Source organism: Notamacropus eugenii, chromosome 4, assembly GCF_028372415.1.
Source record: "Notamacropus eugenii isolate mMacEug1 chromosome 4, mMacEug1.pri_v2, whole genome shotgun sequence".
Classification (NCBI taxonomy): Eukaryota; Metazoa; Chordata; class Mammalia; order Diprotodontia; family Macropodidae; genus Notamacropus; species Notamacropus eugenii.
Genome location: NC_092875.1, coordinates 26,141,329 through 26,285,507, shown reverse-complemented (window position 1 = coordinate 26,285,507; position 144,179 = coordinate 26,141,329). Strand labels below are relative to the sequence as shown.

Below are 144,179 nucleotides of genomic sequence, written 5' to 3'. Positions count from 1 at the left end.
GAGTCCAGGTCATCTATACCTCAGTATGTCCCATATGTACTTGGCTTCTACCATATCTATAGCATGGCTCTCTAAAACACAGGGGCATCAAAAGACATTTGTTGAAATGGCAAATATTGCTTCATGTATCAATGGAAAGCCCAAGGTTTGAAATGTTTCCAAGGGTCTTAAGAAAGATTTATGTAAAAGGTGGCATTTGAACAGATGTTTGAAGAAAAGAAGGCATTCTACGACTTGAGTGGAAAGACAATATTCCAGGCATGGAGCACAGCCTGAGCAAAAACACAGAGATGGTAATGGAGGACCATCATGGCTGAAGAACAATTAGAAGACTAATTTGATTAGATTAGAGAGTCCATGAAGGGGAATAGTTGTCACTAATCTGGAAAGGTAGGTTGGGAAGGGTTTTAGATGTCAAACTTAAGAGTCTGCATGTATCTGATCTAAAGGCAATGTGAAATAACTGGAGTTTCTTCAATACAGGTATAACATGCTCAAAATCTGATGTCAGATCTGAGCTATGTGAGTACTGTTTCAGCAATTATGTGTATGATAAATTAGAGAAGAGAGAGTCAGGGATACATGGAGTCAGGGAAAATAATTATTCCAGATTCTTTTCACTACAGGGCAGACACAGGGGGACTTAAAACAGGGTGAGATGAAGGGTTAGAGAGGTACAAAGGCTCCAGAGCTTTCTGGGACTTGCTCTTCTAAAATATTTGTTTTTATGTGAAATTACAAATACTTTCAAAACTGGGGAGAGAGGCCACATTGACCCACGGAGGGACACAATCCTTCAGGATGTGTTTGCTCATGTTCGGGCATCTTCACCTGCCAAATTCACCTGCTGTCTCCAGAGCTGAATTCAGAGAAATCACCAGACTGTTGACAGTGAGCTCAAGGGTAGCTACTGCTTAGGGGTGGGGAGAATATCGTGTTGAATTAAGCTTGTCTTTGATGGGATTGGAAAATAATTATCCCCATCAATAATGACGCTCCATTGAGAAAAAGGGTTTTTCCTCGTTTCTGCTGAGTGCCCGTGGCTGTCTCCTGGCCAAACAGAGACTAATCCAGGAAATAGATTCCCACTGGTCTAACTCATGCCCACCCTTTTCCATCCCCCTAATCCTGCCTGGAGTTATTTCTGAGCCTTTAGCATTATTGATGCTCAGCTGTTCAGCTTTTGAAAGGGTCAAATCTTAAAGATAAAATATGGTCTGGTCAAGGTTCAGGGGATGGCTGTTGAGCCCTGAGCCTTGTAGAGATCAACTAAGAGGGAAGAAGAATTGGGTCTGTAATTATGAGCAAGACATTTAGTTCTATGAGTCTCAGTTTCCTCATCTGTACAATGGGATGGTAACAAAACTAGACATCCAGTTACAGTGTCAGATAGCTCTGTTTTTCTTTTGTCTAAGGGATGACCTCTTTGAAGGCTATGGAATATGTAGAAATGACTGTAGTCTAGTCATCTAGTCATTTGCTTCGTCTCCCATCACACCAGAAACAGGGCTATCTATCTTGCCTATCTGAGATCTGAACTGCCCTACTCCATGAAAGCAGTATGTATGGAGTGGAGCTTAATATGCATAGAAAAAATGTGATTGTTAAAATAAGAAAGGTGGTAGCAGCATCTAAGACAAGGAAGATGGAAGACAATTCACCAAGTATGATGAATGTGGGAGCTCCAGGAGCTGTCCCCGACAAGGCCCACTCACAGAAGCCCAGGGCTCACTGCTCCACTGTGTATGATCAGAACGTAATGAGTACAGTGCTCATGAGTTCTGTCTGCCATCAGGATTGAGGGCTTTGCTGTTCTCTCCCCTAGGAGGATTTGGGTAGATCACTCCATGACTGGTAGAAGGCTCTTCTGAACACATGCTGACACTGGAAAGTTTAAGTTGAGAATTGGGAGGGGTCTAGGTAGGGTGTTGTCAGTTATGCTGAGGGATGGATGAAGGAGAGAAGAGGAGAGGGGAAGGGAGGGGAGAGGAGAGGTAGATATAGGTTAGTAGCCATGCTATTGTGTGTTTGTATAAGGGAGAGGGAGTGAGAAAGAGACACAAAGAGACAGAGACAGAGAGGAACATGGAGACAAAGAGAGACAGAAGGAGAGGGAGAGAGGTAGAAAAACAGAGAGAGACAAAAACAAAGAGAGAGATGGAAAAGAAACAGGGGGAGAGGGAAGAAAAAGAAGGAGAGGGAGAGAGAATTACTGAGAGACAGCCAGTGACAGAGAGGACTATCCCAGTTTTCCTTTGTGTGATTCTGTGTCCTTCTGAAAGTGCAAACAGAGAGAGAGGAGACAGAGAGAGAGAGAGAGAGAGAGAGAGAGAGAGAGACAGAGACAGAGACAGAGAGACAGAGAGACAGAGAAGCTAAAGAAAGAAAGCTAAACAGAAACAGAGAGAAAACATACAAAGGCAGAGAGAGACATAGAAACAGAAAGATATAGATATGTAGAGAATAAGTAGAGATTTGAACTCAGGTCTCCTAGTTCCAAATTCTTGACAAGTGACCATCCAGTCTTTGATTCATTCTGTCTTTGATTCATGACCTCAAAGGAGCAGACTATTTCCTGCGATAGCCCATAAAAATGGAGGAGTGCACACCTGAGACTGTGTCTACCTATGTTTCCAAGCTAATTGTACTCATTACTTTCCACACAAACTTTACTCTCCAGCCAATCTGACCTACTGGTTGTTTTCTGTACCAAACGTTGTATTTCCTACCTACATTCCTTTGCACAGGCTGTTCCCCATGCCTAAAATGTTCTTCCTCTTCATCTATTTTCATTAGAATCGCTATGTCTCTCCAAGGCTTAGCTCAAGGTCAGTTCCTTCAAAGGGCCTTTTCTGATTCTCCCAAGGGTTAACGTTCCCCTCAAATTGCTTTGTATTTAATTGTATCTATCTTTTATTCACTTATTTGTGAATGTCGTATCTCTCCATTAGACCATTAACTGAAGGCAGAGAGTGTCTCACTCTCATGTTTTATCTCTAATACCAGGTCTTGGCATCCGCTAGGTATTTAATAAGTTTGGGTGAATTGAGTCATTAATTATCTGTTTGTATGAATGTTTGTGTGCCACTGTTTGTTAGTTGTTATGAGTGTGTCCATCTTCCTTTGTGTGATTTTGTATCCATCTGAAGGCTCTAGTAACAAACAGCAATAGTAATGAAGAAACATATCTCAAAAGAAAATTCATACACTATTTCATCCTTTTGGAAACCCATCATTCACTATCTGTATTGTTGATAAGGTCCAGAGTGTCACATCAAGAAATCTCTGGATGGGTGGGGAAAGAGTTATTACACTTTTGTACAGAGGAGGGAGAAAACAGAGGGAGGAGGGAAGGAGGAAATGGCCCATTTCTGAATCTAAAGTGGTCATTCACAGGAGAGATTATGGAAACTTGGTGGTATAGCTACAAAAGAGCAGAAGTAGTCTGCCTGTTTCTACTTTCCTACTGTGTGCTGGCAACCACTGGGAGAGCATTTGCTCTCACTGATGAAAGTTTCCTAACATGGGAGATTTGATGGTCTGCGTTAGAAAGATGGAGTTAAACACTATCCAGGATGCATTAGTTAGGAGGTGTGGAGGAGAGATCTGGGAGGTCACGTTTCCCCAAAGAGGACAAGAATGACTGACTTCTGTCTTTTCTGCCTCTGTGCCTAGCCCAGGAGTGGGGAACCTGTGGCCTCAAAGCCACATGTGGCCCTTAGGGTACTCAAGTGTGGTCCTTTGACTGAATAGGGCCACACTTAAGGACCTAGAGGGCCACAAATGGCTTCAAGGCTGCAGGCTCCTCACCCCTTGGCTAGTCTCATGCCTGTCATATAAGAAGCACTTTATAACTGGCTGATCAACTGAATGGAGTGGTGGGACATCTGGGTAGCACCTCCCAAACAGGAAGCCATTTTTTTACTTTCATTTCATTTTGTTTTTTTAAGCCTTCATCTTCACCAGACTGGTAGAATCCAGACCATGCAATGGTGAACCACTCTCCCTCCTTAGGGATCAGTTTCTTAATCTGGAAAATCAGAGGATCAGACCAAATGATCCTCAGCTTGCCTCCAGCTCTGAATCTACCCATCTCCCATTGCTCCTGGTTCTGTCATCTTGGGCCAAACAGAACAAGACTTTCCTTTTTTCCTATATACTCCTCCATATATAACAAGATAATAAATCTAACCTAGTAGGCCTCCCAGTCTAATTCCCTTATTTTACAGAAAAGGAAACTGAGGCCCAAAGAAATTATGACTTCCCCAAGGACACACAGGTAACATGTGTCAGTTAGGATTAGAACCCATCTAAGTATATATTGTGCCTTTCCCTCCATGATCTTGCTCATTGTTCCAGCCCAGTACCACCACTAAGCTTCCTTCTGTCTGCCCCTGGCTCCACTATTCCCCTATTTCTATGCCCATTCCCTTTTCTGTGCTCCCTTGGTCTTGACTCCTCACCTTCTATCCATGACCAATTTCTTGCCCCTGATCATTGAATCATAGAATCAGTTCGAAGACACCTCAGAGATCCAACTCATACTCAGAGCATTATACCCTTCCATCATAAATAGAAAGCTTTCACTTGAAGAACCTCCAGTCACAGAGAGCTCCTACCCTCTAAGGCAGCCCCTTGCCTTCCTGGGCTGCACTAATCATTATGAAACCTTGCCTCTTATTAAATCAAAATCAGCCTCCCCCTCACTTCCTTCCACTGGTCCAAGTTCTACCCTCTGGGGCCAAACAGAACAAGGCTAATCCCTCTTCCACATGACAGCCTTTCAAATATTTGAAGACAGCAATCATATCCCCACCCCCATGCCTATTCCTCTTGAGGCTACAACAACCCCCCTTCCTTCAACCAAGGATTAAGGGTGGGGGGAAGCATTTGGGGAGTAGCTTACAGGGAAAAGCGTTTGAGCAAAAAATGTGGTTTGGATTCTTTCTAAAACCTGAACGATTTCTATTATTCCTTCTCAACCCCAAGGGATTACTCTATTGCTATATTGAGAAATACTTTCTCCCTAGCCAATACCCCCTTTTTCCCTTGATGCTACAAGGTTATCCCAAACATTTGGTCAAAGTCCATTGTGGGTGGTATTGTGTGAAGCAAACTAAATAAGTGTGATGCCTGCCTGTAAGGTACAGTTGTATGGGCATATTCCATCCTTATTTGCCTCTTTATGATTTAGAGAAATGATATGAAATAATGGTGGTTAAAAATGGATTTGGAATGAGAGGACCTGGATTCTAATCTGAGCTTTGACATCAGCTATATGACACTGGGCAAGACGCTTAGCCTTTTCAAGCTTCAGTTTCCTCAACTGAAAAATAGGGGGGTGGACTAGATAATTTCTCTGTGCCTCAGTTTTCTCATATGTAAAACAGAGATCATAATAGCACTTATACCTCCCAGGATGGTGGGACTCAAAGGAGGTGATATATGTAAAATACTTTGTAAGCCTGAAAATGCTATGTAAATGCTACATTTTCAATTTAAAAAATCATTTTAAAAGTAAAATTTTTTGAATTTGAAATAATTTTAAAATTTACAAGTTTTAAATTTTAAAATCGTGGTTTTGTTGGGTTTTTTTTTACCATCTCTGAGTGGAAAGTGAGGAGTGGACTAGAATTCAGGAATTCTTAAACGTTTCCTACTCTTGACCCCTTTTCAAATTTTGTTAGCATTAGTTGGCTGGCCTGAAAGCATGCCAGTGCAAAGTGTGCATGCTTTGTGTTCAGAACCTAGATGTGCCACTGGCAGGTGCAGCCAGAAACACTTCAGATTCATGACGCAATTGATTTTGAATTAATTTTTGGTTGTTGTGCACTCAGAAACCTTTTAACTGTTGCTAAATTTTTCACAGCCCATTATAGAGTCATGACCCACAGTTTCAGAAGCTCTAGACTAGATGACTCCTAAAATCTGGGATCTTAATCTCATTTTACTCTCCTAAGGCACCTATGTATTGTAGAGTCAAGTCTCTAGAGCATTAGATCTGGAGTCAGAAAGAATAGAGTTCAAATCCATCATCAGACGCTGACCGTGTGACACCCTGGGCAAGTCACGTCACCTGTCTGCCTCAGTTTCCTCATCTGTAAAATGAGGATAATAATAGCACCTACCTCATGGGGTGTTGTGATGGTCCAATAAGATAGCATTTGAGAAGCACTTTAAAAAGCATCATGTAAATGTTAGCTATTATTATCATTCCTGTGTCCTTGCTACTATTTAGTCGTCATTCTTGAAATGGATCAATGACATCACGAGGAGGATGTTGTTTGTGAATTGGATTTAAGTGAGGCAGATCTGCACAAAGTTGTCAACTCATATGCTCCTTCTAAATAGTCACCTGACACTTACTAGTTGTGAGACCTTGAGCAAGTCACTTAACCCCAATTGCCTTGCCTTCTCCCCTCAAAAAAAGTCAAATAAATAAATAAATATCCACCTGATATACCATGGACATATTTCATACTATCCTCCTATAGTAGGATGATCACTGGCTCTGGAATCATAAGCACTAAATTCAAATCCTACCTCTGATATTTACTATTTATGTGACTTTGTACAAGTCACTTAAACTTTCTGAGTTTCAGTTTCCTTAACTGTAAAATTAGGGGGTTCACACCTTCCACCCCTTGGTAGAAAGAAGATAAACCAGAGAGATGGAACCAGACCTACATTCTCAGACATGTCCAGTCTGTGGATTTGTTATGTCTAGCTACACATATTTGTTATAAAGGGATGATTCTATTGGAGAATGAGGGGATGTTTAGCTGTAACTTACATGGATAAAGAGTGAGGGTGTTTTATGTATTGAAATTAATCAACTTAACTATAAATGGTCATTAAATAAGTTTAGATGTTTGTAGTAATAAATAAATTAGCTAACTGACTGAATCTGGGGCTATCAACAGTTGTCTTGACTTTTGTCTTGCCGTAGAACTTAGATGACTCTGGAAAGAGAGTAGGGCTGGTGACTTGGCACAGCTGTCATTTACATCCAATTCACATGCAAGTCAAGACGTGACCCTCCTGATGTCACTGGTCCTCTTCAAGAATGCAGGATAAACAGTAACAATAAAATATTTTAAATGTAGTTTGAACTAATTGAACTACAAAGTCAAAGACAGCTTGTAAAAGGACATAAAGAAAATGCATTTATCTGAAGGATGACAAAGAGTAGACCAAAAGCTCCTTGAGGATAGTGCAGGGTCCACTTGGGTTTTCATCTCTGTAAGCCCATTTGCCTTTACTGAGGGTCTAGCAAAGAGCAGACTCTTGACAGATGTTTGTGCAACCAAATTGCTGAAAAGTTAACTCTCCTTGGTTCTACTTTGTTAATATGCAAGATTTCATTCCTAATCTTGTATATTTGTTTCATTATTTGATCATTTTGTGGATGGCTATTAAATTTACAGTAAAAACATTTTTAAAAGAATAAAAGATCAAATGAGGAGATTAGACAAGATGCCCTTAGAGGTTCCTTCTGGCTCTAGATCCATGATGCGGTGAGTTGACTTTTACTGCTAACACTGAAATAGCTCTTGATTTCCCTCTTGTCTTTACCACATGAAATTTTCCCTTTCATTCCAAGTTTAAATGCCTCTTCCTCCTCCACCTCCATGAAACTGTGCCTGAGTGCCCTCTGCTGGAAATATTTGGTTGTACCTCTCCTGGGGACCTAATTTTGGAAGGCAATCAACCTTGAGGAAAAGCTTTTGCCTTCCTACTTTTCTTCCGTTCCTTTCTCATTCACTCCTTTATACACACAATTAGCAATCTATGAAATGGAAAATGAGGAATTGGAAAAAAGTCCACCTCGTAGAGCTAAATGCTGCAGGGGGAGATATGAGCCCAAAGAAAACTATCTCCTACTCTCAAAGAGTTTATCATCTTACCTTGTTTTCTCTTTTGCATTATAGTTTTTTGTGCTCATGAATGCCAGTGTAGAAAGTGACTTGGAATCAGGAGTCCTGAGTTCCAATCCCAGTACTAACCATTTAGCTTCTTTTAGCATCAGTTTTCACCACAGTAAAATGGGGAATGCAAACCTTGCATGGAGGCTGTTATAGAGAAAGTTCTTTGTAAAGTGAAAATTCTAGTTACTGCTGTCTTTTCTCTCCAACTCGATAATAAGCTCCTTGAGGCTAGGCACTTTGTCTTACTTATCTTTATTTCTTCCCTAGCACCAAGCATTGTACTTTGCAAGTATCGGGTGCTCAACAAATAATGTTTGCATGAAGGAATGAATTATATAAGTATAGAGTTGTCTCTTACGAAGATGTAAGAACTTACTGGTGCCTGTGAGTAGCTCTGTCCCCAAAGAGACTTTCCATCCATGTCTCTAGTTGGACCACAGAATGAATTTTCTTGCTGAAATGAAATCACAGGAAATGGTTAGTTGGAATTAAAACTGTACCATTACAAATAATTGCAGAATTATGGAATTTTAGAGCTCAAAAGATTCTTAGGGATGATTTAATCCAAATTATGCCTGACCAGAAATCCTCTCTACAAAAGACCTTACAAGTAGTCAGTCAGCCTTAGTTCAGAGACCTCTAGCGAATGGTCATACACTGTCTTGAAGCAGCTATGCAGGCAATAAACATTTATTAAGAGCCTGCTATGGGGTGGGGAGAGGGGAGAGATGGGGAGAAAAATTGGACATGTTACAAACTGATGTAAAAGCAATTAGTATTAAAACAATTAACTGAATTAATTACTGAGACTAAATCAGAGACATCTTTAGTTTGGGGAAAAGAATTTTAGTCTAAGTGTCCTAGAGGCAGGTAACCTCGGGTAAAATTTGGCATTGATGGAAAAGTTAAGGTTTTAATGGTAAATTTGATTTTATGATTGTTATTTAAGCAGGAACTAGAACAAGTATGGAAAGGCATGTAAGCCACTGAAGACTTGCCTCAAAAGATGCTCCTTAGCCAATGTGAAATTATAGTCATATTATATATTATATTATAGTCATATCTGAAACTTGATTGTAACTTGCTATTTTAAGATATTATGGGACTGTTAACTGACTATTCTTCAGAGTCTAACTCCAGGTATGGATAGCAAGCGATCGGAGCCTCCAATCCATGATGCCAGTAAGCCTGTGATAGGCTGGTATGAACTGCAAAAGGTGATCTCATGGGAAGGGTGGAAGAGCGGCTGTTCAGCCTGGGCAGAGATAGGATTTTCCTGACTCAATTTCCCCACTGACACCTGGCAGACTTTAAGCCTGACTGAATGCAAGTGGACAATCTATTCCTGCCTGGAATTGACATGAAGTTGGGGAGATATTGTATCCCTGCAATGTCCCTACTCTTGGTGGCAGTTTCCTATAGTCAAAAGGTTTATAAGCTTAATACCAGATTCGTTAAATTATAGATTTTTGATAGGGGAACATCTGAGATTAAGCATAAAATCAAGCTATTAGGCTTAGGACTTTAGATCAACAACAATAAGTTGGGGTCCTTTAATTCTTAGTAATAGTGTGGACACAATTAGGTCAAGGGCTTGTGAAGTTAGCATACACAGTTATTGTTTGTGTCTCAGTTGGTTAAGGTTAAAAAAAATTCATTTGTGGTCTATATTGTAAATGCTTTAAAAGAAGTATCACCTAACCAAAAGTTGGAATTGTTTTATGTTTAACTGTGTTAAAAATAAAAAAAATAAAAAATTTTCAAAAAAATTTTTAAAAAGAGCCTACTATGTGCCAGGCACTGGGCTAAGTGCTCCAGATATAAAGAGAAGCACATAGAAAGAAATCTCCTGCCCCAAAGAGCTTACCTTCTATTGAGGGAAATAGCACACAAAAGGTAACAAGGAGGAAGGAATTGGTTCACTCTCAAGGGAATTTGGTGTCAAAATCCAAAGAATGAAGGATGCCTGCTCTAGGCCCCTTCCCAAAATGGAGACTCTGAAAGGAATTCAACAAAGGCAGAAGGGGGCCAGAGTGGAGGTATGCTCTAGGGTAAGAAGAAGCAACCCATTTTACCCTGGGACAGCTAATGTTGTCCCTTTGTAACTTCTACCCATTGCTCTGAATTCTGCCTTCCATGGCTAAACAACACAAGCTTACCCCTTCTTCCATATGACAATCTTCCAAGTATTTGGAGATAGCCACTGTTACCCTCTTGAACCATGAATTCTCTTCTCCAAATTAAATTGTCCAAGGCTTTTCAGATAATCTTCCTGTGCTATGGACTGGAGACTCTTCACCCTCTGGGTGACCTCTTCTGAATGTCAATGACCTTGATCCAACTTCTACTCTTTGGCGCCAAGCACAGGCCAATTCTTCAAATACTTGAAGTCAACTTTGTAGGTCTCTCTTGAGCCATCCATTTTCTTAGATTTGTTGCTGTTCAGTCGTTTTTTTCAGTCGTGTCCAACTTTTTGTGACCCCATCTGGGATTTTCTTGGCAAAGATATTGGAGTGGTTTGCCATTTCCTTTTCCAGCTAGAAAGTGTCTGAGTCCATATTTGAATTCAGAAATATGAGTCTTCCCAACTCCAGGCTCAGCTCTATATCCACTACAGTACCACTTAGCTTCCCCTTCTTCTCTCAGATGACCATCCCCAACGTTTTCAACTAATTCTTATATAGCATCACCTTCACTATGCTTCTCTGGTTGCTCTCCAACCTGTCAATGGTCTTTCTGAAATGTGTCTCCCAGGGTTGAGCATAACCCTCCAGATGTGATCTAAGGACAGCAGGACCATCCCCTCATAGGCAAACACCACTTCATTTAATTAGTACACATGCATCACAGGTGGCTCATATTGTCTTGTGTGGGCTAACCTTAGAATATAAGTACCACATTTTCATGATATTTCAGGGATGGCAAAGCACTTTCCTCACCACTAATTGTGAGATGGGTGAGACAAGTATGCTTACACCCATTTCATTGATGAGGTAACTGAGGCTTAGGAAGATGAAATAATTTGCTCATCGTCATATGGTTAATAATTGGCAAAGCTCAGATCTCTTAACTAGTTCTTACCTTGTTCTTTCTAACACACACTTAGCATCTGTTCATGCGAAAATCTATTCTAGGTTCCCAGTTACTGACTTACAAATTGTATCCTGAAGGGCAACCCAACCCTGAGCTAGGGACTTCCTGTATTTCAGACACCTTAACAACCCAATCAAAGAGCCAGTGGGCAGTTTGATTCATGGCTGGGCAGTGGACCATAATGCTTGGGAGTGGGAGGAGTAAAGGGAGGGATGAAGGGGCAAGTTTGGAGTTGATTAGAGGGCATGGTATAGACCTGGCTTCTTGGCTGAAATGTGTAAAAAATACTGAACTGATTTTAGGCCTGGGGTGATTTTTCAGATTTATGTAGACTCTCTCAAATGCTCTCTTTTTTTCTTCACTTTTTCCTTCCCTAGCCTTTCTTTTTTCCTTTTAACCCTCCCATCCTCCCTCCCTCCTTCCTTCCATCTTCTTCCTTCCTTCCTCTCTCTCTTTCCCTTCCTTCCTTCATTCCTTTTCTCTCCATCTTCTTCCTCTCTTCATTTCTCTTTTGCCTTCCTACTTTTCTTCCCTTCCTTCCTCATTCACTCTTTTGTACACACAATTAGCAATCTACGATAACAATAACTATTTCCATTTATATGGAATGTTATCATCTACAAACACACTTTCCTTACAATAGCCCAGCCCCCAGTAGAATGTAAATTCATGGAGAGTAGGAACTGCTTTTTCTTTTCTTTCCTTCCTTCCTTCCTTTGTTTCTTTCTCTCCTTTCTATCCTGTCTTTTTCTTCCTTTCTTTCCTTCCTCCCTTTTCTTCTTTTTTCCTTCCTTTCTTTCTCTTCCTTCTTTCTTTTTCCTCTCTCTCTATCTTTCATTTTTGTTCAATCCTTCAAAATCTTCAATCCCTTCATAATATTTCAAGTAAGAATTTCAAAGAACCAGGATAAAAGATATAAGGGTAATGTATGATTAAAAAAGAAAATGGGTGGGTTACATAGCAAGAACAAGGAATGAGAGGTGGACAGGCTGACTGCTCCTCAGTATACATGAGATGCTAAGAGGAAGACAGGAAGCCTACAACATGGTGAGCAGACCCCTTGTGGTGAACTTAAGGGAGAATATGGATAATAGTCATGGAGGATGGACAGGCTTGAATAAGTTTGCTATCTGCATCCTTGAAGAGATCTGATCATAGATTAGTTGGGGTATTCCAGTACTTTGGTATCTCCAGGACTCAGCTTAGTTCTTTACACACAGAAGGTTCTTATTAACTACTTTTTGGAGTGGATTAATTGGATTCATTCTGTGAAGTGATAGTGTAGGTTATCATCCCCATTTTGCAGATGAGGAAACTAAGGTTCTGAGTGACTTGCTTAGAACTACACAATTATGCCAGGTGAGCGAAATAAATGACTGCCACCACTCCAACCACCAACCTCCATTCATACCATGATGAAGGCAGCCCAAGACAGAAACAGTAGCATGCCAAAGACTACAGACCCTACTCACAGTCCAACCGCCACAGTCATCCTCTAGAGGAAATGCAACCTGTCAAGGGACTCTGCAGGTACTCCAGCTCCTGCCTCCTTAGCACCATAGCTGCTAAAGACTCCCCAAAAGTCCTGTCAAATGGTTTAACACCAGAAAACAGTATGTTTTACCAGTGGAAATGGCATTAGAGAAGATACATCATCCTCTCTTAACCCTGCTTCACTTAACGCTCTTTGTCTCAGTTTCTTTTTCTGTAAAATGAGCTGGAGGAGGAAATGGCATGCTGATTCAGTATCTCTGCCAAGAAAACCCCAAATGGGACCACGAAGAGTCAGATAGGACTGAAAAAATTCACCAACAACAAAGGTCTAAAGATCTTGAGGATTACATTGATATACAGAAAGAATGAAAATCCAAGAATCACTGATTTCCAAAGCAGGGGTGCATATAAGTCCCAACTAAAATCTCACCTTCTACCAGCAGTCTTCTCTAACACCTCTTAATTTCTGTGCCTTTTTTCTTTTAATTACTTTCTTTTAATCCTCTACATAGCTTGATTTGTATGTATTTGCTTCCATGTTGATTAGATTATAGACTCCTTGCAGGGAGGAACTATTGTTTGCCACCTTGGTGCTTAGCACAAGGATCTGGCAGTTGGTAGGTGATCAATTAATGTTTATTGACCAACAGATCAGGTGCTTAATAAGCATGAATGCAATTAGTGAATTGATAAACAAATGAAGGAATGAAGTGGAGGGTGTGCCTGAGTTTGAGAAGGAATTAGGGAACTTTAGAACTGGAAGAGACCTGAGAAATGTTCTCCTTCATTCCTTTTATATTACATTGGAGAAGACAGAAAAAAAAAAAAAACGCTAGTCAAGGTCACACAGTGAGTTTATGACTGCTGTCCATGGTTTGCTCAGCGCCATGTTTAATTGCTGTTATGCTAAGCAATATGGAAAGATGCCTAAAACTCAGAAATTTTTTCCCCGAGAATCCTGATGTTACTGAGGCAATGAGATGGGAAAAGGATTTTAATTGAATTCATGTCTATTTGAGAATTCCATGGGGCATTGGGAAGTTTCCCAAAATGCATTTAGATGCTTCAACCCATTAGGGAGAAGATTCTTGGAAAGTAGCAACTTCTTGAGTTCTCTCTCTATTTTTGAAGTACGGAAGGAGAGGGCCTGAGCATAGAATGATGGGCCCTGGGTCAGGAAGGCCTGGATTCAGATCCACTTAGCTTACTGTGCAACCTCGGAAGAAGATGATATAATATTTATAAAGTGCTTTATCAATCTTAAGGTCCTATATAAATGTGAATAATTATTGTTAGGATTATTATACCTAGAATCATAGAATGGCAGAGCTGAAGGAGACCTTAGAGTCTTGAATATTAGAGGGAATGTCAGAGCTGGGAGGGGCATGGAGAACATAGAACATTAGAGCTGGGAAGGACCTTAGAACAAAGAATATAAGAACTGGGAAGGGCCTTAGAACATGGAATGTCAAAGCTGGGAGGGGTCTTGGAAATAAAGTAATAGATGGGACAGTTGTCCTGAAAAACAATGAATTTAGTTTCTAAATCCACAGATCAGTACAGAGAGAGCAGATGGGCCACCCTAGATCTCAATTTTGCCCACACAGTACATACAGTTGGTAGATAGAAAGTTCTGTCCTCAGCCCTTCTTGTATCATCTTGACTCATCTTTGGAAGACGTCTTTTAGGCAGAGAGCCTTTCAGAGTATGTTTGGTTCTCCCAGATCAAGTCAGGGTGTGTGTGTGTGTGTGTGTGTGTGTGTTTGTGTGTGTGTGTGTGTGTGTGTGTGTGTGTCTGTCTGTCTGTCTGTCTGTCTGTCTGTCTATCTCTCTGTCTGATATCATGTGAGCATGTAACTGACAACAATAATTGAGCAAGATCTCTCATTATCTCAGAGATCTCAGATTTCAGTCAGTAGTCTATGAGGATTCAGTCTGATGTTTGCAAATTGTTTAAAAAAGCCTACCTCTTCCCCCTCTCAGTTTCCAGGAGGGTTTCCTGGAAGCAGAAGCAGGTCTTTCTCAGGGAGATTTGGTTTGCTGAATTTGAATTTCAAAGAGATGAGAAAGCAGCAATAACTGATGTCTTCCCAGTCACCTTTTAAAAATACATGGCTGGCACCCACATTCTCTGCTATTTTTTTTAAATCTCCTTCCTCAACAGAATAGAATTCCCTTGAGAACAAGAATTGTTTCTTTTTTCCTTTTTGTCTTCATTTTCCCAGTGTCTTATACATAATAGGAATTTGTTGTCATTGTTGTCCAGTCATATTCAACTCTTCGTGACTCCATTTGGAGCTTTTTGTTTGTTTGTTTTTTTGGCAAAGATACTGGAGTGGTTTGCCATTTCCTTCTCCAGCTCATTTTACAGATGAAAAAACTGAGGCAAACTGGGTTAAGTGACTTGTCCAGGGTCATACACCTAGCAAGTGTCTGAGGCTGGATTTGAACTCAGGTCTTCCTGACTCCAGGCTTGGCTCTCTATCTACTATGCCTATAGCTACCCCTATGATAGGGACAAGAATTTTATAAAGGTTTGTTAGTTGTTCAATTTTCCCTGTTCAGAACCTGGTATGCATAGTCAGGTTAAGGCTGGATCTAACTCCAGACTTAATGGGTTGTGAAACCTAATGCATTTTACATTTATGGAATTGAAAATGTAGAACTGAAAGGGTCCTCAGAAGTCACTGAGTCCAACCCCCTTAAGTTACAGTGGAAGCTACAAAAGCCGAAAGTTACATAGATAAGAAGTGGCAGAGACTTGAACCCAGATCCTCTGACTCTCTTACCTGAAATTTCATTCCACTCTACTAAAATGCCTCTGTTCTATGATTTTAAGTTCAACTATAGAAGGTGAGAGAATTTTGGACTAGAAGTCAGGAGGCTGGAGTTCCAGTCTTGTGTCTGAGCCTCGGTATCCCTAACTACAGGATGAAGCAGAGTAAGGGGAGAGAAGAAAGGATGGTGGGGATCAATGTCTGTGAGTGTCTGTATATTGAGAGATAGCACAGCGGAAAATCTTGGATTTGGAGTCTGAGGGTCTAGGTCAGGATTCCAGGTCAGAGTGACTTTAGTAGGAAAGTCTTTTTTGTACCTCACTTTTTTGTACCTCAGTTTCCCCATTTGTAGAGTGAAAGAATTGGACTCAGTGACCACAAAGAAAGGTCCCCTTCATCTTTAAATCCATGCTTCCATATGTATGTGTCTTTGGTGGCTGGGGTTGAGCTCAGTGTCTGAACACATATCCGGCTGCCTGTGGAGGAGGCAGATAGCCAAGGAAGAAGATATTTCTAGACCACATTAGTGTCAATTGAAAGAATAACAACAAAGAAAAATGAATGCTATATAATTATAATAATCAAACTGGGTACTGGAGAAGAGACGAGAAGATGTGGCTCCTTCCCATTTCAGCCGAGGTGGTGGCCTGTGGGTATGGAACATTGCATATACTGTCAGATTCATTCAGTGCATTGGTTAGTTTTCCTGGGCTGTTTTTTTTTTTAAAGAAAAATCTTTTGATGTAAGGGGATGACTGACTCTATAGGGGAATGAGTGAGGGATGTATGCATGAGTGGAGATGATATCAAAACAAAATGTCAGTAAAAATTAAAAAATTTAAAACAAACAAAATACAGTATTATAATATTATAGGAAAGAAGGAAGGAGGGAAGGAGGGAGAGAGAGAGAGAGAGAGAAAGAAAGAAAACTGAATGTTGTATAATCTTAATGATGAAACTCAACCCCTGATAAGAGATGAGAAAATAACAGCTCCCTCCCTTCTTTGTAGAAGCAGCCGACTATGGGTGCTGAATATTATATACACTGTGTCAGGGATGATCAGGTTGTTTTTTTTTCCTGAACTGCTTTCCACCCCCACCCCCTTCTTTTAAATCTTTATTATAAGGATCGGCTCATTTAGTAGTGAAAGGAGTACTTTTCGTATGTTTGAAAATGAATGATATTAAAAACAAAACAGTAGGTATCCCCAAAAATCAGATTTGTAAAAAAGAATGTATTACTAGGCACATAGAAGCCTTTAATTTCTGAACAAGAAGCTTTCTCCTATCTCCACCAACACCCAATGCTCCCCAGTCCCAACACACACACACACACACATCTATTAATCTAAATAAAGGGACTATTTCCTAGTAGATTCAATTAATCAGAAGGAAGGAACTGCACGAGAAAGAGGTAAAAATGAATAGGGAAAGGAAGAGAGTCAAGAAAAGAAGGGAAGAGGAAGAAAACAGAAAGGAAGAGAGAGGTGAGCTCTTGTCTTGTTCTCTGAACCACACCATGAGAAAAATAGTGGAGCTCAGTTTCCTAACCTACTGAGCTGATGGCCCCTGGGAGGAAGCAGCTGTTGAAACAGGCTGAACTCCCCAGAACACAGTGCCCTGCTCAAAGATTCGGCTCTGCTGGCACCATCTGTCTTCCTGGCCCCAGAGCATCCCTCATTGGCCCCCACTTCCCATGCCAAACCCACATGCCAGAAGTCCACATCATTTTGCTGAATGAACGAATGCTTCAGTCTAGCAATTCTTTGATCTCATAGAAATGGAAAAACTGTCTCACACTTCCCAACTCCCAAATTAAGAGAAAGTGATTCTTTCCCTTGTAGGCAGGCCCTGGGGTGGCATGGAATGGAATGGAAAGGCATTTATTAAACACTGCCTAATAGCCAAACCCCAGGATGCAAAGTTCCTGACCTCTAAGAGGTCACATTCTATTGGAGGGAATTTATAAAGGGCTCACTATGTGCCAAGTACTATGTAGGTGGTAGAGATACAAAGACAAAAAAAAGGAATAAGGTTTTTCCCTGCAGATGCTTAAACCCCGTAAGGAGAGAGTGGGCTTTGGAGAATGGGGAATTCAGTAATTGGAAAGAGGCAAGTGATGCTCTGTATGAGAGGAAGTCACATAAAAAAAAAAAAGAATAATAAATAGCTAGCATTTATATACCACCTCACAGTTTGTAAAGTGCTTCACAGATTCATCCCATTTTATCCTAGCAACAATGCTGTGAAGTAGACATTTCATCCCCATTTTACTGTTGAGGAAACTGAGGCAGCAAGCGATTAGGTGATTTACCCAGGGTCACAAAGATAACATGTGCCTGAGGCTAGATTTGTATTTAGTTCTTCCCGACTTGAGGCTCAGCACTCAATCTGTGCCACCTGGGTGTGGGAAGATTTGAACTCAGGTTTTCTCCACTTCTAAACTGGCACCCCATCTTATTATGTCATGCTGACTCTCCTGTGAACTTTAAAGAACTTTAGAAATAAGAGCTGAGAAACACACAATTGGAGATTTGCAAGTGTCTTCAGCAGCCACTTAGCCCAAGCCATACTTGAACAAGCATTTGTCTTACGTTGTTGTTCAGTCATTTCAGTCCTGTCCAACTCTTTGTGATCCCTTTGGGGCTTTTCTTGGCAAAGATACTGGAGTAGTTTGCCATTTCCTTCTCATTTTCCCTGTGAGGAAATTAGGCTAAGCAGGGTAAAGTGACTTGTCTAAGGTCACCCAGCTTGAAAGTATCAGAGGTTGGATTTGAACTCGGGAAGATGAGTCTTCCTGACTCCATGCCTGACTCTATCCACTGCACCACCTAGTTTGCATTTATAGGTGTTTAATAAATGCTTACTGACCAACTGATGATGATAAGAAAGATATATGTTGTACATAGTAACAGGACAGAACTGGGTAAAGTAAAATGTTTGAGGGCTAGTGGGCAGCAGTATAGGTATACTGTGCCTACATCATAAAGGTTCTTTGCTAAAAAGAATCAGAGCTTGGTCTTTATAACCCATAAACCGTGGGGAACCGCTTCTGTTTCTTTTCCTCTCTTCCAATCTATTCCAAGCTGGATGTGGGTCTCTTACCCCCCCCCCCCAGCTGTTGGCTGGAAAAGAGAAAAAAGAAAGAAAGGAAGGATGGAAGGAAGGAAGGAAGAGAGAGAAAGAAAGAAAGAAAGAAAGAAAGAAAGGAAGGAAGGAAGGAAGGAAGGAAGGAAGGAAGGAAGGAAGGAAGGAAGGAAGGAAGGAAGGAAGAAAGGAAGAAAGGAAGGAAGGAAGGAAGGAAGGAAAGAGAGAAAGAAGGAAAGAAAGAAGGAAGGAAGGAAGGAAGGAAGGAAGGAAGGAAGGAAGGAAGGAAGGAAGGAGAGAGGGAAGGAGGGAAGAAGGAAAGGAAGGAAGGAAGGAAGAAAGAGAAAGAAAAAAGAAAGAAAGAAAGAAAATTTGCATCATTCAGTGAATGGTGAGGAGCATCGCTGAATTCCACCCAATTACCCAGCTCAAGAGCTGAAGCCCTAAGATTTTATCAGCAGGCAAACACATAGCAACTGTCTCTGCCTGTTCGATCTAAACAGTTGGTATATTAAAGGATACATTTGGCTCATTCTCATTATCCAAGTGATCTGGACCTGTGCCCCACCCCCCACCCCTACTCCCGTTGGTACGCTTGGGGGATTGATGGCTTGGCCCTGCATTCCATTACGGCCCCTGCCAGCCTCGGAATCATCCTGAGATGTCGTCCCTTTCATCAGCATGCCATCCATCTAGGCTGGTGACAGCCGGGCCAGATATCACCGGTGGGGACCTTCCCCGTTTAATTAGCACATCGTGCTTCATACAACACAACACTGCCTTTCTCACTTCCGAGAAACTGGCCAAACAAACACTCCAGAAAACGGCGCATCAGCATATTCAGCTAAACGCAGTTTAATTAACCGGATTAACCTTGAGAAGGAATTGGAGCTCTTGGACCAGAGGGTCACAACATCAATACGGGTGCCATCGCCCGCCCCAAGAGCCGCCGACACAAATTAGCCGCAATCCATCTTGTTTCTGTCCACCACCAGGCGGCCGTAGCCTCACTCCCTGTGAGAAGGAACGTTTGGTCGCTGAGGGCAGCTAGGAAGCCTTGGGTTCTCCCTTTTGTTTCTGCTGAGGCAAGCAGAGAAAATACAGCCTGGAACAAATTCTCATAGTCAAAAGGAGGTTCTAGTAATTGCCTATCAAGAGACCGGAGTCCTCCTCTAAACTTGACACTAATTGGCCGTGTGACTTTGGGCAGATCACTTAAATCTATGTGAACCCAGTTTTCCTGTCTATAGCAGGAAAGGTTTAGACTAGATAGATGACCTCTGCTGATGAGAGGCAGGTGAGGAAACAAGGCCATCAGAGGGTCTATCTATATTTTCCCAGACATTCCTGGACATAGAGTAACTGCTCCTCACCCAAGCCAAGACCTGGGTGTGCCCCAAACACTAACTCAGAGCCCAGGAGTGGGCATAGCCCCGTAAAAAAGCATCCTACCTCTCCTTCAGAGTCACCATTTCAAATTCCTTCTCTCCAGGCTACTTGACATTACCTTCACCACTAAGATTTCAGACTTCCCTCCCTGATCAGTCAAATGCCCTTAAAGGATCAAGGTCAGATAAAGAATATGGTGTGAAATGTTATTGAGGTTGGTATATATGTTTGTGAAGTGCTTTAAGATTTGCAAAACAACATACATATATTATCTCAGTGTTATGGAGTTGTTTCCAATTTTTTGTGATCCCATTTGGGATTTTCTTAGCAAAGATACTAGAGTAGTTTGCCATTTCCTTCTCCAGCTCATTTTACAGGTGAGGAAACAAAGGCATGGCTAATTGACTGGCCCAGGGTCACACAGCTTAAGTAGCAGATTTGAACTCAGAAAGACAAGTCTTTCTGACTCCAGGATCCATGCTCTCTGCACTATGGCACCACCTGGCTGCCCAGTATCTTACTAGCTGTAGTGAATACAGGCAGCCCTGCAGTCTGGAAAATACGAGTTCAAGTGCTGCCTCTGACTCGTGTGAACCTAGAAAAGTCATCCTCTCAATGAGCTTAACTTAGGTAAACAGAAAAAAAGATAGATGATAGAAATATAGATAGATGAGATATAGATAGAAATATATATATATCGATGGATTGATAGAAGCTGTATTTCAATGTAAATTGGTTTCCTTTACAATCCTTCTTTCTTTATTTAAATGTATTTTGAAACATTCTGAAAAAGGTTCCATAAGCCTTACCAGCCTGCCCAAATGGACCTAGGACACAAAAAAGGTTAAGAACCCTTTCCTTAAGCCTATAAATGGTAGAACAAATAGCAAACCACGTTGAAAGAAGGTGTTTCCACACTAGGAGATGCTTACAGCACTGAAATCGCAGTATTAGTTCCCATCCTTATTTCTGTTTCATCTGGAGACACAACATGATGTAATGAATAGGAGGCCAGCCTTGGAGTCAGGGAGCCCTGGATTCAGTCCTGTTTTGGACACATATTAGCAGTGTAGCCCTGGGCAAGTAACTTGCCCACTCAGTACCCCCCTGGCAACTCTCTAAGACTTTAAGTTGTGAAGTAAATGGCTGTGTTGATAAAGGGAGTTTGCTCACCTGCTTCACCAGACAATGGCTAGAGAGATGAAAGCATTGGTCAGCTGGAAGGAAGGAAGGAAAGAAGGAAGGAAGGAAGGAAGGAAGGAAGGAAGGAAGGAAGGAAGGAAGGAAGGAAGGGAGGGAGGGAGGGAGGGAGGAAGAAAGGAAGAGCAACTTGGAGACAACAACTAAAGAGAGGAGGGAAAGGGCTAAAGGAATGAGGCACTTAGCCCAGGTGTGCTGCTGATGAGAAAAGCACAGGAAGGAGTTCAATGGGGCTACGCCCCAGTGGGATTGGATTGATTCGGACTTGACCTTGGGTGGGATGGAGTTTCTCCCATGAAGCCTGCCTGGGCTCCCAGATCTGGGGGCCCCTGGTGTGGGTAAGAGGGGTGGTGGCAGAAAGAGGGAGCAAGGCTTTTTGGAGGGTTCTCTGAAAGTTCAGCCCAGATCTTATCGGAGGCGAATCAGCCGGTTGCCATGACAACAGAGTATTGCATCCAGTCCTCCTGGTCCCTGATTAGGAGGAGGCAACGAGGGGGAGAAACACTCAGGAATTCATCACTCGCCTCCTTCTTCCCTCCTTACCTCCCTCCACAGCTGGAAGTTGAGTGTATTGGCCCTTGACTCTTATTTTACCTCTCCACTGAAGTCTAGCTTCTTTTAAGGTGGATCCCCAGCTGCTTGGGGGCTGGCAGAAAGGGGAAACTAAGGGGAAACTAGGGTCTCCTTGGAGTCTGAGATTCAGCTCAGGCACTAAAATTGTACGCTGTTGGTGGAGAAGAATGCAGAGATGGACAAGGAGTACTGGAGTGTCTCAGCAAGGGCCTGGGTCTGGCTCACAGGCTCTCTTTGTCCTCCTAGCTGTATATATGCCCTTGGTCAAGTCACCTCTCTGCTTTAGGTCAGTGTCCTCATCTACAGGTGAACACATGACTCCTGAAGATTCTCCCAACCATGAGTGTTATATTCTCAGGTCCCTCTGAGCTGCTACAGCTCCGCTCCGCTCTGACATCTCCTGTTCTAAGCCCCCTCCAAGCTCTAACAATCAGTGGTCTAAGAGCCCTCTCAGCTCTGACATCCCCTGTTCTAGAGCCCCTCTAAGCTGTGACATTCCCTTTTCTAAGACCCTTCCCAGCTTTGACATTCCCTCTTCTAAGGGCCCTCCAAGCTCTGACCTTGTCTCTTCTAAGATTCCTTCTTAATCTCTTATTCTATGTTCTAAGGTCTTTCTCAATTTTAAGGTTCTAGTTCTAAGAGTTACAGAGACAGGAACAATCTTTTGGAAAGAAGGTTGAAGATTCTTGCCTGAAGCCTCCATGAGAATGGGGAGGGTAATGGAAGCGGATAGAATAGGAAAGGAATGATAATATACCATAGTGGACAGAGACAGCTGGACTTGGAGGCAGAAGAATTTGAATTCAAATCTAGCCTATCCCCCTTTTGAGCTACTTGACCTAATAGGTCACAGCCTCTAAAGAGCTTCAGTTTCTGTATACATGTTGCTCCCCACGCCCACCCCAGTAGAAGGTAAGCCACCTGAAGACAGGAGCAGAATTTTTCTTTTTGTCTTTGCATCCTTAGTAGCCAGCCCAGCGCCTATCACTTAACAGTTACTAAATACCTTTGTTGAATTGAATTAACTTAAACAAATCAAATCAACCAAAGCAGTAAGGAGCAGTCACTCGGGCTTGGCCCAAGGGCACTGACATCCTGGAAGTTGGGATGAGGGGAGGTGGTGTAGACAATCCCATCTTGGATGGATGTGGTAAGCTCCCCTTCCCTACAGCAACTACTGTCTGCATTTCTGGTCAGGGCCCTCCCCCAGCACTCATTCTCATGGGTCCTGTCATCATAATGTTTTCTTCCTGCCTGACCAACTCCCTTCTCTCCCTAAGAGCGCACAGTTCCCATACCTCTCCTGGCATCCCTACACACGTTTGCACTCTGCCCTTCTCCATGACACCACTATGGCCCCAACACCCAATCACTTCTGCCCAAGGCAAGAAACAACACCAAAACCTCCCAATCTCTTAGTTACATCTCTGCCTTCCTTTGGTAGACAAAGACTGGGTGAAGGTGAGGGACTGAGGTGGTTTGATTTTGAAACTCATTCCTCCTTTGTTGGTTTTCATCCTGAAAAAGATGGGATCACTGACAGCGATGGATACTTTTTCTTGCCTTCCTTTAAAAATTGGCTGGATTTGGGCTCTTCTCTCTGTTGCCTCAGGGACCAGATAGCTTATTGGACAGATTGATCCTGAATCCCAAAACCTGTTTTGATGAGCTGTCTGGAGGAGCCTGGGATATAGGAGCAAATGCAGTTTAGACTTATCTTTTGACTGTGTGTGTGTGTGTGTGTGTGTGTGTGTGTGTGTGTCTGTGTGTGTGTGTGTGTGTGTTGAGGATAGACTGTGAAGAATATGGAGAACTTTGGGGCAAACCAACCCACCAAATCAACACATTTCCCTCTCTTCACTGAAATAGATGCATTTCTCTTGGTTTCTACCATGACCTTGCTGTGAGACCTTGATTAGACAGGTCACTTAGAGTCTCCTAACCTCTATAAGGGGTAGCTAGGTAGCACAGTGGATAGAGTACCACACCTGGAATTGGGAAGACTCATCTTCTGGAGTTCAAATACAATCTCAGACACTTACTTGTGATCTTAGGCAAGTTACTTAACCCTGTTTGCCTCAGTTTCACCATGTGTAAAATAAGCTGGAGAAGAAAATGGCAAACCTCTCCAGTGTCTTTGCCAAGAAAATCCCAAATGGAGTTGCAATGAGTCAGACATGACTAAAAAATAACCATGAAAACCTAAACAAAATCAAGGGTTATACCAGGTGACATAAAGTGCCTTCTTTCTTCAATGTTCCATGGTCTGTGGTTCCAAAGATCATTCTATGCTATGACATTCTGGAAGCTTTAAGAGCCCTGGCTGCATTGACAGCTTGTGTTCTAAGCTGGGACCACTCACAATTAAATAGCAGCTAACTGCAACTCTCAAAGCTAGCTCCTTTTTCAGGGACTATGAAATTGTCCCTATCAATTAAATGAAATGGAAGTTTTTTATAGAATCTTAGGGTTAGGAAGGACAAAGGTTTAACCTTCTGCCTTCAGCCTTAACCCATTATATCTCAAATATCTCTCCCATTTGGGGAAGGTCATGCAATAACCTCCCAACATAATTTATTACTGGCTCTCACAGTTTTTGAATGAAGGCTTTTCTGTTACCTGACTCAGTTCCATCTTGATAACAGAACTACCTTGTCCCTGACATAAAAAATCAACAAAAAACCCCTAGAACTGGAATTAGAGGGCTTAGATTCCAATTCATCATCTTCTTTGTTATCTTATTACTTGTATGACCTTGGACCAGTCACCCCCATTAGACTATAAGTAGGGACTATTTTTTGCCTTTTTTGTATCCATAGAACTTAACACGGTGCCTATCACATAGTATGTACTTAGAAAATGCTTACTGAGTTGAATTGAAATAATTTTCTCTGGGTTTCAAAATCCTCTTTTATAAAAGGAGAGGGATGGACTTGGTACCCTCTCAAATCCTCTTCCACATAAAAATGTGATCTTATGTTTCAGCAGAATGTGGAGGGTTCCAGCAGGTCACTGAGGAGCAGGTCCCATGGTGGGATTTCAGACCCTGGGGAAAGCTTTTAAGTTCTTATGTTCTTGTCCCCTCCTTAAAGAGAATGGAAATTAACTGGTAACCGTTCTCCATAGATTATCACTAGAGTTTAAAAAGTATCAATTGTGTGCCAGGGTCTGTGTTAGCTACTGTGAGAGGCTGAAATTCAACACGTATTGAGGTGCCAATTACATTCGGGATGCTGTGCTACACTCTGGAGATACAAAGATAAAAACAAACCATTCCTTTCCCTCAGAAAGTGGAGCTATGTACACATGTATACAAATACAAATCATGTACAAAATGCTACCAAGTAATTTCAAGAAGAGGGTAGTGTTCACAGTAGCGGGGTCCTTATCCTCCTTGCTTTCCCCTGCTACCTGATGGTCCCTGAGGTACCCATTATTCTCTGACTCACCTAAGAAAACAATCTTCCTTTTCACCAACCCTATAGCTATGGCTGTTTCTACTGTCCTTTTCCCAAGAGGGCATACTTACAATATTTACTTTCCCTGTGGAAAAGTGTAGACACAGAGATGCCAGGGGTCCACTACTTTGTTCCACAGGACAAAACTGTGAAGACCATTTTCTGATTGGGGGACAAAGTGGAGATCTGCTTTAGAATCGGAGACATTATTATGGGGGCTGCGGTGCAAAGTGATCTAGAAATGGAGTCAAAGGCTTACAATCTACTTCAAATCCTGACTCTTCTATTTATCTGCTGTGGGATCTTGGTGAACTTACCTTCCTTCTCTAGGTTTTAGTCTGCTCCCCTGTGAAAAGGGGAGAGGGCTGGACTAGCTAGCTTCTAAAGTCCTCTCTAGGTCAAAATCTAGGGTCCTATGCATAGTGGCTGTGTGACCTTGGTCAGCACACTGAAACTCTCTGTGTCTCAGTTTCCTCATCTGTAAAATGGAAAGGAGTGGACAAGATGACCTTTAAGGTTCTCACCAGTTCTAAATCCTGCTGACATTGCTCATAATTAATATAAAATTTGTCAGAAATGATGAAGGGGAGGTTTCAGAGAAACATGAAAAGACTCGCATTTGAACTGATGAAGAATGAAATACGTAGAATCAGAAAAACAATCTCTACCATGACAATAATCTTGTAAAGACAAACAACTCCGAAAAATTCAAGAACCTTGATCAATGCCATGACCAATCATAATTCCAGAGGATTCCTGAAAAAAAAATGCCACCTACCTCCTTCTGGAAAGGACCAAGAAGACGCATATATATTTTCAGTCATGCCCCATTCTTTGTCACCCCATTTGGGATTTTCTTGGCAAAGATACTGAAATGGTTTGCCATTTCCTTCTCCAGCTCATATTACAGATGAGAAAACTGAGGCAAAAAGGGCTAAATGACTTGCCCAGGGTCATACAGCTAGAAAGTATCTGAGGCTGGATTTGAACTCAGGAAGATGAGTCTTCCTGACTCCAGGCCTGGCATTCTATTCATCTGCCCTGTGTATACATGCATACATATACATATACATACATATACACATACATACATATATAATACATAAAAATATATCTAATATATATAATATAAAAATAATATCTAATGTGTATTTATATATACGTATATGAAAGGGATATAATTGATATGCCTATATCATAAAATATTTAAATACTCATACGCAGAAATATATATGTGTACATATTTACAAACATATGTATGTATATATACCTCTCTATCACATATATGTGGCATATTGTGGTCTATGTATACGTGTGTACAGATATGTTTAGAGAGAAACATATTTTGCATATGTGTGCATATATTTCTATACATATCTCAACATACATTATACGTTGGCCATGGACAATGCAGGAATTTCTTTTGATCAATTATCACACTTGTTAGAAGCATTTTCCTTTCTTTTTCAATGGGACAGAGTAAAGAGGGAGAAAATGTGGATTTTGGATAATTGAAAAAATAACATTGAATTAAAAACGTTTGTGCAGCACTTTATGATTCTATAGAGCCTTCCACCTATTCTATCATGTGCTTAGCTCTTAGCATAACAGTCTCCAATACAGGCTCTTAAATGCTTGTTGATTCTCATGGAGCTAGAAGGGAGCTTGGAAATCGTAGGCTTATGAGATCCTTCATCTAGAGCTGGGAGGGACAGAGAGACAAGCTGCAGGAGGAGAAACAAATGACTCAGCTTTCTGTTTCCTGGTCTTATGCTTTCCAAATGACAACAGAAAGGGTCCTGATTTAGAGTCCAAGGACTGGGTTGAGATCTCAACTTTTCTATTTCCTAGCTGTGTGACCTTGGGTAAATTCCTTCTCCTCTGTAGGCCTCAGTTTCCTCATCTGTACAGTGAGGAGCCAATACTGGACGACCTCCAAAATCTCTTTCAGGTCTAAATCTATAATATATATGTCCTTGGACAGCTTACTCCACTTCCCTGGGCTTCTGTTACCTTAGCTATAAAATGGGAGGGTTGGGTCAGATGAATTCTAGGAGTTTTGCCCGGCTTTCTCCCCATTGTACTGCCTTCTCTCTGGATACTAGGGACCCCTGATGGAGCATCATGAGGCCATGGCCATGATCCTGTTTACTGAGGTTGAGACTATTTGGCTTACAGTCATCTAGTACCTCCACAAAGTTTCCAAGCCTGAAGGAAAAAAATGCAATAATGCTAAATAAAAATCAGATATTCTGGTTGTTATTCTTTTATGCGACCCTCATCTTTTACTAAGCACTCCAGCTGGTGCACATAAATGCCCTTATCTCTCTGTAACGACTTTGTCTTTTCCCTCTAGCACTGATACCCAGAGCTGTGTGGCGTATCCAGCTGAGGAGGGACCCCCCAAAAAGCTGAGACAGCATGCAACTCAGGAGACCTCCATTGCCAATGGCTGGGAGCAGGGAAAGGCTAGCCAGGAGCTCACACCCACCAGGACACACAGGTGAGTCATTACCCTTGCCCCTACCCAGAGCCCCTAGTTACCTAGGGTAGGGTAATCAGGGCTTTTCCCCAGGGTACCAGAATTTCATGGGGAAGATACCACTGACTATTGAACAGTAAGTCAAGACAAGAGCACTTGATCTGAAGTCAGAGGACCTGGATTCCCATCATGGATCTTGCCATGTACTGGACAATCTGTGTCTGTTTCCTCATTTGTAAATGAGATGATTGGCCTACAGGGCTGGATTTGGAATAAAATGACATGAGTCTGGATGCCAGCTTTGCCACTTTATACATGTGGGCAAAAGCACTTGCCCACTTTGGGCCTCATTTTCCTTTTCAGTAAACAAATGAAGGTTAGACTCCATGACCTGAAGAGTCCCCTTCCAGGTTCTGTCAGTGTACAGTCTAAGACACCATCTTCCCAAGGACAGCTTTTAACTGTAGCTTTAAATTCATGTACACACCCTGCCTTCTGCCAGGCTCTCTGTCAAGTGGCTAATGATCTGTAAATACTGAGATTTCCTAAAGAAGGGACTGAAGGAACCCAGCATTCTCCCTATGTAAAGGGGAGAATCATTTCATGGAGGGGAATCAATCTCTCCTCCAATCCATGTGTTCTGTAAATTAAATTTTTCCCATGAGAAACTTTGCTTCTCCCCACCACCAATATTTGCTAGAGGTTTCTCATCCCAGGTCAAGAAAGTCCTCCCAGACACCCAGTCTAGAGATCTGCTGGAGTCTCCAGGAGAAGGATGCCCTAGAACTGTCCTGCCACACAAGGAAACCAGATTCCAAAGGCCTCTGCTCTCTAGAGTAGGACACCAGGGATAAAATCCTTGCTGTCAAACCCTGTCTAATACCATTACCAGAAGTTATGATATCATGCTCAGAGATGTTAGGCAATGCCCTTGAAGCAGACAGCTCAATCTCAAGTCTCCAGTGCCCCTTAGGAAGGAGAGAGGGAAAATAAAAGGTACAGAAAGACCAGGAGACTGCTTTCCTCTTTCCCCTGTAATTCTATTACACTGGGGTGACCCTAACCCTCCAAGGATCGTGAGATTTAGATCCAGATGGGACCTTTGAGGTCATCAAATATGACTCCTTAAGCCCAGAGAAATTGACTTGTCTAGTCACTCAACTGGAATTCCAACTCAAATTAGGATATGGTAGCTTTGGAGTTAGCAGGCATCTCATTGGCCATGCAACCCTCTTCCTCAGTTTTATACATGAGGAAACTGAGGCCCACAGAGACAAAAGAGGGATGTGTAGCCAGGTCCTCTGAGAGTCTCAGCTCTTTCCACTGAGCCACACTATCTCCCAAGATGATAAGATAAAGTCCTCTTGGAAAGGGGAAATTAACATCCACAATAAAGGCAGCCAAACTTTTGCGAGCAAGTCCCCCCACCTCAGCCTACACTCCCATCCACAAGCAGCCACTTCTCAGTTCTGCTTTATGAGAATGGCCACAAGAACAGAGAAGGATATTCCACACTGTCATATCTGCAGCCTGCTCACCTGCCAGGCCCAACATCCCCTTGGCGGGGCTTTAATTAGACTTTGATTACAATCGGGCAGAAACAATTAAATCCTATCAGCCTGTGAGAGCCCAGGCCTGGCTTCAAAGGCAAAGGAAGTTATCTTCAGGAGGCAGAAAGGGGATTTCTGCTCAAGGCAGCCTGGCACTGAGTGAGGAGGGCAGGGGAGAAGAGGGAAGGTTCGAAGACTTTAATGATTATCTGGGGAGTAAGGGGGAGGGAAACTCGGAGCTCATGGCCTGGCTTTGAGGAGGAATGAACAAAATCATTGAACATTAGAGGAAGGACCCTGAGAATGCACAAGGTCAGAGCTGGGAGGGGCCTTAGAACAGGGAATGTCAGAGCTAGGAGGGGCCTCAGAACAGGGAATGTCAGGGCTGGGAGGGGCTAGTATTGGATGCTATCGTTATCCTCCTTTTATAGAAGAGGAAATGTGAATTGTTTAGGGTCAACACAGCTAAGTGTCTAACATGGGATTCAGACAGTTCTTTCTATCTCCACGTCTGGCACCCTCTCCACTATTCCAGGCTGACCTCTCCCAGAAGAGAGGCAGCTAGGTGGTACAGGGGCTAGAGCTCCAGGCCTAGAGTCAAGAAGACTTAAGTTCAAATCCAGCCTTAGACACTGACTAGCTGTGTAACCCTGGGCAAGTCACTTAAACTCAGCTTGCCTCAGTTTCCTTATCTGTAAAAATGAGGATAATAATAGCACTTCTCTCCCAAGGTTGTGGTGAGCATCAATTGAGGTAATGATTATAAAATGCTTAGCACACAGTAAGCACCATATAAATATTACCCATTACTATTACAAGACCAGCCCACATCCATTTCTAGTCAAACATGTCCTTTGGGACATAGGATCTGCATAGGATCGTAGCTCTAAGGCTCAAAGGGACATCAGAGGCCACCAAGTCTACCTGCTTCATTTTACAAATGAGTCAAAGAAAGCTCAGAACCTGCCCAAGGTCACCGTTAGTATATGGAAGAGCCAGGATTTGAACCATTTGACTCAAGTTGGTGGTCTTTCCACACAATATATGCCAGTCATCATCAGTGATGTGCTCTGATTTTCTGTGAAAGATGGAGATACACTTGTCTGTTTTTATGTTCTCTCCAATACAAATGAGATCTGGGATCCCATGAGTATGGGATCCCAGCAATGTAGATTACAACCTGTATCTCCCATCTCTGTCTGACCAACCTCTTCTATGTCTTCCCACCAATTTGACCCAGCAGGTCTATCCAATATGGCAGAGTCCTTCTGTGACTTCTCCCCAAATTGCCAAGGTACCCATGGAGCATTCTGGTTGTCTAGAGATCATCCCTCACCTTCTACACATACCCATCCTGTCTTCTCTTCCTGTCACCTGATTCTTCTTTCAATTTCTTTGTTAGTGATCCATTGCACCTTGCCCACAGCCACTATGAGTCTCTCCAATGTGTCAGGAAGGCCTGGGTTTCCATTACTTCCTCTATTTAATTGCTGGGAGGCAGTGATGTTCCAGGACTCATTGTCACATAGTATCAATGGTAAAATGTTAATACTGAAATGGTGGGACTTGGCTTTATGGAAATCTTGGGATCCACAAAAGAGCTTTGCAATTTCCTGAAAGTAATCCAGATTTGCTTTTCCCATTCAACTCAAGGTGAGGTAGTAGGTAGAAAGCTGGCCTTTAAGGCAGAAAGACCCAGATCATCAATCCAGCAGGGGTCAGAGGTAAGAGGTAAGGCTTGAATTTAGATCTTCTCCACCTCAACACATAGTAGGTGCTTAATAATATTTGAGGTCAACTCTCCACAGAGTAGGTGCTTAATAATATCTAACAAATCAACTCCATAATCACATTTATTTTTCCCATTCTTGCTGGCCAGACATTTCAGGGTCATCTTGGCCTTCCCTTAGTTAGAGTAAATTATTGAGGTTAGCCCACATTTGCATCTGCTGAATGCCAAGTGACTCTTCATTCCAAATCATCCCTTTTTACTCCTGAAATGGTGTGTTTAACGGCCCTCAATCCAGTCCCATTATCCAGGAGATAACTTGAGTTCATTTACCTACCTCCTGTGCATTTTAATTTAATTGAATTGGAACCTGCTTTGCATGGGGAAAAATGCTTATTCCTAAGGATGGAGCCTTTTTTCAGGTAGGGGGAGAAAGTATTGGTGACAGCTCTCATTCCTTTACACCTTGGCAAATATGCTTTTCATAATCAGCTGTTATTTAACATATATTACATCCTTATTAAGTTGTAGTCAGAATAGTAGAGGCAGTCGTGACTCCTTGGGGCCTAAATGCCAATTAATTATTTAAAAAGTTAGTTATTTACCAAGGTGAACCATCTGAACGTGCAATAATAAATCTATTACTGAGCCGTTAACCTCCATAAATACATTGAATATAATCAATTGCCACTTGGGTAACATACCACCCGTCTCATTAGATCTACATTAACTCCTTATTTGAGATACTTAATTTGAAGTGTGACCAAATTAGGCATGGAATGTTAATTAAGCATTGGCCCTGCTTATTGGATAGACTGGGAATCAAGATTCCCTGGGGAATGACAATAGTCCCCGGGAACCTGATGGTGGGATCAAGAACAGGGTTGCCACTATCCATGTTCGCACACTGGGCATGAGATGTACCTCAGATGTTGGGGGATAGACCAGGGCAAGGGCTCAAGTTGGGCTATAGACAAAGATCCATGGACATTGCAAGGCTGATGCTGAGGCAACCAGGCCAGAGGGAAATCATTTGGAATGTTATCTCCAAGGGAAGAAACATGGCAGATATTTGGCAGTGTTCTGCTGTTCTTGGGGTCAGGATCCACCCTGGGCAAGGTATTTCAGTCCTCAGCATCCAGGCATGTCCAAGTTCACATTGCCAACAAGGTGCAGGTCTGCGTTGGTGGAGGGAATTTCTTCACCTGGAGTTCCCAACCTGGGTGAAATCACAGGTCTGATAAAAAACAAAAACCAACAAAAAAGAACCAGTTCAAAAGCATTTATGGAATGCTCCCTAAATGTTAGACTCTGTGCTTGGCATTAGAGATGCAAAGAAAAAGGAATGAGATAATCTCTACTCACAACATGCTTACATTTTAATGGGGGAGAGAAATTAATATAAAAATAGATGCTGCATACATATGAAGTGAATAGACAGACACAAGGTAGGTTGTAGGTGGTGAGCAGTAGATAAAGCACTGGGCCTGGTATCAGGAAGACCTGAGTTCAAATTCAGCCCCAAACACTTCCTAGTGACCTAGTGACCCTGGGCAAGTCACTTAACCCTGTTTTCCTCAGTATCCTCATCTGTAAGACGAGTTGGAGGAGGAAATGGCAAATCACTTCAGTTTTTCTGCCAAGAAAATCCCAAATGGGGTCAAGGAGAGTCACTGGACATGACTTCAATGACTGAACAAGTTTGTAAGAGAGGGTACTAACAGTTACTTTATGCTGAAGATAGTGCTTGAGCTGGGTGCTAAGCAATCAACAGTTATTAAGTCCTTAAAATGTGTCATGCACTAGACTAAGAAAGGTACCCCATGGCGGGGGAGGGATTTAAGGAGAGAATTCATTCTAGGCGTACAGGATGACCAATGCAAAAGCATAGTGTGGTATGTGAGGAAGAGAGAGAAGGCCAAAATAAGTAATTAAAAGCTGAGGCAGTATACTGTAGTGGATAGGCCTTAGGGTCAGAATGACCTTGGTTCAAAACCTGATGCATTTGGTTATATTGACTCTTGGAATTCAGTTAACCCTTCAGTGCCCCAGGCAACTTGCAATCAGACTATACAAGTTGAAGAGTTTCCAGGCTTCCCAGGTTCAATTCAAACCTGAACAGCAAATTTCTAACATTTTTAAAACATTTTTATTTCTAAGCAGCCAATGTACTGCAGCACCATCTCTACCCTGGTACCAGACCTTATGGCCCCACCTTAGTTACAGCTCCCTTAATGCTCATCCTTTGTATCTATCTCTGCAGTGCTTTCCGAGACAAGGACTTCACGCCACCACCTTCCTCCAGGGGCAAGAAAAAAAAGAAGAAATCAGCCCGGAAGAAGAGAAGGAGGTGAGGTCTTCCTGGTTTGGAGGAAGAACCAAAGGAGGGAACATATTTTAGTTCTCTTATGTGGTGTTAAACTGGAGTAGCCACACACTGAGGTCAAGTCCAAGAAGCCAGGATTTGGGAACTGAGTGTGAACTTGTTGCGTGACCAAAGGGCACATCATTTCTTCTCTCTCTAAAGTCTCCCACTTACATGAGAACTTAATAAATGTTTGGATTTACCTCCATTGAGAGAGTCATGCCGGATTGTTGCAGGGGTGGAACATTGACCAAAGCAAGCTTGGGTCATTAAAGGCCCTCAAACACTTCCTGAAAGGACAGGTTTCTTGGTGCAGAGTCAACCAGAGCACAACCCAGCTCCAAAGGACATCTCATGTCCATGGCCTAGAGATGGAAAGGGCCTTAGCCCTCCAGCCCAGTGAGATCAAATTCAAAAGGAAAGGGCTAAAGTCACACCTAAATATCCCTGCTAGCTGCATATTGACTTGGTTTTGTTCAGGGATTTTAATCATGTCTGACTCTTCATGACCCCACTTAGGAAGATACTGGAGTGATTTGTCATTTCCTTCTCCAGTTCATTTTACAGATGAGGAAACAGGCAAACAGGATTCAGTGACTAGCTGGGGGTCATACAGCTAGTAAATTTCTGAGGCTGTATTTGAAGTCAGGTCTTTCTGACTCCAGGTCTGGAGCTCTATATAATGCCTTATCTGGATGCCCTTTGCATGTTGACTTAGAAAATCACAAATGACCATTATCTATGTTTTATTGTGTTTTTATTTGTTGTGTTAAATTTTTCTCAATTATATTTTAATCTGGTGCTGGCTGCACTGCGGAGTGTTGCCATGTGATGACACTGATCACCTCATTTTACAGATGAGCAAACTGAGGCTTTGGAGAAGGGACAAGATGCACCTAACATCTCACACAGGTAGCAGTGGTGGACCCAAGGGTTAAGCCCAGGCTTCCAACTTCAAATGCAGTGTTCTTTCCGTTCATCCTTCTATTTTCCTTATCCACAAGATCCTAGCATAGTGGCGGCTCACAGTAGGCACTTTAGAAATGCTTTTAATTGCTTTCTAGAGCTAGAACTTAAAGGGTCCTTGAAAATCATTTAGTCCAACCCTTCCCCCTCATTTTAGAGATAAGGCAACTGAGATCTTGGGAGGTGGAGGGTTATGTTCAAGGACATTTAGGTAGGATTTGAACCTAAATCCTATAACTCCATATAGTGCTCTTTCCACTACCCCAGAATCCTTCAAACTCTTCATCAACCCAACTCCCAAATCTGATTTCACATAATCTTATCACCACCAAGCTAAAGATAGAAGGGACCTCTCATTTGATACATGAAGAACCCTAGTCATGAAGGCTAAGTGATTTGTCTAAGGTAACAAAAGTAGTAAGTGAGGTGGGATTTGAGCCCAGGTTCTCTGCTTTTTGCCACACTGACTCGATTGGTCTTTTCTAGCTTTGCCATTCCAAGATGAAGTATTGATCCCATCAGAAGTTATTAAGGAAAGCTGAGGATGTATTGAATATGGTTGTGATTGTTGAGGACGGCATTCGATCCAATGTACAAACCCTCATTTAGTCCTATTATGTGAATAGAAGTCCCCAAGAATACGATGAGGAACAGCACAGTCCCAGTTCTCAAGGAGCTTAAGGTCCACTGGGATTTGAGATAGGGCTGAAAAGGTGGGCTGACCCAGATGCTGGAGGGCCTCAAGGGTATCCCCTATCCAGGAAAAAGCATGGGGCTGATGGGACATTTCAACAGCCCTGAAGGGATTCTAAGTGGGAGCCAATGAATCGATCAATAAGTTTTTATTAAGAACCTACTATGTGCCAAGCCCTATTCTAAGGTCTGGGAATAGAAAGGTAAAAGTGAAAAAAAAAATTCTGATCCTCAAAGAGCTTATAGCCTCACAGGAGACAGAACATATAAACAGATGACATTTACTAACAGGCACTTATTAAGCACCTCACACTGCCAAGGTTTGGGCTAGGTCTGGGGGAGCCTTCTTGGCTTCCTTCAAGTCTCAGCTTCTACAAGAAACCTCCCAAATCCTTCTCAATCTAATAACTTTCTTCTGAGACAGACAAAGAGACAGACAAAGAGACACAGAGACAGATGCGGAGAGACAGAGAATCAGAGGCAAAGATGGACCCAGAGAGATCAATCCATATATATAATATATAGCAAATTAGCAAATAGGTAAAAGTAAATCTATATTAGCAAACATATAGATAGGTATAGTAGATTAGAAATATACATATGGAAACAAATATAACTATAGACAGCTGTAGTAAGTTAGTAGACATAGACAGATATAGTAAATTAGCAAACAGATAGATATCTTTAGTAGATTGATAAACAGATATTGGTATATATCGAGAGAGGGAGAGATCTTATTGTCTCTCCCATTAGACTATAGACTTGGGTTTTTTCCTTGTTTTTTTCCTTCCTTGGCATCTTCTAGCGCAGTGCCTGGCACATAGAAGAAGTTTAATAAATTCTCCTTGCCTGACTGGAGATGCAAAGATAGACATGAACAGTCTCCGTCCTCAGGGCACATCCAGTCTTTGGTTAGACATCTTCCCTGCCAGGGCTTGCTAACGAAATGGGTATGCAAAGAAGGAAAGGAGACTCTTTACCTTATAGAGGATGTTATCACATCCAGAGCAGAGTGGGGTAGAAAGTCAGGACAACAGGGTTTCAGCAGCAGAGACCTTAAAAGATGAGGTGAGCATATCCTGTTACCCTCTAGAGGAGAAGATGCCTCAGGTCCTAATGTGAGGACAAGTGCGCACAGAAGCCTGCAGGCGGCAGCAGAGAGCAACCCCAGAATGCTCCGCGTTCCCGTGGGTTTTCAGCTGGAGGTGGATTGCCCTAACAACCTGGTACATGAGCTTCTCTCCAGCAGATGATCCCACTCGCCCCTACTTTACACACAAAGAATAGGGGCGAAGGTCAGAAATAGACAGGGAAGACTTGCCACAATTCAAAGCACCAGGAGATAGGAAGTCTGTGCACGGGTCAGCCTTGGGCTCCCACTAACAATGGAACTCTATAGTCAAAGTGGGGACTCATCTCCCACCTCCATGCCTTTGTACAGAATGTTCCCCATGTCTAGAAGGCATTCTCACCTTACCTTTGCCTCTTAAAATTTCATGTATATGCATGTGTGAGTGTGTGTGTGTGAGTGTGTGTGTGTGTGTGTGTGTGTGTGTGTGTGTAGAGAATAGTAGTCCAAACCCAAGTCTTCTGATGCTAAGAGCAGTGGGTTTTTTTTTTAATTCCCTGGATGTTAAACTGACTTCCAAGCCTTGAGGCATGCTGGAATGCCAGCTTCTGAACAATTTTTAGAAAGCATTTAATCACCTAGAAAAAAAGCCTCATTGGAACAAACACCTGGGCTATTGGAGGGACCTGTTATTGCCAGAAAGATCCCAGCCCATTAGATAGGGAGAACAATCTTTATCATTTTGCTGTTGGTCAGCCCTGGGCAATAGATCTAATCTAAATTTTTAGGGACTTGGACTGTAAAAGGGAATTCCAGACCAGACAAATCAGAGGAGGTGTCTTTCTTATGCTATATAAGCCACCTGGAAAAGTGCCTGGTGGATGATTGGGCTGGGGGTGGAGGGCCTTCAGATATAGCCAGAAAAGGGAACTAAGTTGGGACCAGTGGACAGGGTGGATGGTCAGCTTGCTGTGGTTAAGAAACATTTCATTTTGTCTTTTTATCTCCAACACAAGAACACAATGTTTACTGAATGCCTGTTAAATGGGTTGGGAGGAGCCCTTGAGTATAGGCCACAAATTCTGCAGGGCTGTCCTCAGAAGAGCCCCAGGTAGGGCGTGTAGGCCCCTTGGACCATGGCCACACATCCTGGAGGTCAGTGATCATTCACAGTGGGGTTGATGAGTTGTGTAGCAGTGACTGCGAAGGGCCTTGAGCCACAGCCCATGCATATATTCTGGGAATACAAGCACCTGGAGGGCAAGGACTATTTTACCTTCCTCTTGTCTCTCCTCCTAAGCACCCAGTATAGCACCTAGCACAAAGTCAGCACATAACGTATATTTGTTGCTTTTAGGCAGGAAGGGGAGTTTTACCAGAGGCGCCTGCTTGGGGTGGGGTGAGGAGAGGAAGGAGGAAAGACTAGTGGCCTGGTGCTTTCCTCTGACGCCTGTTGGGAAGGTTCCATATCATCTCTCTGTTAGCAACTTTGGTCATATTGAAGGAAACTCTAGTCAAGAGGACAAAGCCTGGTGTGGTTAGTACCTGAACAAGTCACTTCTCTGTACCTCAATTTGGATAGAATCATCTCTAAGGTCTCACTCCAAGCCACCGCCCCAAATGCCAGCCCTGACATCCACTATTCTAAGGTCCCTCCCAGCTGACATCCCTTGTTCTAAGGCCCCTCCCAGCTCCAACATTCCCTGTTCTGAGGCCCCTCCCAGGTCCCATGTATTCTCAACCCCACCCCGCTACCCTCCTGACCATGCAGGAGGCAAGGCTCCCAGGAACCTGATCTTCTCTCCCATTTTCATAAGCTGACTAGAGGCAGGCAAAGATGAAATGTTTAGAAGTGCAGGCTTCCGAGTGTTGTCATGATGTAAGCAGTATGGACAAACTCAGCCCACTTAGGACCACATTAAGTTAAAAAGCAATCATTAGAACATTCATGCAGCTTGAGGACGGCAGAAAAGTGATCCTCTGCTGTTCGATACGTTCAATTGAACATTGGCGAGAGAAGAGAGCAGAGCGCATCCAGAAAAACCAGGCTCCACAGGGAGACAAGTGGAGGGGTCCTCCCTCCCCCGCCCCTTGCCCACTCAATTGTTCCTTCTGCTCTGCCGACCTCACCTGTGATAGTGCCATCATCTCCCAGAATCCCTTGGTGAGAAATCATTCCTCCTTCCCCTCCCACCTCATCAATCCCACCTGGGCTAGAGGCTGGTGGCTCCCCTGAGCTGTAGTCCTTGAAGCGCTCCATCCCCCACCCCCAACCTCTTTCAGGAGTGGGGCTCTGCTTCAAACATCTTCCCAGCATCCAACCTGAGACAGAAAAAGAGCTGGACTTGGAATCTGAATCCCTGAGTTCAGGTCCCAGTGCTGAAGTTTCCTGGGAGGTGGTGGGGTAACTGCAGTTAAGTCACATCCTCTCCCTGTGCCTCGATTTCCTCATCTGTAAAATAAGATAATACTATTTGCTTTGTTCTTGAGTAGGGGGCTATGGATGTGGACTGTTGCCCATCCTGTCAGACTCTGCTGCTGTGCAATTTAATTTAACTGGGTTGCTTTTTCTCCTTATCTCTTATTTTTAAAATGTTTCTTTTCTTTTGAGAGGCAGTTATGGTTAAGTGACTTGCCCAGAGTCACAAAGCTAGTAAGCGTCTGAGGTCAGATTTGAACTCAGTCTTCTTGATTCCAGGGCAGGTACACTATCCTCTGAATAAATTTTTTTAACATTCATATTTTAATTTTGAATTCCAAATTTTCTCCCTCCTTCCAACCCCTTCCCCATTCATGGAGAAGGCAAGTTCTGTGATATGCATTATACAGGTGAAGAACCCTTCCTCTTTTTTTTCTTCTTTATTATAGAAAATTCTTCTCTGGGAAAGGGTGAGGAAGATATTTGGAAATGCAGGGAAAGACTAAACAAAATGTATCAATTTTTTTAAATTAAAAAAAAAACTGTGTTACCAATTACCTTACGGGGTTGTTGTGGGAAAAGCGGTTTGTATGCTCCGGAGCATTAGACCTAATGTGAGCTGTTAATTTTCATTTTCCAAGCCCCTCTCCCACAAGTCCCTTTTTAAGCTGTATTCCTTTCCCTTGGCAGGTCCCCTTCCTACAGTCCATCTCCAGTAAAAAAGAAGAAGAAGAAAAATTCTAAGAAGCGCAAGAGAAACAGGTATTCTCCCTCATTCCTGGAAGCATAAGTTTGAATGGCTGGAAGAGAGGAGAATGGGAGACCAGGGGTCATGTTGGCATCCCTCGGCAAATATTACAATTCTATACACTTGTGCATTATATATGTACATACTGTATGCTATTTATGTACTATAATATATGTTATACACACTATGTTTTATATATACTAAATTTTGTATAGAATATTATATATACGCTATATTTTGTATATATACGCACACCCAATTCTACATACAACCTATTCTTCCTGATGGGGAGCACCTTCAATCCATGGAGCATTTTGGGGGCACCTGCCAGGTGTCATGGAGCCAGACACTGTTCTAGGTTCACAAGACGCCCTCCAGGAGGTCATATACTGCTAGGGGAAAGGGGAGGAAGGTGTCATCAGATCAGTCAAGTAAATAATAAATATTAATTAAATAAGCATCCATTAGTATCAGGCGCTAAGAAATGAAAAAAAAAGTCTACTGTGAGCAAAGCCCTGGTAATACAGGAGCCCAAATGAAATGGTATCTGTCCTGAAAGACAGGACACTATTGATGGGGATAGTAAATACAAAATATTCCTACAAAGTAATTGTAAAAGGGAATGTGAATTGATACATGGGGGGATCAGGGAAGACCTTGCTTGGGTGGCAGATAGCCCCTGAGATGTGCTTTAGAGGACATCGGCATCCAAAAAGATGTATGTAAGACTTAATGGAATGTCAGGGACTCGGGTATCAGTCCACTGGACTCTGGATCCCTCTGGCGCACAACGCTGACCCACAAGGCTCTGCCTCCCAGGTCCAGGGATTTTCTGAGATTCTAATTCCTGACCAATTTTCCAAAACCATTTCCCCACCTGGAAAAATTCAACCTCAAGGAGTCATCATGAAAACACCTGGGATTGGGGATGGGAGAAGGAGTGGATTGGTTCCAGAAATAAAAACTGCTGTTTTGGTCAAAAGCAGCCTGAAAGATGAAGGGCGGGGAAGGAACTGATTTAGGCAGAAAGATTAAAGATGGAAAATAAACACATCTCAGCTAAGTGACAACTGAGGAAAGAGAAGATAACAAGCAAAGCAAATATTTAAAAGGTGGAAACCTGGCAGGGAAGGAAAGGGGTTTATTTAGTGTGGGAAAAGATCAAAGGGATATAATTAAGAAAAGGAAAGGCGGGGAATTGACCTTGAGTTGTCCTTCCTTCCCAGGAGGTCAGGGGAGTAGGAAATGCCTCCCTTCTTGGTAAATTTAGCTTCCAGTGGATTAGAACATGTTGTTGACAAGAGCATGGTCAGGATTTGTGCCTGTCAATTTCCTTCCATGGCTCCAGTCCTACTCTTGATCCTGCCCTGCCATCTTAGAAATGTGTACCCTGGGTCACCAGAAGTAGAGTGAGGAGCCATCAACCCATCTCTGCCACTGCAAGCAGCTAGATGGCACAATGGATAGAGCGCTGGACTTGGAAATGAGGAAACTGGTTCAAATCCTCCCTTAGGCACTGCCTAGCTATAGGAACCTGAGGAAGTCAAAACTTCTCTGGTTGTGAACCTCAGCTTTCTTCTCTACAAAATGAGGATGATAATTATCGCTACCTCCCAGGGTTATTGTGAGGATCAAGGCAAATAATGTGTACAAAATGCTTTGCAAAGCTTAAGGTACCAGATTATTATTGTCACTGGTAACTCAGACCGGATGTTACTAATAATCTATGTTTGAATTAGGTGAGCAGAGTATTGTGGGATAGTCCTTTCCCAGGTCTTGGAGGACAGATGAAGAGATTGACAAAAAAGTCTCTACTTTTCCATGACCAAGGTCATGTCTGGATCCTGAGAAAATAATGTGACTGAATGTCAACAGCTCCGTGGAGGTGGTGGGGGTAGGGGGACTGGAGAAAGAACAGTAAACTAGGGGGTTTTGGAAACCAAGAGGCAACGTGGGGTAGATAAATCACCAGATATGGAGTCAGCAAGTATTGGGTTCAGATTCTGCCACAGACATTTACCAACTGTGTGATCTTGGGCAAGTTACTTATTCTGTTTGCCTCAGTTTCTCACCTGTAACACAAGGGGGCTGGACCAGATGGTTTCTGGAAGGATTCTGTCAGTTCTAGTGTTGAATCCATGGGAACCTGCTGAGTGAGCAGCTGCAGATGACCTTGTCTGACCTTTCTTTTCTCCCCTTCCTGCAGCCTATCAAGTACATAAAACTCCCGGCGAGTCCCCAAGATACCTGCTAGTGTTTTCACTTAGGCCTGATTAGAGTGACCCAGGCACTGCTTTCCCCCTCAGTTATCACCTCCTAAGCATGGGACATTTCTGGGCCTGGATTTTCCAAGTGCCTGAAGTAATGGATTTCTTTGTTGGGTTTATATGAAATTTAAAGGTCAGAAGAGTTGGGACAATCATTTTTGTTCATTTTTTAAAATTTCTCTTTAATAAGTAAAATTTCACTAAAAAGTCTGAAAAAATTGTAGGGAGTTGTGAGTAAAAAAGTATCAGCTTTCTTGTGGTAGTGAAATGAGTGCTAGAACTGGAGTTAGGAAGACCTACTTCAAATCTGGCCTCTAACATTTTCTAACTGTGAGACCCCAGGCAAGATATCTGACCTCTGTTTACTCATTTGTAAAAATAGAGACAATAATAGCGCCTTCCTCCTAGGGTTGTTGTCAGGATCAAGAGAGATATTTATATCTGGCCTCAGACACTTACTAGCTGTGAAAACCTGGGCAAGTCACTTAATCCTGTTTGCCTCAGTTTGCTCATCTGTCACTATCAGTGGGAGGAGGAAATAGGAAACCACTCTAGTATCTTTGCCCAGAAAACCTCAACATGGGGTCACAGGAAGTTGGACATGACTGAAATGACTCAGCAACAACATAGCATAGTATCTTTGCCAAGAAAACTCCAAATAGGGTCACAAAGATCTGGGCACGAAAGAGAATTACTCATTAATAACAAAGGTGCCAGTGCCTGTCTTTTCTAAAACGTTTATGTCTAGAATCTCCCAAAAAGGAGAGTAGAAAGGAACTCAATTCACAACATGAGTCAGGTATGGGACAGCTATTTGTTTCCTACCCACAAAGGAAATTTTAAAACACACAAAACACTCACACTCACATAAACAAGAGTTAAACAATCAATAACCCAATATTATAATTACTATTGCAATCTGCCAAGTGTTTGAATCAGCACATCAGAATATTAAAAAGTCTATGGTACTACTAAACAGGATTCCACATTTCACCTCAGCTCTGCACTGATCTTCTCATAGCCTATGTATTCTCAAAAGCCGGCTCAGGGGTTGAGTTTATAGTCCTGAGAGTGGTCAGCTTGTGTCAAATGAGATGATGTTTGTAAGGACTTAGCATAGTACTGGGCACATAGTAGGCACTATCTAAACTTCTCACTTCCTCCCCTTCCCCTTTGTTGGAGATTCTTCTCCCAGCTGCTAGTAAGGTCCAAGTAATTAATCCAAGAGCCTGAACTTGTCCAACACACACAGTAATCTCAGATTTTATAGCCAAGATTGCCATTTGGGCACCTATATTAATGGAAGATCCAATACAGGAGAGGTTGCCTCAAACCCAGGATCAAGCTCACCTGGGAAAGACATGCGCTTTAGCTGCCATGTTCTCATGGTCATATGGACGTCAGGGTGGGCAGGTAGAGTGGGCTGACCCTTGCCCCACTCCCCCAATAGAAAAGGTTTGAAATGATCCTGTTTTACCCAGAAGCCAGAAAGAAAAGAGAAAAGAGTCAGGGGCAAGGTCATTTTCATTTTCAAGGTTGACCAATCTGCCTTGAGCTCTTCCTATTCAGTGCACAAGTGGGTGCTTCTTCACCTCAGGAGTTTTTCGGTGCTGAGTCACAAGTATGATTGGCCAGAAGCATCCAAGTGCTGAGTTACACATGGTTTGGAAAACAGAAGAGATGGTTTTGTGAATTTGCTGTTCACCATCCACTTGTTTCTCTACTGACAGCCTACATATGTGACCTTGGGCAGGTCATATATTTCCGAGCTGGTTTCCTCTTCCAGTACCCTTTCAGTTTTAAGTGTTTGTGATTTTAAGTCTTTAGGAGCTCAGAAGAGAGTGATCATTTAGGTGTCCATACCATAAGTAGATCACAGACTTTAAAGTAAAAAGGAGGCTTTTAAACGATCTAATCTAATCCCCTCATTTAACAATGGAGGAAATTGACCCCAAATAAGGACAATAACTTTCCCAGGTCAATATGGATCATTGATTACAGTGGGTCTAAATCTACCTAATCATTAAATTCCACCAGTGCATCTCAAGGTCTTTCATCTCTCTGGTCCTCTCCTCTGGATACTCTCCAGCTGGTCAGTGCCTTCCCTGTGATCCAAACACACAGTATTTCAGATGGAGTCAGATCAAGGCAGAACACAATAGAATAGTCTATTGGTCCATCAACAATCAAGCATTTCCCAAGCATCTACTGTGTGCCAGGCACTGTTAGATATTGGGGATACACATATGGGGGAAAAAAAGAGATGATTCTTGCCCTCAATGAATTTACATTCCCTTCCTTATCCTGGATACTCTCCCTCTCCTAATGTAACTTATCTAAGGTTGGATCAGCTTTTGAGGGGTCATCATACTGAGGGGCTCTTGATTCATTCTATCAGAAATCTCAGATCCTGAGAGAGCATCTAACCTCTACTGTCTTGCACTTGTGAAATTGATTGTTTGAACTTGGCTAGAAAACTTTACATTTATCCTCATTTTATTTCATCTTACTAGTTTCATCCTAATGTACTGTCCATTGAAGTCTTTTCTTCCCCCATCAGGACTGTTCCATCCAGTGTGTGAGACAGTCCTCTCAATTTTATGCCATCTGCTAGTTTGATAACCATGTCATCTACACTTTTATCTAAGTCGTTGATAAAGACACTCAATAGCACAAGGCTAGGCCCTTGGACTACCCCAATGAAGCCCTTCCCCGAAGGTGACATCAAATCATCAGTGACTATGTTGAGGGTCCATTCATTCAGCCAATTACAAATCCACTTATCATTTAGCCCACATCTCTCCCTCTTATTCCCAAGAATTCCATGAGGCCAAGTAATTCATTAAAATGTAAGTAAGCGATATTGACACAGTTCCCTTTATCTTACAGTTGCATAACTTTATCAAAAAAGGCAATGAAGCTAGTTTGTCATGAAGGGGTGGAGAACAGAGGCTTTCTTCACAGAACTTGAGATTTGAAAGGGACATTGGCAGCCATTCAGCCTAACCAACACACAAATCATCACGATAACATACCCAGTAAGCTAGTCATTCTGCTTATGCCTGAAAACCTTCAAGAAGGGAAACCAAATACGTGTCAAGTATATGATCCTATTTCGACACAGCTCTAATTGACTGGCAGTTTTTCCTGATATCCAGCCTGAACTGGATTTTTGTGACTATTTTTGCTCCCTCCTCCTCCACATCACAGTTCTTTCAATAGTTCCATATAAGTAGCCCTGTGTTCTCTTCCCCAGGCTGAACATTCCTAGCTCCTCAAACCAGTCCTCATAGGGCATGGACCCAAGGCTCTTCACCATCCTGGTTCACTTCCTCTGAACCCTCTCCTTAATAGACAATCCAAGAAGGGCCCTTAGAACCCTTAGAAACCAACCAACAAGTGAGTTTGGAACCCCATCCAAGGATCCAATGCAGAGCTATCCCCAGCACTTGGTCACAATCATGTTAAAGAGAGAGCTGTCCTTGTTGGAGTCCTGACTCCAAAGGTGTTCCTGTTTGGGCTTTAGTCAGCTCTCCTCTTTTGTTTTGGGTTTGCTTGGAGATTGTTTTTTGTTTTGGTTTTTTAATGAATGGATGAATGCCTGATGGTGAAATTTCAGGCACTGTGAAATGAGGCATAGAGATGTTGAGCAGCATCTCTGGAGATGGCAGCAGTCAGGAGGAGAGAGGGAGAGTAAGATGAACCTTTAAAGGCCAGCATGTTTATCATCATACCCCCCTCTTTAAATTCAATTCATAGGTATTTATTGAGCCTCCTATGTATCAGGTACTGTGCTATCTTGAATGAGACAATGATTGGAAAGTACTTTGCAAATGGTAGTGTACTCCATGCTTGGGAGCTATCCAGTGTTATGATGGCCAGGATAATATGACTATAGGATAACAAATCTAGATCCAGAAGGAGACCTCAGGGGTCATCAAGTTCCATGACCCAATTTTAAAGATGAAGAAATTGAAGTTCAACAAGGCACAGTAGCTTGCCCAAGGTCATACAGGCAGCAAGAGGCAAAGGTAGAATTTGAACCTGGATCCTTGGATGATGAGGTCAAAGCTCTTTCCACTATTCCAGGATGTTTCTCCCTTCTCTCATCCTATAGCATCACAACTTTTAGAGCCAGAAGAGATCTTGGAGGTCATCAAGTCAAAGAACCTCATTCTTCAGATAAGGAAACTGAGACCCAGAAAGGGTGGTGATTTGCAGAAGGTCACATAGATCAAATCTAGTTTGGGCTTATTCATGATCCTTCCAAAATGTACCTTTAACCTATCCACCAGTGTGCATACAAAATGTGCTCCGATGTGTATCACTAGTGCAGAACTGAATCTAATAGCCATTTTAAATTTCTAGGTATTTAGCAATGAATGATGGAAAGAGACCAGAGAAACGGGGTTCAAATCCTGCCTGTGGTATTGGAAAGCCTTGTGAACCTCAGTTTCCTTTTTAGTGATCTGACATATCAGAATTAGAGCAGTACCTAAATAACTTGGTTGTGAGAAAGAAAGAGAAAAAGGGGGAAGGGGGAAGATAGAAAGGGAGAGAGAGAGAGAGAGAGAGAGAGAGAGAGAGAGAGAGAGAGAGAGAGAGAGAGAGAGAGAGAGAGAGAGAGAGAATGTATTCAAAATGTCTTGAGAACCTTTAAGAGATGTAGAAATTATGTCTTGAAAATCTTTTAAGAGATGGAGAAATTTCAGATATTGCTAACCTTATTCCCAGCAAGGGCAAAGCTAACCCAGCTAATCTATATCCTGAGGGTTATGGAGTTTGGGTGAACTGCTAAATTCTGCCTGGGGTTCTTCATTAAATTACATAGTGTCTTAACCTGGACAGGGAATGGAGAACGGGAGGGGGAGGGGGAAGGATAGAAGTTCTCTAAGATGCTGTGAAATACTAGAAATATATGTATGCTTCCCTCTCAAGGAATGGAGGACCAGATGCCATTGTGGTTTTTTGTTTGTTTTCCACAGGTCTTTCTCCAAAAAGAGAAGACATAGGTAAGAATCTGGTGAAGTTTTTCCTGCTCCTTTAATGCTTGATATGCTGTAATGCTAAATATCACCAATGGCTCCCCTGGGGCTCAGAATAACTGTAGGGTGGGATTCAATTGCATGAACTTGGATAAATCATTTTGTGCCTCACTTTTTCATGAGGGAGGAATGAGCAGGGGGGAAAATGAAGGGGGAAATAGTTGAAATTGATGATCTCATGGTCCCTTCCACCCTTGACATTCTGTGATTCTATCAGGCAGCCTGGTAGCGTAGCTGGGGCATCAGACTCAGGATTTGTTTTCTGTCTCTGGTACTTACTGCTCAAATGATTTGGGGCAAGATGCTTTCCCTCTCTGGACCTCAGTTTCTTCATCTGTTAAGTGGCTGACCTCTTAGATCCCTTGCAGCTCCAGAGATTGCATTGCATAACGGGTAGGGCACAGGATTTGGAGTCAGGAAAGCGCGTTTTTTGATCCTGCCTCTGACATTTCCTAGGTGTTTGACAATGGACAAGCCCCCAACTTTCCAGATCTCAGGTTCCTTGTGTGTAAAATTAGGCTGTTGGGCTCAATAGCCTCTATCAGCTCAGAATCCATGCTGTTGTGATTCTGATTGGAAGATGAGCCAGGGACTGCCTCTCTCCACTCCTTCCCACATTCCAAATATTCAGTATCACTCAGACACAGTCTCTGCCCAATACCTCTCCTTGGAAACCTTGCGTCATCAGGATGTTTGTTTTTCCACTTGATAAACCTTGGCCTGGGCACCAGAGGGTTCCTAGCAGAATGCCAGGCCCGCCCATGAGAAGCTAGGGCACTGATAATCAGATTTAATTTGTTACAGCCCCACCTGAAGGGCATCCTCTTCTCCTTTAGACTTAAAGATGTAGGAGTGAAGAGCTGAAGTCAAACCTTCTGCTACTCTTGGAGTTCAAGTCTAGGAGGGCCAAGCTGGCCCCCTACCCCTCTACCCCTCCTGTCAGGGCTGGTCTCTGCAGCCTGTGGCAGAGGGAGCACTAAGTCTCGAGCTTGTCTAATGATAGATGAGGAGCATCTGGGATGAGTGGGATTTTCAGCTGATGTGATCACAATAGCACCTGAAACACATGGACTGGCAATCTCCAGACACACGCTCCACCCCCCACCCCCTACCCCTCCACCTCCAGCAGGCAGACACTTGCAGGAATTTAAGTAAATGAGATGAAATGAGTCCTAGTTGTAGAGGGTTATTTTCACTTCTTGGAGCACAAGGTCTATGAAGGACTGGCCTCCTTTCCTTCTGAGACAAGCCTGGTTTGAGACACTAAGACTGACCCTACCTGGCGCATCCAGATACTGTGCGCACACACACACACACACATATACACATACACACACACACACACACACACACACACTCACACACCTTATCTCCCTAAACATGTCCCAAACACTTCCCTGGGCTATAATGGTAAATAGGGCTTTCTCTATGGGTCAAACTGGACACTACACTGGGTTCAAATATTGGCTTTCCAACTTACTACCTGGATGACTTTGGGCAAAACACTCTCCTTGATTAGGACTTTGCTTCCTCAACTGTAAAATGAGGAGGGTTGGACAACATGTCCTCAGAGGTTCTTTCCAGTTCTTAATCTATGAACTTAGGTTCCATGGGCCCAATGGTCCACTGTTGGCCTTCTCCTTCCATCAATCCATCTCTTATCAATTCAACAAGAATTTAGATGAACTTCAATTCAGTTAAGCAAACATTTATAAAGTGCCTATTGTATGCCAAATACATTAATAGGCACTGACAATAAAATGTCAAAAAAAAATTAAGTGGTTCCTACCCTCAAGGACCTCGCATCCTACTGGATGGGGAGAGCTTACATTTCTCTCTCCACCATGTTGAAAAGGAGGTGAGATGAGGATTAACCTAGAGTGATCTGTGGCTACTTATCCAGGAAGCCAGCTCCACTAGGATTTACAAGGCACCATTGTGGCTAGGGTCATTTTCCTCTCTCTTCATCATTCTCATAATTAAACATAGGTGCCCTGGCATAGTGGTGCTTGGAATCAGGAGAGAGCTGGGTTGGGATCCCAGATCTATTTGCTACATGGCCTTGGGTAATCATTTTTCAGAGCTCTAAAATAGGGGTGATAACACTAACCCACAGGATTGTTGTGAATCAGTCAAAAACCATTTGTTAAGCACCTACTATTTGCCTGAACTAAGCATTGGGGATGCCAAAAAAGGCCACAAGTACTCCTTGTCCTCAAGGAGTTCACAGTTCGATGAGGGAAAGGTGGGAAATGGGTTCACACAGATATATGCAGTGTAAATGGCATTCAATCCAGAGGGAAGGAATGGGGATTGAAGGAAGAGACCCAAGAAAGGCTTCTTGAAGAAAACGGGATTTGAGCTGAGTGTTAAAAGAAGCCAGGGAAGTTAAGAGGTGGAATGAGGAGGGAGAATATTCCAGCCATGAGGGAAAGCCACTGTGCAAAGACATGGAGGTGGTAGATGATTGGTTGTGTGCCAAGGACAGCAAGGAGGCCAGTGTTGCTAGATAATAGAATAAGTGGAGGAAAGGAAAGTATGAGAAGATTTGCAAAGGCAAGATGGGACCAGGTTAGGAAGGTCTTTAAGTAGCAAACAGAGGACTTTGTATTTCGTGCTGGAAGCAATAGGGACCCATCAGAGTCTTTGAGTGGGGATAAGGGAAGGGTGGGTGACATGGTCAGATCTGAATTTTTAGATGATCACTTTGGTAGCTGAGTGGAAGATGGAGTGGGGCAAAGAGAGGCAGAGACAGATACCAGAAGCTATTACAATAACCTAGAAGTGAGGTGATGAGGGTCTGTACCAGGGTGGGGACAATGTCAGAGGAGATAAGGCTTCTAACCCTTAAGGATATGAACTGAATCTTTGATGTCATTGGTATAAGTAATCCTCTAGATGAGAAAATCCTTCAGCCCAGTCTCACAACTTATAATCAGAGAACTGCCTGGAGTATCAAGAAGTTATGAGTTGCCCAGAGTCACAAGGTCAATGAGTTGGAGACAAGACTTGAATGATCCCAAGGCCAGCTATTGGCCAGGCCACAATGCCTCTCCATGCTTAAGGTGCTGTAGAAATGTGAGTCATCATCACCATCATAATTATTCACAAAGGGCAACTGGGTGGTGCTATGGTGCATAGAACACCAAGTCTGGAATCATCTTCCTGAGTTCAAATCTGACTTCAGACTAGCTGTGTGACCCTGGGCAAGTCACTTCACCCTGTTTGTCTCAGTTTCCTCATCTATAAAATGAGCTTGAGAAGGAAATGGCAAACCACTCCAGGATCTTTGCCAAGAAGACCCCACATTGGGTCACAGAAAGTTGAACTTGACTGAAAAATGACTTAACAACAACATGATGTCTACCTTTTCCATTGTGAATTCTCTACCTTCCCCATTTGCCATCATTCTTATCTAACAGCCAGCCCCATATGAATAAGCCATCTTCTTATTTTGAGAGTAGTGGGACACATCAGAGTGGACAGTCCTTATAACTGCTCCTCAGTTTTCCAATTTCATTTCTCTCTCCCTAGTTATTCCAAGGAGGAAAACATCCTGAGAGTCAGGAGTCTCAGTAAGAGAATACGGGACAATCATTTAATTTGGCATAAGAGTGTACAACCTCCCTCATCAGTGTTTCTTACAGAAATTTAGAATTATTCAAAGGTTAACAGGGTAAAAAAATCAGAAAATTCTCAGCTCAAACACAGCTCTTTTTTGAGTCTGGTTGTTCAGGGGGCTGTGAGACAGAGGATGCTTAGGGCTCAAGGGAGGAGATCTCTGTGCCCATGGAGGCTTGACTCCACTCCCAGTCACCTCTGATCCACTAATCAGGGCACTGGGGAATCCCTCCTCAGTGTCAGGATTGATTTCATTCCCTCCTCTCCTATCTTCCTCAAGATTCATTTGCCCAAATGTTCTCTTTCACTCCTATTGCTATCCCACCCCTCATCCCATTCAAAAAAGAATTCCAGCTGCTGTTTAGGGATGAAAAATGGTCAGAATTTTACAATGTCAGGACTGGGAGGGGCCTTGGAACAGGGAATGCAACTGGAAGGAAAATTAGAAGACAGAAGGTCAGTGCTGAGAGAGATCATAGAGCATAATTTCATAGATGAGATGTCATTGGAAAATGGAATTCAAGAGCTCAAAGGAACCTTGGGATATAGGATGTCAAAGCTGGTAAGAACCTTAGAACAAGGAATGTCAGAGCTGGGAGGGATGTCAGAGCAGGGGATGTCAGGGCTGGGAGGGGCCTCAGAACAGGGAATTCAGAGCAGGGAGGGAGCTTAGAACTCAATGTCAGAACTGGAGAGGCTTTGGAGCATGTACTGTCCTTATGGACTGTGAGGTTTAAGCTACCCCACCCCCATTTTGAAAAAGGGAACTGCATTCCCCGGTGGCAGGCACAGCTCTGTAACCCAGGTTATTGATTCCTCAGATAGTGGTTGTTTCTTATTGGTTTTCCCCAGCCCCCCACTTCCCCTTTGTGAATGATCAGTACAGAGATGCTGAAAGCCTGGCACCATCCTATAACCCTGCCACCCTTAAACTCAGTCTTTCCTGCAGAGATTTCCCTTGGGATTCCATTGCATTTTCCCTCACCTCCTGGGCCACCATCTGCCTCCAGCCACATTAACTCTGTACTAGTCCCTACTCCTGTGTGCAGTGATGCTTGAAATAACTTGGCCTTTGCTAAAGGGGTTTTGGTTTGACTTTGCTTTTTCCCTCTATTACTCTTCCCCGCTCCCCAGATCTTTCAGCGGATATGCCCAGTCCCACCCCGCCTTCATTACCCTCAAGCCGGGGACTTGGTGTCATGAGTCTGGAGTTCAAATCCCATCTCCTCCACTTAATTGCTGTGTGACCTTGGGCAAATCACTTAACTTGTCCCTGACTCAGTTTCCTCAACTGTAAAAAGAGAAGGTCAGACTAGATCATGTCCAAGACCCCTTCGAACTCTAGGGTCTATAGTCTATGACTTCATCCCTGCAAGGCAGCGAGGACAGAACCAAAAGACAAAGAGCCCTGCTCTTTCTCTCAGACCCTTAATGTAACAGCAACAGTAACAGTAAGTCCAAAATCCATGGAAGATGCTTTTCTGGATTTGTCAAGAAGCATCAGATTGAGAGTGCAAGACTTGAGTTCCAACTCTGGATCTGCTTCTAATTCTCTGGGGCATTTCTCTCTCCTGCCTCAGTTTCCTTTTCTGCAAAATGAAGGAAATGGATTGGGCCGTCTTAGAGATTTCTCCCAACTCCACATCCTAGCATCTTCTGGTACTCCAGAGCAAAAGGAGAAGAAAAATCAAAGATCTTCCTCTAGAAGAGAAATGGAGATAGAAGTCTCAGACTCATTCTGTTCCCAGACAGCCCTGGCCTAACATCCACAGTCAGTTCTGTGATCATGGGGATTTTGAGGAAAGGAGGAGATTGAGGTGGTTAGTTCTGTAGGTGCATAATCAAAGAATGGTGGGATACACAGTATTACAGCCAGTGGGGCTTTTTTAGTCTTGTAGTAAGGTTTGGTTAGAGTATATTCATGACCATTTTGTGAAACAACTTTGGTGAGACTGCCTCTCAAGGTGGGATGGGGTGTTACTAAAGGGCTAGAATCTGACAAAGGGGGCAGCTACGTGGGGCAGTGGATAGAGCACAAGGCTTGGAGTCAAGAGGACCTGATTTCAAATCCAACCTCAGACACAGACTAACTGTGTGACTCTGAGCAAGTCACTTCACCCTGTTTGCCTCAGTTTTCTTATCTGTACAATAAGCTGGAGAAGGAAATGGCAAATCACTCCAGTATCTTTGCCGAGAAAACCCCAAATGGGGCCCAGTGACTAAGACACAACTGAACAGCGTAAATAATTTGGCAGAATCTCCCATGTTATTCTTATAAGAAAGGGGAGAAGATGTGGGGTGGATGATAGAGTAGTCAGGTGGACTTTGATCTTCTTGAATGGCTTAACCTGGGAAGTAGCCATTGATGGTTCTTTGTTAACTTGGAAAGAGGTGTACCGTGGAGTGCCCAGGGATCCATGTAGTCTAACATTTTTAGTGATTACTCAGAAAAGGATGTGATCAGTATCCTTGTCATATTTTCAGATGACAAACAGCTAAGCGGAATGGCTAACACAATAGATGATGGAATCAGGGTTCAAAAAGATCTTGACAGGCTAGAATATTTGGTGAAATCTAATAAAATGAAAATTGAATTGTCAGGAATATGATCTTCTAATTGGGTTTTTAAAAGTCAGCATCAAAAGGGCAAGATGGAGGGAAGCATTCCTAGGAAATTTAAAGATCTGGGGAAAGGGCAGTTAGTGGCTTTGCAAGATCGTTATGAATCAGCAGTAAAATGTCAGCTGAGAAAGTGAATGAGTTCAGTCTGCATTGGGAGACAGTGTCCAGGACTAGGGTGGGGACAGCCCCTCTGTACCCTGCCATAATCAGATACCACCTGGTGTACTGCATTTACTTCTAGGGAAGGATGCTGACAAGTCAGAGAATGTACAGAGAATGACCAAGATGGAGGAGTTCTCCAAGTTCTCACCCTCTGAAGAAAATAGAAGTGTTTAACCTGGAGAAGGGAAATCTTAGGGGAAGCCAGACAATTGTCACTGAGCAAGTGCAATGTGGAAGAGGGCTTGTTCTGCTTGATTTACTTCACCCTGAGAGAACCATGAAAAATGGAGGCCAGTCGGGACTAGGCAAATTTATCTATGTGCCACAGAATAGCTCTTTATTAAAAAATGGAGTGGGCTACTTCCAGAGAAAAAGGTTTCTTCCACATTCTAGATCTTAAGGGGCAAAAACAAGCTAAAGATTTTCTAAAAGATGCTATATCAGGTATTGTGGCTGAGTGTGTCATTAGACTCAGTAGATTCTAAGGTCTCTTCTAACTTGAAGATTCTATGTTTCAATATTTCTAGTTGTTCCTCCTCACTGGAGACTTGTCACTTATCAGGAAGGTTTTAGAGATTTTCATTAATCCATGAGTTGAACTAAATGGCTCCTGAGGTCCCTTTCAAATTAAAGCTCTGAGGATTCTATAAACTGGGGGCAGGGGGATTGCCTGTACTTATAGGTTAGCCAAAGCCATTCAGAAGCAAACCTTTCCAAAGGAAGGCCTTTGGGATCTCCTCAAACCAGGAGACATTACTGTCTAGTGTATAAAGGGTTTGGATTGGAGGACTTGGATACAAATTCCAGCTTAACTACTAGCTATAGGATCTTGAACAAAACGCTTCCCTCCTCTCATCTACTATCTGTAAGATGAGGAAGTTGGACTGAGTAATTTCTAAGATCCTGGGATTCTATCTTCTACCAGTGTCCTTGGGTTGCCATTTCAGGCTGAACATTCTGGCAGACATAAGGAGTGGGACAAGAGACTTTTAACAAAATCAGAATCACAGAATCTCTGAATTGGAAGAGATGACAGAGGTCATGGGATCCAACCCATGTCTGAACAGGAATCCCTTCTACTGTCCCTTCTTGGTCTTAGACCATGACTGCTTTTTAATTCTGCTCAACAAACCTATATTAAATGTCTATATATAAGGTCCAATAATGGTGACAAAGCTACTGATCTTGAGTAATGTGTCAGAGACCAAGGGCCCATCCATCCAGACATCCTTAAGCATTTTCATGTTTTGTGATTCAATTGTTTTGTAAGCATGAAACATCTTCCGATTAATTAGCTATTTCTTGTTTAGTTCCTCAAGCCCCAAAAGCAAAAGAAAGAAAGAAAGAAAACACCAGAAACAGTAAGTAAAACTGAATGAAACCATCCAAGTAGAGACTGTGGGTAAAGCTCTTATGGAGATGAGGTCCTTTTAGTTGCCAGATAAATGTGTGTGTATGTATGTGTGTGTGTGTGTGTGTGTGTGTGTGTGTGTGTGAGTGTGTGTGTGCGCAGGAATATATGAGAGGGAGAGGGAAGAAGAGGAGGTGGGAGAGGAGACAGAAGATATAATGAGAGGAGGAGAGGGAAGAGAGAAAGAGGAGATAAAGGGGAGGGAGTGAGGAAGATGAGAAGGAAAAGGAAGGCAGAAAGAGGGAGGGTAAAGACAGATGGAGAGAAAGGAAAGAGAAGAGAAGTGGGATGGGGAAAGAAAAATAGGGAGGGGGAGAAAGAGGGAGGGAAGGAAGGAGAGACAGTTAAATTCAGAAATACTTGGGTTAAATCCTGCCAAAGATACTTATTAGAAGTGTGATTCTAACTGCAACCTTTTAACTACTCTCAACCTCAGTTTCCTCACTGATAAAATAGGGATAATAATAATCAGAAAACTTCTCTTATATTATTGTTAATGATCAAATGAGATTTTGTATGTCAAGCATTTTGCCAACCTTCAAGTACTGTATAAACGTCAGCTATTACGTGAGAGGGGCGATGGGGTGGATGGGTACACAAGCATCACCATCTTACATTTTAGCTGAAGTTGGTGTAATCGTCTAAGATCCTAGAGAGCTGGCCCTGCAGAGCCTGGCTGCTCCTGTTTATTCTTTTTAAATAGCTGGTAGTAGAAATTCAAATCAGAGAATGCTGCCTGCAGAGTTCAGTTCCCAGCCAAATTAAAAGTAAATTTGGTTACAACCCACCTATTTTATGCCCTGCAAATGTCACTGCATATGTTTTCCAGTCAACAAAATAATATTTTATCTCCCGCCAAGAAGCATCTAATGTGTGGATCAAAGGCAATGGGGATGGAAATTGGAAGACTTCCTTGGGGGAGGGTCAAGGAAAAAGTACGGAGGGAAAAACAGATAAGACAGGGATCAAGAGTAAGGTTTTAGTGCCTTGGCTGCCTGAGCTCAGTCGTGGTCAACTGCTGTTCCCTTACTCAGTCCAGGGAAGCCTTGGTTTTGCCCAGAGGAAGCTTTCTGACTATCAAGGCTGTTGTTGCTTGGGGCAGGCTACAGCAAGGAGACATGGAGCCTGATGTTCTGGAGGTCTCCAATAATTTTCCCAGCCCACTTCGGCTACACTCCTGCCAAGGGCTCCCAGGGACAAATCAGCCAGACCAAGATTCCAAGGGATCGAGTCAATTAATCACTCACCAAACATTTATTGAGTGCCCACTATGTGGTGGGCATTGAGCTGGATATTGGGAATATGAAGGAGAAGCAAAGATAGGCCTTACCCTCAAGGTGGAGGAAGGAGGAGATGATGTATAGGTAACACAGTGGCTAGACCACTGAGCTTTAGGATCAAGAAGAGCCAAGTTCAAATTCACCTTAGACACTTATGTGACCCTGGACAAATGATGCATCTGAGTTTCGTCTCCTCATTCATTAAAAAAAAAACAAAAAAAAACTGGGGATTGAATTCAATGCTTCCATGGGTCCTTCCAACTCTAAATCTAAGTTCCTTTGTATAGAAATAGGTCCATACATGGTAGATGGAGGGTAGTCATAGAAGGGAGGGCACTAGCAGGTTGTATGTTAGGAAGGCAAGGAGGGGGAACCAGACATCACTGAAAAAGACAGTCCTTTCCTGGAGTAGAACAGAAAAGAAAAGAATGCTTTAGGCATCAGAAATGTGATGAGTGCTGAAGATTTCCAAAGGAGACAGGAAGAAACAACAGAGGCTGAAACCATCTAAGACAAAGGATGCAGGAAGAGAAAGAAAAGGACCTTGGGTGGTCTCTCCCAGGCAGGCGTTGCTGCCTTCAGGAAGAGACTACCTCAATGTTTGTTAAATTCACTTGGAAAGCTTTGTTTGGTTTGGTTTTTTAAAATCAAGCTCTGTATTTATTTTTGTTGCTAAGCAGGCCTCTGAAGCCTCTCTCACAAATTCAAATAGCCCTTGGCGGTCTAGACTGGCTCCATCCGGTGTTGTTCCATGGGCATCATTCACACTTACTAATCATGACAACTTTATAGCCCTTAGAGCCCATCCAGAAAGTGAGTTGAAAGCCTGAATGAGAGCTACATCCCTTGCACAGGCTTGCCCACAAGTCATAGTCAGAATTACTTTCAAGAAAGCACCATTCAAGTTAGAGACCTCCTTCCAAAGGCCGTCACAAAGTGTTTATTGCTTAAAGCTTTCTGTGGGCACTCTGGGGTACTTATTGCAGTAGAAAGACTGCAACATTTGGAGCCAAAGGACCAGGGTTCAAATCCTGGACCTTCAATTATAACATTGTCATCCCTCTGAGACTCACTTTCCTCATCTGCAGAATGAGGGGATTGGATTCAAAGACTTCCAAGGTCTTATGCTGCAGGTTAAGTCCCCAGTGGTTTCTTCCAGATGGGCTTGGCCCCGTACTAATACAACAGTATTCAAGCTGTCATGGCTAGAGTGAGGAAGGGAGGAGAAGGATGGTGGTAGGTGAGCAACGTACCCATTTTTCAGGTCTATTCCTATTTGGAAAGCACTTGACATGTGTTAACTCATTTGAGCCAGTCTAAACACTCTCATTTTACAGATGAGGAACTGAGGCCTAGCAGAGTCAAGGGACTTATATGATTAAAGATCTTGAGTTGGAAAGGGCTTCAGAGAACATCAAATCTAGTCCCTTTTATCATGTGGATGAGGAAACTCTAAGGCTCAGACCTGCATAAGGTCACACACCAAAGGTGTGACATGAATCCAGAGTGATGTATATATGGACCAGGGGGGATCTCAGAAATCCTCTGGTTCAACTTTCTCATTTTACCTGTGAGAAAGTGGAGGGGGGAAGAGATTAAGAGAAGTGTCCAAGGTCTCACAGTCCCTTGGAACTGTTCCACATAGAAAGGTTGAGTTTTCAGGGTAACACCATTACTCCCCAAGGGATATAGCAACCCATCCAGAGTCTCTGAAACTCATTTTGTGATGATATCCGAAGGATCTTGCAACTCCCTGACACCCAACCTAGTGTCAGTTGTCCCTGACCAAAGGAACCTCTCAGAGGTGAATCCTAATGCCCAGTTCTCTCTTCCTTTAAGACTGCAGGTCTCTTAGGGCCACCCCTACCCGTGTCCTACTCATGTCTTGCAACAGAAAAGGAAGTATGATGCAACTGAGAGTGTACTAGACAGTCCTGAATCAGATTCCCAGCTCTTCCCTTTTCTAAGCATGGCCCTGGCCTAGTCACTTAACTGGCCTTAGTTTTCTAATACATAAAATGGACGTAATTAAATATGATGTGATGTAATGGAAGGAATGCTAGTTATGAGGCTCATCTACTTCCTAGCTGTATGACCTTCACCAGGTCACAAGCTCTCTGGATCTCAGTATCCTCATCAGTAAAAAGAATGGCCTGTATTCTACAACCTCAAAAGCTCTTCTTTGTCTAAATCTATGATCCTGTCTTTCTTACAGGGCTGTTCAGAAGAAATACTTTCTAGTTTTTAAATGCCATAGAAATGAGTATTATTGTTACCATATTCCCCAGCCAGTACAGGGCAGCAGATAGACTATGAGCCTTGGAGTCAGGAAGACCTGGTTCCAAGCTCTGTCACATCTCAGTGTGACCCTGGGCAGGTCACTTAACCTCTTGTTCTACCAGGTAGTGGTACTAGACTTTGAGTCAACGAGATCTGGGTTCAAATACTGCCCCAGGCACTTACTAGTTGTATGACTCTGGGCAAGACATTTAGTTTTTCTATGCCTCAGTTTCCTCATTTGTAAAATTAGTGAGTGGAGTTTGATGACCTCAAAAACTATTATCTTACTTAGAGTCCTATGAAGTTTCATAAGATTTGCAGATCAGCATTGACAGAGAGAGTTTCTTATTTATTTTGAACTTAAATACATAAAGACAAAAAAAGAGAACATTTCCATGTATGCAGTACAACATAAAAAAAGGATTCACTATAAAATCATGAATTTACATTTTATACTGGTTACATTTTTCAAAAACTATGTATTACACGTTGTTTGTAAAACTGCTCTGTTTTCTATACTTCCTTCTAAATTTTCTTTTACTCTCTGCTGTGCTCGTTTTATATTTTTTCCCTTCCTCCCCACCCTACCCTAGAGTTGTCTACCATTAGGGAATTTCTTCTTTATACCAATGAAATCCTAGGTCTGGAAAGAAAGAAAGAAAGGAAAGAAGGAAGGAAGGAAAGAAGGAAGGAAGGAAGGAAGGAAGGAAAGGAAGGATGGAAGGAAGGAAGGAAGGAAAGTAGGGAGGAAAAAGAGAAAGAAAGAAAAAAGAGAGAAAAGAAAAGAAAGATAGAGGGAGGTAGGGAGAATAGATGAGTGAATGGGTGAATGAATGAAAAAATAAGTAAGTGAATAAATAGAAAAACAAATAAGTAGACTGATGAACACATGAATGAATTGATAATAATAATAATAATAATAATGCCTGGTTATCTTTAATGCTGAGCCAATAGCTGGGTTCAAGGTATTACTGTCTCAGACATATTTTATTAAAGATTCTTAGAGGTGGAAAAGGATTCAGGCCCTTCAGGATGATGGCCTCCAATAAGAGAATTTCAGGCACTGTGACAAGGGGTCGGGAAATATCTGGGGGGAGTCTCACTGCCCTTCACCTACACCTCTGGATTGGCTAATACAGTGACCTGGTGCTCCTCAGGTGAGGTATAGACATGTGAAGAGCATCACAGACTGTCTCCCACTCCCCATTAGGACCCACAGCACCATTTCCCAAGGAGGTTAGCCTTGGATGGGAGTGCTGTCAAGGTAGCCACGGAGTCGAGTAAACTCAAGTGGAGAGCTAACACCATATGATTCCAACCCTATGAAGTTGTGGTGTACTATACTATGTGGAGGATGGGGCTCTGAGTCAGGGAGATTGTGTTTCTTCCCTCCACTAGCTGTGTAACCTTGGGTAAATAATTTCACCCCTCTGGGCTTCTTTTGTGTAAAATGAGGGCATCAGATGACCTCTGAAATCCATTTTAGCATTTGGTCTCTCTCTATGACCTCTCTGAGCCTCAGTTTTCTCCTCTGTAAAATGGGAATAGTAAGAAGACTTACCTCCCAGTATTGTTTACACCTCCCAGTGAGGCTTAAATGAAACAATGAATTAAAGCACTTTCTAAATCTCGAAGTGCTTCATCCATGTTAGTTACTGTTATTATCATCCCCATTCATCTTGTTTGATCCTTACAGCAATCCTGGCCAGTAGATGAATTATTCTCCTCATTTGACAAAGAAGAGTGAGGCAAAAATGCAGGTTGAGTGACTTGCCCAAGGTCACACAGTTAGGAGGTGTCTAAAACCAGATTCAAACTTAGGTTGTCCTGAGTCTAAGTCTATCACTCTGCCCATACACTGGGAGGCTCTTTGAAAAACTTAAAATACCATATAAAGGTCATGCTATGATGATGATGACTTTACTGGACTCCTTTATCTCAGAAGAGATAAAACTTCTGATTCAGAGTGTAGGACTCTGGGGATGCTAGAAGTGGAGATCAAATATTCAATCAACCAACAAGCATTCTCAAGTACCTACTGTATGCCAGACACAGTGTTAGGCTCTAGGAATGCAAAGACAAAAATTAATCTTCTCCTGACTTCAAGGAAATTTTCTTCTGTCTGAGGAAACAGCACATGCATATACAAGAATGTGTGAAATAAATTCAAAGCAAGTCCAAGGAAATTTTAGAAGTGAGATACTAGCATCTGAGGGGGATCAGTGAAGAGCTCCTGGAGGATGTCACAGTTTAACTGAGTCTTGAAATAGAGTAGATATTGTAAGACAGGGAGTGAGAAGAGAATGTCTTCCAAGTACACGACACAGTCTGCACAAAGACAGAGACATGGGAGATGGGACGTGGGGGGTGTGGGACAGCAAGAAGACCCATTGGATGAAACCATGCAGGTCCAAAAAGAGGCCTGACATTTAGTAAACTCGGGCCTTCCTCGAAGAATCGTTGTGAGGGTGAAATGAGTTAACCTATAGAAGGTGTTTTGTAAACCTGAAAGCACTATAAATATACCAGCTACTCTTAAACCTGGAGAGGTGGCCTGAAGCTATGTCATGAAAGCTTATAAAAAAAAAACATAGGGCTTTGTTTTTAATCCTAGAAGAAATGGGAACTAGTGGAGTTTCTGATGATGGATAGATTAGATAGATAGATAAGTTGATGGATGATGGATAGCTGAAAGAGTGAGTGAATGAGTGAATTAAGGAACTGAGAGAGAAAGCAAGAGAGGCAGACAGATGGACAGACAGATGGATGGATGGATGGATAGATGATAGAGTTAAGGAACAGATTAGGATAGGATAGATGAATAGATAACTTTGATAGAGATAAGGCAAGATCAGTGATTAGATGACAGGTAATTGGATGAGAGATGGGTAGATAGAGGAATGGATGGAGGTAAGGATGGATGAATGGACAGAAAGATAATTGGATTAAAAAGAAAAGAGAGAGATTAAGAGGGATAGATGATAGATAAATAGATGATAGAAGAATGAATTTTTAGAGATAAAGAATGATTGATGATTATTAATAATCATTACAAATAATAAATTATTAATGATAAAGAAAGACTAATTAGATGATAGAGAAGAGGATGGATAGGGATAAGGATGGATGAGTAGGTAGGTGGTAGGTAATTAGATGGAAAACAGAGGAATGGATGGATAAAGATGAATGAATGGATTCAGGGCTGGGGAACCTGCAACCTTGAGGAGACATGTGGCCTTATAGGTCCTCAATTTGAATGAATTCATACTTCACAGAACAAATCCTTTTAATAAAAGGATTTGTTCTTGAAGCCTGAATTCAGTCAAAGGGCCATACTTGAGGACCTAGAGGGCCATATGTGTCCTCGAAGCCACAGGTTCCTCAATCGTGACAGATGAATGAATGAATGAATGATACTTAGACCTGAACACTTATTAAATCTTATTGTGTGTCAGACATAAAGTAGAGAAAAGAGGAAAAAAGAGAGAGATCGAGAGTCACTTCAGTCATCTACACTTTCCCTTGTCCTCCAGCCAATTCTGGGAAACAAGAAGGTAGATAGGAGGTTACACAGGCTGGTAGCTTAGCTAAGCCAATTGGCCTTGAGATGGAAAGGTGTTGAAAAGACAGGTAGACAATGGTCCTGGGAAAGTGTAGTGAAGGAAAAATCACCTATCACATGATGCCCTTTTCTTTGGATGGGAGAACAACTTATTTTTCAAGGTGGTATTGGGAGATGTTGGAGATACAAAGAAAGGCAAAAACATAATCCTTGCCCTCAGGAAGTAAATACTCTAATGAGAAAGACAATATGTAAATAATTAGGTTCCTACAAGATATATACAGAGTAGAGGAAGATACTCTTAGAGGCCTGGACAGGAAATAAGATTTGAAATGAGTCTTGAAGGAAGTCAAGAAGCTAAAAGGTGGAGGTGAGAAGGAAGGAGAGTTTCCCAGAAATGGGTGACAGTGATGGGAGTTGGAGTGTCACATTAGAGGAACTATAAGATCTGAGAGTGTATGGAGGGGTAAGATTTCTGGGATGGTACATACAGATTCATCTCTACCGCCCTCTTTTTGGTCAATTTCCCAAAGATCCCGAAGCCGGCCTCGAAAATCTCACCGCCATCGTCACCGCCGCTGTCACTCTCGATCACCCAGCTCTGAGTCACATTCCTCCAGCTGTGAGAGCAGGTAAGTCCCGGGCTTCCCCAGGCACTGAGTGAAACCCACAGAGCAATCTTCAACTTAGTCTCCCACTGTGGATGCCACAATCTCTTGTCAACCCGGCTTCTTCCTGCTGGGGAACAACTCATGTGTATCATTTCATTGACTTGCCCTGATTCTTTGCAAATGGAGGAAGGAGAAGGAGAGAAGAGGAAGGATATTTGCTGCCTCTCCACAAGGACTGTTTCAAGCCCTGGAGGGTTAAAGCCATACTCAAGATCATAAAATACTGGAGCAATTCCCTACTTTTGACCTACCACCCTTCACTAGCTGTGAGACCTTGAACAAGTCCCTAATGCTTTCTAGGCTCCAGATTCCTCCTCTAGATGAGAGGATTGGACTAGCTTGACCTCTAAGGGCCTTTTCACCTCTGACATCCCCTGTACTAAGTCCCCTCTCAGCCTTGACATCCCCTGTTCTAAAGCCCCTTCCAGCCATCATCTCTCTTCTAAGGCCCCTGACGTCTCTGAGTCAATGACCCTGTGGAATGTTTACAAAAAGTGCTACCTCCATCTTTATACTGGGCATTTTATTTTGAGGCACTAGAAGGTGAAAGCCCTACTTTAGTCTTTGGGGCATCTAGGTGGTACAGTGAATAGAACACTGGATCTGGAGTCAGGAACACCTGAGTTCAAATCCAGCTTCAGACACTGACTAGCTGTGTGACCCTGAGCGAGTCACTTAACCTCTGTTTCCCTCAGTAAAATGGAGAAAAATAACAGCTGCCTCCCAGGATTGTTGTGAGAATCAAATGAGATAAAAATTGTGAAGTACTTAACATGGCACCTGGCACACAGAAGGTGCTCTATAAATGTTGGCCATGTGTCATCGTCATCATCATCAGTTATTTTCTCAGCATTCTGTTGGTGTCAACCACCATAACAGTTGAATTCCTCTCACCTTGGAAGGCTGGAGTCCCAATCCTGTCTTTGGTTCTCTATCTGGTCACCTAGACCCCCAATTTAGGACATTCCCTGTTCTCTTTCTACTCTTGGCAGGCACAGGGCCAGGTCCCCAGAAGAAGGGCCCAAGTCAAGGCGGAGGCGCCCACGGCCCTGCTCTAAGGCTGTCCAAAAGGGAACTGTGAGCAGCGGTGAGACCCGGTCTGGCCACCCCCCCAGCCAGAGCCTGCAGGTCTACAACTTCCTCTCATCCAATGAAGTCGTAAGTAACCTCCGCTGCCTTCTCTTTTTGTGCTGGCCCACTCCACTCAGGGTTGGGGTTGGGGGAGGAGGGAGACACTAAAGTCAAGCCAGGTTTGAAATATTAACTCCATTACAGAGATGTGAGCTCAAGTTATTTTAAAACCCCCATTATTCAAGAAAGACCCTACTGTGTCTGGAGTCATTCTCTCCAAAAACACTTGGTCACTAGGAGTTGAGTGAGAGGAAGCTAAATTATAGGCACTTTTATACAGGACTGGTTAATAAAATAGTTACCTCCTAGTAGAAGCTTTCTGTGGTGATGCCTTTATGAGCTACTATAGTTCAAAGTCATTCAAGGGAGGGCAGTGGGAAGAGAGAGTTCTTTGTCCTAGTTGGAGCAGAGAAAACCATCCACCAGTCTTTCTGTGTCAGAGGGAATCAAGCACATAAAAGACCCCACCAACATTTCATAACTAGGTCACAGTTGGTCGGTGACATTGGTTGGCAGCCAGACTTCGATTCCAAATGAGAAACACAAGCTCGGACTCTCTAGGAGGCTTTCCCTCCCAGGGGCTCCCCTAGCATTTACTTGACTTACACAGTCTCACTCAACCTCCCCATGTCTGGGTCAAGACTGGAGAGAGCTGATTCAAACAGCATCATTGCACAGATGAGGGATACAAAGCACGCAGAGTAGGTTAGGTAGCTTGCTTCTAATCATTTGGCAAGGCAATGGCAAAACCCAGGATCTGGTTCTGCCATCTTTTCAGTTCAGTGGTCATAGCAGGAATGGAAAACTCACTTCCACTTTAACTAATTATCCTTTCTTTTTTTTTTCCTTTAAGGCAGGGATTCTTAACCTAGGGTATATGACTTTTTTTAATTGATAAGTATTTTAATATGACTGGTTTCCTTTGTAATCCTTTATATTTTGTTTTGTAAATTTAAAGACATTCTAGAAAGGATTCTATAGGCTTCACAAGGTTGCCAAAGGGGTCCAAGACATCAAAAAAAAGTCAAAGAACCCCTACCTTATCAGAATCTCAACCTCTAGGTTCACACCTGTCCCATATGTCTGTGACTCACTGTGAATTGTGGGAGAAGAAACCCCTGGGTCCATGTGATCCATTGAGAGACCCTTTGCAACCTTCATTCTTAGAAATACATTGCAGAAGGCAAGAAATAGCTACAGTGGAGTCTAGGGATGGGGAGGGTGCCATGGTGGAATATTCACTGGGGAAGGCTTCCTGCCATGTAGACATCAAGGCATTCTGGGAAAGATTACTCCATTGTCCAAGAAGGTTTAAGATTGTCATCATACCTCATTGACTATCTAGGTTTATGTATAAACACCAATGTGGCCCTCTATTAATACCTACCTAAAAGATTCAATTAAATTTCAATTCATCCTCTGTTCTTTGACTTTGTATCCCCACTGCCAGACACAATATTCACTTCATAGGGGAAGCTTAATATATTCTCAGTGAGTGTTTATTTGTTCAGTTTGGTTTAATTCAACAAATGTTTATTAAGTGCCAGCTATTGTTCTAGATACTGCGAATATAAAGAGAAAAAATCCAAAGGACTTCAAGGCACTTATGAGAATTGAGTTCTAATCCTGCCTTGGCTGTTGTGTGACTTTGGTCAGGTCACTCTTCTTTGAAAGCTTCATATTTTTAAAAAATGAGAGTAGGGAGCATATTATTTCCATAGTCTCTTCCAGCTTTGATAGAGGTCTCTGACTATAGGCAGAGACCCTCTAGGTCTGAACCTTCCCAATAGAGGGTTCCCAATATTTCGATCTGATAACAGGCAGAAAATTTGAGTCACTCAAGTAATGTTGACCTCTTTTGCCTAGTTTTGTACATGTAAACAGTACCTAGAGAGGCAAATAGGGATGACTAGCACGTTGGATGGTAACAGTCAAATCAGACCTGTAAGGTTAGGTCTGATGTGGCAACATTCTTAGGAATAAATGTAAAGTACAATACTTGGGTTCAAAAAAATCAACCTTGCAAGTAGAATATGGAGGAGGTGGGTTAGATAGCAATTTATTTGCAAAAGATCTGGGGGTAATAGCGAACCACAAGCTAAACACGGAGCAATGGTATGATTATGGCCTCCAATAAATCTAATGCAATATTGGACCATGTTAAGAGCATCCAGGACTAGAGAGGTGGCAATCTTGCTGTGTGCTGACCTGGTCAAAAACATACCTGGAGTACTGTGTCCAGTTCTTGGTGCCATATTTTAGAAAAAGATGTTAATAAGCCAGAGGACATCCAGAAGAAAGCAACTAGGATGGTGAAGGGACTCAAGTTCATACTCAAGGAAAGTGAGGGTATTTAACCTATACAGACGCAAGGTTTGGTGGGGGAGGGGAGAAGGAAGCAGTATTTGTATGACTGTCTCATTGAAAAAGAATTAAAGTTATTCCCCTTGGCTCTGAAGGGCAAAATTAGTAACAACGAAAGGGATGTTGGGAAGAAATAAAGTTAAGTTTGATAAGAAAAAGCTTCCTAACATTTAAAGTTATCTAAAAGTGTAACAGACTATATTAGGACACAGTGAGCTCTCTGTGATGGAAGATTCTCAAGCAAAGGCTGGATGGCCACTTGTTAAGGATGTAAGGGGATTTTTGTTTAGGTTGGGATAAGACTAGATGGTCTCTGAGGACTCTTCCAGCTCTGAAACTCTGGATTCTGTGACCATCTCTGCCCCTCCCCTCACCTTGAGCAGAACATATAGATATATGGGCAGATGGATGGGTGGAATAGGTCATAGAGACAGAGGCAGATAGAGATAGATAGATGAATGTATGGATGGATGGATAGATGGATGGATGGAGAGAGATAGGTGGGTGGATGGATAGATGATGAATAGATGGATTGATAGATAGATGATGGGTGGATGGGTGGATAGATGGATAGACAAATGGATAGAGTAGGTGATAGAGACAGAGGCAGATAGAGATAGATGGATAGATGGATGGATGGAAGGATGGATGGATGGATGGATGGATGGATGGATGGATGGGTAGATGGGTGGATAGATGGGTGGATGGATAAATGGATAGAATACATCAGGGTTTCTTAAACTTTTTCCACTTGTAACCTCTTCAGCACTTCTTAAACTGCAGGTCAGGACCCATAGTATAAGAAGCACTGGATGAGATAGAGGCAGATAGAGATGGATAAATGGATGAATAGATAGATAGATATATGTTCTATAACTTTATCTAAAGAGCTATATATAGATATATCTGTCTATCTAGTCAACATTTTTCCAGCTCCGAACTTCTACCAGCCCTGTCATCCCTAGAAACTCTAAGAGAAACTGCTATAGTATATTTTGTCATCCATGGCTCCAGTTTCCTACCAAGACTCTGGTATTTGTGAAAACGTGACAGGAAATTCCTCCTCTTTTCTCCCCTGTAGTTTATGGCACTGACTGATCGATTGCTGAATAGAGATCTTCTGTGAGGACAGACAAAATGATTCTTTGACTTGTCAGGTGGTCAGGCTCCTGTGTCAGGGAATTTTTTAAAACTTACCTATCCAAACAGAGAAGGAATTAAAAATGCTCCAAGTTCATGAATTCCAGCTCTGTACCTTCCCAATAGAAAAGGGGAACTCTATCCTTACCATATTACTATAGGTAGTAAGGTGCTTCCATCCCTCCTTCTCATCCTCCCTCCCCTCTGCAGAACCATAGGGTTGATGTGAACTGCTCCTCCATCATCTCCTTTGCCACTTGTATGTGCCTCTGACTGTGGTTTCTTTCAGGGCTGCCTGATTCAGCACGTGTCCCATAATTCTTTGCAGAGACTAAATTATGCAGATGGGAGGGAGAGCTACTTTTCCCCAATGCATAGATTACTATTCCACTTTCCCTCCACTTTTCAATAGTTGTGTAGAGGAGTTTGCAAGTATCAAACTGGATTCAGTCACAAGTCCTGGGTTCAAATTCCAAGTCTTCCACTTACTATCTACCTATTGAGTAAATTACTTCTTCTCCTGAGGGAACATTTTCCACAAGACAAGGCTGAACTAGATGGCTCCATTCCTGATCAAAATCTATAAGCCCATCCACCATTCCTATGTGGGAGGTGGGCTCAGAGGTCTTGGTTTCAAATCCTAACTCTGCCACTAAATAACTGTGTGAACCTTGGGATAGACACCTAACCTTTGTGCCTCAGTTTTCTGATCTGAAAAATGAAGGAACTAGATTGAGGAACCTCTGATGTCCCTTCCAACCTTAAATCTGTGAGCAGTCAACCTATTCTGAGATATAATGGGTTCAAATCCCTGTTCTGACTCTTGCTATGTGACCTTATAAAAGTCAGTTCTCTTTGTGCTTTGGGGATTAAGGGGGTTGAGTTAGATATGTGTTTAGAAACCCAAGCTGGTGAGGGTGCCCACGAAACTGCTTACGTTCTGCATCACATTCTCATATATTTTAAATCAGGATCTTGGTTACTAGATGCTCCAGAGGATTCTCTTTGTGCCCTTATCCTCTTTCATAAAAAAGGAGGCTGGGCTCCATGGTCTTCTGGGAATCTTTCAGCTCTAAATCTAAATTCTCTTCTTGACCATCATTTTTGTAAGCACCCTAAAAGGTTTCTGTTGTGGCTGGATGTGACTTTTATTGAAGGGATGTCCCTACAGAATGGTGTATGCTTTTCTGCTGGAGTAAGTACTTAGGTTTAATTATGTCCCTCTGTTATAAGGGAGGACTCAATCTAGGATGTGGAGGAGAGATTATGAGGAAGAATTGTAATAAAAGAAGCAAAAGACATCAACAAAACATATTTAGGAAGAAGAAAAAAGCTTCAGAAAGAATTGACATCTAGTTTTGACATCTCTCCAACCCCGCTTTTCCCATGACTGCTCTCTTCCTTTTCTCATGGCTAGTTTCCTAGTACTTGCTTCCACTCTTCTGGAGCATTTAGTAACCAAAATCCTGATTTAAAATGTATGAGAATGTGATACAGAATGTAAGCAGTTTGGGTTTCTAAATACATATCTAACTCAACCCCCAATCAAAGCAAAAGACTATCCCCCACCTCAGAATCTCCCATCTTGGAGCTTGAACTGGCAATAAGAAGGGTGGAGACTCCACAGCTGCCAACAGTCCTGGACAGTTTAGATCTGATGAAGATTCTAGTGTCATAGCTGGTCTCGGTTTTCTCTTCTGTAAAGTGCATGTGTGTGTGTGTGGGAGGGGGGGAGGCTGGACAAGATGACATCTAGACAATTTGTCAATTGACTATTAATTAAACATTTGTTTGATCAATTATTAAATATTTGTCAATTGCCTACTATGTGTGCCAGACACTGTTCTAGGTACTGGAGTCACACAGACAAATATGAAACAGCACCTGCCCTCAGGAAGCTTATATTCCAAGGGGTTTATATATATATATATATATATATATATATATATATATATATATATATATATATATATATATATACATACATATATATATATATACATATATATATATAGAGAGAGAGAGAGAGAGATGTGTGTATGCATATGTCTATATATTTTAATCAGCACATAGATACATTATATATGTATATGTATATATACAGACATAGATGTGCATACACATATATGTATATGTGTTCTTAACCAGGGTTCTATACTTCTTTTATGTATCTCAATAATTAGTTCCCTTTGTTAACCTATGTATTTTATTTTATACACTTAAAAACATGATTCCGAGAAAGAGCCCACAGGCTTCCTTTGATTTCCGAAAATAAAATAACAATAATGCTATGACTGAAAGCCAGAAGAAACCTCAGAGGACACCGAGACCAGCCTCTCATTTAAAAGAAAATAAGTTGTATTGATAATTTTAATTTTTACATCAAAACAATTTCTAGAAATATGCCCTCCATCTTCCATCCTGGTATTGAACCCATCCTTGTAATAATGGGGGGAGGAGTAGAGAAGAGAGGGTCAATCAATCTACCCAATGTAGGGACCTTTTTCTGTTGATGTACACATTCTGATTAGTAGTTCCCTACTTCTCTAAGGAGAAGACCCAATCCTGGGTTGTTGTCTTTTGTAGAGAAACTGAGGCCTAGAGAGAATCATGGAACTTAGAACTGGGTAGGATCCAGAGATCATTTATTTAAAACTTTTCTCATTTACAAATGAGGAAACTGAGGTTTAAGTTGGTGAAATAATATGGCCATGGTCACACATGGAGTATATGGAAGAAGCTTAATTCAAACTCCAGTACTGTAACTCCCCAAATCCATGAAACCTTTTCCTCTATGCCATGGACAAATGGTTTTCCCAAGGTCACAATAACTGGTCAGCAGCAAAACTAGGGCTGGAATCCATGGCCGGGATGCTCATCACATTGGGCTACATCACCTCAAATCCATTTCAATGGCTGACACTTGCTGATGTGTATCAGTGAAGACAAGGATGGAGGTAAGTCGCTAAGACGGAAGAGGAGGGATGAGACAGCTCCACCGTGATTGTACCTAAGCGGATGCCTTCTGTCCTCCCTACTGAGCTGGTGTTTTCCAATCTGTCATTTTTTAAATGGCAAAATCAGATTCCTTCAACACCATGCTGCAGCAGTAAGAGATGCACAGCCCTTAAAAAATCAAGGATGGGACCACTAAATCAAGTGGGGGTTCGTTTTCATATATGAATATGTAAACCCAGGCTTGTTTCTTATTTAAATACTAGGAAGTGAACCAAGGTAACTTGAGGCTATCTCTAGGTCTAGGGCAAAATCCAAGTGATAAGGATAGGGCATGATCACGAAGGACAGCAGGATATTGGGAAACCAAAAGAGCCTGGGAGGGTGGGAAGAGAAGGGGGAGGGAGTGAGTTGAAGGATGGAAAATGAAAGGGTTCCCAAGGCTGGTTGGATAGATAGGTAGATAGATAGATAGATAGATAGATAGATAGATAGATAGATAGATAGATAGATAGATAGATAGATAGATAGATAGATGGATAGATGGATGGATGGATGGATGGATGGATGGATGGATGGATGGATGGATGGATGGATGGATGGATGGATAGATGGATGGATGGATGAATGGATGGATGGATGACTGATAGATACATACATACATACATACATACAGATATATATCCCTATGCCTCCCCACTTGCCTATGTCATAAGCCATCCCTTTTCCTTCACTAATATCAACCCAAAACATCTATTATTTGTAATGTCCCCATGCTAGGAGATGATGGGGAATAATAATAGTAAATAATAACAATCGTAGGCAACATTTCTATGGCACTTGAAGGTTTCTGAAGTGCTGAACATGTATTATCTCTGTCGATCATCACAACAACCCAGGGAGAGGGAAAGATGCTGTTAAAATCCTCCATTTTACAGACAGGGAAACTGAGGCTCAGAGATATTAATTGACTTTTCCAAGTCACCTAGCTAATGAATGTCAGAGGAATGACTTGAACTCAGGTCTCCCTGACTCTATAACCACCTTTACATCCACTATAGAATAGAGGGGTCAAACTTGTAACCCTCCCCACGAGCGTACAATATAATTAGGTAGTGCTTAACAAAGTAAATAAAAGTACAGCATAGATGATATTAATTTTCTAAGATAAGATATAGCCTGTTTCTAATTGAGTTTGATACCATGGCACTATTCAATCCAGTTCAGTTAAACATACATTTATTAAATCCCTACTTTGTGCCAGTCACTGTGCTAATCATTGGGCTAACGTTTATTTGTCTAAGTAGCATTTCTATAGCCCTTTAAGATTTGCAAAGGATTGTCCATGTATTATCATGTTTGATTCTCACAAATATCCTGCCCACCTCAACCCCCTGCCCCCTTAGCAGGGAGTTCCCCCAACCAAAGTCTTGGCACTGCCAAATGAGCCACCATTAGAAACCAATATGGATTCCTCCTCAAAGGAAATTCACCAAGGTTGCACTTAAGGAACACTGAGCCTTTGCATCTCCCTTGCAACTAAAATGGCTTCTATTCACCTTAGAATATGAGCTCCTTGAGAGCAAGGATTTCTCTGTTGGGGTTTTTTCTTTGTAACCCCAGGGCTTATCATACAGTAGGCACTTAATAAATGTTTGTTGGTATTGTAATTATACCTGGCACTATGTTGGATGCTGCCTATAGGAAGACAAAAATGAAATTGTCTCTGCCCTCAAGAAGTTTGGATTTTATCCACAGAGTATTTCTTTCTCCATCCTTGATTTAAGTCAGAACTTACATTTATGGGTTCCATTAATGGACTTCAAGCTTGAGCATTCTGTGGGTAAATTACTCGTGAAGTCTACCCCAAGTTCCACTCATATGCCTTATTGTCACTCACAGGTCTTCTCTTTCCTCCTCTGTCTTCTTCTCTCCCCTCCCCGTGATTGTCACAGTTTCCTTCCCCCATCAGTCTTCCAGTGAACACTGGAGTTTGTACAGGGGTCAGTGACACGGAGTCTTCATTGATCTTCAATATTATCCTACAAGGGGAGATGAAAAGGAGCAAAGAGAATAACCTAATGTCCCTTAGAAATGAGAGCTCACCAAAGATGTGAGAGCAATCCTTCTAGCCAAAAAGCCAAGCCACACAGTTCTGCTCACAAGAGAATGTTCTATTCCCCATATGGCAAGGGGGAAAATTTATAGCTGTATCTCTCCATGGGGCCATTTGAAGCCCAGTAAATGGCCTTGTTCAATTTAATTGGAATTCTCTTCCTGATTGTATTTTTGTAACCTATTAGGTCTGGCTGTCTCTCGATCTTGAGATTCAGTTAAAATTAAATTTTGAAGTGTAAGTGAGAGGTTGTCTTTTTTTTTCCCCATTCTTGATTAAATAATGATTTGAAACAAAAACAATAAATAACCACACAGGCTTTCCCCGAGGGCTCAGAGAGACTCCCTGTGAAAATTGAGGGAACTGAAGTTCATAGCGGGTATTTAATTACTTATTAAAAAACGCTCTGTGTTAACACCAGAGCATTAAGGATGGAAGAGATGAGACAGACGCTGAGAGAGAAAAAAATCTAACATGAGATAGAATACTTAATGAGTATAGAAATGGGCGGGGGGGGGGGGGGATATGGGAAAATCACTTTATTTTTCCAAGCCTCAGTTTATCTGCAAAGTAAGACCATATATAATTCAGTTCAACAAACATTTATGAAGCACCTCATTCTTGCTAGACTCTGAGCGAAATCTCAAAGGTACAAGGACATCAACGAAATGGCCCCTGACCTTGAGGAATTTACATTCGACTAGATTAAGGGTGAGGGAAAAGCATATTTTCATATAAGTTAATGAGAAATAATACACTGTGCAACATAGTACATATATACATATAATCACATACTTTAAAACATACAAATTATAACATATGCATGTGTACAAATAACATATAACTAGAGAACATACATATCATGACATAGCATACATAATATACACATGATATATACATTATAATGGTAAAACATATTATATCATAGTATACTTACACATAATATACACATTACAACTCAAGAACATACCTACTATGACAGCATACACAATATGCATATAATACATACACCTTATAATGGTAAAACATAACATCGTACACATGTATACGTATAACATACATACATTATAACTGCAAGACACATATTATGACATGGCATACATATAAAACATGCACCTTATAATAGTAAAGCATATAACATATACATAATATACACATACACATTATAACTGCAAAACACATATTATAATATAGCATATATAATGCTACCTATTCATACATGTATGTGTATGTATATACTATAACATATATGTTATAGTATACATGTATATAATATGCATAACATACATATTCATGATGTATAAACTATACACATTATAACTGCAAGACATACACATTGTATAATATAGTATACATATGCATAATGTACATATACACGAGATGCATATAGCCTATGTGCATTATAACTGTTACATCATTCTGAGTGGCAGAGTTGGTGATTGGATGATCAGAAAGACTTCCCCAAGGAGGTGGGTCATACTTGAGATGAATCTTAGATGGAGAGAGATCCCAGGGGGACAGAGGCTCAGGACGGGAAGCATCGCAGGGAACAGACCCACCCTGGACAAAGCCACATCAGTAGCAAGTAGAATGTTGTCTGTGGGGAATATATAAGTACCTCCCTCACAGGGTCATTGTGAGAATTAAATGAGATAAAACAGGGAGAGTACTTTGTAAAACTTTAACATGTTTTTCAGAGTAGTGATGGTGTATCTGTTTAAAAAAAAAAAAACAAAACAGTGGTGATTAGAATCTTTATTCAGATAGAAAAGTTTTGTCAAAGCTTCCCAGCATCTGGTTATCCCTTCAAATTCATTAGCTCCTTAGGCACATTTCTTGGTCAGAGCCAATGAGAAAAAAATACAGTAAATAGGAAATTAGATATTTCTAAGGTGTCTATTTCTAGAGATACTCTTATATTTATATATATATATTTATATACATTACATAAACTCTTATATTTAAGAGTTTAAATTTAGTAAAAAGTGTCTATTTCTAAAAGACTGCTTCCAGAGTTCAGTAAATCATATGTAATGGCGTTAGTTCACTTTGTCACTATCCAGGCTTCTTAGCACAGCCTATTTCTGTACATCCCTCTAGAGTGCACATGGGATAATGGGAACACAGACTTAGAGCTAGGAGGCACCCAGAGGCCATCTAACCCAACCCCCTCATTGCAAAGAGGCAGCAGGGTTGCTCAGGTAGACAAATTACAGGGGCAGGATTTGGACCCAAGGTCACTGACTCAGAATTCAGTGTTCTATATGTGTATGTATGTATACATACATATATATATATATATATATATACACACACACTATATGACAGATTTAGAGCTGAATGTTAGAGATTATCTCATTCAGCCCCTTCATCTTAGGGAGGAGAAAACTGAGGTTCAGAGAATGCATAGGTCAAAACTTAGAGTTTAGAAGGACCCTTGAAGCTCATCTAGACCAATCTCATTTTTACAGATGAGAACACTGAGTCCCAAAGTAGAAAAGTGACTTGCCCAAGGTTCTGTCTCTAGTAAGTAAATTTGGGATTCAACCCAGGGCTTCTGACTCTAAATTAAGTTATGTTTTCCCACTGTACCATACAGCCTCCTATTCATATGTATGCCTTGTTGGAGGTTCTGATTAAAGTATACATGCTCACATAAAAGAAAAGAAGGAAAAGCAAAATGTTAGGGCAGTGATGGAGCTGGGTCAAAAAGACGGGGCCAAGGACCCATAGGTATGCTCTCAAGGATCATGGCTTGTTCAGAAGTGAGGATCTCCCAGAAATATTCTCATTCATCTTCTATATCATTCTAAGGCTGACCTGGTCACTGACCCCATGAGCTTATACAGTCTAGAGAAGGTATGAGGATAAAGGTGGAGAGTAGCTAACATGTTTTTAAAAAAAGGGAGATTCAGAATGGAAAGGCAGAATCAAGGAGTTCTAGCATGAATTCTGAACAACCCTTTTCCCAAGTGGAGTCTGGGGGCAGTGTAATGGAGGAGACTTCGACAGCCAATGGATGTGAAGCAATCCATGGCTTGCATCTTAAGCACCAGTTCTAGGAGGCTGCCATAGACTATGTCTGGAGAGTGAGATGCAGAGGGAAAAGGAGTGCATAGACAGAGATTTCCTGAGATGTTTAGTGGAACAGGGATGTGGGGAAGGGTTGATGGAAATTCTAGAAAACAACCCATTCTCATATCGGTAAACAGCACATCCAGATGTCAGTAGGGTTTTCTATTAATAGTAACTATCTCTCCCATCTGCCTTTTCTGACTTTCTTTCATCTCTAGTACCTGGATTCCTTACTCTTGATTAGAGATGGTAGGGGAATGATTTTAGAGGAAGAGGGAGACTTTTGTTACTCTCCCCCCCCCAAGGAAAAGGTTCAGTCAATCTGCTCCCCCCAGTAGGTCCAGTCCATTAGTGAAAGCTTCAGTTCAAGTATCACATGAGGTCTTTCTTGATACCCAGCTCTCCCCAAATGCTAATCACCTCCCCCTTACTTGGTATGTAGCATCATGGCATCATAGCATGGCACTTGAAGCTAGAAGAGACTTTAGACGCCCTCTCATACAACTCCCTTAGAGATCAGGACCATACAGCTAATAAGAGTCAAATAAAGATTCCAAATCAGGTCTTCCTCTGTCCACCATATAACACATCCCCTCTTTTATTTTTTATTTCTTTTCTGTGGTCATATGTGGATTTGATGATCCCCCCACTAGAACATGAGCTCCCTGAAAGCATGTTTCTTTTTCGTGTTTATTTTTGTATCTCTAGCACCTAGCCCAGTGTCTGACACATAGAAGATTCTTACTAAATGCTTATTGGTTAATTGATTGATCCCTGCTGCCAGAAACTCAAATTCACTGAATAAAAGGCAAAAAGACAGAGGTAGACAGGTTTCAGGATTGATGGAGAGAGGAAATGTATGGTATGACAGCCAAGAAAGAAAGTGAATGAATGAATGAATGAATGAATGAATGAATGAATGAATGAAAATAGTTTCTTAAGTACTTACTATGTGCCAAGCACCATTCTAAGCACTGGGGATACAAAAAGAAAAGCAGAGACAGTGCCTGCTCCAAAAGAACCCACATTCCAATGACAGGGAGAAAACTCCATTTGCAAATCAGATCGGAAAGTTCCCTTGGTTCTTAGGGTACAGCAGCAAAGCAGATGGCAATGCTTCATTCTTTAATGAAATTTCCTTGGATAGAAAGCCACCTGCTTCTGGTGTTGAAGCATTTGATATTTCCAAAGACTGAGAATTTTCTTTTCTGGGTAATGCAGTGGTAGAGATCTTCTGGAAGACAGTCATAGTGTTGGGGCATAAGCAAACAGACCCTTTGTAGTCTGGCTGGGTTAGGCCACTCTGGAGTATTGTGTTCACATTTGATGGAAGATATTGACAAGCTGGATAGCAAAAGATCTCAAGATCTTGCCATGTGAGAATTGGTTGAAAAAAATGGGATTGCTTAGCCTGGAGAAGAGAAGAATTCAAGGTGAATATCAGTGTTTCTTTCAAGTATCTGAAGGGCTATCAGGTGTATTTTGCTTGACCCCAGGGGCCAAAAGAGGTAGAATCAGAAGAAGGTACAAATGGGCTTGATAGCAGGAAAATACAAGCAATGAAAGAGTGGTGAGTGTTTCCCTGGGAGGTGAAGATTTTGCTCCTGTTAGAGATTTTCAAGCAAAGGCTGGATGGCCACTTGTATGTGTCTTAGAGAAGACTCTTGTTCAGGAAAATTGGACTAGGTGGCTCCCCAGATTTTGTTTGTGTACAAGACTTGTTGTACTTGTCCTCAGAGAGTGTAAGTAGAAGCATTGGGGAGTGTTGCGAAGAGATTGATGTAGGCTTAACGTAAGAAACAATTTTCTATCTAGAGATGTCCCAAAGGGGATTGGACTGACTTGGAAGGCAAATAGATAAATAGATGGATAATAGATAGACAGATGGATGGTAGATAGATAGATAGATAGATAGATAGATAGATAGATAGATAGATAGATAGATAGATAGATAGATGATAGATAGATGATAGATAGATAGATAGATAGATAGATAGATAGATAGATAGATAGATAGATAGATAGATAGATATGATGGATATATAAATAGAGAGATGGTGGATAAGATAGGTAAATGGGTAAGGGGATCTAGATAGACTGATAGATTTTTATATGTATATATACATACATAGAGAGATGACAGGTAGATAGAGAAATATTAGAGAGATGATAGATAGATGAATACATAGATGGCTATATAGATATAGATAGAGCATTTATTAAGCACTTACTATGTGTCAGGCACTGGGCTAAGCTAAAGTATGCTCCAAACAAGGGTTGAGTAACCCCTCGGGGTTTGGGGAGAATAGATTCTTGTTTAAGTCCAAATGGACTCCATGATCTATGAGATTACTCGTAACTCAAAGACTCTGTTGTTCTTTCTTTATTTTTCTTTTGGCAAGGCAATCAGGGTTAAGTGACTCACCCAGGGTCACACAATTAGTAAGTGCCAAGTGCCTGAGGTCCCCCCGACTCCAAGACCCGATGGTCTAGTTAGCACCACCTAGCTGCCCGATTCTGTAATCCTTTAAGCTGATATGGAGTTTTTGTCTTCTTTACTCTTCCATCCTAAATCTGTCCTCATTGTCATTCACATTCTCACTTGTTATCAAAATCATAAGCTCTTAGGACAAGAAGGGACATGAGATACCTCATTAAAAATCGAGGAGCACATTGAGAGTCAGAGAAGGGAAATGTCCTATTCAAGGTCACATAACTAATCTGTGGAAGAGCCAGGACTTAAATAACCCAGCCTCCTGACTCTTAGGTCTTTCTTTCACGTAGTGTAGCCTCCTTGGGGAGACAAAGCATGAGAGAGAAGGATATCATGGAGTCACTGTCACTGGGTATCTTTAGGAAAAGAATAGAAAACTCCAGATCTTAAGCAATTTAGACATTGTGATTTAGTGACAAAGTGAATAGAGTGCTAAGCCTGAAGTCAGGAAGACCTGACTTCAAAATCTGGCCTCAGATACTTACTAGCTGTGTGACCTTAGGCAAGTCACTTAACCCTGTTTGCCTCCATTTCTTCAACTGTAAAATGGGATAACAACAGGACCTACCTTGGTTGTTGTGAAGATCAGATATTTACAAGGTGCTTAGGACAATGTATGGCACATAGTAGCCAGCATATGCATGCTCATTCCTTTCCCTGATTCCTTTGTGTCAACATAGATAAGTTACCACTGTTTAAGTCTCAGTGTCTTCATATTTAAAATGAGAGTGTTTGGTTACTTGATCCCTAAGGTCCTCCCCAGATCTTATGACTGTTCAGTTGACATGAAAGTACTATTACTCTTTTTACTAATAATGACAATTTATTAATAAATAATCTGATTATTAAATATATTAATACATTTCTACACCAATTTAAGAATTAGAAAGTATTTTCCTCACAACGATCCTTTGAAATATTATTATTGTATACAATTATCTAAGTGTTATTATCATGTAGAATCATAGGAGGTTATTTCTTTTTTCCATATAAGAGGTCATGAAGGCCTAAACTGGGGAAGGGGGAAAGAGGTATGAGTATAGAAGAAATTCTTGTTCAAATGTCCTGTGGGGTCCCTTTGGCCCAGATTCTATGATGATTCTCTTTGGAGCCAGGAGACCTGGCAAAGTCATTTAACCAGTCATTATTATCAAAGTCACTTAGCTGACTTCATCATCTGTCAAATGCAGATAATTAGGATATATTTTATATATATATATATATATATATATATATATATATATATATATATATATATATAGAGAGAGAGAGAGAGAGAGAGAGAGAGAGAGAGAGAGAGAGAGATGGGACCTCAGAGGTCAGTGAATCCAACCCTCTTGTTTTGGAGATGAGAAAATTGAACCTCAGTTTGATAAGATGACGTGCCCAAGGTCACACAGGCAATAAGCATCAGAAATGAGGCAGGAACCCAGATTATAGAAAGAGAATTTTGGAGTGGGAAAGGACTTCCTCAGAGACCAGTTAGTCCAACCCCCCTATTTTAAATGGAGCCTCCTCATAGGGAGATGAAAAAATGCCTGCCTTCAAGCAACTTAAATTCTATTAAGGGAGTCAAGACATACACATCTGAGTACATACAGCATGTATGCAAAATAAATCCAAGGTAATTTTGGTGAAGAGATACTAATGGGATGAGGGTGGCAAGGATAGGACAGCATTGAATCTGGGCTTTGAGATATCACCTATTCACTAATCTATGTTTATTTGAGACTTGGACCTCCCCACTCCCAAAACGATTTGCAGTAACAATTTTAGGGAAGCAGAAACAATGGATGGTTTCAGGTAATAAAATGCTGGGAGAAGGAAAAAGGGGGAGAGGAAAGGAGAGGGCAAGGAATTCTGGTTGTAAGTTTACTAGAAACTTGGCAGGAAGGATAAAGCAACCGTCTCTGAGTAGGGATAACTTGGATCTAAGTCTCTCTAATTCATACTGGTTGCAGGACCTTGGACAGGGCATTTAAATTCTTGGTGTTCTCAGACAAGGCTCTAAGACTATGAATTGTACAATGGCTAATAATCTGCATTGATAGAGGAAGATCCCATTCCCTCTCTCTCCAAAAGGATGAGGCAAATGATTTGGGTCATGTAGTTTTATTTGGCAGTTAGGTGGGATAATGGATAGATCACCAAGCCTGGAGTGAGGAAGACTCATCTTCCTGAGTTCAAATCTGGTCTTAGACATTTATTAGCTGTGTGACCCTGGCTAAGTCACTTCACCCTGTTTGCCTCAGTTTCCTCATCTATAAAATGAGCTGGAGAAGGAAATGACAAACCACTCCAGTATCTTTGCCAAAAAATCTCCAAATAGACTCACACAGAATAGCACATGACTGAATAACAACAAATATATATGTGTGTGTGTGTGTGTGTGTGTGTGTGTGTGTGTATATAAAATCAACCATTTAGTTTCTCTGTAGCATGGAAGTCTTTTACTCTAATAAGTCATATTGGGGATGAGAATAGGGGGAAACAAAGTGTATGTTCCTCCGTATTGTTGACCTTAATTTTAGCCATCCTTGAAGGAGTAGGGCAGGAGGCACCCCTGCATTTCCTATAGTATATAGAAGTTCTCACCCAGCTATGGTAATCCATTAGAAATAACAAGGTACAAAGGAATGGAGTGAAAGGGTGTTTTATCTCATACAATGGACATTGGTGAACTGCAGAACATCTCAGGAGAGTGAGCAAGATGGTAAATGAATGAGTTTATGAAGACCTGTGGAAGAAATTGGGGATGTCCAGATTGAAGAAGAGGAGAGATGAGAGTTACCACTAAGTAACTGTTGGACTGTTTTGTGGAACAAGATTAGATTTGTCCTGTTTGATCCAGCAGACAGAATTAGGAGCCAGTGGGTGAAAATCACAAGGAAGTGAACTTAAACTTGATGGAAGAAAGAGCTTCCTAACAGAGCTATCCAAAAATGGTTTGGATTTCCATGGGAGATGCTAGGTTCCCCTTCTCTTGACATTCAGGCTAAGGCAAAATGACTACTTGCCATGGATATTGGAGAGTGGTTTCTCATTCTGGAATGAGGTTAGATGACTGTGGAGGTCCCTTTCATCTCTGAGATTAGGAGCAGAATTCTGGGACATCTATGTCGAATGTGTAGAATTTGGCATATCAGGGAAAAAGTGGTGTGTGCTCCCACTGGTAAACTGAGGAATGTGAGAAATGATTTGCCACATGGGCTGTCCCAGAGGACCTGGCAGATAGAACCCACAGGTTGGGCTCACTGATCCTTCCCAATGTTGGCAAATACTCCCAAGACAACCTCCTCCCTTCTCCAAGTTCCTGGATTAACTAGCCTCCCTACTCCACTACCAATTCCCATGGTTCTCCTAGGAAGTCTTCCCAGAGCCTCAGAGCCAGAATGGACTTCAGCAGCCATCTATTCCAAACAAATACCCCCAAAAGAATCCCCTTTACAATATCATAGGTAGCTATGGGGTACAATGGGTAGAATACTGGATCTGGAGTCAAGAAGACATGAGTTCAAATCCACCCTGAGACATGTATTAACTAGTGACCCTGGGCAAATCACTTACCCTCTGTTTACCTCAGTTTCCTCATCTGTAAAATGGGGATAACAATACTACCTACCTCCCAGGGCTGTTGTATGGATCAAATAAGATAATATTTTAAAATCATTTAGCATAGTGCCTGGCACATAGTAGGTACTATATAAATGTTAGCTATCATCATCATTATTATTGTTACTGTGATTGCAAAATTAGACTTCAGAGCTAGGAGAGAAGGGGGAGGTGATTGAGAATAGAATGTAAGGTTTGAAATATGCCACTGACTTCCCTGGAAAATCCAGTCTGAGTAGTTTTTGTTGGTGTTCCCTTCTAAAGAGTCAACAGCAACCTGCTCACAGGTCACTTAGAAGCTGGTCTTTCTTAGTGTACTGAAGTGGGCATGAGGGCAGAGTAGTTTTCCCCTAGCCCAGTGGCCGATTGTTTCCCATTTGGGCTTTAAGCTCACCTCACCTCCATGTGAAGAATGTAGGCAAGTGTATCTAGGCCCCAATTAGTATAAATAATTAATCTTGTGAAGTAGTCACATTATTTGAACTCACATTACATATTTCCATTAGACTGGAACCAATGTTCGTGTTTAACATAACTATAACTTTAAATATTATGAATTCAAATACATGTGACCACTACACAGGATTCATTATTTGTACAAACTGGGACCTGGATGTCTTCCACACACCCTAAATTTCAGTCTCTTTCCCATTCTCCCCCTCCAGAGTCAAGTTAAACCACTGACCACTAATAGAATGGACTTGGAATCAGGCAGCCATTCTGAAAGGCTATCTCATCCCTATGAATTCTTGGTGACACTGACTGGCCTCATGCATGGGCAGTCACTTTCACTTCTCTTTCTGTGGTTGAGACATCCTCCCTGTGACCAATCGATCAAGAAGGGACTTGACAAAACCTGTTTTTGTCTGAAGTATCCAGATATATCAGACAAAACCAGGCATTGACTGTTGATTGAGCCCATTTGCTCTTTGATCAATAAAGATCTGACAAAAGGAAACCAAAACCAAGCCTTTAAAATGCCACACTGCTCCTAAGAGGTACTGGTAGGAGTTCATCATGGGGAGCTCCCATTGACTGTGACAACACAGACCCAATTATTTTTTTAATCCACAAAACCTTGGACTATCCCTCTAAGATATGAAAGGTGAAAACAATGGCATCCCTCTTATGGGATTCCCTTAGTCATCTCCTAATAAAACTCTGCCAATCTTTCCAATCCAGTCCAACTATTGACCAACCATTCAAGTCATACCAGTGTTCTTCTTCCCCTCCAACAACCTAAAGAAATAGGTCTACTCTTCCTGGTGTTTTTTTTTTTTTTATTTCTACATATATATGTGTGTAACCCTATATACATATATATTCAGTCTGTGTATCCATGAGCCAACCTAAACAATGATGGTGATTAATGAGATCGGTACCTTTGGTTCCCAATGAGAAATCAAAAAGGATGGACTATCCTCAGTGGCAAACAGCCAAGCTTAAAAAAAAAATTAAAATTTAAAAAGAAACTGGAAATTTAAAAAAAAGCAAAACAGAGAGTAAGAATTTGAAGAGAGGGTTTATGTTTTTTCTTGTAATTTGAGAATCTAATGATGGACTGATGTTCCCCGCTCTTCCCTTTTTCTTACACCTTACCTACTAAAGGAGGAAATCTTGATTGGTAAGTGGATGCTATCCGCTAAGACCTTAGGGATTGTATTAGAGACCACTCCAGAGCTTTAGCTACCTTCTCCAGGGGGAAAAACACACACACACACACACACACAGAAATCTCTGTATAGACCTTTTTTTAATTTTTTTTCAGCTGAGGATTTCACTTTGTTTTTTTCTGTTCTTTTGATTTTATTTGTTTTTCTTTTTCCCCTTAGTTGAAAGGTGCTAAATATATTGGTTTGCAAATTTTCCTTTTATACTTATGTCCTTTTTTCTTTTCTTTTTTTTTTCTTTTAGTGTGATGTTTGTTCCATGTTCTATTCAGGAAATGCTTTTTCTTTAGAAAAAAAAGTCAAATTCATTGAGAATTTGGTTCGACTTTAAAGTTTTGGGTTTATCTTTTTCCCAAAAGAAAATATTTTTAAATCCATATATCCTTTTATTTTCATTTTTTTCTTCCCTAATCGCCCACTCACCCACCCCATCATTTTTTTTTGTTTGTTTAGATTGACTTGAGGGATGATGCATTCCCTCTTTATTTAGTTTTCTTTCTTTTGTTTGAGTTAATTTATTAGAAAAAAATATCCTTTTATTTTTCTTTCGTTCAGTCTGGATCGCATGCTACTGATCTGTGCATGATATTTCCAAACTTCCAGTTTCCATATCAGGGGGAAAACAAGTGTCTCCTTTCTGTGGTTTTCTTTCAGGGATATGTTCTTTTTGTCTGGGTCTCTCTTCTCTCTTTCTTTCCTTTTGTTACAGTGCATCATGAAGGTAACATTTCTTGGTTTAATTAGACACAGCCCAGGTGCCCAAGTGCTCAGCCAGGTCCAACGGGTCTGTTTACTTTCAGATTTCTCGGTCGGGGTCTTCCGTTGACCCCTTTAACAAAACAATCAGCCCGCTTGGCAATCTCGCGGCTCCCCGAGGAGGGTCCCAGGAATACGACTCAGGAAACGACACTTCCTCGCCACCCTCGGCAAGGACCAGCTCCTCCAGCCCCCAGGATGGCCAGGACAAAGGGAGCCCCGGCCGGCCAGGCTGCGGGCGAGGAGGCTTGGCAGCGGGGAAACCCAGACTACTGCTCACCAGTGATAACAGCTCGGATTCGGGGAATTCCTTCACCACGTGTTCTTCCCAGACCAAGGGACCCGCCTTAGAGACTCTCTCTGCAGAGCCCCAGGCCACTGTCTCAAGGTCAGTGCCACCAGCACTGAAGGAGTCAAGCCCATCCAAGCAATTGGAGAGTCACTTACTAACCCCCGCAGGCACATGTGCCCTTCATTCTCATCCCTGGTTTTACCCCAATACCCAGGGGACACAGACTTATTATTGACTTGGAGTAAGAAAGACGGCAAAACATGGTTTAGTTTAAGTCTATTTTATTTAATTTTATTTCCTTCTTTGCAAAATTTCAAATTTTTCAAGAACCTTTCAAAACTACAATGCTATATTGCTACTTTTCCAGTGGATGGGGGGAGAAGGGGAAGGGGACTGGAGGGAGGGAAGGAATTCAGAACTCAAAATTCTTTAAAAATGAAAGTTAAAAATAAACAGATAATATTTTAAATTGAACTACAATGATACACTAATAGGCTGTTGAGAGGTGGAAGGGACTTTTTGGCAGAGGGCGTTAGCACATAGATCACAGGAACTTAGAAGAGGATGAGAAGAGAGAATGTTGGAACTGGAATGAGAATTTGGAGGTAAGCATGGTGGGGGAGCTTTTCAGGAAGCAGCTGGTGATAAGGAACTGGGGTTCATGAGAGAGTGGAGGGCTCAATCTCTAGATTTGAGAGACATCTACATAGAAATAATAATTGAACTCATGGGAGGTGATGTATATATGTATGAATGTGTGTGTGTGAGAGACAGAGACAGAGACAGATAAGAGACAGAGAGAAAGAAACAAAGAACAGTGGGAGAAGAGGGGGAAAGGAGATGTAGAGGAGAGAAGGAGGTGAGGGGAGGAGAAGGGGAAAGTCGAGAAGAGGAACTGAAGGGAGGAGAGGAATAAAGAGGGGAGAAGAGAACAGAGAAAAGGGGAGAGGGAGAGAGAAGAGGGGGGGAGAGGAAAGGAGAGATGAATGATGATTTAGCAAATGAGACTGAGAAGAAACATTCATTCTAGTAGGAAGAGAATAAGGAAAAAGGTGTGTCCTGAAGACCAAAACAGAAAGTACCCAGGAATAGAGGGCAGTCAGCTGGCATCATCAAAAGATGTAGAGAAGTCAAGGATACGATCTGAGAAAATGTAATAGATCACTGGAGTTGGAGCACTTGGGTTACAAACCTGACTCTAGTGTATACTGCTTGTGTGACCTTGACCAAGTCACTTCCCCTCAATGGACCTCTGTTTCCTCATCTGTAAAATGGGGAGGTTGCACTTGATGGCCTCTGAGGGCCCTTCTGGCTCCACAATATCATTGTCTCAAACACTATGCTTTTCTCACTGAAACCTAAAATCTCATTTTTTTTCCTGACAAACACTGAGCCTACTTAACAATCCAACAAATCCCACCCTTCCAATCTTTTTCAGATGAACTGTTTTCTATTGAATTAACTCTTTCAAACAGGGATGACAATTTTAATATTGTTCCCTCCTCAATCCCATTGGTATATGATACATAAATATCAGCTAATGTTATTACATACATATACATAAATAATAGCTAATACTGATATTTAATTTTATACACACACACACACACACACACACATATACACCCTTAAGACATGGGATCCAGATCTCGCTAGAAGGGACCTAGGAGGCTATCTATTCCAGCCCCTTCAACTTACAGACAAGGAAAGTGAGGCAGAGCAGAGTTAAGGGACTTCCCCAAAGTCACATAAGGAATCAGAGGCAAAGCCAAGATTGGCACTCAGAGCCTATGATTCCAAGTTCAGTGCTCTTACACTATGCCACTGTTGAAATAATTCCACTGTATCCTCCTATTCTGATAGTCCCAACGATAGGATCAGTTTGACCACTCAGAGATCTGCTTCACTTGCCAGCCCACAAGCCAGGCTTGCTTTGGCTCTGGCCCCTTTTGAATTTTGGCCTATATGAAGCACCTGCCTTGATTCATAAGTCTGCCCAGGTTAGGGCTTTTTCAGAAATGAGAGCCTGCCCAGGGGTCCTGCTCACATATGTTAGGATTCTGTATCTACATCTGCCGGGCAAACTGGTCCGCCAGAAGCAAGAGGCATCTGCAAAAAGACATTAGTTCTCATACAGCTGGCCCAAGGCCCTCTTTTGGAGGCACTAGAACTGATACCACAAAATTGTCTCCTAACCCTTCCTGTAGACTGGACCCTTCCTCAAGAGGCAGGGCTGTTGATGAGTAAGTCAGTCTGTGGTATGGTTCACACCAGGCAGAGCCTTCAGAGACCAGCACTGATCACTGAGTCATTCTGTCTTCCTCTTAGGAAACAGGACATTCCACCCCACTGCACAGATAGGAAAATCAAGACATAGAAAGCATGTGGGGCCCAAGCAATAGTACTCCCACTGCACAGATGGGAAATCCAAGGCATGAAGAAATTAGTATAAATACCTAGTCAGAACACATCCCTAACAGAGCCAGGATGAGAGCACAGAACTTTAGGGGCTCTCTCTTTCCTAGATTCATAGATCTGGAAGGGACCCCAAAAGTTATGGAGTCTAACAACTTAACTTTACAAACAGGGCAACTGAGGCCCATGGAAATCTTTCATTGCCAAAGGTAGCAAAGTTCAGAAGCAGCATTTGAACCGAGGTTCTCTGATTACAGGGGCATCCCTCTCTTTGCTGCACCATGCCAACCTTCCTTCAGGATAAAACCCAGACTACTCAGACTGTTTTTCAGAGTCTTCCAAATTCCTCAGCTTGTTTTTCAGAGTCTTCCAATCCACTCTTCCATTCTTTATTTGCCAATATCTCCCTTCAAGCACTCTATCTTCTGGTCAAATTGTCCCACAAGCCATTCTTCCAACTGGACATTCCACCTCCTACCTTTGTAACTTTGTACAATGCACCCATCCACCAACCTACCTAGGCAGCAAGATGGAGTGGAAAGAGGAAACAGAATATGAATTCAGATCCTGACTCTGATACTTACTACCTTGTGACCTTGAGAAATCATTTTAATTTCCCAAGTACCCTCCTCTGTTGGTTGTTTATAGCCCCTAATGATTCTTCCAGCTCAAAATCTTTGATCCTGTGATCTTATTAATTTCCTGGGTCTCAGTCTCCTCATCTATAAAATGAGGGAATACAATGAAAAGACTCCTGAGCTGCCTTCCTGATTTAATATGTATGAGGCAGGAAGGCCCTGGAGATAAGACATGGCCCTTTCAGTTGCCTCTGACTACAAGCATCATGAGGATAAAGATTGATATTTGCTTTGTTTTTATGTCTATACTTTCTACCACAGTGCCTGGCAAGTAGTAGATATTTAAAATTTATTTATTTATTCAACAAGTATTTTTTTAATTAATTATTTTTAGTCTTCAATGTTCGCTTTTGGAAGATTTAAGGTTCTGAGTTCTAAATTTTCCCCTTCCCCCCTTTCCAAGATGGCACTCAATCTGATATAGGCTATATATGTACAATTATATTAAACATTTCCACTTTAGTCATGCTGTAAAAAAAAGAGTCAGAACAAAGGGAAAAGTCCACAAGAAAGAAAAAAGAGAGTATAATATGCTTCAGTCTGCATTCAGACTTGATACTTCTTTCTCTGGATGTGGATGGCATTTTCCATCATGAGTCTTTTAGAATTGTCTTAGATCATTGCATTGCTGAGAAGAGCTAAGTCTATCAAAGCTGCACAATGCAACAAGCATTTATTAAATGCCTACTGTTTGCAAAGAACTGTGGTAGGCACTAGAGAGAGAGGAAGGGAGAGGGAGGGAGAGAGGAAGAAAGGGAGGGGGGAGGAAGGAAGGAATAGAAAAAGACAAAGAGAGAGAAAATAGAAAGAGAATGAGGAAGCAAAAAAGAAAAGAGAAAGAAGAGAGAAAGAAGATGGAAGGAGAGAAAAAAGAAAGAGAAAGGAAATAGAAAAAAGAAAAGGAGAAAGGAAGGAAGGATAAAATGGAGAAAGAAATAGAAAAAAAGAAAGGAAAGGGAAAGAAGAAAGAAAAGAAAAAGAAGAGGAATAGAAAAAAGAAGGAAGAAAAAGAAAAGAGAGAAAGAAAAGAGAAGAGAAAAAAGAAGGAAAAAAAGGAGAGAAAAAATGCATCCCTATCTTGCCCTCTAGGACTTCACATCCTATTCTTGTGGCAGCTGCTTTTGAGAAACACAAGAGCTTGAGGTTGCTAGTCCTGGGACTGGGGTGGCAGCATTTCACTATAATGAATCTGCATTCATTTGGGGATATCCCTGACTCTCCCCATCTCCAGAGGATTCCAGTCACCATGCCTTGGCTGCTCAGAGGTGAAGAAGCTGAATCCTGCCCCCTCACCAGCTCGGACCTCCCCACTGAGAGCCTGCTCCCGGGGTAGCTCCTACAGCAGCCCTGCCAGGTCCTCTCCAGGCTCCAGCCACTATTCCCCATCACCGAATCACAGGGGGGCCTCCCCCAGGTACACCCGAAGCCGCTCAAGCTCTTCAGGAAAGAGGTCAGTAAAGCGCTTCTCAAATTCTGACCTTAGCTATTGGGACCCAGAGCAGAGAAATGCTCTCTGGGGGATTGGGCGGGCGGGGGGTGAGGGGGATGTGCTGGAGGTGGTCAGCTCCACTAGCACAGACAAAGATAATTCCAGTCATTTTCTTGGGCCACCCAAACCAGCAGGTTTGAACCTTGGCCATAGCTCCATCAGACAACCACACCATAGTATCTTCGATTATGTCTGCAATTAGAAGGAACCTTAAAAGTTTAGTCTTAGGTTTCTAAATCTAGAGCTGGAGGAATCTCAGAAGTCGTAAAGTCCATTGACCTTATTTTACAGATTAGGATGGTGCAGGTAGGTGGTGCAGTGGATAGAGCACCAGTGCAGGAGTCAGGAGGACCTGAGTTCAAATCTCGCCTCAGACACTTGACACTCACTAGCTGTGTGACCTTGGGCAAGTCACTTAACCCCAACTGCCTCATCCTGAGTCATCTTCAGTCATCCTGATGAATATCTGGTCACTGGATTCAGATGGCTCAGGAGAAGAAGTGAGGCTGGTGACATCCACAGCCCTCCCTCACTCAAAACAAAATCAAGTGCATGTCATTATTTCTCTAATGGCATGGTATTCTTTGGCAACATAAGACGAACACACACACACACACACACACACACACACACACAGATTAGGATGCTAAGTCAGAGATCAGAAAGACCTGAGTTCAAATCTCTGTTTTGTCACTTACTGGCTGAGTGACCCTGGGCAAGTCACTTAAGTCTGCCTCATTTTCTTTAACTGTAAAATGGGGATAATAATAACACCTACCACCCAGAATTGTTATAAGGTTCAAATGAGATAATTATAAAGACCTTTGTAAACCTTAAAGTGTATGTCATATCAGATCAATATATACATCACATCCTGTCATATCATTTATATTATATTTCATTATATTATATATCATCATATATCTTATCATGTCAATCATGTCATTATATTGACATCTATTATATGTTATATTATTATCATATAATTATACATATAATTACATCATATCATCACATTATATTGTATCACATTGTATCATATTATATCATACCATATTATATTATTACCGTATCATTATTAAACCTGTGATCCACTCTACAGATAGGCAGGGGAACCACTCGAAGACAATGTTGTATCTACTGCCTGAAGAGGTCTCTGTACTGGGGGAGTGGGGAGGAGCAGGGAGAGAGTCACAGGAAAGGATGGCCTGAGGATGGGAGTCCAGCAACGACTGTGATATCAAAACACAATGTTTCAATGAAACATTTTTTTAATGAGGGAGTGGGACTAGATGGACCTCAAGGTTCTTTTAAACTCCAGATTGATCATTCAGATCTTGGAGGATACAAATGATCCCTAGAACATGGAGCAGAAGAAGCCATGTTGATCACACACACACACACACACACACACACACACACACACTCATGCACTTCAAGATGAAGGTTCAGGGTTCTTAAGCAGCAGAAAACGAATATATAAATGCTGATGGAAAAGGAGGAATGGAAAACTGTTTCTGTTGTTTTTCCAGGGAAGATGATGGTGATGATGAAGAAAATATTCTTATTAATAATAAATGGTGAATATCTAAGTAATGATTTGAATTCCATTAATTATTTCCCTATTTAATTAATTCAGAACTGTTATTTTAGTCACTTTAATTTGAAGTCATCTCAGTTAGAAGGACTCTTCAGCCTTCCTCCTAATCCCAGCATCCCTCCTCTGCCACCCATCTCCAATTACTTCTCCACTGGGAGGCCACCTACCTCTGGCAGAAATCAAAGATGATTCACTCCAGTTGCTTCCCCTCACAAGACCTTTTATCTTTCTTAAATATGATTCTCTCGTTGTGTCATTCTTCAAACAGGGAAAATTGGCCAAATGTGAACAGTAATAGCTAACATTTATATGGTGCCCACTATAGGTCAAGCAAGGTGTTAAAGCTTTTACAATCACCATCTCCTTTGGTCCTCACAACCGTCCTGGAAGGGAGGTGCTTTTCTCATTATCCTTATTTTACAGACAAGGAAATTGAGGTAAACAGAGGTGAAGTAACTTGTCTAGGGTCACCTCGCTACTAAATATCTGAGGTTGGATTTGAACTCAAGTCACTCTGGGCAAGACACTTATGTTCTGTTTGCCTCAGTTTCCTCAACTGTCAAGTGGGAATTATAACAGCACATATCTAGGATTGTTGTGAGATTCAAATGAGATTCACATTTGTAAAGTACTTATCACAGTGTCTGGAATATAATAAGGGCTGTATAAAAACATGTTCCATTCCTTTCCCTTCTTCTTCCCACAAACACATACTATGTCCTGGACACTGTGCCAAGCATTCAGGATACAATGACAATCATGAAACAATCCCTGCTCACAAGGGAGAACACATTCTATCAGGGAAACATCCTCAGATAAGTAAATACAAAAATCGATACCAAATCACTAAGTCCCTTTTCGATGGGGCTCTTCCTTCATCAAACATGGCGTCGACTTCCTGATGTCATGGTCCTGTTCGAGAATGAAGGACAAATAAGAACTAGGAGATATAAACTCCAGGGGCCATTGGAGCTACCTTTCAATCACTTCATATATTTTCTGTATGTCTCTCCTTCATCTGAATGTAAATTTCTTAAGAGTAAGTAAGGACTGTTTTACTTCTGCCAATGCCCAGTACAGAACTTGACATCTGTTGGCATTTGATAAATACTTGGGGATTGAATGGCTGATTGATCATAGAAGATGGCTCTTGATTTGAACCTTGAAGGGAAATTGAGATTCCAAGAGTCCTGCACAAGGAGGGAGCATACACCAGGCATGGAGAACAAACAGCCCGTATTAAAGGTACAAAGGCGAGAGATTGAATGGCACAGCAAGTTTCCCTGTAATGTGGGTTATGTGACGGGATGTCATACAATTACAGTCTCTCTACCTGTTCTTCCAGGATGTAAGGCATTCTTTCCCCTGTGGCACAGTTGGGTTATACCACTGATTTTTCCTCAGTGGGCTAAGGGAGTCCTGGATGCAGTTCCTCCAGGACCATCAGACAGCCTGTTTCTCCTCATATAGGTCCTACACTCGGTCTCCCAGCTACTCATCTACATCAGGCAAGCTGAGTCCAGTAAGCAGAAGCCCCCGGCCCCGACGGAGTCCCAGTTACACCCGGTATAGCCCTAGCAGGTACTTGACTCACTCTCCCCATCTGTGACTCTTGCAATGGATCCAGATGTGAATCTCTCCATGTCCCCTGTCCCTCCCTTGTGGCAGCACAGTGAGAATTCTGGGAGTGGAATCAGGAAGACCTGAGTTCAAATCCAGCCTTAGACACTGACTAGCTATATGATCTAGACAAGTCAGTCACTTGACCCATCTGCCTCAGTTTCCTCACTTTATGAAATGGGGATAATAATAGCACTTACCCCCCAGGGTCTTGTGAGGACCAAGTGAGATAATAATCATAACAGTCCCTGGCACACAGTAAGTGCTATGTCAATCAATCAGTGAGCACCTACTGTGTGCCAGGTTCTGGAGATACAAAAAGAGGCAAAAGACAGTCCTTGCCTTTAAATACATGTTAGTTATTGTTTTTATTATTGTCCTGTCAAGAAAAGGCAGCAGACTTGCATCCACCATCCTGCTCCCTTATTCTCATTCTCCTCCACCCAGTCCTAGACCAGGCTCATATTTCATGAGTATGGCTCATAGTAAGCTAGGGAAAGCCTGTGTAAAGGTTTTCATTTTCTCAGTCAAGGTACCACCCCAAGCCCATAAAAGACACAATAAATTTGAATGAAAGTAGATCATTAAAAAAAATAAAGCACTTTCCCATTTCTAATTTGCTTGGAAATGTACAGGTACCCAGAGTCAAGGGTACCTTAAACTAATTAGTCCTTAGGGATACTCTCCAGCCCACATTCTATTACTACTGCCTCCCTCAGACCCATGGAAAGGGAGGTAAAAAGTGAAGTCCAGAGAAGCAAACTTGACTTATCCAAGGTCACACAGTAGCCAAGTCAACGAACCATGGCCATTGCAGACAGAGCCAGTGACCTGAGGGATAAGGTCTGTGCCTGAGCATCTGCAGCAACTGTACTTAGCCATAACCATTTCTCCCATGATTCATCCCTCCCCACCCCCCAGAGACAGAGAACGAGAACATAAATATGGACTCAGTGAAAAGGAGACCCCTCGAGACCGAGAGCGGAGAAGAAGACGGTCTTACTCCCCCATGAGGAAGCGCAGAAGGGATTCCCCCAGTCACCTGGAGGCCCGTCGAATCACAAGGTGAGGGGGGCCTAGGTATTGGGGGCAGCCCAAGAAGGTGGGCTACCCACCCTCAGCAGACATGGCCAAGTGCTTACTGTGCTGAACTGGCTGACACTGGCCTCTCCACCTCAGTTTCCTCATCTGCAAAATGAGGAAAATATCTGAAGTATCAGACTATCTTGAGGTTCACATGGGATAATGGATGTACAGAATCAGCCAACAAGGATTTGTTAAGAACTAACACAGCTACTGGTAATACAAAGAAAGGAAAAGAGGGAAAAACACTAGATAAATGTCAGTCATCAGTGTGAGAGAGAAGGAATTTGTCTTGATGACTATGTGCCTCTCTTTCTCTTTCTATCTTTCTTTTCTCTTTTCATTCTTTCCTTTCTCTTTCATTTCCTTCCTTCCTCTCTCCCTCCCTTCATCTTTTTCTTCCCTTCATCTTTTTCTTTTCTTCTTTCCTTTTTCATTCCTTCCTTTCTCTTTCTTTTCCTTCCTTCTTTCCTTTCTTCCCTTCATCTTTTTCTTTTCTTCTTTCCTTTTTCATTCCTTCCTTTCTCTTTCTTTTCCTTCCTTCTTTCCTTTCTTCCCTTCATCTTTTTCTTTTCTTCTTTCCTTTTTCATTCCTTCCTTTCTCTTTCTTTTCCTTCCTTCTGTCCTTCTTTCCCTCATCTTTTTCTTTTTTTCTCTCCCTCCTTTTATTCCTTCCTTTCTTCTTTCCTTCCTTCTTTCCTCCCTCCCTTAATTTTCTTTCTTTCCTTCCTTCCTCCATCCTTCTTCCCTTCCTTTTTTCTTTCTTTCCTTCCTCCCTTCATCTTTTTCTTTCTTTCTCTCTTTCTTTGAAGTGACTTAAACCAAGATCACATATGATCCCCATTTTACAAATTAGGAAACTGAAACCTGAGACCTTCAGTGACTTTGCCAAGGTCACAGGTTATCCTCTCGTGGTCTTTAAGGATTAGCAGTGACATTCCAGTCCAGGAAACCTGACTAACAAAGACATGGCAGCATAGGATTGTAAAAGGCAGGAGAGCTGAGTTTCAGTACCGACTCTGCCCCTTACTCCTGGTCAGCCAGGGGGTCCGCTGCTCAGCCAAGTCACCAACTCTTTGTCCTTAACCTTCGCCTCTAACCCCTTTCCATCTCCATGTCCTGGTTTCTCCCTCAGTGCCCGGAAACGTCCCATCCCCTACTACCGGCCCAGCCCCTCTTCCTCCAGCAGCCTCAGCAGTTACTCCTCCTGGGACAGCAGCAGCAGCCGCAGCCGCAGTCGAAGTTACTCTCGCAGCAGCAGCAGTGGCCGCAGTCGAAGTAGCAGCGAAAGCAGCAGCAGCGACAGTGACGGTGCCAGTGAACCTGGGACCCACAGCAGGAGCTGGAGCCACAGCCGGAGTTATGCCTCTGAGGGCAGTTACGAGAGCACAGGTCACTAAGGGAGGCCTCACAGCCATGGCCTCTGGACTCTGGCCCCTTTCTTTGTACTGAAAGAAGCCTTGTGTCCTGGGGAGGCTCTAGGTCCCCCACCCACCCTGACCCCTCCCTCCACTCCAAGGAGAAGAGAGGACCCACCAGCTCCACTCTCCTCCCCTTTGCAGCCAGCCATGAGCCACGCATGCCCTGCAGTCCATTCTGGACCAGAATCTAGTGGGGGTGATGACAACCCACCCAAGGCAGAAGGAGCCCTCTGTATGATCCAAGGGCCACCAGGCTAGTGGTTCAGATATGGGGCTTCATGGGGGCACCAGGGATGCCACTGAACTTAGAACACTCCACTCAGCTAAGTCTTTTTTCCATAGTAAGGGCAAGGGCCAATGGACCCCATTGGATGCCATTTTGACTCTTTCCCGCTACGCTGGCAGACATAGACACTCTGGCATCATTTTCACCATCCTAATCCCAAGCTGTTATTTTACAGCTCATTCTAAACCCAGGTTGATAGCAAGAGAGAAAACCAAAGGGCAACATTACCCTGGGGACCAGGAGCTTATTGGGGCACACATCCCCCCAAGTTTGCTTTTTCCCACTTAATGAAAGAATGCTGAGTAGCCACACCATCCCAGTTATAGGGAATGGGGAGGATAAGGTGAGAACTGGAAAAAAATGGTAGCATTTCATTTGGAAGTTGTGGACCAGCAGGGGGATGGCGAGAGAGAGAAGAGGGAATGGAAAGGAAGACTCAATACTGGCTACTGATCCTGTGGAGGCTTCAAGGCCAGAAGGCCTTTGGCCCAGAAGGAGCAAAGAAAGATTATCCTTGCCAAACATATCATCTCAGCATGGAAGGTGGAAGGGAGATCTTGGGAAGGGAGAATCAGCTACTTGGCTTGACTATATCAAGTTCCAACTTGCTTCTGAACTTTGGAAAATACTTCTCTGTGGGAATATCATGAAAGATGCCAAACCAGGATGGTACCCTGGTAGAATCTGCCTTTGGCAGACTCCAGTGAGACAGAGAGTGATGATCTTGACAAGAGGAGGACTGAGTCAATGAGGAAGAGAGGATATTCTCCCATTCCTTATTGTACCTAGTGTTTCTCATACAACTACAGTCTCATCAGGCCATCTGGGCCATCAACTCGGGGGCTCCAATGAGCCACTCAGAAGGAAAGACCTGCCCTGTCTCCTCTAAGTCTTTCAGTGAGACCCCAGTACAACAGGCATTGACATTTCCAACATCAATAGGGTTCTCCAGGGTAGTGATAAAAAGCCACCTGCATTCACACAGCTAGATCCCAGGTGACTCATAGAACTTCTGATTCTTTTCCTGAACCCCAAGGACAAGTTCTGATTCATCTCCTCCCAGCTGGCACCAACTTTATCTCATCTAGACACCAACTGGAAATACCTTGGGTGCCACAGATCTATGCCAGTAGCCAATGCCTACCAGTCTGGCCTCTCTTCCTTTAGCATTTGCCCATAACCTCCTTTATTCCCGAATCCTGAGCCCCAGTCTTCAAGCACTCCAGAGTCAACTTGTGATGCCTCTCGGGTCAAGGGTGGTATCAATGCCTCCATTTCTCTAATTAAGTCCCTATTCCCAAAACCCACCTGACCTCCAGGGAATTTAGCTTGGCTCAGCCAAAGTTTCTTGGGTCCTGGAGCACAGATCATGCCCAGCATAGGAGCTGGGTTGGGAGGGGAAGGCTCTTGAGGAGAAGAACTTGCCAACTCACACCTCGGGCATTCAGCTGTTGCTAGCTTTCAGTTAGGGGGAAGCCCCATTCTGATCTAGCCCTAACTCCTGCCCCTTGATGTCACCCACAGCCTGGTGCCAGGGCCAGCTGTAAGCCGATCAGCAAACCACAAATGCCATGGGTTGAAGTCATATGATGGGTGCAAAGAGTGGGAGGAAAAAGTTTTAAATAACATGGGGGCAGATCAGTTGTCAGGAGCGGGGGAGAGTGATAGTTTCACTAGTCAAGGCAACAGAGACAGGAAAGTAGGGTGAAGTGGAAGGGGCTGTGATAATAATCCAGTTTCCATCATCCCTCCCTGGGGAGGCATAAAAAATACTTTCTCATGGTGTCAAGCATATTGGCCCCACTATGTTGGTCTTCCGTTCACAGCATCTGAGAACTTTATTTTTGGATTGTTAGAGTTCCCATTGTCTCATAATCTCAGAAATACCCCCCCAAACATACACCTTTGACTGGCAGACTCTCTGGGACCCTGAGCCCCCAGAAGCCAAGTATCTGACCAATCAAAGACTGTGAGATAATATATGAGGGAGCCTAGAGGTGTTTATGGTCACTAGAGAGAGAAAGGAAGGAAAAGTTAGTTCAACTGAAGTTTCCTTGAGGTTATGAAGATTACTGATTCCCCATGGGGAGAGACATAGGAAAGGAAGAGTGGCAATATAGCAGGTAAAGATGAGCAGGGAGTCAAGAAAGATATGCCACATACCTTCTCACACACCTTGGAAGAGTGTCTAAGAGGTCTCCTCTCACTGCTCCACCCTCACCTGCTTCTGGCCACCTGGTTTTCCCCTTCAGCTCTAACCCAGATCCCGCCCCCACCCCCCACCCCCCACCCCACCCCACCCCTCTTTCAGGGTCAGACTAGTTCAGCTCCTAGTCCAGCTTCCTAACATCAAACCCGTGACATCACCACCATAGGAAAAAAAGAGAGAGACAAGTTGTGTCCCAGGCACAAGGAGGGACCTTGACTGGGGAGCTAGAGGGGATGTATAGATAATGTATATATCCACCACAAGGTCTACACCTGACATTTTTTCTTCATGGAGATCTTTGGACAAAAGGCCTTCAAGTGCCATCCAGTGTCCTCTGGGAAGGCAACGAGCTAACTAAGGAGAACTTACAGCCCAGACAGTCTTATGAGGACAACTCTCCATGAGGTCAACACTGGAATTGGTTTGGACCACTTTTCAAGGACTGCTTCAGATTACGTTATTCTGTGGCAACTTCTACACCTCAGAGGTCTCTGGTCTGCCGATGCTGGAGAAAATCCCACTGACTTATTTATTTATTTATTTATTATTCTAGTTTTGGGGAGGCAATCTGTTTACCATTTAGCAGTATTTATTTATTTATATGGAGGGACAAGCAGGGTCATGGTTGGGAGGGCACTTTTAAGTTATTTTTATGTCTAATTTATTCATGTCACTGTGGAACTCTGAGGGTTTACACGAAGGTTCTTGGGATACCTCAAGGAGCCGGGTTGTAAGCCTTTAGATCTTACGCTATCCATTGGTGTAACCAAAGCATAGTCTTGGTGCCGATGAAATCTTATGATGAGAGCAGCATGAAATCTTATGATGAGAGCAGCATGGATAATGGCACTTTGTGGGGTGGGCAGGAAGGACAATCCTGCTGGTCTCTTCCAACCTGGCAGAAACCATCAAGCTGGGAGACCCATCCAACCACTCACCTGCTACCTCACTGGGAGGTGCATCAGATCTAATTATTTACTGTGGTTATTGTTCTGGGTGTTGTGAATGGGGATAGTTCCCTTTGCTCCCTGTGAAGAGCAAAGGAGAATTCAGAATTTCAGTATCTTATACCAAGAGATCTCTGCCCCACAGCAGCTGAATCAATCCATCAGATTCCTTTTTAACTCAAGGGGTCAGTTTTCAAAGCACTTCGTTTATAAAGGACCCAGAAATCACATGACTGAAACCCAGGAGAGAAAAGAGAACCACCCATCTATTCACTGTCAGGCCACTCCAAAGACCAAGCCCCCACCCCAACAGGAATGATGCACCATGGGCTATTTAGATCGTTTGCCCCGCTTTTTCAATGTTTCGATTTCCAGCCTCTCAGACATTTGTCTCTGTCAGATCAACCCTTTAAATTGGGGTCCATTTCCCAAAGTCATTGTTATTCTTCTCCGATTAGTGTGACTGTTAAACACAAACCTGTTTAATGCCCTAGTCTTGGTTTGGAAGGATCTTTACAGTACGGGTTTGTATTTCTGGCTGTTTGTGGAAAGCTATGTTTCTTGTTGGAAATAGAACACCGAGGTTCTGTCTTATATTCATGCAAGTAGTGAATTGGAAAGAAGTCAATTGTCACCAAGCATGGTGGTCCCCCAGAGGACTCTGAGAAGGTCAGAAATGGTTCAAGGTCTTTGTCCAAAGACCTAACATGTTTCAGCTGAAAATCCTCATGTCTCCCAGGGAACTACTGAGTTTTTCCTTCCTGTTCTCTATCAGTCTTTGTTATTTCCTCCCTCTGTCCCCCAAGTGAAACATAATCCTTATCATGTCAATAAAGAGCCTCAATTAAACAGCACCCAATTAACTGGGAGTCTCTTTTGCCCACAATTTCTTTTTTTTTCCTTTGTTTAATTTTTTTTTTCAGATTTTCTTCCTAGTATTCTGCTTTTAGGAGAAAGAATGAAGAACACAAAGAAACAAGCTCTATCAAGGAGCTAGTCTTTAAAATAAGAAAAACTGGTCTTTGTACATTCAATTCAATATCCTCCCCTTTCTGTATCTCCATCCTGCCCAAGACCATGTAGAACTGACCAAAGATTATAGGGTTAGAACGAAAGTGGATGGTAGAGATCTTCTAGCTCAAAGTCTTAATTTTACATGTGAGGGAACTGAGACACAGAAAAATTGTAACTTACCAATCTTAGATACTACAATATGTAGCAGAAATAGTGTTTGAACACAAGTCTCTCTGACCCCAAGTCCAATATACCATTCCTTTGAGGAGGATGACTTTGAAATCCTTCTGACACATCACTGAAAACTGTATTAACGTTCACTAGACCATATTAGGTCAAGAAAGACTGAGATTGAGAGAGATGACATAATCTCTCTCTGATACGATCTAGCATGACCTTCTTTTACAGAAGAGGAGACTGAGGTCCAGGTAGGAGAAGGGACTTACCCAAGGTCATACAGTGAGTAAGAAACATAGAATTCAATCCATATTCTCTGACTCCAAACCCAGCATTGTGTCTCATGTATCACACTAACAGACTGATAGAATTTAGAGACATTTTCAGCAGGACTTAAAACTAAAACTTGGTGTTACTTTATCTTGAGTTAACCAGAAAAAAATGAGATAAGCAGAATCCCTCCCTTATCGCTGGACATGGAGTCAGGAAGGAAGACCTGAGTTCAAATCCAGCCCCAGACACTGTCTAGCTATGTGGGCAAGTCACTTAAACTCTGTTGGCCTCAGTTTCCTCATCTGTAAAATGGGGATAATAATAGCACTTTCCTCCCAGGAAGGTCATAAGGATCAAATGAGATGATAATTTTAAAGGGCTTACACAGTAGTTGGCACATAGTAAGTGCTATGTAAGTGTTAGCTGCTATCATCGTCATGATCATTATTTTCTGAGCATTACAGTCAATTGGAATTTGACCCTACTGTTATTGATGATTGCGAGCGAAAATACCTATCCAAAAAGTCCCAAGTTTCAGAAATCCAAGGGGACTTAAAGACATGTGATTCATAGCCAAGACTTTTTTTTAATGCATTGTATTTGGGATTTTAATTCCCCTTCCCCCAATTCTATTCCCTCTGAGGGCAATGGAGGGTTGCAGCAGCTAGAGTGATGGATTTGGACACAGGAAGACCTGAGTTCGAATCCTGCCTCAGTCACTCGCTTGCTGCATGACCCTGGGCAGCTTACTTCACCTCTAATGGTACTCACTTGTCCCCTGCACAAAATGACTAGGTCAGACCTAATGACCTCCATGGGTCTGTCTACTCCTTGGTCCTATATCTTCTCAACTGTTTATTTCTCCCCTTCCCAAACATCTGGAAGTCTTGGTCCAATTTCTCTCAGTTTATTAACATCTCTTCAGTTCAATAGGAGTTACTTACATATATGTGCATTTGCATGTACGTATACATGTATACATAGTACATTCATATATACATACATACATGTACACGTACGTGCATATATACATATGTGTGTGCAAAAATCCTCCACACAATGCAAACCAACTAATTGGAAGGCAGCCGTGATGAAAATAAGGTACTGAATGAAAGTCAAGAGTCCTGAGTTTTCATCCTATTTCTACCAATAATGAACTGGCAGAGTCATTTCCAAGGTTTGGACCTCAGTTCCTTTCTTTGTAAGGTCAGGAGAGGTTGGATTATGTCAATGGTGCCAGACTCAGATCGAAACAGGAGCCATTAAACTACGTATAAGGATCCCTGAAGGATCCCATTGACTTAGAAAACCATATATTAACATTATCTATATTCTATTGCATTTTTACTTATTTGGTTAAACATTTCCCAATTACATTTCAATCTGCTTTAGGCTACAATATGGACACCTGTGGCCTAGAATAGATTATCTCTGAGGTCCAATCCATTCAACATGAATTTATTTATCTCCTTCTAATCGATCAACATTTATTGAGCACTTACTCTGTTCTAGACACTATTGTGCTCATTTCTGGGGATCCCTATGTGTCAGGTGCTGTACTGTGGATACAGAGAAAAGATAGGGGAGTGGCAATCTCTGCTTTCAAGAAGTTTAAATTCTACTGAGGGATGCAAAATATAAGTTGTATTAAGTCATTGTTCAGTTGTGTCTGACTCTCTATGATCCCATTTGGGGTTTTCTTGGCAAAGATACTGGAGTGGTTTGCCATTTTTAACATATGAGGAAACTGAGGCAAACAGAGTGAAGTGACTTGCCCAGGGTCTCCCAGCTAATAAGTATCTGAGGCCAGATTTGAACTCAGGAAAATGGGTCCTCGACTCCAGGCCTGGCGCTGTGTGCACTACAGCACCGCCTAGCTGCCCCAACATCTAAACAGTTAAGTAAATTCAAGATTGTTTAAGGCAGAGAGAGTTCTCACATGTAGAGGCGTCGGAGGACTTCATGCAAGGGCTGCATTAGAGGCACAGGATTCAGACCCAAAGCTTTCCAACTCCAAGCCCCAACACTCCTTCTAGTAAACGATACTGGAATCAACCAAACCAAGCTTATGAAGCACCTGCCATGTGGGAGGCATTGTGCTGGACCCCTGGGATAGAATGACAGAACTAGGAATTTTACCAGATGCATTGTATGAGGGTCTCTCACTGGAGGATTCCTCCCAGTTCTAAAATCTGAAATGTGTGTGTGTGTGCGTGTGTGTGCGTGTGTGTGTGTGTGTGTGTGTGTGTGTGTGTGTGTGTGTGTGTGTGTGTGTAGCAGATGAGAAGCAACTTGATATGGAGAACTGGGCTTAAAGCTCAGGAAGACCTGAGTTCAAGTCTCGCTTCTGTCGCATACTGTCTGTGAGACCCTCACTTGGGCTCTCAGGGCCTCCTAGGTAACACTTTTAAGACCAGAAGTTACAAAGGAGATACAGATCTGCATGAGAAAAGTAGAGTCCATGCTGGGAGTTCCCCCAAACTGATCAAATCACAGGTTGAGACCCCACCCCCAAAAAGATAGGAAAAATACCTGTATATGAGGTCAAAAGAAATCCTTGCTCTCTTTCTTACTACCTACATGACTTGGTAAACACTTTCTAGTCTCTGGCATTTGATATCTTGAGAATATTATACACACATATATGCATACCCATACATATATGTATATACACAATATACTCAGAGGTATAAATATTCACATATTTGTCTACATATATATGTGTGTACATGTTCACACAAATGTATGTTTTGTACATGTATGCACATGCAATACATATACTATATGGGTGTACATGCACAGATACATACACATGTTTACACATATGCACATACCCATGCATGTATATGTGTATGCATATATATATCTGTGTATATATATACATATAAAAATATTGAACATACCAAATTATTTTTAGATTATCCCTCTCTAATTAGCATGTAAGCTCTTTGAAGGCAGGGGCTGTTCACACGCACCCTTTTTTTTTCTGTATTCCTAGAATGTAGCCCAGCTTCTGGAACATAGGAAGCTTGTCAGCTAAATGATGCATTGCCTCCCTGACTGATTGAAGAGGGTCCTTTACACTACAATAACACTATATAAGAGATACCACAATATACATCCAATGGGCTCACAAGGTGGTATTAAGATGTCTTCATAATCTAACTGTCCCCAATTTAAAATAATCAACCTTTTTTTTTTATTAGCATTGGACCATGTATCACAGTTTCAAAGATTCAGAGTTACTTAGACCTCATGGACCATTAAATCCAACCCCTTCATTTTACAGAAGAAGAAGCTGAGACCCAGAGAGGTCACAGTAAAGAAAGGGAATAAATACTTATTAAGTACCTACTATGTGCCAGCACTGTGCTGGGCACTTTACAAATATTATCTCATTTGATTTTCACAACAATTTGCAAGATAGATACTATTATTATCCCTATTTTACCAGTATGGCAACTGAGGCAGACTGAGGTGAAGTGACTTGTCCAGGGCTACACAGCTAGTAAGTGTCTGAGGCTGGATTTGAACTTAGGTCTTCCCTGACTAGACATTTTATCCACTGAACCATTTTGCTGCTCCTGGATTCAGAGCTGGAAGGGACCCCAGAAGTCATCTAGTCCAACCCACTCATTTCACAGAGGAGGAAACTGAGGCCCTGAGGGATTAGGAGATTTGCCTTCGGTCACATTCCTCTGGCGTTGAACCTGAACTTCTTTTACTTCAGTCCATCCATTAAAATACACCTTGGCTATACCTTGTAAATGCCATGAAGCCTCGTACGCTATAGGTCATCATTCACTCCTTAATAATTTATTTCTTATTTATTGAATGAAAGGGAAAAGAAGATTGACAAAGTCTCCTGCCATTGGCTCCCTTCATACAGCCCCAGGCGCCATGATCGACAATCGACAGGCATCATTACGCAGTTAGCGGGAACCCGAAGCATGCCGCAAATTGGAACCGGCAGAAATGGGGGGTTTGGTCATAGAAATTAAGTTCCTGCAGAACTAAAACACTGGTTGTCTCCCATAAAACCTCATTTAGATGGAAATTAATCTCCAAGCATCATTCCTGTGCAGGCACCAACTTCTATTAAAAGTCACAACTCCCTGAAAAAATGCTTTCTTAGGATTCTGGAAGCTGTGCCTGACTCCCATGATGACGGGAGGCAGAAAGATGGCAGAACGCTTCATTTTCTCACCTCTCTGGCTGAAAGAAGGGGAATTTAGAAGACACTAGTTCAGCTTCTTCGCTTTCCAGAGGTAGAAGCTAAGACCCAGAACAACAAATGATTTGCCGGAGGTCACAGAGATAACAATTAGAAGATTAAATTAATGGGATTAAATTAAATTAGTAGGATTAAAACCCAGCCCTTTGGATTCCATAATAAAAGCACATCGCCTCTCAAATTTGTTCAGCTCTGACATTCCAAGGTTCCCTGGCCCTTTCTTCTTCCTTACGCCTCAGTTTCCTCATCTGTAAAGTGAAAGCCTGGACGAAATGACTTCTAAAAATCTCTCAGTTCTAAATTTGTGATCTTTCTCATGCTATGATATGAGACTTATTTTCCCCATCTGTAAAATAAGAGGGTTGGACTCAATGGCCTCCAAGGTCCCATATGGCTCTACATCTATGATCCCCTTTGTAAATCATAAAACAGCACGTTAATATTGCTGAGTTCTATTAGAGATAAGAAAGCAGTAACCTTGTGTATAGTAATTAATGCTTGTTGACTGACTGACTGATCGGAGTCATGGAGTCTTCTCCTTTATTTTCCAGAGTCCCCCAAAATTTATTCACTTACCTAAAACCATGAAGGTAATCATTAAAGTCTAGCCTATAACTCATTTTATTCAAAGACAGAAAATATTGTTTTTCTCGAGCACACCGCAGTTCCCAAGTATGTCACCTCCCTGTGATATCATCTCACCTCTGCCCAAAGGTGGAAGGGGAAGAGAGACAGCGACAGAGCCAGAAAGATAGACAGACAGAAACGGAGACAGACACAGAGACAGAGAAGGAGGAGAGGAGAGAGACAGAGAGGTGAAGTACCCTGGAGAGTTCTCAGATGAGGGTGTGTTGGCTACCCCTTTTCCTATAACCACTCTCTCCCATGACCCTCACCCATTTCATGCAGAAACTCCTGAGGACAGCAGCTGTTTTCCCCACAGATGAGTCTCTGATCTCACTCAGTACAGTACTCACTAGGACTTGGCAAATCTTAAGCATTTGTTGGCCCATCTGACCTGGAGGGCTCCATCCCCTTATCTCCAAGCCCTTCAGTCCTGTCTAACAACCAAATTTCCTCTCATCTGAGCCCAGCTTCCCTCAGAATCCAACTCCAAAGGGACCAGGCTTGAGGATGAAATAAGGAATTAGAGAAAAAGACAAGCAGACCTTCTGAAAGACTTCTCTCCATGTCTTCTCCTTTCTTGCAAGTCCTTTCTCTGAGGGTGGCTGAAGGTGTTGGGCTGGTTTTATTTCTTTATAAAGCTGACTTTGATCTCCACTGTCAGGCAACTCTGTCCTTTAGTCTCCCTGAGGTATTTGATTTGATAGTCTGCATAAAAAAAGTTTTTTAAAAAGACAAAGTTATAAACGAAAAAATCCGACCATCTTGGTTCTCATGCAGAGTTTGTTGCCTTCTGTTTGGAGTTGAGGCCCCTAGAGGGAGAGGAGCTCTTCAGGGAAGGCATTTATAACCAGGGACCCTCAGAGGATTTCTTCAAAGTAATCCTGGCACCCAGGAGAAAAAGGAAAATTCTCACTATGCTTTGCCCTGGTCAGATCACACCTGGAGTAGAGTGTTCACTTCTGGGCACCATATTTTAGCAAAGACCTTAATGAGCTGGAGAGTGTTCAGAGTAGGGTGGCCATGTGGGTGAAGGGCCTTGAGTTCATGTCTTAGGAGGTTGATTGATGGAACCTCAAGTAGATTGTGGAGAAGAGAAGACTCTGTGGAGAAGGAAGGGACAGGATAGCTATAGTATTTGAAGGGCAATCACATTAGAAGGATTGAATTTGTTCTGTTTTGTCTAAAGGGCAGAACCAGGAATAGTGAGTAGAAATTATGAAAGAAGGAAGGAAAGGAAATAACATTTATGAAGCACGTATTATGTGCCAGGCATTGGTTAAGCACTAAACAAAAATTCTCTCATTTGATCCTCACAACAAACTGCAAAGTAGGTGCATTTTATAATTGAGGAAACTGAGGTAGGCAGAAGTTAAGTGACTTGCCCAGGGTCATACAGCAAATAAGGAAGCAGGAAAGAAATAAGCATTTATATAGTACCAACTATGTGCCAGGCATTGTGGCAAACACTTTACAAACATCTCATTTGATAATAAGTGTCTGAGGCTAGATTTGAACTCAGGTCTTCATGGATCTAGGTCCAGTGCTCTATCTACTATATGACAGCTATAAACAGGAAGATTTAGGCTTAATATGAAATTGGCTGGGATGGGTAAGGGCTGGGGGGGGGGGGAGATCTTTCTAAATATTAGAGCTATTTCAAAGTGGAATTATGTTAAGAAGTAGTGAGTTTTCTTCATCAGAAGTCTTCAAGCTATATTGGGAGATCTCTCATTGAATATATTGCAATGGGGTTTCTGCTTCAGATATAGGATGGACAAGATCCCCCTGAGGTCCCTTCCACCTCTGAAACTCTGGGATTTTCTGATTCTAGAGCACCACACCTATCTTCTGCTCTGAATGGTTCATAGGACCATTAATAGAGACTTGGAGGGTATTCAGCAGGGAGGAACCAGAATGACTAAAGGTCTTGGGTTCTTACCACTTGGGAAACAGTTGGAAGGAAATGAGAAAATTGAACCTAGAGAAAAGAAGGCAACATTTAACCACATTGCCAGTGACTTAAAAGCCATCCTAGCCCAAACACTCTTTGTATAGATGGGGAAACTAAGGCCTGCCAATGTTCATGGATCTGCCCAAGGTCACAGCACTGGAGAGTAATTGAGTCAGGATTCGTACTCAGGTCCTTTGAATCTAAATCCAACACTCTTTCCACCATAACTCTCCATGGGTAAATCATTTAATGTAAGCATCAGTTTTCCTCATCTGTGAAATGGGATAAGTTATATTTCTACCACCTTGTAAGAGGGCTGTCTTAAAGCCCCATAGAAGTGGGAATTTCCATTACCTTTGGACATGGCCAGGACAGAACCAGCCTGGACAAAGTCACATATGATCTTCTCTCTTCAGTGACTCACCCCTCATTGCAACAAGCCAACAAGCATTCATTAAGCACTTATTGTATGCCAGGTATTATGTTGGGCACTAAGAATACATATACAAGCTAAAAGATAATCCTGGACCTCAAGGAGCTTATGTTCTAATGTGTGATGAAGACTTAGCAAAGGAAGCTAAAAAGAGTCAGGGAATGGAAGAGAAGGTACTTGTGGAGAGGTGAGAAATCCAGAGAGTTAGAAACCAAATCAGGAGAGGAATGGAAGATGGCTGACTGGCACCCTTCCTCAAAATGGAAGTTCTGAGAGGAACTCCCTGTTGGGAGAAGGGGGCTCGGGAAAATGAACATTCCAAGGTGCTTAGGAAAAGTCAACAACGTGCAGGGGTTAGCTAAGGGAACTACTCCAATAGGGAAGCAACTGAGGCATGAAGGTAAAGACCAGAGAGTCAAAAATGGAACCAGAGTCTTACATCCCCTTCCTTCCCTTCTATGCACACACACACACACACACACACACACACACACACACACACACACACACACAAAGAGTGAATATATATAGAGTGTGTATATATATATATATATATATATATATATATATATATATATATATATATATATATATATATATATATATATATATATATATATATATATATACTCTGCAGTGTCCCTATTATGAAGCATACCTTTGCCATGGATTGAAAACATTCCTGCAACAAGGGGATATATGAGATGACTCCAAGATGTGCCTTCCATCTGATGAGTCCATGGAGAGATCTGATGCTGAGGCCAGCATGCTTGGCTTCCTTAAAAACAAATGGATGAGCTCAAATAAGCAAGCATTTATGAAGTGCCTACTGTATACCAGGTGCCGAATATATAATGGAAAAACTAAGAGTTCCTGTCTTCATGGAGCTTACATTTCATGAGGGGAGAGATTATGTAGACATGCAAGTTTACACAATGTATGGGATGAAGCTGAACTTGTGATTTCTCTGGTATATGGAACTCCTAAGGGGAAAAAAATCCTTCTACCAATGATACCTTCTCTGAAACTTATGCTCTGAGAGAGTTGACTAGGGAACTTTCCTAGGCTCACACAGTCACAACGGGCAGCTAGGTGATTTAGCAGAGAGAGCACTAGATTTGGAGTCTAGAAGACGCGAGTTCAAATGCTGCCTCAGATTCAGAGGTATGACCCTGGGCAAACCCCTTAAACTCTCTAAGCCTCAGTTCCTTCATCTGTAAAATGGACATAATGATAGCACCTACCTCATAGGTTTGTTGTGAGAATCAGTCAATACGCATTTATTAAGCACCTACTATCAAACTGATAACATACATGAACTGCTTTGCAAGCCTCAAAGCTATATGTAAATTCTAGCTTTTATGATACTGTATTAAAGGCAAGACTGGAAGCCAGGTCTCCCTGACTCCCAAGTCAGCTCTCTGTCCCCAATACCACAGCACCTCTTGAATCTGGGTCTCTCCTACAATCATACATTGTTCCCATTTGCCCTTGTGACAAATCTGTCAAGTATGTGCTTCAGGTATAATTATTTCCATTTTCCATATGAGTAAGTAGAGGCTCATAGAGGTGAGGAGATAAAATGTATATGGTGCAAATTATAATAGCTTGTCTTTTCCTGGCAGGAGAGATGGTAAGCTTGTAAAATATCTCCTTGGGGAAATATTCCAGAAGTTTGTGAAGAAACAAGTTTGGTAGCTCTGCGTGTCCCCATCAAGAGCAATGCCAGGGTGAGAATGTCTTTGGAAAGATGGTTCCATGGGAAGACCCCTGGATTGGGAGCTACCAGGTTTGTCATGTGCTCAGTGTGCGGTCTTAAACAAGTCATTTCCGTCTCTTGGTGAGTTTTTACCATCAGTCAGTCAACTGGCTAACCAACAAGCATGTATTATACTCTGACTACATCACAGATGCTGGAGTAGGTGCTGGAAATGCATATATAAAAATGAAAATCACTTTTTAGGATTTTAAATAAACCTTCTTATTTAATTGTCAGAATGACCCCATGAGAGAGGCAAGGCAAGAAGTGCTAGCTCCATTTTATCCCAGGAAATTTTTGGAGGGGGTTGTAGTCTTGTCAAAGACTATCAGTTTAACATCAACTTAGCAATCATACGGGTCCCTAATGTTTGTAAAGGTGTCAACAACAACCCTACCCAGGACCTATGATTTCCTTGGTGTGAGATCTCCCAGTGTGGAAATGATCTCCACTGGTTTAAACTGGCATCTCCTCAGTAATTTACAGTCTTTTAAAAATGCCTGGGACACTTAAAGGGTAAGTGACTTACCCAGGGTCACTTAAACCCAGATCTCTCTGGCTTCCTCTGTCTACCAAACTACTCTACTTCTCATCAAGTATTATCCCTATTTTACAGATGGGAAAACTGAGACTCCGAAAGGTCACAGTAACATATATTTACAACTGGAAGGTACCTTAGAGATCATGGAATCCAATCTCTTCATTTTATTGTTGCTAAGTCCTTTCAGTCGTGTCTGATTCTCCACGACCCCATTTGGGGTTTTCCTGGCAGAGATACTGGAGGGGTTTGCCATTTCCTTCTCCAGCTTATTTTACAGATGAGGAAACTGAGGCAAACAGAGTTAAGTGACTTGCCCAGGGTCACACAGCTAGTAAGTGTCTAAGGCCTGATTTGAGCTTACAAAGATGAGTCTTCCTCACTGCAGGCTGGTCCAGAGCTCTCTCCACTGAGCCAATGAGTAGCCCTTCATTTTACAGATAAGGAAACAGAAGACCATGGAGGGTTGTCCAAGGCCACACAAGAAGTAAATGTCAGGACTGAGTTTGAACCCAGTGCCTCCAAATCTAAAGCCAGCATCTTTGCAAATGATCACACCTAACTGTGTCCTCAGGGCAGAGGGACAGGGCAGGGATAAGCCTTGGCCTGGGACCCCTTGGCTACAATCCATCCCTCTATCCTTAACCCTGACCACTGATTTGCCCCAAGCATTACAATTTCCACTAATGGCTCCCCATATTAGCCGCTCACTATAAGTCCCTGAACTGACCTTGAGGTAGCAGAAATTAATGGGGGACAACTCTTTCCTCCCCTGCCCATACTCTGCTTCCCATCCCCCCCCACATTCTCTCTCTCTCTCTCTCTCTCTCTCTCTCTCTCTCTCTCTCTCTCTCTCAGATGTACACATACTCACAATAGACACACACACCACACACACATACACACACACACACATATATACATACATTCACACACTCACATATGCACACACATATATGCTCACACATGTATACATTCATTCAGACACACACATACACTCACATACACACATACACACATATTCACAATACACACTCAGTCACACACATACACACACATGCACACACACACATTTACTCACACACATATACACTCACATACACACATACTCTCTCCCTCTCTCTAGGACATGCACATGCTTACAGCAGACATACACACCACACACACATACACACGCATAATACACACTCACACACATACACACATGCATGCTCACATACACATTTACTCACACACATATACACTCACATACACACTCATTCATACATTCATACACACACACACACACAAACTGCATTTAACATTAGCCCTGGTGCTTGCTGCCGGAAATAAATTAACAACATTTCCTGGCAAGTGCCTCCTCGCACAGATAGAAATAGAACAAATTCCCCCTGGAATGATATTAATACTGAGCAAGTTCTCTGGGATTAATGTCATTAGCTTGAACAAACACTGGAGGAATTAAGTCATGAAGTATTTGGGGCCTAAAGCTCCCCTCCTGCTTCTCAGACACTGGAGCAGAGTATATCGGTAGCAGGGGACCAGCTAAGAAACACCAGCAGGGCAACCTGAGTTTGGATCCCACATTGAATCCTTACTAGCTGTGTGATCCTGGGGCAACTAGCTTACAACCTTTGGGCCTCAGTTTCCTCCTCTTTCAAAATGAGGGAGTTGGACTGAATGGCCTTTAGATTTCATTCCAGATTTGAATCTGTGAGACAGAGCCTAGAGCTAGGGTCTGGAATCAGAAAGATTTGAGTTCAAATCCTACCTCCAATATCTACTAACTGTGTAACCACAGGCAAGTCACTTAACCTCTGCCTGCCTCAGTTTCCTCAATTGTAAAGTGGAAAGAACAATAGCACTTACCTCCTAGCGCTGTTATGGGGTTCAAATGAGATCACACTTGTAAAGAGGCACAGTGCTTGGCACATGACAGGTGCTTAATAAACATTTTTTTCATTGTTTAATTTTTATTATGAACTAGCCAGCTTTCTATAGATGGGGTCTTCATGGTAAATGATACAACTCATCATCACTATTTCTAGGGTGCTTTGAGGAGTACTTTACATGTATTGTCCTGTTTGATTTTTGAAAAGATGGTGAGGTGTAGGTATTTCTACTTTGGAAATGAGGAAATTGAGCCTCAGAAGGTTAGGTCATTTGCCCAGAGCCAAATTATTGATGAGGGTCAGAGGCAGGACTGGAACCCAGCTTGCTCCAAATTCCAGGAAACTTCTACAAACAGACTCTAAATGATCTGGAGCTTTCAATGAACTATTGTCAAACCCAAATCCTTCTTCCCTGGACTGTGTCGTTCAACGTTTCCTTCAAGACCCCTAAGGAGAGGAAACCTACAAGCCTAAGTCTGCCTCCCAGCAGCTTCTACCCTTTACACCTCGTTCTGCATTCTGGGGCCAAGCAGAATAAAGCTAATACCTGCTTCATAGAATGAACCCTTAATTGTTTGATCTAGCTCTTACAGTTCCCCTAAGATTTCTCTCCTCTCTGCAAAGCATCTCCAGTTCCTTCATCCAGTTCCAGATCCAATGCCCTTCTCAACGATATCTATAACTGACTAAATAAATACAGTCATTTGCCTCACGTAGGAAAATATAGGAGTGATGAAATCCAAATGATAAGAAACTGCCCCCAAACCCCCTTTTGTTGAGTTACAAATGATAGAGATCTCTAGCCCTCTTGTCATCTAACAATTACTTACAGAGAGATGGAGACTTGATGATTTGGATAAAGGCATAGATGGTATGTTCCTACAGAAAAATGAGGGGCAGGAATAGCTAACAGCCTGAGTAACCATCAGGATCTAAAAAAAGATCTTGACAAGCTAGAGCAGTGGACTGAATCTCATAAAAATAAAATTTAGCAAATGTGAAATCTTACACTTGGGTGGAAAAAAAAATCAACTTCCCAAATACAAGATGGCAGCAGGGTGGTTAGACAGCAGTTTGTCTGGTTGAGATCTGAAGGCATTAATGGACTGCAAATTCAAAGTGTGATGTGATATCCCAATTAGCTGATGTACTCTTCATCATATTAAAAACATCATGAATTACTGGAGTGAGGCAATAGTCCCTTCTCTACTCTGCCCCATTCTGTGTTCAGTTCTGGGCATCACCATTTAGGAAGGATGGTGTGGGTGAGCCATAGAGTGTTCAGGGGAGGACAACTAAGATGATGAAGGGTCTTGAGTCCTTGAGATATGAGTATCAGTTGACAAAATTAGCCATGTTTAGCAATTCAGGAGGGATATTAGAGCTGTCTTCAAGAATTTGAAGTGCTGTCTTATGGACAAGGGAGTACATTTGTTTCATCTGGCTCCAGAGGGCAGAATCAGAAACAATTCATGATAACTGCAAAGAGATATCTTCAACATCAATAAAACAATCAAAGCTGAATCCTGTCGATGTCATGATCAATCCTGGACCCAGAGATAAAACATAAAGAGGAATCTCCTTCTCACCCCTAGCTTCTTTGTAGAGGTGAGGAATTCTGCATGTGAAATGCTACATATAGTTAGATTTTTCAAATTTTTTTGCTTAGTTCTTTTGCTTAGTTCCTCCCCCCAACTCTTTTTTCTTCATTATAAAGGATGGCTCTTTGGGGGGCAGCTTGGTAGTGCAGGGGATAGAGCACTGGGCTTGAAATCAGGAAGACTCATCGTCATGAGTTCAAATCCAGCCTCAGACACTTACTAGCTGTGTGACCCTGGGCATATCATTAACCCTGTTTGCCTCAGTCTCCTCATCTGTAAAATAAACTGGAGAAGGAAATGGCAAACCACTCCAGAATCTTTGTCAAAAAAGCCCCCAAAAAATAGGGTCACTGAGAGTAGGACATGATTGGACAACAACTTTTGGAGGAAGAATGGGACATATATATTTGGAAATATTGGTCATTCAAAAACAAAGGATATCAGCAGAAACAAAAACAAAGACAAAAGTGATGCACCTAAATTTCTGGGGATCACCAAGGTGATTGTGGGTTTGGGCATCAACAGTTCGATTGCATACAGTTTATTGGCAAATAGGTGATGCAATGGCTAGAGCATTTGGCTTGGAATCAGGAATTCTCAACTTCATGAGTTCAAACGCAGCCTCAGACACTTAAAATCTGTGGAACCCTGGACAAATCACTTAACCCTGTTTGCCTCAGTTTCCTCATCTGTAAAATAAACTGGAGAAGGGAATGACAAACCACTCCAGTATCTCTGCCAAGAAAACCCTAAATGGAATCATGAACTAACTAATGGGGTCATGACTAAACAAGAACAAAATTATCCTTTGAATTCTCAGGGATCTTTTATCATTTCTTTTTTTAATACAAGGATTTGTCATCTGTTATTTTATGAAGGATAGTGAGTTTCTGGTGTCCAATCTAAACTACTTGGTTATGCCTTTCTAGACCTTAGAATCAAAAATTTAGTGCTGTAAAGGATTTTGGAGATCAAGTCCAACCCTGACATTTTACAAAAGATAAAACAGAGGCAGACAGAGGTAAAGTGACTTACCCAGGGTCAAACAGCTACTTTACCCAGGCAAGTCACTTAATCTCTGACTCCAAATCCAATGCTCTATCCCTTATATCATGAAACTTCTCAGGTATTCTTTAAGTGCTACATCTTCCAAACCATTAATATATATTGCACAATTTCTACCTTTTCTTTGTGGTCTTCCCTGACCGATAAGGCCAGGGTCTTTAGGAACAGACTTTCTACTGTGCCCCAAAGGAAATTAAACTGTTCATACCCTTTTGACCCATCAACATCACTACTGGGTCTGTATCCCAAAGAGAGCAAAGAAAAGGGGAGAAGACCTATTTTCACAAAAATATTTCTTGCAGCTTTTTTTGTGGTGGCAAAGAATTGGAAATTGAGGGGATGCCCAAATTAGGGAATGGTTGAACAAGTTGGGGTGTATGATTATAATGGATATTATTGTGAGAGGAGAAATAATGAGCAGGAGGATTTCAGAAAAATGTGGAAAGACTTACTTGAACTGATGCGAAGTGAAGTGAGCAGAACCAGGAGAACACTGTACACAGTAACGGCCATATTGTATGATAATCAACAGTGAATGACTTAGCTATTCTCAGTTATAAAATGATCTAAGACAATTCCAAAGGACTCAAAGTAAAAAATGCTATCCATATCCAGAGAAAGAAGTGATGGAATCTGAATGCAGATCAAAGCATACTATTTTTCACTTTTTTATGGTTTTGTTTTTTTGGTCTGTTTCTTCTTCCACAACATGACTAACAGGGAAATATTTTATACAATTGCTCATATATAACCAATATCAAACTGCTTGACATTTTAGGGAAGTAGGATATAAGGGAAGGAGGGGAAAAATTTGGAACTCAATTTTTAAAAAGTGAGTATTAAAAATTATCTTTACATGTAATTGGGAAAAAATCAAATAGTATTTTTTTTTAAAAAAATGAACTTTCTATATATAGTTGATGGTAGCAATGGTCTAATATTTTATCAATCTCAGGAACCCAAACCATTTCTGTGAACAAATTTGCAGGATTCAATTTCTCTGATGCCTCTTTGTGGACTTTCTTGTTGCTTGAATTCATGTGGGTGTCACCCTTAGAAGGCCTTTTGATTCCATTCTGTCATTTCAAAGGTTCCACCTGGAAATAAAATAAAACGGTCACAGGATCAAGGATTTGTTGAACCTCTTCTTATAGATGAGAAAAGTGAGACCCAGAAATGCCAGTCGACCTCTCCAAAGTCACACAGGGCAAAGCAGTAAAAATCAGGATGCCAACCTAAATCCAGTGCCCTTTCCTATACCATGTTCCCTCAAATATATTATCAGAAGTGGTATTTTAACTCAAATCTTCTGACTCCCAATTGAATACTCGTTTTGCTGTGCATCATAAGTTACACTGATGGGTACAGGAACCATGTTCAGACTTTACTATTGTTACATGGTAGTCATCTAACAAATGTTTATTGATTGAATGGAGAGTTTGTTGAGAAAGTATTTCTATGCAGTTTTAAGCTATTGATCATGCAGTCTAAGGATATTTATCAGTCCTCTTCCTCCTTTCAGACAAGGAGGCATTGATCTTTCTGTGGCTACCATGGAGTGGCAAGCTACAAATATAGATATTTTTGTTTATACACTTTCTAAAGCCTTAGGAATCTGTTTTACCTTTCCAAAGGTGAACACTGACTGGTATCGCATGGGGGCTGATTTTCTTAAAATATTTGTCTCACTTGAGTTTTGACTTCAGGATGCCTGTATGTTGCTTGTCATATACAGTCACAACTTTCTCCTAGCTAACTTTGTGACTAATGTGACTTTTCTGGAGAAGAATGAAATAATTCATACTGTTCTCGTTCAATCATTTCTGTTGTGTCTGACTCTCTGTGACCCTATTTTGGGGTTTTCTTGGCAGCAATACTGGAGTAGTTTGCCATTTCTTTCTTCAGCTCCTTTTACAGATAAGAAAACTGAGGCAGAGAGAGGTTAAGTGACTTATTCAGGGTCACACAGCTAGTTAAGTATCTGAGGCTGGATTTAAACTCATCTTACTGATCTCAGGCATGGTGCTCTATACACTGTGCCACCTAGCTGCCCTGAGATATTCATAGTTATCACCTTTGTCCATTGGCTCTATCTAACCTCCTAAAGCAACTTCAAAGCCTTCAGTCTCTATTTCTCTTTGGCATATATTGAGAATCTTACACTTTCCAAATCCAAGTGACATTTTGATATCATCAAAGCAGGCATCAGGCTGAATATCACCCCTACTGGCAATCTACTACTTTGTTTCTGGCCCCCACCCCAAGTCCCTCATAGCATGGATGATGTTGGGTTTTGAGGGGCTCATTATTATTGCTCTTCTAGCAGAGAGATTAGATCAGGAGCTCTTAACTTGGGTCCATAGATCCCTAAAAGGTCTGTGTATAGAGGTCAGGTGATCCACAAATTTATTCCAATATTTTGATAACTACATTTCAGTACAATTGGTTTTCTTTTTAATCTTCTGTATTTTGTATTATGAATTTAAAAACATTATTCTGAGAAGGGATCAAGAGGCTTTACCTGACTGCCAAAGGCGTTTGTGAGACAAAAAAGGTTAAGAACTCCTGTTGCCAGGGGTAATACCTATTGGGGCTCACAACGGGTAAGGATAAATCCCCCAGCTTTGTGTTTGTGGTTGTGTCCTGTGTTCATTGGTAGCAGAATGAGGTTACTCAGTGCTACTTTCCACCTCCACCTTCAATTCCCAAGGAAAGTTGCTACTTGAAGAGTTTATAACCTTGGAAGGCAGCATTTTCCTCAGCAAGAAGAAAGTTTGAAAAAAATGTTATCTTATGTACAAACATAGATCAGCCAGGGGAATTTATTCCCACACAGCAAAGAGGATACCAAACAATAAGGAATCACAGAATGATTAGAAGAGAATTCAGTAACTTATCACAGTTAGCACAATCACTTGGGTGGCTAATACTTAAGCCTCCTTGGAGCGCCATGTCTGCAAGGCTGCTATTTTGTCATTTTTTTTCTTAGCTGTAAGTCACTGCTCTGGTAGATGCCTTATCACAGGGTTTCTTTCAATGGTCAAGTCGCTGAAAGTAGATAAAGAAGACCCACATGAAAGAAAGAGGCAAGGCAGCCAGCCTAACCAGTTGAGTGCCCACTCCATGTGGGGAATGAGGGCCCTCCACCTTCACCTGGCATTATGAGAAGCTAGGAAAAAATCTTTCCTTCCTCCATTTCCCAACTAAGGTCACATCTCTTCTCAAAAGGTCCTCCAAGGAGTCCTCCAAGAGGTCAATCAGCACTGCCTCTTTTTCTTTCTATGACATCAACTTTTCCCCCACATCTCTCACAACTGCCCCCTTCTGTCATCCACCCGCATTCAGACTTGCTTCACCTCTGAATCTTCACTGGTTCCCTATTTCTCTCAGATTTCTCCTCAGCTTGGTGGGTATTTGACAAATGTCTTTTAACATTCAGATTCAGAAGCTAGATTGAAAACTCCTTCAGGGCAGGGACTGTATCTTACTCATCCACCTCCAAATAGAACTGAACTCAGTGCATACTTTTGTAATGACTGAGCCTACACACTGACTTAATGCCTGAGCCAGGTCCCTAAAAGGTGGGGAAGGGGCGAAAGCAAAGCAAGATTTGAGCTCTGATAAGCAAAAGACCTGCTCTGGCTGACATCATCTACCAAGTCACGTCAAATCATGTCAATAAGAGTTTATTAAATGTTACATTTATAATGTGCCAAGCACACAAAGCTGCCAGAACATAGACTTCTAACTAATGGGCAGATATGTGACTAGGTCAGCGCCCTTTTTTACAAAGACTGACCCAGATTCACAAATTTTTAATGCGGTAAAATGTAAGCCCTTTGAGCTCAGGAGCAGTTTTTTCTTCATTTTTTTTTCTTGGTCTTTGTATTACCCCAGCATCTAGACCATCAGTTAGTCAACTAGCATTTTTTTAAGTACATACTATGTGTCAGGCACCTACTAAGTGCTTCACAAATAAGGAAAGGTGAAAAAGCACTGTCCCTGTTCTTATGAACTTCACCGTCTAATGAAGGAGACAACATGTAAATAAACAAGCTACATACAGTGCAACTAGGTGGAGTATGGATAGAGACAGCACTTGGGACCCAAGTTCAAATATGACCTCAGACACTTGCACTGTAACCCTGGGCAAGTCACTGAACCCTGTTTGCCTCAGTTTCTTCATCTGTAAAAATGAGCTGGACAAGAAGAAAATGTCAAAACCACTCTAGTATCTCCACCATGAAAACCCCAAATGGGGTCAAGAAGAGTCAGACATGACTGAACAACAGCACATACAAGATAGATTGGGGGTAATTTGAGGAGGGCTTAGATTAAGGAGGATTAGGAAAGTAGGTTAGTACCTGACAATAAATGTGGGACTTGCAAAATGCTTTGCAACTGGGTGGCCAAATGGATAGAAGACTGGACTTGGAGTCAAGAAGACGTGAGTTCAAATCCGGCCTTAAACATTTTCTCACTGTGTGAATCTGGATCACTTAATCCTGTTAGCCTCAGTTTCCTCATCTGTAAAATGGGGATAATAGTAACACCTACCTCCCAAGCTGGTTGCAAGGATCCTAAGAGGTAATATCTGTAAAGTGCTTTGCAAACCATAACGTGATATATAAATCTAGTTGCTATTCTTGTTATAATTATCGAAAGATTATATAAACTTGTCCACTCCCCATGCAAAACAGAGCATGGGAAATCAACCATGAGGGGATGGTTAGAAAGCCAGGAAGCAGTAACACTTTCCAACTCCGCCCCATCCTCAGAGTCAGAGACGCTGGAGAAAGTGTCCCCACTCCATATTAGGAAATCTTGGGAAAGGCTCCCAGCCAGATTCCCCAGTGCTGCCTTCAGGGGGTTTCAGGGGTACTAGGGACAGAGCAGGAGTTTCTCCCAGAGCCTCCACCCATAGGAAAATAACATAGATACTTCCCCCAACAAACAAACACTGTCACATTCTTATCTCCTAACCTGTTCCCACAGACCTGTTTACAGCCAAACATCTCTACAAAGAAGCTCACTTTTTTTTCCCTCTTTTGAGATCGGGCCACTCAATAAAAAAATCAGACTATGGTCCCAGACTGCCATATCAAAGGAATCCTTGGGGCCTTCCCCAAATGCTTTTCCTCTGGATCCAGAGCTGTATTCAATCAGGATTGAGGTCACCTGCCCCATCTATGATGTCAGCCCACTCTGAAGCTCCCCAGCTCAGCCCTGACTTCCCTGTATGAGCAACGTCGAACTTAGTCAGCCATCCCACTGGAAAAGGTCACTTGGGTTAAGTCACCCACTGCTTACTGCTGAGCCAGTGTTGAGGGGGAGTGTTTAGGAAGGTGGCCTCCCACCACTTTTTATTTTTATGCCTCCTACTAATAAAAACAATAATAACCACCTGTTGTGGATGTGCACACATTGAGGATTCCAAAGCCCTTCCCCCAGAATAGCCCTGTGACCTAATGGAGGGGTTCCCAACTCACTTGGCAGGTAGGGAAACTGAGGCCCAGATAGTTGAAATAGGAAGTGGCATGGTTGGAGGACCTACGTTGGAATCCCAGCTCCTGCACCCCTGGGCAGGTAAGTCACTTAAACTTTCTGGGCCTCAGTTTCCTCATCTGCAGATTAAAGGGATTGAGTTTTGAAATTCACACTTTCAGACCAGATCTATGAATCTATGACAGTGTATTCCAGGTACATGGGAATAGCTTATACATGAAGGAAGATGTACAGAGAATGGCTATTTGTCCAGTTCAGCAGCTGAAAGGAGAGTTTATAAAGGGACTTAATATGGAAGAAAACCTAAAGGGTAGCTTGTAGAGGGAGGGTCTTTTTTAAAAGGACTCACACTGTAGTTCCTTTAGCATCTGAAGATTAATAGAACTCTTTCCTCACCACCCCCTGAGGTAATTAGGATAACCTCCCATTTTATGGATGGGAAAACTGAAGCTCAAAGGGGTTAAGTGTGGTTTGCCCACAGTCACACTGGGAGTTGTGTTAGTGGTAGAGACAGGATTTAAACCCATATGTTTTGACTCCAGAGCCAGGGCTTTTCCTACTACATCTTGCTGCCTGCATTTATTTTGTGTAAGTATGAGTGTGTGAATGCATGTATATGTATAAATATATACACATACATATATTTATACACATTATTTAGGCATTTTATATTTATATCTATTCCATGTATTTTATCATATATCATATTTTAGATTTATATCTATTAAATATATTGTGTATTATATATACATACATACATACATGTTGTACATATAGTGTAAGCATCTTGATGGCAGAAATCATTTCATTTTTGTTTCCGTATTACTAGCACTTATCTTTTGCTGTTAGTCAGATGAGACCCTCCATCTCATGACATTTTCTCTGGCTATCCTTGATTGCCTGAATTCTCTCTCTCTCTCTCTCTCTCTCTCTCTCTCTCTCTCTCTCTCTCTCTCTCTCTCTCTCTCTCACTTTCTGTCCCTGTCTCTCTGTCTCTGTGTCTGGCTCTGTCTGTCTGTCTCTCATTCTCACTCTGTCTCCGTCTATCTCTCACTTTCTGTATCTGTGTCTCTGTCTCTGTCTGTCTGTCTGTCTCTCTCTCTCTCTCTCTTTCTCTCTCCCTCCCTCCCTCCCTCCCTCTCTTTCTCTATCTCCACCTTTGACTTCCTACTAAAATCCCACCTTCTATAGGAAGCCTTTCCCCAATCCCTCTTAATGGAAGTTCCTTCCTCAAAAGAAATAAGATTCACAAAGCTAGAGATATCTCTACTCCAAGTGTTCATGTGAACTATTTGTGCCTGACCTGGGATAGATAGAGCCTTCTGAGCTCGAACTGGTCTGATCAGTCAGTCCCACATACTGTACCTTGACCCAACATAGTGATGTCATTTTAGTCCTCTTCAAGAATGAAGGCATGTGGACTCTCCCATTAAAAAGAGATCTCCTTGAAAGCAGGAACTATTTGTGGTTGTTGTTGAGTGTTTTGTGTTTTTTGCCTTTCCTTGTATCTCCAGCACCTAGCACTGTATCTGACATTTGACACGTAATCTGCTGCCAATAAACGTTCATTGACTGATTGTGCTGAGGTCCACATCTGCTTGATGGGGCTAGAAGACCAGAGAGATTCCCTCTAGTTCTAAAGCTAAGATTCTATTATCTCCATCTCCCCTCAGCACATGCAAATACCCTTGGAGAGGCGGGGGGAAGGGAATCACGTATCATATACCTTTTCATCCTGTGGTTTAGTTTGTGAGTTTTCCAAAACAACAACGGTGGACTCCTACCCACCTAAGACCTGAGCTGAAAAACAAGGACACTAACTTTTCGCATCTCACTGAGCCTCAGTTTCCTCATTTGTAAAATCCAGTTACTAACAGAACCTGCCTCCCAGAGGCAGCTAGATGATGCCATGGACAGAGCAATGAACCTAGAGTCGGGAAGACCTGGGTTCAAATCCACAGACACCTTGGGCAAGTCCCTTAAACCTCTAAATCCCTCAGTTCCTTAGTTGTAAAATGGGGATAAGAACACACCTACCTCTCAGGGTTGTTGTGAGGATTGAACAGATATTTGTACGAAGCTTTGCAAGTCTTAAAACATTGTATGTTATTATTATCATCATCAATATTTTCCATGGTTGTTGTTAGGATTAGATGAGGTAATATTTGTTTGAGTGCTTTGCAAACCTTTAAGCATATACGTATATATATATATATATGTGTGTGTGTATGTATGTATACACACATATATACGTACATACACACATATATAGATACATATATGTATATATGCTATCATTATTTCTAGTATTAATCTTTCAAGGTTGTTGTAAGGATCAAATGAGAAAACAAAAATATTTTGCAAACCTTCTATCAGAGTTATTTTTATTATGGGAATAGGAAAGGAAAGGAATGAGCATTTATTAAGCTCCTACTATATTCCAGGCACTGTGCTAAGCATAATATTATCTCAATATCACAGACAGTAACGATCCTTGTAGAAGTAGTACAAATGAGGAGATGGAGACGCAGAGCAGAGGTGAGATACGCCCGGTCCTTCTAAAAATTCCAGACTCGGGGGCTATGGAGCGGTGCCGACGCCCTCTACGCGCAGAGGGATGGATCGGAACACGGGAGATCGGCTCAATTCTCTTTCTCAATTAGCCCTCCATGTACGTGTCCCTGCAGTGAAGTAGGAGGACAAGTGTGTATGGAGAGCGTTCCGACCGGGCACAGAGGTAGCGGGGAGCCAGGCGGGCGCCCCAAGAAGAGGAGGAGGGGGGTTAAAAATAGCCGAGCCGGCTCTGAGCAGTTGCTGCAGTGTGGGTCCCTCCTTGCTGAGACAGAGAGGGAGGTCAGGCCGGGAGGAGGAGGAGGAGGGAGAGACTCCCGGGGTCTAGGAGGGGAGTCTAAACTTGGATGGCCCCTCATTCCCAGCTCCCGGGGGAGAGCAGTCAGCTGTCCCAGTCGCATTGCTTAGCAGGGTAGCTCATCAGCTCTAAAACACAGCCTGACTAGGGGAGATTGCAAAAGCTCCCTGCCTCCCCACCCCCATCCTGGCCAGCATCAAAGGACCTATAAGAGGAGGCGCCCTGCCCAGCCTTGGAGAACACCAGAAGTTTCTAGGCTCTGATGTTTATTTAAGCCGCTGCCTGGGCTGGGGAAAAGGACAGAAGAGAGAGACAGGCAGCCCTAAAAGGTCCCGGTGCCTACCTCTGCCTGCCTGCCTGGTCTCCAGAGACAATCCACCCAGAGGTCTGAAGGAGGCGGGGGGCTGAGCACTGCTGCCATCTGCAAGCCACTGGCCCCTTTCTGATCTCTCCCCTCCCTCTATCCCTCTTCCCTTGCCTGGGTTTAAATCCCTTGGAGAGTTTTGGCAAGAGGAGGGCATAGCTGGAGGGATTCCTGTCCCTCCGGTTTGGCACCCATATCCTCCCGCAGGACTAAAGCAGCCTCTCCAAGGGAGGATTCTGGTTTTGGGGAGGGGCCTTGGATGGTTATTTGCTGAGGAGCCACACAGAGACACAGAGGCAGGGCCAGAAGAGTCAACTGTAACTGGTGTCCTGTGCCCACAGTGCCCAGCTAGGGCTCTTGCCACTGTTTGGAAGTCGGAGGAGGACCGCTCTGCCCTGACCCAGGCCTACAGCCATGGCGGACGGCCAGATGCCTTTTTCTTGCACCTACCCTTCTTCCCGTCTGAGGAGAGACCCTTTCAGGGAGTCAGGCCTGTCTACCCGTTTGCTGGATGACGATTTTGGCATGGCCCCTTTCCCTGATGACCTGACTGTAGACTGGCCCGACTGGGCCCGCCCCAGACTGTCTGCATGGCCAGGTACCCTAAGGGCAGGCATGAGTCCCCTGGTCCCCAGCATGGCCCCTCCAGTCTATGGGGCCAGGTATGGGCCTGTTGAGAACCGTAGCCCACCCCCCTGCCCTGGGGAGCCTTGGAAAGTCTGTGTCAACGTACATAGCTACAAGCCTGAGGAACTGACTGTTAAAACTAAGGATGGCTTTGTGGAGGTATCAGGTGAGTGGGTGCTGGGTGGGATGGGGCCATGGGGCAAAGGGAGAGGGAAATGGGAGCCACCGAGGTAGGGGGACCAGAGGCAGAGAGAGGAGAAGGAAAGACAGTAAGTCAACAAGTATTTATAAGAGCCTACTGAGATAGAGATCGTGAAAGGAAAAATCTATCAATCAGTCAATCAACAAATATGTATTAGACACTTAATATGTAGCTGGCACAATTCTAGCTACTGGGGAAATAAAAACAAAAATGAAATGATCTTTTCCCTCGAGGAGATTATACTTTATTGGGGTGGGAACATGAGCACATATAAGTATACGGAGAATACATGTAAAATTAATACAAAGTGTTTAAGGATGGGGAATGCTGGCAGTTGGAGGAAGAGCTTCATGGAGAAGAAACAGAGAGAGAGGAGAGAAAGAGGCAGAGACGAGACAGAGAGACAGAGACAGAGAGAGACAGAGAGACAGAGAAAGAGAGAGAGACAGAGAGAGAGATAGGCAGGAGAGAAGACAGAGACAGAGAGAGAGACAGAGAGACAGAGACAGAGACAGAGGAGAGTAGAAAGAGAACCGGAGACAGAGAACTGAAATACACACATAAGAAGATGGAGATGATAGATTATTAAAAAAAAAAAAAAAGAACCTGCTTTTAGATAAAAGTCATAAAGGAAACTTGCCTAGCCCTGGCAGGGACAGGCCCTCCAAGTCCTTGGAATGACTTAAAAGCTTAGGAATTCCCTTGCTGTTGGCAGGTAGTTATATTCTAAATCCCTGCCTCCTCTCTGGGAGTTAAAACACCTGAGAACTTGGGAAAAGAAAGGAAGGGAAAGAATGTGAGAGTAGGGCCCTGGGATTTAGGGCAGGACAGAAAGTTAGAACTCATTGAAAGCAAGAATCCTCGTCTTTAAGATGACAAAATAGCCTGGGAGAGGTTCATTTTCTTGCCAAGGATCACACAGGCAGAATTGAAAGCCTGAGAATTGCTTAAGCCTGAAAGGTCATCTTTACAGTTGAGCAATCGGAGGCCCTGATTCTTAAAACTGTTGTGACCGAATTCACACAAATGGTCAGGAGCAGAGTTAGGATTCAGGCTTCGATCTTTGGATTCCAATTCTGGCGTTATCTTCCCCTCTGACCCCACCCCTACCCTGACCCTTGGCAGTAGGGGAGGATTCTAATTCCCATCTTCTAGCTCTTCATCCTCTATCCACAGTCCCATCTAGAAGGCACATTTTTAGAACCTACCCAACCTGTCCTTACTCAAAAGCTGACATTCTTGTTTTTCTGGTTGCAACCATCGTGGCTGTCTATTTTTGTCACCAGATCTACCACTTGGGAAGCAGAAATCAGCCCAAGGAAGGGTTAAGTCTGAAATGAGACAGGGACTGGACAGATCCAGGGCTGGGCCTTCTGTTTTGTTTCTGACCATTAGCTCATTTAACAGCCATTCCAGAAGTCGATTGTGCTTCCTCATCAATTAGTGGACCATTAGAGGGAGGTTGGGGGAGTGGAAAAAGGGTGAAGGGAAAGAGAGAGAGAAAGGGGGGGATGGGGAAGGAGAGACAGAGAGACAGTGACAAAGAGACAGAGACAGACAGAGAGAGACAGAGACAAAGAAAAACAGACACAGAGAGACAGAGAGGAGAAAAACAAATAAAACTGTGATCACAGAAACTCAGTAGCCAAGCCTTTCTCTGGGAAATAGTGCCAGGGCCCACCTGCTCCAGACTCACTTGAGCTGTTCAGACAGGACTTTCAAAGCTGCAGAGGGCAGAACGTAAACATCAGAGGCTTTGGACTATATGGGAAGGAGACAGACTGGGCTGGGTTGGGTAGGGCTGGGATTGTTTGTTGACGGTAAAGGAGTCACTTGGATTAAGCTGTTTCTGGTTGAATGGAAGGAACCCTGGGCTGGCAGTGAGTGGGCTGGTGGTGGGGAGGAAAACCAGGTCCCCTTTTGGCCCTGATACGAACTGTGTTTAGTTATCTGTCTATAAGTGAGTTATTGTAAGACTCAGTTTCCTCATCTGTCAAATGGAAACGAATGGAAGTCCCCATCACCCAGGGCAGCACAGTCCTTTGAAAGTATCATCTTGTATTAAACAATTGTATAAAGCAATGATAAAGAGCTGTACTTGGGCATCAGAAGACTTCAGTTCAACGCTTGCTTATAATGCCTGCTGGCAGTGTCAGCAAAGCTAAGTGGCTTGATTTCTCTTGACCTCAGTTTACTTAAATGTAAAGTGGAGAAAATACTTGTAACACTGACCTCACAGGGCTATTATGCAGCTCGAATGTGTAAATATATGTAAATCACTGAATAATATATGTAAATTATATATGTGAATGCCCAGGATGACTTTTTCTGTTCTATATATCATATATGACAGATGCATGGATATGAATATGTATATGTACACATTCAATATACACTCCTAGGGAAGGAAAACTGGCCTGGATAATAGTGGTTTGAAAGGAGAGGGGAGAATGCTAGGGATCCCCAGTGCTAGGGAGAGGAGCAAAAAATGGAGGAGGAAGGCAATGTTTATTTGGGCCACAGGTGAACACAAGGGCCAACTGGTGAAAAATGTAGGTACAAAATCCTGACCTGGGAATCCTGGCATCTGGGTTTGACCCTGGGCTCTGGCCCTGCCTCACTGGGTGATCTCAGACAAATACCTTCGAATCTCTCCGGGCTAACAATAGTGAACAAAGTCCCCTTGGAAATGATTAGGAGGGATAAGAACAGGTCAGTCCTTGGCCAGGGCTAAACCGGGGTCTAAGGTCATAGTAACTGAATTTTCTAAAGCCTGATATTACAGTTTACAAAACACATGGTTACAACTGAGCTTTCCAATCACCCTGTAAAGTAGGGCAGCATATATAGTATAATCAGCCGCTCTTTATAAATGAGGAAACCGGCTCACCGACAGCAGAGATTTAGAGCCAGACCAGATCTTCGAGGCAACGTTGAATTCATCGCTCTATTTTACAAATGAGGAAACTGAGGCCAGGCAAGTTTAAATGGCCTTCCCTGATTCACACAGCTCATAAGCATCTGAGGTGGAATCAGAACCTAAGTCTTCATGATTCTAAGTTATGGTGATGATGGTAACATTTATATAATGCTTACTGTGTGCCAAGTATTTTAGAATTGTGATCTCATTTGATCCTCACAACAACCCTAGGAGAGAGGTGCCATTATCATCCTCATTTTATAGAAAGTGAGGCAAACAGGTTAAGTGATTTGCCCAGGGCCACACAATCAGTAAGTGTCAGTGGTGGAACTTGTGCCCAGGTCCATCCCCTTGCCTCCACAGTCTCCCTCCCCATGGGGAAGATGCCAGAGGCCTCCATTTTCCTCTCATTGTCACAGGTCAGGCCACTGACTTATTTTTAACTAGAGTCCAGGTAGAAGGACAGCTAGGGGCACCATAGTGCACTAGGCCTGGAGTCAGGAAGACTCATCTTCTTGAATTCAAATCTGGCCTCAGACACTTATTAGCCGTGTAACCCTAGGCAAGTTATTTAAACCCAGTTTGCCTCAGTTCCCTCATTTGTAAAATGAGCTGGAGAAGGAAATAGCAAACCACTGCAGTATCTCTGCCAAGAAATCCCCAAATGGGGTTACTAAGAGTTGGACACAACCGAAACAACTGAACAATAACCAGGTGGAAGAGATATGAGGAAGAAGAAGGAAGCAGAAGGACTACCATTTGGTCACTGGTACAGAGAAGACAGCTGCCTCTTTTGAAATCTTGAGAGGAGTCTGCGTAGAGGAGGGGCAGTGGAAGGGGGAGAGAGCACCAGGGGATTCTCATGGGGAAAAGGAATCAGATATCTGGAGCCCAAGAGAGCTCTCGGTTGTTTGTTCCAGTTTTCTAACTGGGGCAGTAGAGGTAGAAGGAGGTTAAAGGGTCTCTGGTCTCTGGCTTCCATCATCTGCCCCTGGGAGAGGTCTGCAGATAGAGGACATCAGGTACACCCAATCCATAGAACTTCTCTCCCTTTCCTCCCCTGCTGCCATCCATCAGAAGGAACATTGTGGTCATTCTTAAAAGCTTCCTCCACAGCCTCTTCCCTGCCTGCTCAGAAGAAAGCATTTACAGGAATTAATTAGCTTTGTAAGGAAAAGCAAAACAAAATCCAAACTGGAAAAAGGTTTTCTTCAGATACCCCCATGTTTTCCCTAGTCTGAGAAGTCCATTGTGCTTTATTAACTGCCTGCCCACCATGTGTACAATAGTGTGTCTCTCACAGTCAGAAAGACCTGGGTTCAGATCCCTTCTGACACATATTAGCTGTGTGACCCCATGGACAATCACTTCAGTTCTCCATGCTCCCAAGCAAATCAAGAAGATTTTAAGTTTCAGAGAAGGTGCTAATCCACATTGGTAGAAGGAGTTTCCTCACCTGGAGGTACCTTATACTGATGAAATCCGAAGTCCTGTTCTAGTATATATCTTCTGTATTCCAGAAGACAATTCCCCTTAAAAAAAAAAAAAAAAAATCACTTTGTGCCTCAGTTTCCCCAACTAGAAAATTAGAATAAAGAGCCAAGAGTTCACTATGTTAGGAGTTAGGGATACAAAGACAAAAATAAATCAATCACAGTACCTGCCCGCAAAGAGTTTATATTCTAGGGGGATGCATGTACTCAAATAAATAAATGCCAGATGTATACAGTATAACACAAAGCAATTTCAAGAGGGAGAGAGTGCTAATAATGGGGAAAGGAAGCAGGAAGTTAATCAATTCATCAACAAGCATTTATTAAGCACATGTTGTATGCCAGGTACTATGGTAAGTGCTGGAGATTTAGAGACAATAATGAAATGGTGCTTGACCTCAAGGAACATGTTATATTCTCTTGGGGGGTGGAAGGGAAGAAGAATGGAAGACAAGAGGTGCCCTTAATAACTCAAATGATGATACATCTGGGTCTGCTTGCATCCATCCTGGGCCTCTCCATTGACCATGGTGATGATGCCAGTCTTTACTCATTAGAGCCAATTGTCCTCCGTGTTTTGTTGTTTAGTAACACCACTAAAGCTTTAGTCTTGAAAACATAGACCTTGGCTTTCATGGGAAGCTTGAGGGGGTCATTTTGCAATTTCCCAAAAGGAATTCAGCCTGCTTTCCTTCTATTCAATTCCGGGTCCACATCATTGTCCAGATGCAGTTTGTTCCAAATGTAGACTGTTGGACAAACTCTGTGTGGTATTCTTCCAAATTCGTGGTGAAATCTGGGTACTAGACAGTTATCATCCATTTGATCTTTCCTGTGTGGATGAGCAAGCCTCTTCTACAAGGCCAAACTGCTTTTCCCTCTTTTTTATTCTTTGTTATAAATTGTGACTCTTAAATGGTGGTGTGTGTGTGTGTGTGTGTGTGTGTGTGTGTGTGTGTGTGTATGTATATATGTGAATATATTTATCAGAAACTAGGTAATGTAAAAGTGAAATGTATCAATAGCAATTTTAAAAATTAAAATAGTCTCACTTTGGTGGGTATGGATAATGCTTGGGGAAAGCAAAGATTTGAGAAAGGGAGACTGATCGGGAGGCTTTTGTGCTAGGCTTGAGCAGAAGTGAGGAGGCTCCAGACTGGGGAGGTGCTTATGTGAGTGGGAGAAGGGGAGGGACAGCAGACATTCTCTTGGTTGTTGGGTGCCCAGAGTTGGAAGGAACCTTAGGTGCTTTTATTTTGCAGATGTCATCCAGAAGCTAAGAGTCAGTAATAAATAAGAGAGTGAAGAATTCTCTACTGTGGACATAATATCAGAAGCCCTCTCCCCGGTTATCACTGACTTAATTCATATGGGGAGGAAATAATATTTTCAATGAGTAAACAGGCAAAAAAAAGGAACTTTCAGGGACTAGGTTTAGGTTAATATTTGTTTTCATATGCCTTCTAAAGGCCTGGCCAAAAATAACAGCAGCTCATGTTTCAAAAAAATCCTAGAAATGTCCGGGCTGGGAGGGGCATCAGAACAGGGAATGTCAGAGCTGGGAGGGTCCTTAGAACAGTCAGTGTCAGGGCTGGGAGGGACTTTTTTGAGCAATCAATCTTACCCCTCAATTTATGAAAAGGAAATAGGCTAAAATACTTTATAGGTTAAAAAAATTATTTTTCACCTCATTATCTGCTTTGATCTTTAAAACGGTCCTGTGAGGTCAGTGAGAAGAGAGATAAAATCCACATTTTTATTATACTATAGGATTTACAAAGTCATGGGGTAGGTCATATAAGCATTGTCATTCCCATTTCACAGATAAGGAAACTAAAGCTCACTGATAATGCTTCTGATAAATGCTGAGAAGGAGAAGAAATTTGAAACCTGAGCCAAAGGGAGAGACTGGTCTGTCTGACCTTGGACAATCCACCTTGGTCTCAGTTTTCCCATCTGTAAAATGCAGGGGGATGGGATACATGAGCATGTAAGAACTAGCATTTATATAAAGGTTTAAGATTTACAAAGCACTTTACAAATATTATGGCATTTGACCTTCACAGCAGCCCTAGGAAGTAGATGCAGGTATTCTCATTTTACAGATGGGGAAACTGAGGCAGACCTAGGTTAAATGACTTGTCATAGACCTAGTGAGTTTCTGAGGCTGGATTTGATCTCAGGTCTTCCTGTCTCTCACCGTGACATTCTATCCATTGTACAGTTTAGGTTACATTGCTGTGTGTCCCCCCAGAAATGTTCTTCATCCCCATAGAAGCCCAGTCAATGAGGGATCTATTCTAACTCAGCTGGTGCTCATAGGCATGTTATCAGGGCCCAGAGCCCTATAAGAGGAAGCTTTTTTATGAGTATCTCATTGCTGCCAACAAATAGTCTTATAGAGTAGGCTTTACAGGTATTATTATGACCATTTTACAGATGAGGAGACTGAGGCGCCAGTGAGGATTAGCGATGATTCATTTTTAGGGCAATTAATTTTTTATTTGAGGGATGGACAGGCCACCATTTTCTAGTTGAGGAACAGAAAGGAATGAAGGTGAGTCATCAAGGGACCAGACCCTCCCTCCAGCTTTGGGTTATCTGTTAATGAGCAGCATGTGGCAATGGCCTATGTCAGAGGCACTGCAGGAGGACAGCTGTGCCAACCACATGGGCTGAAGGGTTTGGCACAGAGGGACCCTAACATGGCAAAAACAGAAAATAGCTCTGGGCATTCAAACTAGGCCATGTTCCATCCGTGCCCTGAGTGGATCTGTGGCCTTTGCTCCCAGGCGTGGGTGGCAGGGTTGGCCTGGCTCCTTGCGGACTGCAGCCCTTCCCTTGGCGCCTACAAGAGCCTCCCACCTGTTTACTGCCAGGGACCATCCCTTCCACCCCTCAACAGCCTAAGCTTAGAATATATTTTTGGCCAGGGCAAGTCACATTTTCCCAGGCAATCCTGTCTGTCAGAAACCAGAGAAAATTTACTTTCCATGTTATCTTCAGCATCAAGGGGATGACAAAGGGAAAGGAGAGATAGTGTGGAATATTTTTAAGCAATGGAATTTGAGGGTGTAGGGTTCCAACTCACCTCTAATATTTACCAGCAGTGTGGATCATTGGACCATAGATTTAGAGCTAGCAAGAACCTTAGAATCCCCTCATTTTACACATGAGGAAGGTCCCAGAGGTCACAAGTATTCACAGAATCCTAGATTTGGCATTGGAAGGGACCTCAGAGATTGTCTTGTCTGCTGTGCTCATTTTACAGCCAAGGAAACTGAGGCCCAGATTGGGGAGGTGATTTGTCCATGATTACTTAGGTCATAAAGTGGCCATGTCAGGATTTGAACCAAGGTTCTCCCTCACCAGATCCGGTGCTCTAGGTTGATGAAATCTCTAAGCCTTAGTCACTTCACCTGTAAACTAGGGATAAAAACACTCATAGTACTGAGCTCACTGGGTTGTGGTGGGATTCCAACAAATAATGTATAGGTCAGTCAGTAAACATTTATGAAGCACTTTACTAGGTACCAGACTCTGTTAACTGCTAAAGACAAAAAGGAAAAATAAACAAATAATCCATCACCCAAAAAACAAGTCCCTCAGGGAGCTTATAATCCATTTGAGGAGATAATATGTAAATAACAAATTACAAACAAGATAGATTACATATAGAGAAGATGGGTGGTGGTCTGAGAAAAGAATATTTATCATACTCTGTAAACTTTAAAAGTATGTCATCTGTTCAACCAACAAACATCCTTTTTGGGGAGAAGAGGAAAAGGGGAGGATGGGAAGGGGAAAGGAGACCTATGATTTCATAGGTTAGTGAGGTAAGAGTTCTGGACTATAATAATCAGGAAGGTTCTGGTTCCAATCCTGCCTCAGACATTTTACTAGCAGTGTGACGGTGGGCAAGTCACTTAACCTTTGCCAGTCTTGGTTTCCCCATCTGTAAAATGGGGATCATTCTTATACCTGCCTCAGCAAGGTAACATGTGTAAGTCACTTTGCAAACCTTAAAGCACTTTGTAAGTGCTATTACTATTAGGGGATTCCCTCTATTCATGCACATCCAGATCGACAATTGCTTTTCAATTTGTAGTCCTAGAGACATACCTGGGGCACCAAAAGTTTCAGTGACTTGTCCAGGGTGACACCATCAGTCTGGCAGGGATCTGACAGCTGCGCTGGTAAAACCCATTTTACTGGGTTGCCCAAGTTGACAAGATGGTGACTCCCAGGAATCATCCCTTGATTCTCCTGGAGTTGCAGGTCTCCACATCTTAACAGAATCATTATTCTGTGGCCAAGGTAGTTGTCTTTAGTCATCTGACAATGGAATTCTTCCTCTCTCCCGATTCACTCCCCCAAAGCCAAAAAGTGGGACTCCTTCCTATTGGTTACACAAATATATAAAAATCCACTTTCTTCAGTCAGCTTATTGAAGTAAGCATTTATTAAAAGAGCATACCATATGTCAGGCCCCTGTTCAAGGTACTGAAAGTACAGAGATCAAAATGAAACAAGCCCTGCCTTCAGGGAGCTTATAATGTGCTGGGGGAAACCACCTATATATATATATATATATATATATATATATATATACAGTAAAGGAAATGAAGGCTACTAGTCAATTAATTAATTTATTTAATTCCAACAGTGTGCCAGGGAGTGTACTAGGCTCTGGGTATGCAAAAGACAGAAAGGATCTCTTCCCTGCCCCCATAAAACTTACAGATGAGGAAACTGAGGCAGACCTAGGTTAAATGACTTGTCATAGACCTAGTGAGTGTCTGAGGCTGGATTTGATCTCAGGGTTCTTAACTTGTTTTGTATCATGGACTCCTTCCCCCTTTTGGCAGTCTGATGAAACCGATGGAACACTTCTAAAAATGTTGTTTTTAAATGCATACATTTTTTAAAAGAATTACAAAGGAAACCAATTATAGTCAATAAAGTTATTAAAATATCTTTACAAATAAATGGGTCAGTGGACCCCAGGTTAAAAACTCCTGTCTCAGAGACTTGGGTAGGGGTGAATGATAAAGAAATATCTCCTATCGAAAGTAGGATCTGAGCTGAGTCTTGAAGGAAGCCAGAGAAATTAAGAACCAGATTTGAGAATGGTGAATATTCCACTTATGGAAGATCACCAGTGTGAAAACATGGAGGATGATGGTGGAGTGTTGTGTTCAAAGAACTGCAGACAGGCCAGTGTTGCTGTCTCACAGAATATAAGAAGGGGGAGTAAAGAAATCCAGGAAGGAGTGGTCAGAGACACAGGAGGAGAAGCAGGACAGAGCAGTGTCCTGAAAATCCCCAAAGGAGAATGGACCCAAGCCTGTCATCAGTTTTGTTGTTTTCCTCTGTTTCCACTCCTACTTTTGTACAAATGCTATGCCAATATGGCTCAGGAGTATTGAACATAATACTCCAGTTGTGGTCTGACCACATCTGCCTAGACTCCTGGGATCATGATGACCAACTTTGATAGACTTAGCTGTTCTCAGCAATGCAAGGTGTAAGACAATTCCAAAAGACTCACAATGAAAGTGCTGTCCAGATCCACAGAAAGAACCGTGAAATCTGAATGCACATCAAAGCATACTGTTTTCTCTTTTTTTCCTTTCTCGTGGTTTTCTCCTTTTGTTCTGATTCTTTTTTCACAACATGACTAATGGGGAAATACAATGATTGTACACAGATAACCCATATCAGATTGCATGTCATCTTGGAAGGGGGGGAGGGAGGGAGAAAATTTAGAATTCAAAATTTTATGAAAGTAAATGTTGAAGACTAAAAATAAATAAATCAATTTTAGTAATATTAATGATAAAGAGAACCCTGGGATCATTCTAGAGCTGTAAGGGACCTCAGAGGTCACTTAATCCAACCCTCTTCATTATGCAGATGGGGAAGCCCAGGGTCCTTCTCACTTGTGTAAAAAGGACATCCAGATAGCAGTAAGTGTCCAAGGCAGGGTTTGAACCAATATCTCCCTCCATAACCAATGTTCTTTCCATGTCTCTCCACATAGATGCGTTTTTCCATCCATTGCTTGCTTATCTTTCCCAGTGAGTTTTATCACCTACCTACCATTTGTGAAGCACCTGTCTAGACACCATGAGGGGAGTAGAGAAGTCAAACACATATTCCCAAGTGGGTTTTTGTCATAGCTCTACTGACCTTGTATATTTGCCAGCGGGAAATGGGGTTTTGGGCGAAGGAGATCTCTGCTGATTCCCAAAGCCTTGGGCAAGGAGAGGCCTCCCTCGTCTTCTGGAATGATAAATCTCTGGGCACACTGACAACTTGTGTTTTTCTCTCCTCCAGGCAGACATGAAGAGAAGCAGCACGAAGGAGGAATTGTTTCCAAAAACTTCACAAAGAAAATCCAGTATGTATCTGCCAAAAGGTTCTGGTGTGTTCTGGGGGATATTCTTGGGTTCAGGTTGTCCTGAGTAGAACAGAAAGAAATAACTTCCCCAGTATTTGTCAGCAGAAGCCTTGGGTTTCCAGTCACAGCTCTGTTAGTCACAGGAAAAGAAAATCCAGAGATGAGATAGTCTCTTTAGCCTGGGTACGATGTGTCCTGAATGAGAAGAGCTGTCAGCCTTTCTGTCCTCTGCCCTGGAGGGATCATAGCTTGGAGAGTGGTGTTCAGGAAAGGGGCGCATTCAGAGCATGGCAAGGGGCCTAGAAATATTCGCACATGAGGTCAACCAAGGGAACTAGAGGTCATAGCTTTAGAGCTAGGAAGTCTCAGGGGCCACCTTCCTCACCGTCCAGGGTCAAACTGCTATTTTGTTGAGCAGCTAGATGGCATGGTGGATAGTGTCAGACTTGGAGTCAGGAAGACTTGCATTAGAATTGTGCCTCAGGAACGTACCGTGTGATGCTGGATGAGTCATTTAGCCTCCCTGGGCCTCAGTTTCCTCATATGTAAAATGAAAAGGCAGAAATAGAGAGCTGTTGAGGCCCACTTCAGAGAGTGAGGTGAGACCAAAAGACGGAATACAGGGGATGTAAATGCTCTCCAAGCACGATGCCCCTGCAAATTCGAGATAATGCAGGCTTCCTTGGGGATCAGAAATTCCCAGCAGACTGTTCTCTCAGCTCTTTCTGTCTTTGAGAGGTGATTTATCTTTGTGGCTTAAGGGGCCCTGCTCCATGAATAGGGGGCCAGCCTGAGCACATTCCTGCAGGAGATTATGGCCCCCAAGACATGAATGAGCAGAGCAGCTGACAGGCGGCACCTGGAAATTGGGTTAGGAGAGTGATAAACATTCCAGGTCTGGAACATGATATTCAAAGACTAGGAGCTGGGTGGAAAACAAAGGAATTAGGAGAAGCCTATGCTTGGTGGAACCTGGTTGCAAGACAGGCAGTGGGTGATCTGTGTATATCCAAGGGCTGAAGCTCCTGGAGCCCTCGACAGCATTCTCCAGAGAGCATCCATCAGAGCCTAGGACAGGGGACATCTAGATGGTGGCCTTACAGGAATAATAATAGTTAGCATTTATATTGTCTTATTATATTATCTCATTTGATCCTCACCACAACCCTAAGAGGTAGGTGCTGTTACCATTTTACAGATGAAGAAACTGAAGCAGATGGAGGTCAAGTGACTTGTCCAAGGTCACACAGCTAGGAAGTATTTGGAACAGAATTTGAACTTGAGTCTCTCCTTCTCTCTTTTCATCTCCTCATTCTGTGTTTCTTGCAAAAACTATACAAATCTTCAGGAGATGGAAGATTCTTTAATGATAGAAAAAGAACTTTGGATTTGCAGTAAAAAGAGCTAGGTTCATATTCCACCTCTTCTACTTAACTACTTGTAAGTCATGTCTCCCCTTCATGCCTCAAGTTATCGGGTACTTTCTGGCTCTAAATTCCATACAAATACACAGCACCTGTCTCGAGCATCTCCAAATTTGTTCAAACCAACAGCTTCCTTTCCTGCTGCCAAGTTCAGCCTGAGCAGGCTTTGAGCAGAGACCAAGGGCTCCCTGAGGTTGTTGACTCATTTGATCCCTCCTCTGAGGCAGTAAAACATTCAGCAGGGCTGGGGAAGGAGTGTCTAGCAGAAGGAGAGGGTGACCAAGCACCCCCTCCTCCCATTATGGATTTTTCCCTTGACCCACCCCCAATCCCCAGGTCAGAACTTTTCAGGGACTTAATCTCACCATGTCCCTTGGACAGGGACATACACATATATACATATAGAAGTAAGAAAACTGGCAACCAGTCATTCCATAAACATCAAGTGCCTACATGTTCCAGGAACCATGTGCCTGGACTCTCTTTGTCTCTGCCTGAGTCTGCGTCTCTTTCTATCTCAATGCGTCATTCTCCATGTGTCTCTCTCTGTCTCTCTATGTATATCTCTCAGTCTATATCTCCCTGTCTGTCTCTCTCCTCTCTGTCTTTTTTTCTGTTTGTCTCTCTGCCCCTTTTCTTTCTCTCTCCCCCTTCTGTTTTTCTGTCTCTGTCTCTCTCACTCTCCCCTACCTCTCTGTTTTTCTCTCCTTTCCCTCCTCTCTCCCTTCTCCTTTCCCTCTCCCTCTTTCCCTCCTCTCTCTCTCTCTCTCTCTCTCTCTCTCTCTCTCTCTCTCTCTCTCTCTCTCTCTCTCTCTCTCTCTCTCTCTCTCTCTGTCTCTCTGTCTCTCTTTCTCTCTCCCTCTCTCTCCTGTCTTTCCCTTCCCTTCTCTCTCCCTGCTCCTTTCTCTCTCCTCTCTTTCTTTCCTCTCTCTTCTTTTCTCTCATCTCTCCCCATGTAGGCTCCTAATAACTTTGTGCTGCCTCCTCCTCCTCCTCCTCCTCTTCCTCCTTCTCCTTTTACTCCTTCTCTGCTCTTGAAACTCTAATTTGATAAAACTCCAAACAAACAAAGGCTTTGTGACTCATTCAGCCACAGTCCCCTGTGCCTCTCTTACTGGAGACTGAGATCAGATGAAATGTGTCCCCATAGGGCAAATGAAGGGAAAATGGAGAGAGAGATAACTGAAGTCTGGAGAGGAGATTGATGAAAATCCTCCAAGGATTAAGACAAACCCTCTAGGGGAGGAGGAAGAAAAGATGGGGTGGGGAAGGAGAGGGGAGAAAGAGACAGACTATCTTTAAAAAGCTGCCTATTCAATTGATTTCCCCATGCAAATTGTCCTCGGAAAATGACTTTGTTGAAAATGTGCTTTAACAAGATGGAAATCTTGGAGTCGTCTAGCAGACTCAGATGGCTGGGATCCCAGAGACTGGAGGGGCAGGGCTGAAACTGGGGGACCAGTGGAGTCTTTCTCTCACTTTCCTATTCAGGGCACCATCAGTCTAGATTTTGAAGGACCCTTGGAGGTCATTTAGCCAAACTCCTTCATTTTGCAGATGGGAAAACTGAAGCCTTAAAGAGGCTAAAGGATTTGCCAGATGTTACATTATAAGGAAAAAGTCTCGGAGATGAGGTTTGAACCCAGGTCTTCTGATTTTAGAGTCATTGGATCAATTGGGGCAGCTAGGTGGTGCAGTGGATAGAGCACCAGTGCAGGAGTCAGGAGGACCTGAGTTCAAATCTCACCTCAGACACTTGTCACTCAACTAGCTGTGTGACCCTGGACAAGTCACTTAACCCCAATTGCCTCATCCTGGGTCATCTCCAGTCATCCTGATGAATATCTGGTCACTGGATTCAGATGGCTGTGGAGGAGAAGTGAGGCTGGTAACCTGCACAGCCCTCACTCACTCACAACAAAGTCAAGTGCAAGTCATGTCATTATTTCTCTGATGGCATGGTCTTCTTCAGCAACGATGAACACACACACACACACACACACACACACACACACACACATACACACACACACACACGCATTGGATCAATGAAATTCAAGTACCAGTGACCAAGTCTCTACTATATTCCAGGCAATGTGCTCAGTACTGGGGCTTCAAATACAAAAATAGAACACTTCCAGACTTCAGGAAGCTTACATTCCACTGGAGGAGAAGCTTGTACAGAGAGGAATAAATAAAAATATTATTGAGGGAGGTAGAGGGGAGATGTGGTCAGCATGGGCCCATGAGTCCACTCAGGTGCAGCCACTCCTCAGGTTAGCCTGGAGTGACTTTAACAAAAGCCTTGGGCACACACAATAAGGGTTCTAGGCTCAGTGGAAAGCATCCTAGCATCCTAGAGTCCCAGAACCTGGGTTCAGTTCTAGCTTTGTCCTGCTGCCCATGTGACCTTGGGCAGATTGCTTAATCTCTCAGGACCTCAGAAAAAGAGGCAGTTGAACTTGAACACTATGCAGATGATTCTTCTAACCTTTTAATAATAATAATAAGGATTAATATTTATATGACACCTACTATGTGCTGGCTTTATGCTAAGCCCTTTACAATTATTGTGTTATCTGATCCTCACTGCAGGCCAGAGAAGTCTGTACTATTAGTAAATAATATTAATAATGGCTTGCATGTATATAGAGCTTATTGTGTGCCAGGAGCTGTGCTAAATACTATACAATTATTATCTATTTATCTTTCTACATATTATCTACATATTTACAATATGATCCTCACAACCACCCAGGGAGATAGGTGCTGTTATAGTCCCCATTTCATAGATAAGGAAAACTGAAGCAGACAGAGGTTAAGTGACTTGCCCAGGATTACGCAGCCAGTAAGTATCTAGACTAGACTTGAACTCAGGCCTTCTTAACTCCACTCAATCCACTATACCGCATAGCCCTAAAGTCTTTCTGGATCTCCAGTCTCCCATTTCTAGCTGGCCACTGGTTATGATGACCTGATATCTCAAAGACATCTTACACTCAACATTTCCAAAACCACTCATTATGTTTCCCCAATAAACTCTCCCTTCTTAGGAATTTCCTTTCTGCTGTCCAGGGTGCTGCTATCCTCCCAGTCACCTGGGTTCTCAGCTCCTCAGACTCTCTCATGCCTTATAGTCAATCAGTGGTCAAGTCCTTAATTTCTAACTGTTTGAAATAAACTCCTCATCCTTCTTAGAACTCAGTAATTTACATTAACATGAGTTTTAAAAAATACTGAAGATATTCTTGTGGTCCTACTCAACCTTATCCTCCTTAATTTGGAGGAAACAAAAAAAAAGCCCACAATGATAACAAAATGATAACTCAGAAAATTACCACCACATTCAAACTAAGCAGAGATTCCCAGGGCCAAGACCAGTCTCTCTTTCCTGATGCTGTCCCCATGGATTGGAAACCTGTCTGCTCCTCTCTGCCTCCACCACTCAGGACCCTCAAAGTCTTTATCTATACCACCCAAGTGGATCAATCACAGGGTATGATGGGGGAGGGGAATAATTTGATCTTCTTCTGCCCCAGTTTCCTTATCTTATCATATAAATGAAGATTGACTTTCCTTTAAGGATATGTCCTAGCTTGAATACTTTATGATAAGGCAGCTTAGCAGTGGTAGAGTGGATAAAATGCTGGACTTAGAATCAGGAAGACCTGAGTTCAAATCTAGCCTTAATTGCAATGTGACCCTGGGCAAGTCATTTAATTTCTATTTGCCTCAGTTTCCTTAACTGTAAAATGGGAGTATCTACTTCCTAGGGTTGTTGTGAAGATCACATGTAAAGTTTGTAGCACAGTTCCTGGCACATAGTAGGTGCTATATAAATATTTATTGTCTTCCCTTCCACGATATAAATCTGTGTTAAGATGCAAGGTTGTAACTAGGGTGTGGTGATAGGGGTTTAGCTTCAAGGTCCTGAATGTAGAGGGCCTTGGAGCTGACAGTCCTAGCAGCCCCTTGTAAGGCTAATGTAAGCTCTTCTCCTGAGCCCCCCCACTCTCATCCCATATTGACCTCTCTAGCAGCAACTTAATCTCAAGTCTGGCTCCCTTTGGGGGCTGTGTCCTCTCAGAGCCCCATCTCCTTTCAGTTTGGTGCCACTTTCCAAAAAATGTCCTAGCACCACTGCCCAAATGTGAGGGTCTCTCGACAAGCTCCCAATGGCCAGGTCTTACAGCTACACAAATCACCACTTTGCTTTGCCCCTAAGTTCAATAGACCAACAGACCACCCCTCATAGCACAGATGTCTTGGTCTGGAAGCTCTCTCCAGGTGGGTGTTAAAAAAGATCCTCTTGGCCCCCTACCCAGTCTTCTCCTTGTCTCTCCTTCTCTCTTTCATTCCCTTACTAATCTCCTTGGCAGATGCATCAACTAGTGTGTCACCTGGGGTTGACCTAGCTCACAGAACAAGAAAAACAGCTTTGCTTTAACCACTTGGTAAGTGTGTGTACATGTACATATGTGTGTGTATGAATATATACATACATACATAACATGTGTATATACACACATATACACAGAGTACATATATACACACATACACATATATTTTTTAGAATTCTTCCATTTGAAAGGACCTTGCCAATGGACTCTGTTCTGGAATGATTTTCTGTTGGTCATGGTAGAAATGGGTCACTGCTAGGAGGAAGAGAGAAACCTTCCTTATACACTAAAACAAGCATTGATTAAACACCTAGTAATGCAAGACTTTGTACTTGGCCTGGGGAGGCATGAAAATGACAAATAGACTCTGCTTTTGAGAATCAGGGGGACACAAGGGACCTTGGAAGCCAATTCAATCCCCTCATTGTGAGGGGTCTGGAGTTGTTGAATGATTTGCCCAAGGGTCTCATAGCTAGCCAGTGTCAGCGGCAGGATATGAATCCAGATCTTTCCTGCCTTTAGCCCAGGGCTCCTTCCACCCTCTCCAGGCAGTCCCTTGAAGCCAGATTCGTTCAGTTCTGTGTTTTTCCTCCTAGACTCCCAGCTGAGGTGGACCCGGTGACAGTATTTGCTTCTCTCTCCCCTGAGGGTCTGCTGATCATCGAAGCCCCCCAGGTGCCTCCTTACTCTGCCTTCGGAGACAGCGGGTTAGGCAATGAGCTGCCCATCGACAACCATGAAGTCCCCTGCGCTTGAAGAGGCCTCCAAAGGAAGAGCTCTCATCCTCCTCTTCCTCTCCCTTCCCTCCCCCAGACCCAAGAGATTTCTCTCTGATTCCAGATGCAATTACGTTAGCTCAATAGAGGTCTATGTTGGATAGAGGACATTGTTTTTCTCTTCTTTTGATTGAGTGGGCCACCCATCTGGAAGCATCCTTACCCAGTGTGCCTATCTACTGATTACTGTCCTGCCCTGTCCCGAGGGCATCTGGCCTTCAGCCTCTCTCAGGACAGAGAGCCGACCCAGTACCACGCCAAGTGGGCCAGTGCCAACAGCCCAGCTGCTTGGTCCCAAACCCTGTACCCCTTTCCCAGGGCCCAAGGCTAAGCCCAGAAAAATCCCAAGGGCTAGCTCTCCTTAATTCCCCAGCTACTCCCTTGTCCCTCTATGTTCCTACCGGCCACCAGCCATCCCTCAGCTTCACAAAGATAATTTTTTAGAGGTCTTACATGCATTAAGTGTTTATCTGTATATCAGACCTAAGTTAGGGGGTGCCTTTTTTGTTCATATTTACTTTAAGTTAATTAGATATTTATGGAGAAGGGGCTGAATGGGGGGATTTTAGGCCTCCCTTTGGTCATTTGATGGCTAACTCTATCTTTGACCTCCTCCTCTGTCTAGTTCACCCCCCCCCCCTTTTTTTCAGGTCCAGGTTTTCCCAGGAGGGAATTGCCAGGTTTGGACCTTGTTCTCCGGAGTTGCCAGGAACCAAGTACCAGCCAGCCAGATAAACTGACAGACAGGCTGGGAACTTTCCACAATGTGACATGTCATGTGCTTGGGTGGGAACATTTCTATGTTGTGCTGGGGTTGTTTTTTTTTTTTTTTCCAGTTGTGCTCTTGTTTGAGGGGAAAATAACTTTATGAATAATAAAAAAGAAATTGATCTTCTTAGCCACGTGTCCTCTTGCCTTTCCTAGATACTGATCTAATGTCAGACAGGAGGGTTGGGATTTGGCAGAAACTGGGGAGGAGAAAGAAAGGCTGTGTTCATTGATTCATTCAGGTGGAGCTGATAGGAATTGTGCTATGTATCTAGGGGAACTGTAACTAGGGTGGGGTGACCTGGGCTTTGCTCCAAGGGAGCTGATGACACTTGCTGTCAAAAAAGCAACCACTTCTGGAAGTGGCCCATTTTATGTTGGACATCTTTAATTGGTAGGAAGTTTTTCCCTGACGTCAAGCCTACTTTTTTACCTCTTCTACCCATCACCCCTAGTTCTGCCCTCTGGGGCCAAAGAAAACAAGTCTAATCTGTTTTCCACATTCAAATATCTGAAGAGGGCCTCCCCTGCCCCTAACTCCTCTGACCAAGGAGGAACTCACAAGCTGCTTTCTGTCTACATATGTTCCTGAAGTTTTAATGGCACTGCATTTTTAAGAATCCTAAAATAAAGAAGCAGTTTTATTTTTATTTTATTTTTCAAACTTTAATTTATTTTTAGCATTTTTTCAAATTATGAGCCCCAAATTTTTGCCCTCACTCCAATCTTTCCCCCCTACCCATTGAGAATATAAGTAATAGGTCATCAATTATGCATGTAATCTCATTAAAATGTTTAATAGATGTTTGATTTCTTCATTTTTTCCACTACTGTCATTTCCCCAATGACCCCCCCTCCCCCATCTCCAACAGAACCTTTCATTTTAACAAATAAATATAGTCAAGCAAACAAGATGGATGCACTGATCTCATCTGGAAGCACATGCCTCATTCAGTCCAGGCACGCCACCATTTTTCTGCCAAGACCATTTGAAGACCTTTGAAAGTTACTGGATTGATTAGAGTTCTAAAGCCTTTCAAAATTGTTCTCCTTTACATCATTTTGGTCCTGCAGTAAATAATTCTGGTTTTACTCACTTCAGGATCTATCTGTTCATAAAAATCTCCCCAAGTTTCTCTTTATCCTTCATATTTCTCAAAATGACTCAAAAATGAGATTCTTCCCAAAAATCCAAGTCAAAGAAGTCCAGGGAACTTCAGATACAACCTTGTCTGTCAAGCAAATACCCATAATGGACAAATCAGGTAATGTGGTAGTGTAGATATAGTGCTGAACCTGGAGTCAGAAATACCTGAGTTCAAACCCTGGTCTCAGACATTTATTAACTGTGTGACCCTGAGCAAGTCACTTAATGTTTCTGTGCCTCAGTTTTCTCATCTGTAAAGCAAGGAGATTGGAGTTGACAGTCTCTGAGGTCCCTTCCATATTTAGATCTATGATTCTAGACAAAAAACATCTTGGGATTCTGACATCTGTGTATGTGATCTTGGGCAAGTCACTTTTCTGGGACCTCAGTTTCCCAAGTGGAATCTATTATCCTATGAACTGGGTCCAGATTCTAGCTCTACCATTTATTACTAGTGTGAACTTGGGAAAGTCATTCAACCTCTTATGTCCTCACTTATAAAATGAGGATATTGAACCATGCTGTGCCTCAGTTTCCCCATCTGTAAAACAAATGGGTTAGATCTGACTATCTCTCAGGTCCCTTCTAGCTCTTAATATATGACACTAATATATTGTAGGATTCTCCAAATAACTTGGCAGGAAGGGAGGTCATTCATGCTCCAGTGGGATAAACCTCCAAGACCTTGAGACCAGGGTATCCTAAGGGGCTTCAAGCTGTGACAGAGTATGCCAATCACCCCTTGCTGGGCTCTCCTTTGGAGGTGGCATCTCTCTCTATGAAGCTCACTACTCATAATACCCCTGCACTAGTAAAGGGAATTTAAAGCTCCCAAGGGAGAAGGACCTAATTGACCCAATTGGTTTCATCCTGGTAGAGAGTGATGCTGGTTACCTCCCCCTTGTCCTATGGAAATCCACCTCCATCCAAGACAACCCCTGCCCCAGATCTTCAATGCCATCCACCCCTCTGACCTCTGAAGTGCAGAAGATGATATATAGACATGACTAGATCTGACCTTGGAAGGAAGAAACAAGTTAATATAGCTTCAAATAAATTCTTGGAATCAGAGGCTGTTTTTCTCCCCCTGCTTCTCCCTGAGTGCATCTCAAACTCTGCTTTACAGTGCAAAAATCAATACCCCCTTCTGACAGGAGCCAGCGCCTGGATCATCAGCCACCCCCTTATCTTTTAACCTTCAATTCCCTGGCTCACTCACAGAAGCCGCAGCTCCTACACTCACCCCTATCTGCAGCCCTGTCCTGCACATTCTCGGAAGAGGGAGAAACCACGTCTCTGCCAAACCTCCCTCCCCCAATCCTCCAGCAGCAGCTCAGAGCCAAGCTCCAAATCAGGGTCCTGATGCCAAGAAAAAGGCATCATGCCAGGCTTAGACCTCAGCACTCTGGGTTTCTGCCCTGCTGTGAATGCATAGAACAAAGGCTGCTGAGTCACTCAGCCTGTTGGTCAGCTGGCTGATTCCAAGGGCCAGCACCAAGGTCATTGCCTAGGTCAAAGGCTTCCCCAGAGCCCATGGGGCCACCCATGCTTCCAAGGATAAGGTGAAGGTTGGTACGGGGCGTGGCAATGGCCCAGAGAGGAAGTAATTGAATTAGGAGGGTGTCATAGGACCCAGGAGATTTTGGATGCAGTGTTGACTGGAGGTCAAAGGGTGGGCATTGAAAAACAATGGGTTTACATTGGTAAAAGTAACAGAATTGAAGTCAGGATACCCTGGATCCAAATCCTGCCTTTAATTTTTACTAACTGTGTGACCTTGGAAAAGTCACTGAAACTCTCTGGGCTTTGATTTCCTCATCTATAAAATGAGAAGCCCCTAATTGCCTCCGAGGTCCCTTCTAGTTCTGGATGGATGGTCTTTAAGTTCCCTAAGTCTCAATTTCCTCACCTCTAAGAATGGCTCCTGATATCCCTTCCCACTCTAGGTCCAAGATTCGATGATCAGTAGGGTTAAGTTTTTTAAAAGAAACTTGAACTCACAGTCCATTTAAAAAGACTTTGGCCAGGTCTGCACACTCCACAACTCAACAAGCCAACGAGAAAACTGGAGAGGAGTCCTGTATCCAGGTCCTGTATCCAGGACAAGGGAAGCAGTGAACTGTAAAACTCAATGTGCTCAGAAGACAACAAATCTAGGGGTGGTTGTTGAATCATTTCAGTCATGACTGACTCTTTGTGACCCCATTTGGGGTTTTCTTGGCAGAGATCCTGGAGTGGTTTGCCATTTCCTTCTCCAGTCCATTTTACAGATGAGGAAACTGAGTCAAACAAGGTGAAGTGACTGATCCAGGGTCACATAGCTAGTAAGTGTCTGAGACTGGATTTGAACTCAGGTCCTCCTTGCTACAGGGCCAGCACCTCTTAGCTACTGATAAATCTGGGATACCTGAGTTCAAATCAATCTGCAGACACTTACTAGATGTGTGACCCTGGATAAGTTAC

The 144,179-nt window shown here is 42.5% G+C and overlaps 2 protein-coding genes and 1 long non-coding RNA gene across 3 annotated transcripts; 2 read left to right on the top strand and 1 right to left on the bottom strand.

Moving 5' to 3' along the window:
- Positions 1–37,708: 37,708 nt before the first annotated feature.
- LOC140499205 (uncharacterized) lies at positions 37,709–47,118 on the bottom strand. The gene is made up of 2 exons (XR_011965303.1): positions 46,612–47,118; positions 37,709–38,305 (listed from the first exon to the last, which is right to left on the bottom strand). It is a non-coding gene; the product is annotated as an uncharacterized lncRNA (long non-coding RNA).
- A 13,712-nt stretch (positions 47,119–60,830) lies between these two features.
- On the top strand, positions 60,831–96,351 carry SRRM4 (serine/arginine repetitive matrix 4). The gene is made up of 8 exons (XM_072606497.1): positions 60,831–60,838; positions 61,804–61,902; positions 62,934–63,099; positions 83,299–83,642; positions 87,831–88,049; positions 91,159–91,269; positions 92,236–92,373; positions 93,527–96,351. Exons 1-8 carry the CDS (start codon positions 60,831–60,833, stop codon positions 93,789–93,791), a joined length of 1,350 nt encoding a protein of 449 aa, XP_072462598.1. The 3' UTR covers positions 93,792–96,351.
- A 24,541-nt stretch (positions 96,352–120,892) lies between these two features.
- On the top strand, positions 120,893–140,699 carry HSPB8 (heat shock protein family B (small) member 8). Its single transcript, XM_072600302.1, has 3 exons — positions 120,893–122,349; positions 133,138–133,201; positions 139,622–140,699. The coding sequence occupies exons 1-3, from the start codon at positions 121,971–121,973 to the stop codon at positions 139,779–139,781; spliced, it is 603 nt and encodes a 200-aa protein (XP_072456403.1). The 5' UTR covers positions 120,893–121,970; the 3' UTR covers positions 139,782–140,699.
- Positions 140,700–144,179: the final 3,480 nt, after the last annotated feature.

Coding starts and splice junctions, on each gene's coding strand:
- SRRM4 (XM_072606497.1), top strand. Junction 63,100..83,298: donor TCCTCTCATCCAATGAAGTC/GTAAGTAACCTC, acceptor GTTTACTTTCAG/ATTTCTCGGTCGGGGTCTTC. Junction 92,374..93,526: donor GAGGCCCGTCGAATCACAAG/GTGAGGGGGGCC, acceptor TTTCTCCCTCAG/TGCCCGGAAACGTCCCATCC.
- HSPB8 (XM_072600302.1), top strand. CDS start 121,971: ATGGCGGACGGCCAGATGCCTTTTTCTTGCACCTACCCTTCTTCCCGT. Junction 122,350..133,137: donor TGGCTTTGTGGAGGTATCAG/GTGAGTGGGTGC, acceptor TCTCTCCTCCAG/GCAGACATGAAGAGAAGCAG. Junction 133,202..139,621: donor AACTTCACAAAGAAAATCCA/GTATGTATCTGC, acceptor TTTTCCTCCTAG/ACTCCCAGCTGAGGTGGACC.